The sequence below is a fragment of the Megalops cyprinoides genome, chromosome 17, assembly GCF_013368585.1.
Source record: "Megalops cyprinoides isolate fMegCyp1 chromosome 17, fMegCyp1.pri, whole genome shotgun sequence".
NCBI classification, from domain to species: domain Eukaryota; kingdom Metazoa; phylum Chordata; class Actinopteri; order Elopiformes; family Megalopidae; genus Megalops; species Megalops cyprinoides.
The window spans coordinates 19,964,244-20,108,422 of NC_050599.1; the positions used below are offsets into that span (position 1 = coordinate 19,964,244).

General features: G+C 41.6%; 2 protein-coding genes across 2 annotated transcripts; one reads left to right on the forward strand and one right to left on the reverse strand.

Annotated features, from left to right (window-relative positions):
* The first annotated feature begins 38,056 nt into the window (after window positions 1-38,056).
* Window positions 38,057-69,898, forward strand: LOC118792581 (N-lysine methyltransferase SMYD2-A-like). The gene is made up of 12 exons (XM_036550461.1): window positions 38,057-38,471; window positions 46,911-46,974; window positions 49,561-49,671; window positions 53,770-53,830; window positions 56,888-57,012; window positions 60,798-60,865; window positions 62,305-62,407; window positions 63,407-63,517; window positions 63,991-64,111; window positions 65,853-66,027; window positions 67,592-67,700; window positions 68,796-69,898. The coding sequence occupies exons 1-12, from the start codon at window positions 38,299-38,301 to the stop codon at window positions 68,877-68,879; spliced, it is 1,305 nt and encodes a 434-aa protein (XP_036406354.1). The 5' UTR covers window positions 38,057-38,298; the 3' UTR covers window positions 68,880-69,898.
* Window positions 69,899-73,337: 3,439 nt separating this feature from the next.
* LOC118792299 (tyrosine-protein phosphatase non-receptor type 14-like) lies at window positions 73,338-106,974 on the reverse strand. Its single transcript, XM_036550123.1, has 18 exons — window positions 106,804-106,974; window positions 97,459-97,628; window positions 88,429-88,526; window positions 87,704-87,771; window positions 86,725-86,795; window positions 86,293-86,380; window positions 86,111-86,199; window positions 85,743-85,830; window positions 85,313-85,395; window positions 84,621-84,678; window positions 82,994-83,072; window positions 81,061-82,571; window positions 79,505-79,642; window positions 77,583-77,801; window positions 75,852-75,980; window positions 75,166-75,400; window positions 74,515-74,678; window positions 73,338-74,349 (listed from the first exon to the last, which is right to left on the reverse strand). Exons 1-18 carry the CDS (start codon window positions 106,972-106,974, stop codon window positions 74,221-74,223), a joined length of 3,588 nt encoding a protein of 1,195 aa, XP_036406016.1. The 3' UTR covers window positions 73,338-74,220.
* Between the last annotated feature and the right edge of the window lie 37,205 nt (window positions 106,975-144,179).

The following is a 144,179-nucleotide window of genomic DNA, read 5'->3' on the forward strand; positions in this document are numbered from 1 at the left end:
TCATACGTTCTTGCATTCTACAGTAACGGTTCAAAACCTATCCTGCTGCATTTAATTTAGTCATAATCTGTACGGGAGCTGTACAACATTCAGAAATTAGGAAAGGGACGCGCCTCTGTGGGTTTGGAGGAGAAGGCGTGGAGCAGGGAGTACAAGGAGCGTGGTTCAAGGGACATGAATCATTTTTGTCTTGTGTTTCTGTGCTGAACTGGACATCGCCTCTCTTGGAGAAAATTGCCTTTGCGGCTCTGAGTGTTACACAAGATTAAATCTGCCATGTTGCTTGGCCTATAAACTTCCCTGATGAGCACAGTGTACAGTGTAGTGGCTAGTGGCAGGAGGCAAGAGGTGACATCCATCAAGGAGATGATGTATAATTTTCATACTGAGAGTCTATATTTGTGAAGTGAAATGAACTCTTCATTTAATCATTGTTTGGTAACAGCCTGTGCCTAGAGTAATGCACCAGCAGAAGGTTTTGTAAGCCTTCAGAAAAAGAAATGTGAGAGACAGCATTTTAGTCGAGAAATTCCCTCCCACCCCTCCAACCCAACTAGTGTAATTGTTCTTGTGCCTTCTATGGCTAATGACTTCCCTCTGTAATTCTAATATATCTAAACAATTATTACAACGACTGCAATAATCACTACATGGATGTTTTTGTTTTTGTGTTTTAACACGATGATTATAGCTATGCATAATATTGTCTTTTTATAGAACTGATAAACAATTCCAATTAAAACGCAGATATATGGTGAAAAACCTTTTTGAAGAGTATGATGTTTTTAGAAACCATTTGATAAAGCAAAATATTTTTCCTCAATCATTGCGGCAGCACTCGAGTTATGAATATTCCTGTAGTAGCCTTTTTTTGTAACTGTGGTGCAAACGTGTTTTACTAGCCTATTAATGAGTAGCATAGAAAGCATTGAAGCAATATTCAAATACACACAGATACGCACATGCGGGCACATGCACACATAGGCACACACAGACACACACACACACACACACACACTTATATACACACACTCGCACTCTCTTTCTCTCGCTCTCTCTCACACACACGGTGTGAAGTGTTTGACATTTTCCTCCACTTTAGACTTCTGTTTTAGGTTTTAGATTTAATTCTCATGGTTTATGTTACGTGAAGAAATTTGTTTTCATTTTATATTGTATTGAATGGATGTGACATAGAAAAAAACACAAAAAAAAATGTTTTACATTTTTGACTGAATATAAATGTGATGCTTGGATGTTTTTAAGAAGGGAACATTGTTTTCATGTTTTTATGTTACTGCTATGTGCTGTCGTTTGTGCCTCAGAGTATTACAATTGCTACGGTCAAAGCCAGAGTGTTGGAGAGGTGGATTCATTGACAGAGGGGTAGCTTCTCATACCAGTGCAAAACCACTTTGTGTGCTGCGTTCAGACTAGAATCACACAGACTCATGGTTAAATGGTCAAAGGGACTGAACCGTTCAGCTTTGCCCCAATGTTACTTTTAAATGGGTCAGTTATGTGTGGACACATCCTAAAAACTGCACAAGCAGACAGCTTGTTAGGTGAACTTCTATCGTTCCTGACATCATACCCCCATCAGTGGCACTTAATCCAAACCACTCCACATGCAGGGCAACGGTGTCTCTCTCTTGGTGTCTCAGGGGAAAGGCTTGTACATACAGGTGACTGGAATGACACTGGAACTACCCCACTGCCCCACCCGCTGCGACTGACCTCAGATCAGTGCGGCGCTCTTGATACTGGTGCAGTGGGGGACAGGCTGCTGTGTATTGCACTTATGTTGCGTTTTCAGTTGACGGAACTCCTTTGCATCACATAACAGGAATTCAACTCAATTTTGTCTGAAGCCTGCTGGTAATTAAGTGTAGTTATGATACTTTTCAAATGAAAGGGCTGGAACAACACGTTTAAACTGCATCTCTCTTCTGATTGGACCAGTGGTGACACAGTCTACAATAAGTAGCATTGTCCAACAACAAAACACATCAGTTGTGTTTTTTTTTTTTTTTTTTTGTGAGTGGAACATAAAAATAATGTATCAGATGGAAAGCAAATCTCCACCGTTTAAACCTGATACATTTTGTGGTATGTTTGAGAGGGGTGAAGTTCCTTTTGAAGTTTGGAAGATTTTTTTCCCCATTTTCCATTGGCCCAGATCTGTATGTAAATATTAACAGAAAGTGATCAAACACTGCCTTTATTTTATCAAGCAATATGTTGTAAATAGCATTGTTATGCTTTTTGTATTAAATAATTCTTTGATTCTAGTGCAGTAATTCCAACTGACAATGTTATGATTTCTTATACATATATAAGATATATAAATAGAATATACAATATATCATAACTTATTATATACCATTTATAATAAGTTATATATATTACCCATTACATGGCTAGTGATTTTGACTGTGGATTTTTGTTGTTGTCAATTTGTCATGCGGTTTTTGCATAATTTATTGGTTTAATTTATCCTAATTTATTTGATGGTGTACTTTTTTTTTACCAAGGATGTACTGTAATATTATTTGGTAGAATCAAACAATATTAATGAAGCCCTTATCAATTACTAAGAGACAAGAAAAAAAAGAAAACGTGCAAGTAGCCAATGGAATTTCAGAAATTATTTTCAAGGCGAGCTCGGCAGCTACTAAATTGAAGAAACAGAAAATGTACTACAAAGTTTTTGCTTGGATGATGAAATTATTTTATTTTGTGTGTGTTAAGCATTTTGTATACTATCCAGACTTTTACCTTTGCTTTGTACCACCTACAAGACAGTAGTTCAATTGCCTCTTGTGCCTTCCATCTTCTCTGAACTGAATGTATGTGCAGTATATATGCAAGCTTGTGCAGAATAAATACAAATTCCGAACTTGCTTTGTTGGTTTTGGTTTTAGTCAGCTCACCTATGTAACAATAGATTGGAAAAATAGTTGTAACAGTGCATGAAGATGCTTACAGGCCTACATTTACTGAAGTAAATGTAATGAATTTAGGGTGGAAACTATGACTGTAAGTCATCCATGAGAGCTGGTATCACTCAAAATGCACATTCATAATTATAGGACACTGGGGGTGGGAAAGGCACACAAGTGCTATGTATTTGTGGAACTGTACAATTACTCATGGTTTGTATTATGACTACCTACCACAAAACACAAAACAGAGTTAAAATCCAATTTATCTACTTTTATAACTGTTATCAACCAAAGTAATATTAAATAATAATCTGAATATCTGTAAAGCCAAAACTTTCTGTAGTTCCAGGACATCTTCTGCATAGGTTAGCTAAAATATTGTAGCAGCCGAACAATGGTTAACATGTCACAAAACTATTTTGGAGGTGCATATAAAAGTATATGATGATATACACAGCCATGCGCACACACGCACACACACACACACACACACACACACACACACACACACATATATGAGAATACAAGACAGAGCAGTGCATGGTATTGTTATTGCAGTTGCTGTAGGAAGAGGCACCCGGCAGTGTAATTTATAGGCAGACACAGAGAGTGACTTTAGCGAGTCGAAGCGCTCCTGCCGCGGTGCCGAACAGGAGGTGGGGGTCACTCCTTCCCCGTAACGAGGAGGTGGGCCATTCACGGCCCCCCCTTCTGTTTGATTTCGTCGTGCTCCCTTTGAAAAAGCACTTCTTAACAGGACAACAATAAAACATCTGTGTTTGTGTTGGCCCATTCACGACTGAAAAATTTACCCTCCCACGCATCACTAAAGACATAACGGTGACATAATATTGCTTCTGTGTTCCGCTGTTCGTCATTCTTTTCATTAGAATAATAACCTCAACAATAACACTAATAATATTTATATTGATTTAATATAGTATCACTATCTAAATATTTAGTTGGTTTAATCATTATTGCTTGTTTTGGGGGAGTCTCAATTACTTAAAAGGACATTTTTGGACCGAGAAGAGAAAAAGTAATTGTTTTACTTCGGTCGCCAGGCATACGCTTTCAGTCGGTGTGAAATGAAAGCCGCTGATGAAGTTGTCATGTCGTAACTGCAATGGTGATTGCACTTACATGATTCCCCGAGCCCCCCTTTACATGGCGGCACGCACGGCCGTTCGGGGGGTCGCGCCCAGCTCTGCTTCCGTCCGACGGAGACGCTCTCTCTAATTGTGATGAAAGCGGAGCGGATCTCCGTTGCGTTTGACCTTGTCCCCGGCGAAGGTGCGGGAGAACCTCATCATCCTAAAGGCATTAGAGGCGACTGCAGATGCCAGTTCATCTGTCTAAATACAGCGATCGCCGGCACGGAGCGGGGGGTTCGCGCTCCCATCTCCCGAGCGCGCCACGCAAAGCCAAACAGCACCAGTAAATCAATCCCCTGAGTGCCCTGGGAGGTTTATAGCTAGGAAAAATCGAGTCCATTTTCTCTCTCTCTCTCTTCCTCTCTCTCTCTCTCTCTCTCGCCCTTGCTCTGCTGGTGAGAACACGAAGGTCCCGAAGAAAAGGCCACCTCTGGAGGGGCGCGCTTCCTCCCCCCGGCATCCCGAGCGTTACCCTGACAGCTCCTTGCGTCGGGCTGAAGCAGCATCTTTGTGTTATAGGAACAGTCTGCTTCATAATCAAATACCATCTGTCGCTACATCTGAACCTGTTTTTAACATCTGTGCTTTCTGGTCTCAACAAAGCTTTAAAAACCAATTCACAACTTTCACAGCTCACTGACTAGATGTATATATTTACTACCTTTAATACATCTTCCTGCTACTTTTATGGACATCCACCCCCACCCCCACCCCCTCCTCTTTGGGTGGGGGTGGGGGAAGGGGGGGTGGCTGGTGTTGTGATGACACTGTGCTGCTAATTGTCCTGCCAGGAGCATCCGAGTGCAAAGGAACAGCATCCGCTCGGACACGGAGGACAGAGAGAGAGGAGGTAAAAAAAAACTGAGGGAGAAAGAGGCCGAGCAAACGGCACATCGCCCGCGCCAGAGCCAGGATCTCCCGCCTGCCAGCGAGGAACCTGAGCGTCGGTGGCGCACCGAAGCCCCATTACTCCAAATGACGCTACAGGCAGAATGGCAACCAGGGGGAGAATCACGGGGCTGGCCCGCTCCACCGCTGAAGTGCGCTTGAGCAAATGGCGCAGCGAAATGGGGAGTCCCCCCGCAGGACTGGGGTTGGGGGGGATGGGGGGGGGGGACTGCTGTTTCCACACATGCCTCCGAATTTTCAAGTGCGGCCTCACTGAACTTCTCTCCAATCCGGCACCAGATGTTAGCCAGTATGCTCGCACAGACACCAGCAGCACGCCATTAAAAACCAAGACTGGCAAAGACTCGCACCGGCCTGACGGCGGGGATGGGCCTCTTTATGCCCCTTTGTCCCATTTTTGATTCTGGAGAAGAGTGGCAGTATATTTTTGGGGTGAGATTTGGGGGGGGGGGGGAGTGCTCATTACACCATGTGAAGCAACATGGCCCTTATGGTGTTTCCACCATTATATTGCTGACAGAATGTGATAGGCTATGTGAAATACACTCATGTCAGTTATTTTATGGTTTTCCTTTCAATTGAGCTGTGAAGTGTAAGTGATATTATTCACATTATGTCTCTGTATTTCAATGTCAACCAACATGCGTCTTATGGTGCTTATGTCTCTGGACTGTTGAGAGCATGTGATAGGGTACGTGAAATAAACTGTTATCACTATTTTGGGAACTGTCTGTAGACCTAATCAAATGTAAAAGATCTTCTTAATGCAATTGCAGAAAAGTGCATGAGGCCAAATTATGGCTGAAAGTGCAAATGTTTACTGAGCTTTCTGGGTTTTTTTTTTTTTGTTAAACCATACTGTAGTTATGCAACAAAAATTATAGTGTATCTACAGCGCATTTTTTAAAATGTGACACTATTATTCAAAGTGTCTTTATTAGCTTATAGTATTCTCTCATACCCACACACCAGCTGAACAGAGCAGTTCCCACTTATACGGCACAGAGCAGTGTTGAAGGTTCCATAGAGTAAACATCTCCCTCGAAAAATGGTCTCAGATTGATATCTGGGACAGATTCTCTGAAGCCAGCTTAATTTCACAATGTGTACTTTAGCTGAAAGAGCCCTTTGACACAAGAACGAAGGTCCTCTGAGATGTTATTTGGCATTGCTCAGTTTCCTTGCATGTTCCACTCTCATTTTATTTCAAATTCACAATTAAACCACAATAAACTCTCTCCCACAAAGACTCAATCAAAGCAGCAATAGGATTTTTTTTCATGCCTGTACTGTAAAACTGCAAATATTGTGCAAATTTTGCTAGCTACACTTGGTTTTGGTTTTGTTTAGTAATCAAATACATCTCAGTGTCTTGACCAATAGTCACAACAGCCATTGCATACTTAAAATAAAATCAGCTCTTTTAAAAAAGAGATGACTTTCACACGAAAATGGATTACAGAGCTGCTGAAACGTCTAAGAGCGACAGGGGTGTCACAGAAACTAGTCGGCAGACACGGCAAAAGAGAGCAACTGGGTATTAGCGGCACCCAGTGGTGGGAACTTGAACCAGCCTCATTTCGCCATTTAATCCTCTTGTCAGCTACACTTGTGGTGGCCGTAGGGGAGGGGCTGACCACCAGCCTCCCTTTAATTAACAGCCCAGTAAGACCATTAAAAAGTCAATAGAGCCTTTTAAGTTGGTGAGGGCTTTAGGCTCGCCAACAATCTCACGGACCTTTTCAAAAAAAAAAAAAGCAGGGAAATTTAGCCACGAGCACTTCCATTGCGACGGGCTTCTATTGTACTTCCAAGGCCCTCCATATTTGCATTCCCAGGGCTTTCTAACGCGCCGCATCTACTCGTGTTTTGTATTTTTGCCTTCAAGGTCCTCTCCCATGGTATCTCACCGCGAGTGTGCGGACGGCATGCAAACGCGCTCTGGGAAAGGCGAGACAGCGCTCACACTCCAGCTTGTGTTTTTGAAGAAGGGCTGCGATAGTGTGGGGAATCAAAAAGAAGAAAAAAACAGACGTTTATCTGGGGTTTCATCCCTTTCAGCACCACACTGCGTTTACAAAGCTCTGTGTGTTCACTCACAAGTTCAGCACAAGAAGCACTTATTCCCTTTAGCCTCGGGAGTACTTCATTGGTTGTTTTTTATTGCTATTAAAGAGAAAAGCAGTTCAATCCCACACAATAAATACAACACTTAAACAAATAAGATCCTCCTTTTGAAATTGCATTATGGGACAGATGAGTTCTGTGGTTTCAAGAAACCAACAAGGATAAATTTGATTACAGGAAGGTCTGGCAGGGGTTGCATCTGCTTTATGGCTCCAAAACATATCACATATCTTTAGAAAATGAATTACAATAGGATAAATGAATAAAGTGATATATACAGGTGCATGTACATACAACTGGCTTTGGTTAATGTTATTACCAGTCTATAAGCGGTACCCTTGAGAACACACCTGTTTATCCTACAGTAAGCATTTGGGTTGATCCAAGTTGCACCTAGCTCAGTAAAGTCTTGATGGCACAGAGTGTCATGGGCATCAGCCCAGTTTTTCTTACATTAAGACATTAAGCAATAGCTGTCACACCAGTGTACATTGACACATTCACAAAGATCCACAGACACAATTTCAATATTGTTTCATGGCATTGGACTGGCACCATTTAGATGAATTACTAATTATGTGTATGTGGATATGGCCATCTGTAAAATGCCCTAAAATAATGCAATACTGAAATATTCAGTTTATGTTTGGAATCTGTTTGTATTTACACCCAAACTTTTTCTGTGATAGTTCCTGTCTCTTTGTGTCTCTCCATTCTCTGTCTTTCTCTCTCTCTCTCTCTCTCTCTCTGTCACTGTCCCCCTCCCCTCCTTTTTTAGAAACAAATTCCAGTTGGACAGATCATTGTGTTCTCTTTTATTCTTGCCGAAATCTGGAAACCCAACCCAACTGGCGACTTAGTAGCTCAAGAGAGCAGCCTGGGAACAGAGGAACAAAGAGGGATACATATTAATTGAACTGCAGTCCAAATTAAGACTATCAGATGTGGCTGTGAGCATACAAATTAAGACTTAAAAACAGAGGGCTACAAGCATACAAAATGCTTAAAATGCATCTCCTGCTTGGAGCACAGCGGTCTTCCAGTCCAGACTCTTGAAACTGAAAGCAAACTTCTACAAAAAAATGACAAATAAGATATTTGTTATTTTTCTCAGGACAGCTATCAAGTGAACAATTGTGAGACCTCAGATTAATGAATGTGTGTCAGGGTGTAATCATTGGACTGGTTGTGTGACATGAGGCCTGGAGATAAGGCAGTGGGGAAGCTGGGAGTTGGAGTGCAGTGTGTTAGCTGGCATTATGGTAAAGAGCATGAATAAGAAGGAGGGTAGCTTGTGGGTGCCTGGTGTCTGTGGGTTTTTGGGCAGCACAGGGGCGCAGAGGTTCAGACGGGCTCCAGAGAGGCTGCCCCGCAACAGGTTTTTGCCCTAAGGCGGAAGGGGACATGTTAAAGAGCACTCGAGCATCAGACCTCTCTTAATCGCATTACATCCGAGCAACTGCGCTACCGGTTAGAGAGTAGCCCATACAGACAGTACATGCAGAAAGCAGACAGAGCAGCATTGGGACCTTTGACTTCTTGACAAATTACACAAGATCAATTTCATAATTTAAGTGCCTCTCTGGTGGTCCTCTGTAATGACTCCATCCTGCTTCATACACTAATGAAGGGTGGCGCTCCGCCCAGCTAAGGCCATCTTATACACTGAGCTGTTCAGTAGAAACTCCTCCATCTTCACAAAGTAGAAAAAAGAGCTATAGTTTATTCTTTGCCCAAAAAAAAAAAAGAGAGAAAAATCATTTTGAAGTGAAACACAGAGATTAAATGGTTACCTTCCAGGTCAGAAGGAGAGCCTCTCTTTCTCAGAAATCAATTTTTCAGTCTCTTAAAATAATACATTCTTGAGACACGTGCCCAGATTTTTTTTCCATGTTTGATCTGCTATGAAAAGAATAAGAGGTAAAGAGGATCAGAGACAAGGCTGGAATATTATAATCCACCACGCTCACACATCAGCCCTCTACTGAGTAATTCCTGATAAATTGAGGATTTACATATTTAAGATTAAATGGGGGGGAAAGTGTATTCATATATGGGAGGATATGCTATTCAGCCAAAGCTTTCAGGGTTTGAAAGGGTCCATGTTTCTTGTATCAGTTTTGTTGAGATGACACTTACCGCAAAGGTAACCGCTGTGTAAAACAGAATGCATATTGACAGCATTTCCATGGTGTTCCCATATTTTCTTTTTCAATCAACCTGAAAGCCTTAATTTTCAATTACTGGGTTATTTTCAGTATTGAATTTCATTAGAGACAATTGGCTTAAATAACAAATGACACTGAGACAGAGATATTCTTTTTTATAAGATTAACTATTACTGTTGGAATAGTTAATTGTTTGAACAGTGGACTAAACATGAAATGCTCTAACATGACTACACAGCACTTCTGGTAAGAACTACAGATAAATGACAGATACAGATAAATCACAGAGCATTATATCAATAACATATTTCTGGGAAATAAATAATTTTACAGTTATGCAAAACATGCCAACACTAATGTTTTGTGCCAGGATTGTTCATGAGTATTTGTTTTTTATGGTTTCCCTTACTCATCTGACAGTTTTAACTTACATAGACATATGTTCAGGTGATCTTTTCTGATATTTTTTTTGTTTATTTACTGATTTATATTTCTTCTCATACTTGTAAACTTTAGTGGGATTCCTTAGCACCACGGCTAGCTTCAAGGTGATCACCTTTCTAACTAAATAGCCGGTGAGTTTTAAAAAGTTTTAAAAATGGTACCTTTCTGCCTTATGCATCTTTGACTGAGTCTTCACTCAGTCTACCATTGCAACTGTTGAAAGGGACATAGCCGTTTAGCAGACAGGAAACAGGTAGTGGCAAGGCCTTGTGTCAAACAGCGGCCCAAAATGGACAGGTTCAGAATGGATCCTCCTAGATGAAACTGGTTGGGCCCAGCATGACCCATAAAGATGAGGGGGATACGATCAAGGTTGGCGAAATGTGCAACCGTGTCAAACAGTCCGAATGAATAAAGCCGATTAGCGAGCCCCCTGCCGCATGCGTGCCTCAGGATCTGGAGGGGGGATGGGGGTCTGGGTTTGGTTGTCCTCTGCAAGCAACTTGCAGAAAAAGAAAGGGTCAAATTTAGACAATGATCAAATAAAAGTTATGCACTGACCAAAGGAAACGCACCATAAGATTTGAAGTGTTAGCCGAAGTCACTTTTAGTAATGCTGGACCTGCCCAGATAAACAGCCTGATGACATATCTGGTGTCCAGGTGAGTTCTGTTTCACAAGTAACATGTTTCTTCAAACCCAGGGTCATAGCCCAGTGGGTTGTTTGCTCCAGGGGCTGTGTGGTGCCACACCGTCTGTCCAGGCTTGGTAGGCGTTGACAAGACCAGACTGAGCGAGCTAGGCGGAGGTGGTGACCGGTTCCAGGAAATCGCCACTCCTCTGCTTATTACGTTTCCCTGGGGTTTGCCAGGTGAGAGTGTGGCACAGGAGCTCATTCTAGAGCCTGGCAGATGGAACTCACCGTGTTACAATGTGCTACTGTGCGGTGGCTTGCAGTCTGAAACCAATCTGCAGGGGAACCCAGAGGAGTCTAGTGTGGTGTCTGACATGTCACAGGCCAGGCGAAGCATTGTGAAGGGGGCTCCAAAAGTGAGTGTTTTTTTTTTATGTTACTGGTATTGGCGCTGACCCCATTGGTGACCCTGAGCTGAGAGGACAGTTAGTAGATGCCTCAGTCTAAATGGATTCAAGAAGGCTACTCCCCAGGACCGTAAGCCTGCAGACCAAATTGATGTAAGCAGGGTAAACTGGTCATAGGGCTTTAGGAAGACTGCCCACCTCTATAGGGCCTTTGAATCCTACACCGTGTGCTGCAGCAGACGGTGTGTCATGCCTGAAACAGGGAGTCCATTTGTGAGCAAAGCTGCTCCATGTCTCCCTAGTTGGTTTGGAGGGATATGCTGAAGTTGTTCTGTCACAAAAATGGTCAAAAACCTTCACCAAGGCAGCCAATGAGTCACCCTGGCTCCACTTGTGTGAAGTACTGACCATGTCCTGTTTACCAGGAAAGTCATTTTGTGTACTGAGGACTGTCACAAGTTTCTACCCATTCAGCCTTTACTTTTTGTTATATATCTTCACAGAATAGCTGGGCTTTCTTGTTGTCAGAATGGGGTGTCCTCCTGACAGCTCTATGCATGGTCTACTGCTTAGCATTTTCAGGTTTGTTTACAATAATGATGATCCATTTCCTTTCACTAGGTGAGTCCCCACGCCGGAGGTCAAATAATCAGTGACCTCAATTTCCTGCCCGTCCCCCGCTGGTCCAGGTCCCGTGCCCTAAGCCTCAAATAAAGGTCACGTCTGACTTTCAATCTCCTTCAGGATTTTGAATACCTCAATCAAATCTCCTGAAATCGTCTTAGTCTCTGGCTAAAAAGATTAATTTCTTTTAACCTGTCTGGATATTACATACAGTGCCTTACAGTATCAGGATTATTACTAACCTTCCTCTCTCCGGACTATTTCTGTTACTGATTTTCAGTACTGAGCCAAGTGCTAAAGCATACATGTCAAAGGTCAGAGCATTCCATGTCTTTTAGAGACTTTTGTCTTTCAAAGGAGATTTCTTCTTTCAAAGTTAACAGAAGCACAGCAGGTATTCAATTTTCTGAAGTGTGTTTCAACACGAATTAAATCAGAAGAGGTGGCTATTTTTCCATTTGTTGTAACAGAACAATCATTCTCATAGTGAAGTGATTCTAACTGCTCACCAATAAACACATCCACCCCAATACCAGTTTGCTCACTAATATTTGTTAAGAGGAAGAGAGGGGAGAGTCATGTTAGAGCTGTGGTGATGGCTGCCCCAACTCAATCAAGGCCAGTGCGCTTGAGTCAATTAGAAGAGACGCCCCCAATCATTCATCGACAATCAGCTCTCTGGACTTGTGGACAGGAAGTGTGTGTGTGTGTGTGATGGGGGGGGGGGGATGATAGAGCCTGTCACTGGGAGTTTAAAGACAGAGACCTGCATCTGATAACCCAGCATGCAGTGGCTCTGGCAAGCGTTGGCAGATGGCCACAGGATATGGCTGGTCTTGCACGTAACCCCCCCTGCCTGGAGCATGCAAGAACAGAGGTCCATTTAGAGGGGGACTAGAGCAGAGCCGCCCTTGTAGCACGTGAACATCACTCCGGTGGGCTCAGACCTGTCAGAGTGGGCAGGAAAGACATGCTGAATCCGTTCACCAAACTGCACTCGAATGCTCGCTGCCTGGCACTAGTGTGAAAGGCCATACCTGTCTCTGTGCAAGCACCCTGTGACCAGATCACCACTTTACACAACAATTGCCTATTAATGGTTCTCTCAGGTCAGACACAAGAGCCAAAAAAAGACACAGTAATGAACCCCCCAACCCCAGCTACCTGCCCTCACACACAGGTACATATAGTTGTGTGCACTGACTTTTATTACATCTAACCTAACCTAAAGTTTAGCCCTTATTTTAATATGAATCCTATTTGTTGATTGAAACATTTTTCTGGCCAAGACTATACTATGAAACTAAGACAGGTGAAATTTGCATTAGAAATATAGCCTTTAGAAATGTAAAGTATAACCTTGTTAATGTCCTCTTGTGCAGTATGACCCCTTAATTTTACCTCAGTTTTTTTTTTTTGAAGAACAACTTATTCTGCCCCAGAGTTTTTTATTAATTATTATTTTGGGTGTTTGTTTGCTTAAAGAACTCCTCTATTATCCAGCAAAACTCGCTCCATCATCCCCTTTAAAATTCATCTGTCAAAGGTGTGAGACTAAAAAGAGACATTATGCCAGTCTATCCAAAACAAAATGGGCTGTCTTACCTCATCAATCATTTTCTTTTTGTCAAGTCTCTTAATCAACACCATAACCACTGCACTGGTCTTCTTGAGTCAAAAATTCACCTACCTACAAAATACACAAAGCCCACACAAACCCCTCAATTAAATACAAATCTTACATTTTTCTTCACAAACACAATTCAGATTCATATTCATATTCACTAAATTCAGTAAAATTAATGAAAGGATGTGTGTTTATATTAAATGAATAATATAGCATAATATGGGCAAACCTTGATTGAAGTTACTGAAGTTACTGATTGGAGTTATTGCTTTGTTCAATGGGAATAAAAGTTTCAAAACGAACTGGGAGTGTGGTAAAAGCTCTCTCCTTGTAATTAGCGGACTGGCAAATATCTGACCACTGAGCATGCAAAACAGCATCCATCCACCCATTTTCGCTAACAAGATTATCCTTTAGGGGGTCACAGCGAGACCCAAGCCATCAGTGTGATTTTGGACTGTAGACCATGGAACAAAACAGAAGGACCATCGAATCTCCACACTGACTGAGTCAACTTCAATACCCTGAGATATACAGAACAGCTTTGCAGACCACACCTGGCCATGCAAAACAACATGTAGATCCTTATTATGTACATAATTAAGAGCAACAATTACTTAAATGTAAAAAAATAGTTTCGAAAAAGATTGTGATGTAGATGTAGCACTTTGCCAAAAAGCATAGCCTCTTCTCATTTATGTGCACGGCGCAAGCAATACAAAAGGCTGAAAAATAGCGACGACATGCTGTACGCAATTTTCTCCTTATTACTCAGCAACATATGTTATTATATAATTGGTATTTGTATTCCCGTAATGGTCTATTTAAATTCCACAGCCGGTTCCTAACTGAAACACCTTCATTTTCTTTCTAAATACAGTAGTCACATGAGAAATATTTGCATCTCAGGGCTGGCATACTGGGAGGATAGAACAGCTGATACCTCTGTCTTGTAGGAGACAAACAGAATGCAAGAACTCAACAGACGGGGACGTGTTCACTGTTTCTGTGTCGTTATTGACACTGTTTGAAAAGCACATATCCCCACATCAGAAATTATGAGCTATTATTGACCCATTTGGCAATAAGACCCCGCTACAGGCACAGGCTTAATACTAAAGCAGTCTATAATCTCTGGTAATTCTAATATAATTACTTAAATGAACAGGAGGTGTTTAACTAAATTTAATCTCATAGACATAAGGCCTGGCACACATAAATCCCTGCTTTGTCTTTTCCCTTTCTTTAATATTGAACACCTCATCATGCAGACTCCACACACACGCACACACATAACCCATTCTGGCACACACATATATTGAATACATGCAGTGTTTACAAGAGATGAACTGTGCATTGTATCACACCTTAAACATCAACATAATAACATTATATATAATTTAACACACGCACATGTGTTATATGTATCACATTACATGTAGATATATATTTAAAATTTAGAAGTGTTTTGTTAGGAATCTTTACATTAGTTCTTAAAAAATCTTTAAATCTTTATTTAAATTAATTGGATTGAGCACATTGCAGGGCAAATATACTTAGAATTGAAGAGGGAGCATGTAAGCACTGGTACACTAGCACACAGTGAGAACAGCCCCATGAGATATCTGAGCTCATGCATTCATCCCGCTGTAGGATTCACACACACTTTCACTGTCACGGTGGGGTGAGCAGTCCAGTGTCCTGCTACCTTATCCTATCCTATCCGGAATTCAACACTGGCAAATGGAGGAGTCGTAAATGTAATCTTGAAAGACACACAGCGGGGCCCGAAGCTTTGCTGTAGCCAGCGCTGGCACGTTGCTTCACCCATCAGGTGTCTGAGATTTCTCCTGACTCTGTGACTGTGGAAGAGCTTTTAGCATAAACATGCTAACACACGTAGTTAATTAAACGTAAACAACAGTTTATTATTCTGAAACACAATTTATCACACTTCTCATAGCATGCCTGTCAAAAAATACATTTCAAAGCTCTTATCTCACTCCCTGGTAACATTAAATATAAGAAAAGAGTGATATTGTCCTCTGAAAATATAAATTAGCTAGTCTGTCTCAGCAGCTGGAATATTTTTGATTGAAGATTGGAAAATGTGGACAGTGGGATATTCTCTGTTTGGTGAACCCAATACTAGGCTGAGCTGGTTTAAAAGAACTACAGACAATTTAACATGGAAGACACCAGTAGCGTCATTAGGTCCGATCATTCGGGGCTATAGCCCCGAATATTTTTGCCCTGAAAAAGGAGGTGTTTATAGCAAAACAATAGACAGACTGTGTAACAGAGTGGAACTTGACTTGCAGTGTCTGACGGTGTGATAATATTTATTTATTATAAAGGTACTGTAGATATAACCCCCCGAACCTACCAATGCCGATCTCCCCTCAAAAAAAAAAAAAAAAGATAAGCCCCAGGCAAAGTTGACTTAGCCCAGGATTTTTTCAATAGCTAGAAATGCCCCTGTAGGACACATTTGGTGGATATATACGCAACAAGTCTCGAACAGGTTGTGCATGTTGCGCAGATGAACTCCACAAAATATCTGCTGCCATGCAGAACCTAGTACATTGTTCAGGCCCAAAAATGATACACTTTCCCTATTTTTATATTAGGAAACGCAATCATTTTCACAAGGACCACCAAAAGCAAGACTGAAAGGAAGAACATATGCTATATGAATGAGTATTGTACATATGTGCCCCTAGGCCAGAGGCCATCTGCATTGCTGACAGCCAGAACCACAGTACTTGACTACTATGCCACTTCTCAAAAATGTTCATTTAAAATGTAATTGATAGCTTCACTGTGTGTGTTAGTACTGTGTATTTTACTAATATAAAACAGACTATTTCTCATTACAATGATGACTTTCATACAGCAAATTCAACAGAAAGAGCTCATTCTTTCTATTGCTTGAATGTCATTTTTCTGTAAACAAGAAACATATGCCTTGTTTCAATGCAATTTTTTTTGTTGGGTGCATTTCTTGAATTGTGGCTGCACTTGCATGTTGCATATGACTGAACTGAATTAGCCACAAAAAGTATGTGCCTTGATTACTTTGTAGTCTGCATCTTTAAAGAAACAATGATTTTTATGAGGTGAAAAGCATTCAAGTTGGTGAAAGTCTTGCTCTTAAGACTGAGTACAGCAATCGATTTTTTAATGACATCATGACTTTTTCAAAAATCTCTTTTTAAAGGTTTGCTAATAACAATAAAATTATTATGGTTAATAATTTTATTTAACTTTATATTTGCACTTTTGTTGTTAGATTGTAAGGATTCTATGCGTAATTGCTTCTTCTCAGAACAATTTCTCAGAACCCCAATAATTATTTTAACAGCTTCCAAGTTAAAGAATGGTATGTATGTACTGGCAATGGCAGGCACATACATTGAAACATTTAACAAACTCTGCATGAACTGATAATGAATCTGCAAATCACAGAGCCACAAGCAACAGGCACTTCCTATCTAAATCTGGAACAAACGACTGTATGCTTTGAAACGCGCCACCACTGTAACTGGAAGGAATCGCCTTTTGAGCGCTCGGCGATTGCGGTGGAGCGATCTGTGGCCCCTTTGTACTGTACGCTTTATCCGTGAAATTATGCTCTGAGCCCGGGGTGAGCCTCAAGACAAGAGATGACAACCCGGACAGCTGCAGCCAGCAGACTGTCCCCTCTAAGCTGCCCGGCACTGTTAGCCCATTGTTGCTGGCGGGGGCCAAGGAATTTCATTTGTCATGAAATGGATACCGGTCACAAAACTCGCCTCCTCGATCCTTCACTATAAATAACTTTGCATTTCCCAAGGTATATTGCAGGACGAGATCCGGGTGTCATTCCAGAGAGAGGGAGAGAAAGATAGAAGCGGAGGTTGCTGGAGGGGGTCGGTGGGGGGGGATTGGGGTGTCAGTTTGAGACCATCAGCGCTCGTTTACATTTTTGACACTTACTGTCTTTATTCATTTTATTTGTTTATGTCACATTTCATCTTTACCCCTCCGATTTTCTGTTGGTGGTTTGTTGTCCCGTTCTAAACGCTGAGCATCATTTGAAAAAGTTAACGGGGCCACGCCAGCGGCGCTGACCACATAGCCATCTGTCATTTCTGACTTAAACATGGAAAGGTGACATGGTGCGGTCATCCTGGAAACTGAATGACCGGTAGGCTGATGCTCTGGGAGGGGGGCAGTAATCCTTTTATCAACGTGTGCTCTCACGGGTGGATCACTGCGGCCGAGTCTCATGACCCTGGAAGAATCTTTAAGAATTGATTCATCGTGGAACTCTGCTCCCGTTGCCAAGATAGTCAGAATAGACACTGCGCATGGAGCCAGGTACTCAACAGCTGCTTACCAACAATAAATAAATAAAAAAAAAACAGCCACACGTGGAAGAAGCGAATTACCCTTCAGTCACCTTGCTGCCAGTTGTTGCCCATGGCGACACTGGCAAGTTCCAACCGGGATGGCTGTTGAGGGACACCAATAACTCACCGGAGATATTTTTCCTTCCTTCTGAGAACAGGGCATTTCCAGTGTGCGACCAAGATGCCGTTCGACACATGCGCACCGTAAATAAGACAATGGCATGCCGTTCTTTTCAAGGCACGATCATCCAAAAGCCCCCCTGTAGGTCAGCTGAAGGAGGCCCTCCAGCCCAGACACGGCATGCTGCATGGAGTGTATAGGGAGTAAAAATAAAAAGGAATATATGGATACTTTACAGGGATGATGAGATGACACTGAGGCACTGCTCACCCTGATGAAACCGCTCAGTCTGTGTCAGTCAGTGATATCACTCTTGAAGTCTATACCACTTATATCACTTGTGAAAGCATTCACTTTATACCAGTGAAATCACTCATGAAACCATTCAGTACATACAGTACCAGTGATATCACTAATGAAACCGTTCAGTCTGTACCAGTGAAATCGTTCATGAATCCATTCAGTACATACCAGAGATATCACTGATGAATCCATTCACTCTATACCAGTAAAATCACTCATGAAACCATGATACCAGTGATATCGCTAATGAGACCATTCAGTCTACATCAATGAAAACATTCGTGAATCCATTCAGTACATACCAGTGGTATCACTCATGAATCCAGTCAGTCTATACCAGTGATATCAATCATGAAACCATTCAGTATATAGTAGTGATATCACTCATGCATATCACGTTTTATTTCCACTTGGTCGTCAGGTACCTGCCAACATATCCCCCCCAAACACCCCCCCCAGTGGCAAGGAGGAAGCCAATGTTTTAAAGCCTTTACATTTTCTCTGTTAGCCGCTCATGGTCAGCACGCCCACCGTTTCCAGGATGTTAATTGGTTCTGTAATGAGAGAGGAAAGCGCAGGGAGGGAGAGCGTTTGGGGAGGGAATTAGAGCGAGCGAATTCCTTCTTGGGGACGTCGAGGCTTTCCGAGCGCGCTGAAAGGGGAATTACCAAATCTGCGCAGGAAAAGCCTCATTAGGATATTAAACAAGACTTAATAAGTGAGAGTGATTTGATGCGATGATTATCGTGCGCATTAATCAAGCGGGCTTCTGTCTCTCCACAATATGTTCCATGTTTTATCATTAAAGCCTCTTTAGTTCTCCAGCTTCTTAAAAGGTTGATGTGATATTGCAAAGTATGTCTCTCCTTTTTTTTTCTGACTGTTGACATTTTTGTACCTACTCGCCCAGTGCATATAATAAATTGCACTCTGAGCATCTATGTCAACAGCCCTGTTTTAATGCCCATTACCATAATTGACAAGAATGCATGTGCTATAATTGGAATTGATGTAAAGTCCATAAAGAGTGACTATAGACTCTTTTTTGATGGTCTGCTGCTTTTCCACCAATCAGAAGAGAGAATGGTGTGGCAATGTGCGAGGCTGAAATGGGGCTCCTCTAAGGAGCAGTAAAGTTCTGCCCGAGGCTTTTGAAAGAGAGCCGGTATGACAGCTTCGTAGGAGGCAGGCCGTTTTTTACTTTGACCTGGTGGCAGGAGCTTATCGGTGGACTGTTTCAGAGCCAGCGGTACTTAGCAGCAGCAGTGGAGGCGAGTTGTGTGGGTGTGTGTGCGTGGGTGTGTGTGTGTGCTGGAGAGGGGGGTATGTGACCGGACCTAACTGATGCTTAAATAAGAGTAGACTCTCAGCTATTTAGAAATAACTGTTTACCCCACATATAAGGTCTTGTAATAAACTAAGCCCCAGAGTCTCTTCTCTGCGATCAAATAAGACAACCCACCAATGTTTTAAAAGCTCAAGTGAAGGAGATTACCGTGGAGAGCAAAGCAGGAATTGAAGAGAGTCCTCTGCGAAACAGCAATAAGCGAAATACAATAAGCATGCAGAAATAATACAAGGATGTTTCATAAACTTAATCCTTAGCCATGAGCCAGCCTCGACCTGCACGTTTAATCCCAAGAAAGTCTCCTGTTTATCTTCAAGCACCTTACTGGACATGTACAATCTCATCCCTGTTATTAAATCAAAAGATAAGCAAGCAGGAAAATGTTGTCACTTAATCAAATCCACACCCATGAACCTCTGAGCACTATTAAACTGGCCAGACTTAGATTTACGCCAATAAACAAAAAATATCAGAAAACATCTTTGATCTTTACCTTTTCCCTTCAATTTGTCACACGCATAGAGCAACGTGAATGTTTTGAACTGATCTGAAACATTTTAGGCTCATTTGAAATGAGCAGTTTACTAAACCTTCCTTCCTAACCGTCCTTATACTGCTACAGGATATTCTTTTGTAACAAAAACTTCTTATTAATGATATAATTGCTATCCAGAGTGCAGCATTATTGATAAGGCAGTGTAGACAAAACAGAGTAAGAAGTATTGTTCATGCATTGCTCCTTTTGCTGGTTTTTTAAAAAATAATTTTACATGCCCTCATTCCTATGAATCAGAGAACAGCATCTCCTGTAAACGACAATAATGCAGCATCTGCTGGAATCCATAAAAGCTAGCTCTTAAATGTCCAGATGTCCTGCTCCATCCACATTAATACAATAATTACAAGAGTGAAATTAAATGAAAATCTTTTTTTTTTCGGCTTAAGACGATGTGATCGCTGCAGTCAGGGCACAGGGACAAGGAAAGGCAGAATTTTACACATCACTTACTTACCAGATCAAGCTGTTACATAGAGGAAAATATCTCTAATACTAATATGCCCCTGGCTTTCAGAGATTCGTTCATTCGGTTAATGAACAAGAATGAATTACTAATACGTCACTGCCATTACTTGGCAAGTAAACAAAGGCCTGTTTCATGGTGATTACATCAATGTGGTATTGCTTTGAAAAAAATTCCATGTACATGTGCAGCACATGTTGTGCTTCTGACTGTATGCAGAACTTTATGCCCAATATGCACTAAGCTTCTCAGCTGGTGACTGTGAATGCACTTGGAAAAAAATGTTTGTGTCTGATGCGATTTCAAGACATTTCAATCATCTTGATTGATTGTACTCAGTATATCTGAGGTGGCACAGTCTCTGATTCTACCTGATCAAGTTCCACATAATACTGCAGACTACAATGACAACAACAGGGTTCAGATCTGGGGAGATGTCACTAGTGTTTTAATACCCATAAAGATATTTTACATCTCACAGGCATCATACGAGGCATCATATCTGTCCTATGATGGCATAGCTAACCCATCTTTCTCAATTTTAGTATTCAAGTTTGCCGATTCTTGCCATCATTGTCTATGACCCAAGGAGAACAGGAACCCAGACATGACATGTCACTGAAGCACAGAAGAAGAAACTTTTTAAATACTATTTTGCAATGAAGTGTTTTTTATTTTTTTAAATGCTGTTTATCATGTTGAATCAGTAAGTGTAGAAGCCAGGATAAAGGTAAAAATACTGGGATTTACAAAACCAGGCAAATTCAAAACATATATTAAAATCCTACCCAACATAAATGTTAAATGTTAAATACTCCAGTTTAACATTCATTTATATTTGTACAATTTTTATGAATGTTTAAGATATTCACTGAAAATTTAAAAAGACAAGGCAATGTATATAATTATACCTCATCAAATTACTTTTCCTATTATGAAATATAGTACACTGTATACCACTGGGAATAGTGGCATTCTCATGTGATTGAACTACACCTTCTTATTTTCTTAGTTAATCATCTCACTGAAGGCAGATCGATAGGTTTGTTGAATAATGTGTCTGGCGAAACCCGAAAATTAGAGAAAACACAGCCAAAATCGTTCTGTGGAAATGCTCAGTTCCTGAGCAAGCACAACATTTTAGGTCACATGACAAGGCTATACAGCCTTGCAGCCAATGCTGGGAAATGTAGTTCAACAGGGAGCAAAGACAAATGTCACTATACCTCTTTAAAAATGGTGATGGAATAATGCAAAAATTGTAGGTAGTCCACTATTCACAACAATCAGGTTAGGGTCTGCATTTACAACATTCATAGAAATGCTGCTATGAATTGTTTTATGACCCAAAATCCTGATTTACGGCATACCTTTTCACTGGATGGCACACAAATTTGTTATTAAGGTTGGCCTGAACTTGACGTTAGTGTCTTGGCTAATTCTCAACCACAGTTTATTACTATTTTAATTTATAAGCAAATAACGTAAAATGTTTTTTTTTCCTGTCAGGGGTCTTTGTTTTAGTTTGCTTTTAATATCCTGGAATCTGATCTCTGAACCGTCAGATCCTTACACATTTATTTCAGCGATTCCTTCCCTCAACTTGTTTACATCTGACCTAACTGTTCCCTTTCTTTCTTGTTTGAGTGTTGCTTTCTGGGTGACTGGATTTCAAACATACACTTTATCCTGTTGAAAACGTTGCATCAATCTTGTGTGAAAACACAGTGTGAAAGTAAGATACTAACAGATGGATTGATGTGTATTTCTCTGAGTCATCTTGAGCCAGAACAAATGAGAAAACTGTTACTGACAAGTCCCGGGAAAAGTCATCCTTATAATCATCTGTATCTGGATTCTGTATCCGGGATTCAATATGGCAAACAATGGAACCAGCAAGAGCAATGAACCCAACTGCAATTGCAGCGTGCATCTGAAATGCCAGATGCCAGCTGACACAAGAAAGCAAGGCTGCAATGAGCTACATGAGCTGAGAGAACTTGTTAACCAGGATTTCACAGCATGAACGACGGATTGCAAAAATGTAAAAGTGGTTTGTCTGCAGACTAAACTACGAATACCACCACCTTTAATGATGTATTTGAATATAATGAGCTGGCACCAGTTCCTCAGTCCACTAGGTTATAGTTAGGTAATAGAATCCTGGAGCACACAAGATTCAATTGCATTTGCATTTGCAGTTGTTCAGGATCGACATTGATAATGAGATTTTTCTCAGTTAGGTCCAAAAGAGGAATATGGTTACTTCATCAACAACTCTTCAGGCAAAAGAAAAGGTCTTTTAGAAAATCATTGAGCCATTCACAGCCAGTAAGGTTGATAAAAGTTTATTTTTTATACAGCTGTTCCTATTGATATAGAACATATGTTTGGGAACATAAAATGGGGCCTGCAGATGACTTATTTCCCACTTCCACCAATGTCTATTATTAACAGATTTTCACATTGAACTGTGAGGTGCCATTGAACAGAATTTTCCACTGTTGACCATTTGCCATGACTTTTCCAGGGTGGTGGGATTTTTGGTGATTTGCCATGACATTTCTTTGACTTTTCCAATTCAGAAAATAAATATTTTCCAGAATTTTCATGGACAGTGAAACCCCATACAACAAATTTTGCATTCCAGACTGTGGTCCAGTGCTTTGTCTTAATGCGTTTATGTCTTCAGAGCTACGTGTGCAGACGTCCCATTCCCAAAACTGGGCCCTTTTTGTCCTAGTGTTGAGAGCAGAGCATAGTTTGTCAAAGCTATGAGTGAAGAGTATGCAGAACTACCTCACTAGTCATTCCCTATTAGCGTTACAAAGATATTCATATGATTTATTTCAGACATCAAGAGGATCACATTTAGATATCTCTGATGGCATCTTAATTTAATCACACAAAAAGGAAATTCTCAATGGAAACATGTTCTATTTTGTACCACAGTCATTTGAAACGTCTGGTCCTGGGCCAGAGTTAATGACAGCAGATTTATTTATTTATTAACTTTAAATGTTTTTTTTTTTTTTGCCAGGACCTGGGATAGACACAGCAAACTTGAACCAACCACCAAACGGGAGAAATGAGCCACAGGTCGTCAGAGGCCACATGAGCGTCCGGAGCGTTGACCCAGACGCACGACCTTCCACGTGTGACAGCCCCGCAACGCTATGTGCTTTTGGAAGCGCATGCCCTCCCCCTCCTCACTTTCACATGGCGTCTATACATAGGACAAAGGAAAGTATTCTTATTCTTGGCAGGACAAGTTCCTTTGATTGCTACACTGTTACAGTTGGAAAAAATGTAAAGGGGCTATTTTTATATGAAATGAAATCAACGGCGCATTGTGAGCAAGGGTTACACAATAGGGGCATGGAAATAACTCACTAACACACACACATACTTGTACACATACATACTAGACACATACATCCATGCTATACACATACAGTACATAAAACACAGACATATACATGTAATTATATGATGCGCATAAATGTCATAGCGATTATCGGAATTCACTAAATGCAATTTACTTGCAGCTTTACCACTGACGGCCAGTAATCATTAGCATAACTTGCAAAACCAAAAGAATAACACAAAAGACAATATCAATCTATTAGTGGGAATGGAAAGCACTGTTGTTGTTGCTGGATTTAGCAGTGGAATCATTCAGCAACTGTTGTCACGTCTAAGTTTAGCGGGCGGCTCCACAGCTGTCTGGTCGTAAACAGGGCCGAAGTTAGGTGCTAAGCCCCATAGTGAAAGCAAAGCTTACTGGAGTGACACAGGGCACCGCTTCAGCGTTCTCCCTTAGCCAAACCCGAGACAAATGGATAAACAAAGAGGGATGAGGCTTTTCATTGCAAGATCGGACGGCTAAGACAGCTTGAGACCTGAGAAATTCTCCTGGAAAGTATGCCAGTTGCCAAGCGAAGCCCCGGGCCAACATTGTCTTCCGAGGTCTCTCGAGCCCGCGAAACACCCCGCTGATATAAACTCCTGAAAATACATCGATCTTATCAAAGGAGCTGTGAAGAGACGCCCCGCTAAAAAGCAAGGCCCTTTTCCCAGCCCCGTGTCCGAGGAGGGACCGAAATGGGCCCTTACGCAATGCACACATGGCAGCCCTTTGAAGTGCGCACTGGGATGGCAGCACACAAATGTGCCCGGTGCACTTAAGATTACCCTACAAGAATACATACGTCCTGACATATCTTCCGGCTTGGCACCAGGGACACAACAATTGCTGTGAGCGGCGACTGCCAGTGTGATCTCATTACAACGCACCGCTTTGTCAGCTCACACACGACTGCTGTATAAAGCAAGCATGTTGAGCTTGATATTGCCTTGAACTATATCTTTAAAGCTGAATTTATGTAGCAAATGTTAAATGTAAATGGTAAAATGGTAAAAAATGGTTAAATGTAAATTGGTAAATGTTATACTCATTTTGTAGTTATTTTCCTCAGAATTGGTATCTTCCATGAACTTCCATGATGCTTGAACACATTATTTATAACTGTTTCACATAAATACAGAAATAGCTCTTAGTGACATATTTTTCTCGATGGGAGACCCGGGAACCACACAATAATATTTATTTAATCATATGATAAAAGTGGATATACATTTTTAAATGACTAAATAGTTCATACATTTGAGAGGTATCTAATGCAGACATATATGTGTGCTTTCTTTAATGTTTGAAAAAGTAAATGTCAAAAACACTTTACAAATGTATAATAACTGTCCCAAATGCTTTATTACTTAAGTATGTCATACATTTACTTAAACGTCTACAGGCTGTAAATGTTTCATGAATTCAGCGTGGCTGTACATTTGGCACTGCAGAATGTTGGTTGAATGGACCCCCTGTCAATGACATGAAGGTCATGGTGAACCAATGGTGCTTGAAACTGTGGTGGCTGCAGCTGACATGACCTCACATTCCATACAACTGACAGCCAATTGGGAAATGGCTCATGGTGTGCTGGAATGATACGGCAGCCTTGAAGTACGAGGCAGCTGTCACCTTTTCAAGGTGAGAAAGGTAGAGAATATGGACAGAGATCAGTCACCGTGGCTGCTCTTGAACTCGAGAGGAAACTTACGAACTCTCACAGTAATGCATGTACACTCACTACTATTGCCTGCTGTCAATACCAATGAAGAGCTGATACATACTTCATCACTAAAAAAGAAATAAAAGGTTATTATCACATTATAACTAGCGTGTTATTTTATCATGTCTTACTAAATTCTTACCTCTTGCAGAAGTAAATCTTGTAGATTCCACAGCCCTTGAAGACTGAAGTTGTCTGTCACTATGAGATGTCAGTAGGCCGGTGACAACGTGACTTTCATGCCATACCTCTGATCAGAGATTTTGGAATCAATCCACAGCACTTCACCTTACCATAGAAAACACTGAGACTGCAACCATGCTGAAATATTGACACCAAACAGGGCAATCATCACCATCCCAGAGTATGCAAGAGCCCATAGTCAAAGCCGGGCCCACATATGCAAATCTTTGCAGAGGCTCCATGTCACTTTACCTGAATTATACATTTTTCCACTTTCAATGTTTCTTTTTTATTATCTTTTGGGATTTTCAAATCTTGCTGATGTCATCCGCCATTTGACCTGTAACACTGAAAATATGAAAAAAAGAAAAAAAAAAAAAGAAGTAGATCAAGGGAGTAGACAACCCTGAGGTAAAGTCAATATTTTTTCAGATAAACAAGACAGAAAACCAACTCCACATCAAGGTCCAGATTTAACGAGCTTCAGGCAGAGTTAAGCCCTACATGTTTGTCCTACAGAGATTTAGAAGTACAGAAACACACTCCATGACCCAATCATCTGTGCAGATTGCAACATTTTATCATAACTGAGTCTCCTTGAGAACTAAATCTACTTACGATTTTTTTTGATTCCTTATCATTTTCTTTAATTCAAAATGACAATCTAGAACATCTAATCCCCCCTTTTTCCCCTAAAAATGTTTTGCTAAAATGCTCTGTCCTTTCGAATAATAAAAAAATAATTGATTGGGGGTTTGGGTAGGATCTCCGGAGGAATGCCAACCAGCTGGAGAGGGTTTTCAAAGAAATACTTTCACTAATTAATGACGACAAGAAATAATCGTAACAGCAGTAATCACGAATGGAAATTCCCCTCCTCCTGGCTTGATATTATTAAAAAATAAATCTTTCGATTGGAAAGATTGAAAAAATTGAATTAGAAAGTGCATCTGGGGCAAGAGCCTAGATAAACCCTTCAGTGGCAAATGCAAGTCAAATCTTCATATTTATACAGAGCGTATTATGAAATATAATATTGAGGAGGAGGGGGGGTGGAGATCAGAACCTTGGCTTTTTGCATATGGCACATCTTTTCTTAAATCTAAATCACATTGGAAATACAAAAATTCTGAGGCTGCCCACAGAGACGGGATAAGCGGGTCCGCTGTCTTCATCTGTTCAAAGCTCTTAGACTACAGAAATACCAGCACTAAAACCCAAGATTTCATTTTCATCCTAATGTTAATAGCTGCATGCTGCAAGACCTCTTTAAAGTCATGAATGTGTTCACAAGACATCACATGGACAACACAGGACACCAATGTGTCTTTGCTGCCAATTTGATTCTATGAATAATGCATCACAGCACACGCTTCAAGCACCTGCATGCATTTTTGTTTTCTACCTGTTGTTTCACAATGGAGTCCCTCCTGCTCATTCATTCTCATGGCAATTCTCTCATTCTCTCCCAAACCGGCTACTTTCCAATCAGTTTCCATTTCAGTTCAATTTCAGTTCAAAAAGCGAAGGCAGTGTATGCAATTGCATAGCAATTCCTTGCTAGCAGAAAGCAGGCCTCCTTGTGAAATTTGTGAATGAGACAAGTAGACTATGAAATGACCATAACAACCATAAATTTCTATGTACATTACTATTTCAGTGATGACATTCTTCACAGTTAATCAAAAAAAGCTTCTTTTATTTTCATGTGGAATATATTACTTGGTGTGTGTTTACAGTGTTTGTATCCACATTGTACATTTGCAAACAAAAAGCTGTCTGCTGTGTCTTCTTACATTACATTACATGGAGCATCACTCTTTTGAAATGAAATATAACGGCTCGACAGAACCCTAGCAAAGATGTGAATAGTTTCAGGGAAACGGCATTGGAGATGATTCGTGTTTGTTCTTCAACTGACCAGCAGATGGCAGCAGATGGCAGTGCAACAGCATCTACTGGATGAAATCATGGTACATCAAGATTAAGGGCATTTCAATGAACAAAGGCCACAACATACATGTCCTAAATGGTTCTTGACATTCCTAGAATGTATAGTTTCTTATCAGGGGTAGGTTTATTTATTTTAATTTTTAATCTGATGATGAATTCAGTCTTATTTATACTTTTGCTGACACATGGATGGATTTATCCATGTAGCTATAAAAATATCAAAGACAATACACATATACATTAAAATATGAAATCAGATCCAACCCTGACTTCAAATATACATTACCAGTTCAACAAAATAACATTGTTCAAAAAACTAAAGTACAAGACATAAGGAAACTTGCAAAAGTAACCGATACAGATTAATATCAATGAAAGTTTGAAATCAATAAATGTGGGTCACATGGAGTGTTTGCATCAACCACAATCCGCACCACAGGTAAATGTAAAATGTATACTGCATGCACATTTATAGATTCAAACATGTCCTACATCTAAATTTACTTCATCACTCCACACAGTATGATGCTTTTGAGAGAGATTTTAAATTAATTAAAAATGAGATATTCCTAAAATAAAACCTGGCCATCTGCTTCAATTAGTTGGTAAACCCATGGCCAGTAAGTAAATAGTTGGTGGTGGTAAACTAACATCGAGATAGCTGATAGTTGTCCTTGAAACCCGAGATGCTGTGCCATCTACAGACCCTGTGTCTCCCTGGCCCTCTTTTAGAGTGCTGATAAAGTTCTGCTCAAGTGCTGAAATGAGAAACTGCACTTGTGGCATCTCAAGCAGGCCCAGGGGGACACACAAATGAGAATTCCTCAGACATCCAACCTCCCATGGCAGGGAGATGGACATCCTGGAATGCCCAAGGTAGAGGCTTCTGTTTGCAGAGGCTTAGCTTGCTGATGGCAAGTTCTGTGGGTCAGGAGTTAAACATTTTTGGCATGACTAACTTAACATTAAACCTCTAAGACTGTCCCTCATTCAGTAAATCTTTTCAATTTATCCTTGTGCCATTTATTTAATAGTTTTTGTTAGGGGTGTGAAAGCAGAGAACCAACAACCCAACAAAATATCATTCTTTGTCAAGCAACTTTTTGTTCATTTTACTTGTAAATTACCACAAGGCTGATGGTGCTGAGTGCTAACAAGTGTAGTTGCATAATAGCATAATAATATTTGAAACTAAAATATATGAGATAAAACAAAATATATTAAATAAAATATATGCAATTCAGAAAAACTCTTTTTGCATGACCGTTGGGTGACTGACCAGCTATGAAATGCATGACCTCTCAACTTTTGGCCTGACCTCTCAACAAGCTGGTATTATTTCATTGGGACAGTGGGCCAGATAGGCAAACTCCATAGTGTCACACAATGAATTTCTCGCTATATGTTCATTATATATAAATAATTGCTCTTTGGAAAATAGACCAAACATTCATACTTCTGCATTAAACCCTAGCTGCTCTATGGCAATGTACAGAAACAGTGTTTTACTTTTTCTGACAAAGTGTGAATGCAGACAAATGTGTCCAAGCCATCCAGATTCTCCCTGGGTGTTTGGTGATTCATTGTCAGTGGTGTCGCCATTTCCCTAAGTAGTGACTCCTTCTGGATGCTAGATCCCAGGTTCCAGGTCATGGTGAGGAAACACAAGTACTGCTTCCTGGTGCTGCTCACCTTGGGGTTGCGCCACAGCTAATAAGAAACGTAGTGTACAAATTCCATTGGTATAAATATATGAATAATATATACTATACAATTCACTGTAGCAGGACATTCTAAATCTGATGTATCATTTTCTGTTTTGTAAACTTCCTGTCACTGAAAATGGACTTTTATATTAAATATATAATTGTAGATACTTCTTTATTAAATGCCAAAATGTGCGTTCACCTGATATTGTGTTCTCTTTGCTTAATATACCAGTATTTATTATTTTGGTAATAAATAATAAACTGGTATTCTTCAGTGGGGTTCTTTTCCAGTAGTTTTTACAAGGCTTTTCATCTCGTACTGCATCGTAAAGCATCAATGCTGAAGAAGACACTTTGTTAGTGAGCAAGGCAGTGAATAAGTGAGTGAGTGAGGGACAATTTCTTTAGAATTATTTCTCAAGTCCCTGCCAAAAACTGTTCTCAAAACAATAATTATTTCCACTTTCCATTTCACAGCACTGACCGGAGTTTCTCATCAATTCTCTGCATTATTATGCATGGCCACTAGGTGACGGTGCGGGAATATAAATACTGGGCAAGGGGACGCCAAATATAAAGGAAAAGTTTGTTGAAAGTGCCAAGTTTAAATTCCCCGTTTTCATTTAAAATACGTAATTTAGATCTGCTTTAACGTGCTAAATATACATCATACAATGGCTTTGGTGTAATGATTTTATTATTATTAGAGATAATATTTTATAATAATATGCCCCACCACTTGGCTGATCCGTTCATCGACAGGGGGAGCCGACTACCTCATTATCAGCCTGAGACCCTGTCAGACACCTCAAGAGATGCAGACATTCCTGGCAAGCATCAAGAACAGCCGTAAGAGTACCCGTCTAGCCTACATACACAGCATTCCTGTTTTTAGTGTGAGACAGGGAGGTGCGGGTGATTCACAGCTTGGATTACCAAGCAATTACAGCCCAACCACAGAGGTTCAACCGTGTGGGGAGAGGGCAGAAAACTCACAGGATCTCACTGATTACAGCATGTGTTCCCATTTTACAGTTCACCCTGTGCTGTAAATCTTCGACTTGGAACCGAACACCTCCCCAAGCTCCCAGCACTACAGAGTGAAATGGGAAACCATATACTATAATTTATTAATAGGGTAAATATGGAGTTGGGCGACTGATCAAATTTTATTACGGGAAAAGAAGGTGGTTTGTTCATAGGAGCAAGTCATAAATATTTCACAAACATTTGGCGGTCAATAATAGATGTGTGCCTTTGGCAGCATAGTCCTAACAAGTCATCGCAACAGCTTTTAATGCCATTTTCTGATGCTGGAAAGTTCGTATTACTTGGTTTGTCTTCATGTCATCCTTCTTATCTGCCCTTGCTCACTCTTCGGTAACAATCGTGACTATTGTTTATTTTCACGTGGCGTAAGAAAATAAAAGAAAGCTTCAACAAATGTTCATAATTTAGCATAACATTTCCAATATGCTGAAAGGTGTCATCACTCAAATGCATGGACATGAGATAATTTTTTTGAGATTTTTTGTGACTTTTGTGTTTCAGTGTAAGCTGTAAACAGTGAAGAGCTTATGTTCACTCATAAGGAGAAGTTTTTTTTTTTTCTTTTTTATGGGAATGACACTGTCACAGCCATGTCCACTAATGAAGTTTTTTATTGAGTTTTATGGTGACACACTTCTTGCTCCTCTCATTTTTCAAACGCTGACCTCATAGCAGGTCTGTCTTTCTGCACTGGGGCAGGTATTCAGGGCAGCCTGGAGGTCTGGCTAAAGATAGAGGCAGGACAGGACAGGGACCCTGAGAAAGGCCAGCAGTCAGGCAGGCACGGCATAGAGAGACCCACACACAGACTGCACCGACGGGTGTTTACGAAAGCCGGGGGCCCCGAGCGGCACGGCGGTCGGCCTGCCGCATGTCACAGCGAGGCAAGGCGGCCGTCTCGTTTTTCATCACCACGACCCCTGTGACACTTCCCCACCCCACCCATGCAGCCACAGCTGTCCCACGGATCCCCCCTCCCCCCCCCCCCATCTCCCGGGGGGGTGTAATCCACCCCCCGCGCCGTCTCCACAAGGGGAACGCTCAAGGTTCCCCCTCACGGTGTGCACTTTTTTAACAAAGTGCTAGGATGTTAGCGGAGAGAACCATTGTGCTGTGCCTTCACTGGGATTCACCAGTCTCCTGTTAAAGCCTCCCTCAGCTATTGCACTCAATTCGGCCTCTAACAGACAAGAATGCTGACAGTGGCTGACAGTAACTCGGAAACACACGATAAAAAGTAAAACAGATGCAAGGGTTTAGGAACAGGAATGAGAGAGCAGAACACTAAATTGAAGGTTTTCCTTAAAATGCCCCCGAGGGTTCTATGAGTAAATAAAGGCCAACGACAGCAACTAAGTTTCACATACAAGCACCTTGTAAGACCCATTTACTTGACATGTCTTTGATCCGTCCAAATAAACACTTTCCCTGGGGTCCATTTTTACATTTTTATTTACCTTTTCCCAGAGAATATAAAAATAGGTGCAAGTCCTGGGTAGATATACATGTTAGATGACAACTGAAAGGTAAACTGAAAGGTTTCTGCACCTTGAAAGGTGAAAGGTGTGGAAACATAGGCTCAGTCAGAGGACAACAGATACCCTGAGAATAAACCGATCCATTTTGATGACAAAGATCTATTTTTTATCTTCTCCAAGGAACCTTTTCCCACTCCCTGATTATTAATCAGTTATTTTAAACACCATGGCGATGTCAGGAGGCAGAGGCAAGCCCGATTCCTGTTTTGGGAAGGTCAGCGAAGCTCGCCAAGTCCCCCCCAGAGTGTTATTTCGGGTTTTATTTAGACTGGCATTTTATCCCCTCTCTACCCTGCATTTACTACTGACGAGGCCCTTCGATGCATCTTCTCAATGTCACTGTAGGGAAGGTTACCCCGCTGCAGGCGGCCAGCTCTCCGCACCGAGGTGTCCAGAAAGCAATTACGGCCTGACTGTGATGGAGCTCCGAGGTGGGGTGAGAGATGATCCCTGAGACGAGCGGGAACGAGCTCGCCCTCAGGACAGTCAGAGCGGCCTCTGAAAATAGAGCAACGTGCAGCTTCCCTGAGACTTTGTCAGCAAATTACCAGCAACTTGCTTTGTTTGTGGTGACTGTTAACTCTGTATTCAGGTGGATGTTGACCCAATCATGGTGGAGGTTAGAGCAATGCTGCAGTTCTGTTGCCACTAGAAAGCAAACTGTCCGCTGGACATTCCCTCTGGGTGGCATTTTAGTTACAACATCACAGCAATATACAGATAACTGCCAAAATGAGGGAAACACCAACATGAGATGTCGTAGTAAGGCCTTGGGCCACCACGAGCAGCCGGAACAGCTTCAATGCACCTTGTCATAGATTGTACAAGTGTCTGGAGCTCTGTTGGAGGTATGCAACATCATGATAAATTCCATCATATGGTGTTTTCTTGATGAGGCAGATAACGCTGCCAATTGGTGGGGTGTTGCTCCAGAATCTCTCAGTGTTCAGTCGGCCTGAGATCTGGTGACTGAGATGGCCAGTGGATGGGGCCATTGTTATTCCATCCATGGATGGGGTGTCATCAGGACAGAAATGTTTCACCATCAGATGAAGGTGATCACTCAGAACGGCATTGATTTTACAGTGCCCTCTGAAGGGTTGAATGGTCCTATACCGTGCTAGGAGAATGCACTCTACACCGTACCAGAGTCACCAGAATCTGTTACTGTGGGAAACAAGCACTCAGGCCAACATTACCTCACCCACTTTTCCTTGTGAAACATCAGCAGTTAAGTGGTCTTTATCAGTCAAGCCCCAGCAATCACCCTTTTCTCAAAGTCACTGAGGCCTCTTCTAGCCATGGTAGCCAAAACCATGGGAAAAAGGACCTGCCCAGGATTTTTATACGTGACCCTAAGCATTAAGCATTGCTTAAGTACCCCAAGAACCACACCTGTATGGAGGCACTTGCTGTCAATATAGTTCATATCACGCACTCGTTTATTTTGGAAGTCACCTGTATAATTATAAATGCAGTTAACCAACTAATGGAACTAATGTTTCATATGAGATACTTTACAACAAGATCAAGGTGGTGAGTAATGACACTAATTTCATAATTATTAAATTAAATAAGTACCAAGGCTACCCCAGTATCTCTATCTTGTTGTAAAATAGTTCATATGAAACAATGCAAACAATACCAATGTATTATTTCTAATAGCACAAATTAGCTGAATAACTGTACACCTAAATGCATCACCTCATTAGTCACACAGTTGGTCCTTGTAGTTACATACAGTAGTACTTAGGTAATATGTTAGTATTAGTACAGAATTACATTATATTACTGTTTGACTCAATTTAAATACCTTGATTTCAGAATGACATGTGGTCAAAATAAAAAAGGAGCATTAGTGTTGAACATTTTATATTCTTTTATACACATGGAAAGCACTTTACACCCACCTTTTTGTTACAGAGGAACGAGACCGTACTACACAGGAGCGGAAAGTTGGGCGACTCTTCTTGACCCTGCCTTGTGTTTGGCCTCATTCTGCCACTGCGTGGGGGCCTGTGGGACTCCGCGGGGCGTTGTGTAATATCTCACAGGCAGTGGGGCGCTCGTTAGAAACGCACTACGGCGCTCTGCACAGTGTGTGAGATGTCCTGTGAAATCAGTGCGCTGCGTGCAACAGCCCTGTGCAGATATGACGCCCTTTTTCAACCGGAACATCTCCTTTTTCCTTTTGATATTCTATCGCTCTGCATCATGAAGTAATGGTGGACTTAGAAGGGATTAAAAAATGAGTTCCAGAAAGTAGATTATTATTAATATTGTAATACTTGTTGTCATCACTACTATCATTATATGATGTTGCAAATTAACCTGCCCATGACAATAGAGACAAGACAATACCAAACAAAATGCAAGTAACTGAGGCCCCTATAGATATATCTATAAATGTTACACAGTCTAATTTAAATGCACCAGCTTAAGACTGCTGCAGTGCAGTGACAAGATGAAAAACAAAAGTGATCAAAAAACCCTAAAGCAATGACCAAGACTATTCTACAACCAAGATATTACAGAACACTCTGGGCATGTTTACACTAAGCGGCATGTGTCAGGTCTCAATAAAGCTGGTGCGTCACTCAAAGTGCGTTGCATTCTGTACATTCCTTTCTCAGAAGGGCTAAGAACGGAAGTGACTTTCCCAGTAACGAGCGTGGACAAGCTCCTGAAAGTAGCAGGTATTCAACCATCTGGTCCAGTAAGTTCACTGCTAATGAAACAGGCCGGGGCAGCGCAATGCCTTGGCTAATGCCGTGCCCTGGAACTATGGGTCATGTCTCAGAGTGACTGCCAGTCAGCATGGGAGTGGCCCACCCAACGCTTTTGCAATAGGATCTGGCATCCCACTCGGCAGAAAGCAGTCTGGAGGAAAAACAAGGCTCTTGCATGTATACAGCCAGCAGAACCAACAGGCATCAGATGGTTGCACAGGGAGCTCATGGGCTGCTGCCATGTTTTTCTGTATCAGTGTAGCAATTTCGCTGCAAATAAAAAATGTCTAGATTTGGTGTTTACTTGTTATTGCAATTTAGAATTTATATTGATATCTATTGTTTCTATTGTTTTTAATTATTGTCTAATAACTAAGTTTCTGTAATAAGGAGGTCTCAATCAATTCTAACCAAATTTTGGAAATATGCTCAGTTGCACATAAAAAAGTCCATCAAATGTCCTTTGGGTGCTGAAGCTAAGTGATAAATTGTATGACAGAAAATAAATCCAGAACATATTTATTTATTTACTTACTTGCTATCTAACTATTTATTTCTATAATATGTACAAAAGTGATTTTAATAAAAACAACAGGGTGTAGATTCTACGGCGCCTATACCTACATTCACAAAAGACCAGCACTCAAGTGTTTTTCAGTAAAGGTAAGGCTAATAATAAATGATTTGAGTGCAACATTTTGCTCACAAGATGTGCTTTGGATGCTAATGCTAGACAACACAACGCAGGACAAAAAATTAATAAAAGTCAGCACTCACAGCTATGACATGCTGATATACCATTACTGAATTCTGCAACACATGTAAATGTGCAATTAATAACAACATGGGTGCACAGATTAAATACCAAGGAGACCTGAGGAAGCCCAGTGGATATCTAGAACAGCTGGGTTCTCCCCTTGTTAGCTTCACAGATACACGTTAGCATATCACACCTGTTATATGTCAAACCAGACTACACCAACCTCGAATTTGTTTGAGTTAATGGTAGCTCGAGAGTTCAGGGCCAGTACCAGAGACATACCATTATGGGAGTCATATGAATTACAACAGATAGAAACAAGTGATAGGTTTCATTACAGGTAAGGAAAACAAAATTCATTCAGGTAGTCAAACATTTAGACCAGCGTTTCCCAAACCTCTCCTGGAGTACCCCTTGTCCTGCATGTTTTAGATCTCTCCCTGCTCCAACACAGCTGATTCAAATGGCCAACTCGTTATGAACTCCTGAAGCTGCTTAATAACAAACTGATCATTTAAAGCAGCTGTGCTGGAGCAGGGAGCGATCTAAAACATGCAGGACAAGGGGTTCTCCAGGAGAGGTTTGGGAAACGCTGATTTAGACAATACTTTTTCACCAACTTTTAGACTGGAAGGTGTTACTACAATTCATGAAATTATAAACTCATCTGACATTTTAAAGGAAAAGGGTGAATTTTGAATGCACCAACATAGCCTTACCGTAATTTTCAGTTCGCAGTACAGCTATCACAGCTAGGATAGGAAGCGGCGGCAAACAAACACACAAAGCTACCAAAACAAAGACATTTTAAAACAGATTTCTTCCACTCTGTCATGTATGGAGGGGCGAATCAACAATAACACATTGTAGCACAATAACACAAAGGCAGCACATTTATCTGGAAGAATGCCTATGATAGAGCATGGTCACCTGTAGTGTGCGTAACCAGAAAGTGTCACCGGCTCCAAGGCCCCAAAACCCGGAACTATGTGATTTACTACATCACAGATTCCCAGCCTAGATTTCCCACCATTCATATTTTTATTGCTTGATAATGTAACACAGTTCTGTATCTCTGATAATATGTGAAAATAAAACACACATTAACATGAATCTCTTCATGGTTTGTTCTCCTTTTTTCCATTTAAGATTTTTTTTATCCCTTCTGCACAATCACAATTTGAATACACAGTCTTGATGAGTGAAATGTACAAAAGGGCTTCCCTAGCAAGTGAACGTGTCTGTGTTTAGAAGACTGTCACGTCCATGTTGTTGCTATGCTTGTGAGGTGGAGTTAAGGGTTGTGACATCTGTATTTTCTCCCCAGTGGATTTTCAGGATGATTTGTTAGCTGAATGCTTTGACAAGATGATTTTTCTTCCACTGTATGTGCTATGTGAATGTATGTGTAGCAAGACGATAAAGTCAAGGTCTTTGCAAATGGAAGGGTGTCCTTGGCCCTTATAACACTATGCACCACAGGACTCAGTCCATGTTGATGTCAGACAGCATAGCCCTGACATACTCCTACTTTGACTTCAGTACTAAGTATCAACAGAGTACTATGTGATCAGTGCCAAAAAGAGTGCTAGCTGTTAGATATATATAGAAAGATTCTTTGGGAGGTGTCCTTAGCATGTCACACATGCCAGTCCTGTGAATGCTCTCAAAATTCATCTCCTACTCCATACATCCTAATCTCATTCCTCCCATTGTTCCAATATGTTCAAAAGATTTAAGATCATGTCTTTGAAAACACTTTTCTAATGCTCCCAATCCTGTGGTTATAAGTACTTGTATGCCCCTTTCTGAAAACACCATGAATTGCATTCAATATGCTGTCCCCACGATGCTACACAATTCCTTTTGCAGCTATCATTGGATGCTCAGTGCTTAGAAAGTATACTGCAACAATTATGTGATGCCACATAGGATAAGCAACAGCACTAAGATTATAGCACTGCTACCTGATAAATTCTGATTGGTTGAAACAAGATAATTTTTTGTCCTACCTTCTTCGCAAACAGAATGTGTGCCACTTGCTTAGCAAGCCAACCACTGAATCATTCCTAAAGCAATGCACATTTACAGCTATAAGAAGTTAAAGCATATTATCAAGGTAGAATAAGTGAAGGATCGATGCTGGTTATGCACATAATAATAGCTTTGGGATGAAATATTAAGGGTTATTGTGTGCTGCAGCATGTTTTATGATATCATGCTTAGCAATATGTGCTGTGATATACAACCTGTTCTGTTGATGTCCATTGTCACTCCACCCTATTCCATCTTTAGGCTGCGCTTCAAGAAGAGGCTTTCTGATCCCAATAGGCTGTCTGCTGGGCGATGAGATGTAAAACGGGAAAATAAATATTGAAGGAGACTCATGGAGCTGGTTGGAATCGTAATAATACAGTAGCCTATCAATAATTCTATGTCGATCCTTTATCATTCCGTTAATACGTTAGCTGCCAAAGACGTGTCAAGTGGCTTCGTCGAACTGAACAAAAAAAAGTTGCCACAGTCCAGTTTACCAGTAGGTTAATGCATGTGCAATTTGCAATTAAGTGTGCAGGAAAATTGCATTTAATAGTAATACACCTCCACTGCTCAAAGGATGCGCACTTCGGACGAGGATGTGACCGATTGGCTGACCCTCCCACGTAAGTTAGTGAGATCGGCCAATCAGTGTGTCATAAAACGGCTCCAGCGCTCCAAAGTCGTTTGGAATAAACAAGTACGTACGTGGGCGGGTCTTAAGACCCCACCGAATCCTGCAGGATTGCTGCTGTAGCATCCGTTGCGAAGCAAGCTGTCTGATGCTACTATGTAGCTGGCTATGCACAGTAATTATAGGAGAAGCTGACGCTATTTCGTCAACAGTGCAGGGTATTATAACCACAACACCACATGTGTTATATTCCCTTGTACCTATAGAGGAGTGATTAGCTGCAGTTTCTTGAAACGACAGAGTATATCCGAGGAAGGGAATAAAACTGAGAGACCGCATCAAGAAAATGAAAACAGAGGGCATAGACGGAATTGAAAGGTTTACGAGCCCTGGCAAAGGGAGAGGGCTAAGGGCTACAAAGCATTTTAAAGTTGGGGACCTTCTGTTCTCCTGCCCAGCATACGCATATGTCTTGACCGTCAGTGAGAGGGCGGCCCACTGTGAATTCTGCTTCACGAGGTATGTCACTGCAGTAACTTACAATGTACTCATTGCTGGTTCTGTAATAAACGCTGCATGCGACAAGGTGCCGGAGATACGCGCTTTGTCTGTGTGTCGCCGCATACTTTCTTTATGCGCTTGAGAGTAGAGTAATGAATGGGAACAGTCATCCCTCTCACAGTGGATGCATGCTGGGTCGTTGCGATTAGTACAATATGCCAGGTTTTAATGTTAAAGTTATTTTAAATAGAAAATTCTTTCAGGTAACGTTTACTAAAGCTGGCCACTGATCAGTGAATTAAGTGGATAAATAACCAAGTCCATATTTGTGAAAACACATACGTCGATTTGGCATATCGTATTTTTTCCCAGCAGAACACATGAAAATATGTTTTACAAAGGCGATTCCCCTTATTACGAACCCCTGCACAACAGGAACATTGTAACTGGCTAGCTGGTGATAATTTGTTATCGTTATTAATTATGTTCAGTGCTGCTAGCAGTCGGCCAAGCAAGCAAAATGTATAATTCACGACGTTTCTTTGTTACAGGAAACAACAGTTAAACCGATTCCAAGTTCTTGTCTGGCAGACTAATCCAGGTCAAAACCATTAGAATGTCGGCTGCACGCCAGCACTGACCCAGGCGTCAGTTTGGCACAATGAGGTTAGCTAGCCATACCTCTTCGAAGTCTATTTTTAAATGCACAGGAGTTTGCCATATGTTCAAATTTGTTACTCACGACAGTATTGTCAGTACAGTTTGTGATAACTAGATATTCAATATTAATAAAGACGATATATATGTGCAGCTGGCAAGTGAAGAATGCCGAACTACAAACTATTCTGAACTCAGAGAAATAAGGGATGCTAAGGGTAAATTCGTACCCGTCGTTCCACTTACTGTGCCAGTTGGGCAGTATTTGGTGTGCCAGTCCCGCTTGACACGTTTCTCTTGGGAACTGCACCTAAGGCGTTATTGCACTTTGATGTGAGGGATTTTGGTACTTGTCTGTAAATCATAAAACATTACAAGAGACACATTTGGGAAATGTCAGGCCAAAATCTAAGCTGTTCAACATTTCTTAGACATCGCCAAGACAAACAGGCTGTTGGATACGCTTTAGTATAAAACATTCCAGTGAAACCATACCAATGATGAAGGTGCTGTTTCAGATGGATTTTATAGTAATATGGCTTCTCTTATTCAGGAACAGCATCACTGCCTGTCTCTGAATGTCTTGTCCAACCCTGTGATACAGTTTGAAAGTTGAATTGATATTACACACATTTATATAGGAAGTAAATGCCTTTATTTACTAAATAAATGTAATTAAATATTAACAAATTTTAAAAGGCATTAAAACTGATACTGCTGTGTAAATGAATGAATCTTTCTTTTTGTGTTATTGGAAATCATGCTTTGAATTCTGAGACAAGGATTTAAAATATGTTGCAGGGGTGGAAATGATTTTAAATTCTAATACAAAATGACCTGGGGGACAGAGAAAAGACAAGTCTAATGCTGTGAAGACATACCAGGTCTAGCTAGCCCTCACTCGGCTGCACTTAAATAAGAATTAAAAATGAATATTTTGTGGAAATGTGTGGTCCGACTTCAAGGAATCGTTAAACAGAGGGTTGACGAGACAAGGCTAATACAGAGCCGAGTTTCACAAATTTAAGCATGAGAATATTCAATGAAAATTACATACCAGCCAAGGATAGAACATCCAGAATTCGCATCTAAACATTTGCAGACAGGAAGACCTTATTATATAATGCTTTGAAAGATGTGGGTTTAATCTTATGGTTGATGAGTGACCTATTCTCAATAAAGATCTTTCATTGTAAGTCTGCTTTTTCTTAATTTCTTAAATGTCCAGAATTGGCTCACGTACAATTCCAAACATTTCTTTGTAACGACTAATGTTATTATTATTACTATTATTATTATTATTATTATTATTATTATTTTGTTTTATTCTTTTATTCCATGTTGACAATGTAACTGCTTTTAAATAAACCTGACACCAGACTGATCCAAACATAAGCATCCATTCAGTCAACCACCTTTGCACTTTGGCTTTAACTATAAGCAACAGATTATGTAAGCCTTGAACTTGTGTTTCTTATAACACAGCATTGAGTTTGGAGTTGCTGAAATGAATTGCAAATGGTTTGTAAGAAACAAAATAACTAATTCTTGGTTAATTTCAGAGGTAATGACAGAGTGCTTTGCCTTGATTGAATCAAGGCCCTGTTCTGTGTTATTCTGTCTTCACTACATGTCTTCTATTGAAAGTTTCTCTCTTCCCCACTTGAGGTGGAAGGAGTTTTAAGGATTACTGCATTGCAGTGGTGCCCTCTTTTCTTGTCTCATTGCTCTTAAGAGTAGCTTGTGCTGCCCAAGGAAGGCATGCACTGTAGCTGTCATTGAGTGATACTGTGTTCTTACTTAGCATTCATTCATAAGTGATGCCTTTCATTGATAGCAATATTCATGAAGACAGGTGAAAGGTCCTTCGAGAAAGGTTTTGAAATGCTGTGATGAGTTTACTGTAATGGCACCAGTGTACAATATTTCAATGAATGGACAAATGTTATTGGTGTCTTTAGTGAAAGACCAAGACAATGCTGTCATTTTTAGCTACCTCTCGTTGTCTTTATGCTGTTGTTGTTGTTGGGCTGGGAGTTGGGTGAGGAATTAACAGCCAGCAGCAGTTTTAACTCACGTAGAGAATAAAACACAAATATACAAAACCTACATAAATGAAAATTACACAGTAAAAGTTCACAATCAAGTACTTTTTAAACACATTTTTTTTTATAAAGAATATCTTTTTCCAAATACTTGATAAGGAGCATTTCACTTTTCAGCAATAGGTCTGTGAACATGTAGCCTCGACTAATTGATTCATAGATAACCCGGTCTGAGAGGGTGATTTGGACAATGTGTTATACAATCTGTAAACACTGTTAGTTAGCTACAGTAGCTAACTGGTAGCTAGCCATAGTAAATAACTTGGCTAGTTGAAAACCTAATTTTGAATGGCAAAACATGGCAGGGACAACACTTGCAAAACGTCTAAGGTGTTTTTGCTTGTTGGTCTTTGTGCAATTTGGGGACCTGCTTAATGTCAATCTTGGGAACTTTTGAGGAATGTTTTGTGGCAAGCCTAGAATAAGCGTTTGCAGTATAGTAATGTCATCATGCCATTTTGTTCTTGTTTCCTGGTTGGTGATAAATGTGTGGCTAAAATTCTAGCAACCAGTTTCTTGCAGTGATACTTTATTTAGTTTTGCTGGTGGCTTGCTGACATCAGCACCAGCCATTATGAATAAATGACCAGCGAGACTCAATGGCACATTTTCCTTTGTGATGGTTTTTGCGGTTGATTGTTAGTTTGCATAGGCAGCGCTATACCAAAAAAAGCAGGGCATACTGCTTCAATAACACATTATGGGAAACAGAGGAAACAGTGTTTGATTGCACTGATTCGGTGAGTCAAAATGAGTCAGTGAAAAAACAGCACATCCCTATGGTGATGTTTAGATATTTTACTTGCTAAGATTTACATGAATCTTAGTCTCAGAAAAAAAATATAATATATAACCTTGGGTCAACAAATTTGTCTCCTAATTCATTATAATTAATCTCCCAAATTTCATCACAGAGTAGCTTATACTTGCTTTTTACTATGTACTTGAAGTAGAAGAAATGGGAGCAAATCATGTGCCTACTTATTGTCTGCATACAGTATAATCAAAATATATAATTGTAATATATAATGTATGTATAATGTATAATGAATGAATAGGTAAAAGTGAAATTGCCAGTGCTGCTCCACCCCTACTCCTCCTTGGTAACTTAAGAACTCTCATGCGTGTAGGCCTTTATCACCATAGATGGACACTGATGTTGACCCCCTGCCTCTGTAGCAAGGCTACAGCTGATTTTTTTGGAGACAGCTGATTGGTTCATAGCCAATGACATGAGTTGTGAAGTGAGGATCTTCCAAGCGGGGAAGCACATGATGGTCAAGCTGTTGTGGGGCACTGCTCACACATGCAGTAGCAGTATGGCTTCACTCTGTACACTGTACAAAAACAGCCTGTTAAAGTCAGTCACTTTGGATGCGTAACATTGATTGTGTGACTGCGAGTGTAAGTAGACAAATATTTAACACGTGTTTTTGGGTTTATATCTGTACAAAACACAATGATACAGGTATGATTGTGCACCTTCGTGGTTATGTGAGTTTTTAGAATTATCCTGCGTGTGTCAGTTTTGAGTCACATGATGCTGTAAGCGCATCTGTTCCCTCAGACCAAAGGGTACGTGCATGCATACTTTGACCTCAAAGTTGTTAGTGTTGGAATAAAAGCTGACATCAAGCCCCAAGTTTCAAGGTAGCCAAATCCTTGGGCTTTCATGGGTTGCTTTTTCAATTGGCATTGTAGAGGACAATCACTGCTGAAAATCAAATCTGTCATCAAATCTCAAAGGAATGATCTCACGCTCTGTCTTAGGACAGCTGTAATTAGTGCCATCACTACATATATTATAGATAATGTATGCCTTGACTTTGGATTAACCATAACATCTTCTAAAATTAACTTGTCTGCCAGCTAATACAGATGAAAAAAACTGAATCACCCAGAGTTATTGATACACTATTTCTGTAGCACTGCATTATATTTCACATTTTCTGCACTAAGACCACACTTGAGTCAAGTGCTGAAATTCCAGTTAATAACTATTTACTCCAGCTAAATTGTACACTACTATGGCACAAAAGCATTTTCTGCAACATTTATCTCAAAACCAGCTATTCTCTTGTCCTACTGCCCATTGTTAACGTACTGTTGCAGCTGCACAGCCTGTTAATGCTTTAATGCTCTTCTTAAAATTCGTCTTCACATCTCTCATTATACTCACTGTAAGGACAGCTTCTGTGGAAAAAAAATCCTATGATTTGTCATATATCTATTGGATACTCTATTATCTTCAGAACTACAGCAAATGTATGCGCAATATTATAAATATGTAGCCTTAAAATACAATACTCGTAAAATACTCATATAGGATATTCAGTTGTTGTATTTGTAGCATTCATACTGTTCAGAGCACATCATAAAATCTGCATATGTCTGTGTCGTATTCCATTTGAAATGTTCCTACTCTGTTGGAATGCTAAAGGAAAGCTATATGGCTACAAAGAGTTACATATGTACCTGCTACATATCAGAAGTAATTGAAACACTGTCTTCTCACTTTGTGATGTGAAAATTGAAAGGGCTCTTGGCAAATGTGATGACAATATTTGTGGGAAATTGTGTCAAAATCCATACATAATTGCCTAAGTTTGAGACCAGAAAATAACATGCGGGATCTGGTGACCTTGATTTCTGACTGTAATCTGAGAGTCTATATGGGTGTTCTGAGTATATGGGAAGAACTTAAACATAGAGGCCAATCAAAGTCCCTACATACTGAGTTGGACACTCAAAATTGGACAAATATCTGTGACCTTAAATACTGACCTGAAAAAGGTGGGGTTCTGGGGAACATGAGGACGTATTTTAAGTTTAAACAAAATCCAAGCATAAATGACTCAGATAGAGACAGGAAATGGAAAACCTGTCATGAGCCTCTCTGACCTTGCCCTTTGAGGGGTGTTAACCGTCATGGACTGAGGCCAGATTCCTAATCTGGCTTTCCAAATCAGGCCACCTAATCAGCCACCCTACAGATGACTGGCCATGTAATCCATTGTGTTGTCTACCTACCCCTAAGGAGCAGGTGTCTCTCAACAGTCTCCAGAATCCTCTGAAGTGTGATGATAATGTGTCTTGAGGCAAATCACTTACCAGGCTAGACCCTACTGAAAAAACAATGCTTTCTTAAAAACAATTTTGATGTTTTTTGTGAAATACATGTTCCAAAAGATTCCCTTTGTTAAAGCCTAGTTCACACAGTGAGATTGTTGCAGACAAGTGTACTTTAAGCTTACCTGGCTCACTGTGCAAGTTGGGGCTGACATGCTACATACTGTAAATCACCACTCCAGGATGGAGCTATGATCATTAACCTACTGAGTGCAAAATTTCTGTTTTCCTGCTTTAGAGGTTTTAAAGTGCAGACCATTGCTAACAGCAACACTTACAAAACCGTCAACCACTTTTATCCATTTCTTTCTGCTTATGTTTTTTTTGTTGGTCAGCGTTGCTTGGTTTCTGTAAGTGGATCAACTGAACAGCTTTGTCACCAAAGCTCAATAAGGTCCTCATCCTTCGGCCCTGATCAACACATTCTTTGGCCTTGCCATTTGCATCTTTTATAGCCATTATATCCGGCTATATATGTCATTATAGCCGTCTTCTTATATGACTCTCTCATTATTATTTTTTTTGGGAGAGACAGCTGTTGGCTCATCCCATTCATTGAGTTGGCTCTAATAACCAATCTGTGCTGTCCAATTATACCCAAGCCCACTATGTTGTCAGCTGGGCGCGTGAAACTGAATGTAACTCTCGTGAAAATTTCTGGCATCCTAGAGATTGACTTGCAGCTCGTAGGCTCATAAGCACCTGATACACTGCATGATTCATGGGTGCTGGTGCCAGATTTCTGGAATCATAAACTTGCAATGGCTATTAAAAGGGCTAAAGAGTGGGCTAAAAAGTGTGCTACGCTCACAAAGGATTGGACATGTTTGCAGCATCTTTATGTCCAATACTTTTTATAAAGATTTTCATATTTTCCTTTTTGTGATCAGATAAGTTTTAATACATAAATAAAGCATTTTTGAAGTTTTCATGTTCCCAGCTTGCCAGGTTAATTCACCTGTTCATGGCCTGCACTAGCAGTAGACTGTGTTGTATTTCAAATTTTTTCCACATAGTGTTCTGAATAACAGATGGTCAAGACAAAGGTCACAGCTATTAATACCTGGGAACATTCCGGAAGAACAGAATCACTTTTGGTTGGGGCAATAAAACAATGAACAACTGGGATTTGTGCTTTGGAGAGCGAAATAAAGCAATAAAGCCTACAAATAGCACTAAGCACCTAAACAGACAAGGACATAGAGTGCTTGATCTGTGCTGCTCTTGAAAAATAGCCTGTGTTTGGGATTGGGAGTTACCATCAAATGACATCAGCAATCGCTATCTGCACACATTCAGAGCACTTCCATAGTAAAGCCTGACACTGAATTGTGTTTGTATTTGAATCATACACGTAGAACACTGTACTGTGAGACTAATAATTTGGGTTTTTTCTGCAGTTGAAATTTTTGACCTAGATTGATGTGTGATTTTGTCTCATGCACTACATTTCCCATGATTACCAAATGCTGGTTTACCCTTTTTGGAAACTGTAATCCTTAATGCTAATGACTGATGATGTGCTAGCACAAACTCTGACTCCCGGTACTGTGGTTTTATCGTAAGGGTTCTGCTTGTTCTTTTTAATCTGTGTACAGATAATGCCTTATGTCTTCAATGTTAGTTCAGGTAAGGACATTTTTTAGGGATGAGGGCCATGGACTAAATATGCTTGTCAATGTATTTGAATATGTTCTCTGGTAAAAACAATCTGTGCCAGCTGTACAAATGTTTTCTTTTTAAAGAAAAAAAAAAACAAGCAAAACATTTCAAAAGATAGCTGTGACAGTGTGTGCCTATGTAATTAAAAAGTACAGACGAGCATAAGGTATAATTCAGCTGACATATAAGGGCGCTGTAATGCTGGATACTGTATTATCATCACATCATTGCAACAAAACAGAGACACAATAAAGGGGACAGAGAGCTGGATTATTACATACTCATGGGGGTTGGAGTGAGGTCAAGAGGTAGAACAGTACTGAATGTTGAGAACATTATTTATTTGAGTCCCAGTAGACAAAAAATGACTCTGGTTCTTAATCACCAAAGCAGTCCTCTACTCCAAACTAATTGATGTCCCTGCGTAGCTTACATGAAGCTGCATTAAATACCTTTAGGCAGATACTCCAGAGATACTTCCATGTTAGTGAGGAAGATTCAGGAAGATGAGACATTTCAGGTACTTCCCATGTCATAAATATCCCACAGTTGAAATATGACACTATGGACCCCATTTAACTCCAGATAAAAGGTACTCCAACACTGAAAACACTTTTGTGGAAATTTGGAAAGGCAGATTGGATTGACCACTTAATAATAAATCATTGTAATAGTCTAGATTGTACTGTCTGATTTGAGGTCATGCAGCATATCACCCCATTTTTTGATAATCACATTTTTAATATGATGGTGATAGATTTTGCTGCAGTGATGTTTGTGCTGCTGCTGGAGTTGGAAGTGGGTAGGAATGCTTGATATGTTTTAATACCACTGGCACCGTGTGTTATAATAGAAGGGTATGCTTGTCTCTTTCCCAGCATGCCTTTCTTCTTCTGCTCCACAGGAAGGAAGGCCTTTCCAAGTGTGGGAAATGTAAGAAAGCGTTCTACTGCAATGTGGACTGCCAGGTAAGAGGACTAAATGCTAACTCCTGTATGAGGAAATTGTACACAAACAGCAAATCATCTGCCTTCATTTACATATGTACTGACTGCCTGGATAGGCTCACATTTTTTTTACATTATATTATTGGCATTGACACTCTTATCTGGAGCCACTTACATAAGTTACAGAGTTTTTTTTACAATGTTATCCATTTATACAGCCGGATAATTGTGGGTTACATACCTTACCCAAGGGTACAGCAGCAGTGCCCTAGTGGGGAATCGAATCATCAGCCTTTGAGTTATAAGTCCTGCTCCTTAACCACCATGCTACACTGCCACCCTTTTTCCATTGCTTGAGACAAAAATAAATGAATGATATTCACACTGTACGTTGTGAATACTACAAAATATGACTTATTTTCAGAAAAGTGTAACCAACCCGTAAGCAAACATTGTTTGCAAATTATTGAAACATGTGTGCACCCATCCACACCTTTTACTTTTTGGACTCGTCACTGACATTCTGTCACTGATATCCTTGGTGGACGGCGTGCAGTCATAAATTAATGGGGGAAAAGTGAGAAGGGAAAGGTCCTAAATTATCTATAGCCTCTTGACCCAAGCATGCCACCATTTTCTTGCGTAACTAGCAGTTTTACCTTAATTTGATGATACTGCACATATACGCGCACACATTGAACGGTGTATTTAAGGCAAATATCTCTTTTTATTAGAAAACAGAGCCTAGAGATAATGTCAAACATTTAGATTTTTTAAAATCTGCCTTGTGAGGTCCATTCACTTTTCATGCTTTCCACACCGAACTGAACATATTCCCTCAGATCAGTCACTTCAAACTTGACCAAAAACAAGTACAATTACACAAAAAAAGTTAAATGACAAGTGTGATGTGAACTACTGTATATTGATTTATGAGTTTTTGTTCCTTCGTTTTTGCTCTTTGCTTACTGAAATGCACCGATCATTACTGTAAAGGCAGTCCATTCATTCATGTTTCTTATCCACCCACATGTGCCGGTAAAACTGAGATAAGTGGAATGTCAACCATGAAAGCAAAAAAAAATGTGCTTAAAGGTTTAGTGGATATAAATAACGCATTCAGAGTGCCAAGCAACACCAAGCAGCAAAACAGCTGTTTGTCTGTAAGACACACAAATAGCTTTCTAAGGAAGATACTGAACACAAAATAAATCACCTCATAATGGGATCTGCGGCCTTTCTGAGCGTGACTGATGTTTAAAGAAGTGTCAACATATTTTAACCAAAGCTGGAAATCAGCTGTACTATGAAGGAATATATTCATGCAGGAATCAATACTGTGATGTTACAGTCTGTCAAACTATTAATTATTACTATCAAATTATTTTTATGTAATTATAAGCAAGGTAGACTGCAAAGTAAATCAGGAAAGAAGATTTAGCCTGTGGGTTTGATGTTGAAGAAATATGCCTTACAATTTAACATGCCATTGGCACTAAACATCATTTTTTGTATTGGTAAATATAGTAAGAGCTTTTGTGTTAACTGTTAAATGCCTGTATTGATCCGTGTTTGTTCATTGTTTGGGTAATGAATGTGCCGAATTCAAACGCAGTTCACGTTCATTCCATGTACAACCGCTCATGAAAAAGGGCTTTGTGTGGTTTTGTTCTAAAAATTGAGCTGGAAGCAGTCTCATGTGCTTACAGTTGCTATGACAATCCATATCTTCATGCATAAGGGGCAAATTGCTGTTTTCTTGCCAATATTTTTGTACAATGCGCTGTTTTTCAAGGCAGCGCAAGCTTCGGTGCCTGCTTTAAAGCCTGTCATTTCATTGTTATATCACGGCAAACAAGTGACCAAACATTGATTTACCGCTTTTCGGATGTAAGACCGCTTAACAAAAATAGATTTTCCAGTCTAAGGCGGGTACTGATGTTACAAAAGCCCCCCTTGTTATAGTGCTCAAAAGCGAGCTATATTAAAGACGTCCCAAACAGCCTGCATGCAAAGAAAGTCAGCTCAGCGCCACATACATCTTGAAGAAACCCTTGACGAGGTAGCAAAGGGCTGGGGTGACCTGTTGACCCCTGATTGGCTGCTCAAGAGGTGTTCTGCAAAGGTGATCTTTGTGACAAATAAAATGACAACAGGATCTCTGGGCAGCGGTTGACCTGGTGAATTTGTGTAACAACAGCGGCATCACTGCTGATGATGACAATGTAGTGTGATATAGTTTGCTGCTCTCAAATGTATGTCACTACAATTGTTCCTTATACAAGAAAGATCAGAGAGAATTTATATATTTATATTTATATATATATATATATATATATATATAGAGAGAGAGAGAGAGAGAGAGAGCTGTATTTGAAAATTGCTCCTTATAGGAGTTCCTTATGATAACAGGCGTCTGAATAAACAGTGAATTTCCTTGTCATTTGTTTTGAATGACTGGTGCACCTTATTTTTGTTGGCTCACTGAAGATGGTCAGTCTCCGTAACATGACTGTCGTATGCATTGTCCTTCTGTTCTGCCGATATACGTGTGTTGCACTGGGACTGTAAGTACAATAATATCTGGTGCTGTGTGTCTCTCCTCAGAAAGGGGACTGGTGCATGCATAAGCTGGAGTGCTCCGCCATGTGTGCCTATGGTGAGAACTGGAGTCCATCGGAGACCGTCAGGCTGACTGCCAGAATCATTGCTAAACAGGTGAGGGGCTGTTGAGAGGGTCTGAGAGGAGGTGGGAACAGCAGGGATGATGAAAAGAGGGGGGGGGTTCCAGTTCCAGAAAGGAAGGAACCTAAATGTGACCGAGGAAAACCACATGGGACCTACTACAAAGCAAAAATGGGAAAGCTTGCCTTCTCTGCTGGGTTTGTTTTCTCTTACTTTTAGGGTGTGTAGGCTGACAAATTATCAAATATACCAGAAAGTCACCGGCCCTTCCTTGGCAAATTTATTTAAAGTTAAAGCAATAAACTGGTGAAAATAGGAGATTTGTGAATTGTACTGATGGTAAAAATAAGTAACAGTTATGTTTTGGCTGAAGCAGGGACTTGTGAAGCACAGACTCACTAAAAACAACCACAGAACTAGTATTCAAGTATTCAATTTTTCATCAGTATTGAAGGGCACAGTACCAGGAAATAAGGAGAAACATAGCAGCTTAGGAAAAGGGTTTAAATTTTACTACATTTTTTGAACACAGAATGTAAAAAAGCTTTCTTTTTATACTTAATGTTTCAGAGACAAATTAAAATGAACCAGTCCTCTGGCTTGCGCCTGCTCTGTTGCTCACACTGTTCCAGAAGACTGGATACGCTGATACGCATCCATATGAAATCATGAAGCATCATTGTCAGCCTTTACTCTGACATAGCAAACACGTGGTATTATGGAGTGCAATGTTTAATGTCCCATCTTCTGCACAGAACAAGCGTGTGATATTAAGCATGGTGTGATTGTTGTGGGGTGTTGTGGGGAGAACAAAGTGCTTGTTCATGTATTTTACAGTTTTAAAAAGAACATTAATTACAGTTGTCAATGTCTTTTTGCACTGCTGTTACACTGTGGCGTGACAGTTCATTGCTTTAGCGTTGTTGAGAATCACATAATGTGCCTTACATTAATTGATTTTTAACATGTAGCATTTTGCTTAAAGAGCATGTCAGCTACTACACTGGGTGTTTCGCATTTACATATTAACTCTTTTCAATACAGCATGCTAGAGCATGAACAAATTATACAAGAAAGCATATACAACATTACTGTATATTTATTGCAACAGTAGCTAATCGGAAAGAGATTATTTTTCTTAGAAACAATACAGGCACTAATCACGGTATGCTTTTTTAATGTTGTAAGGACAACTGAAACAAATCACTAGGATAGTAAATGTGTGTTCAACAGCAGTAACTCTCTCTTGAGTTCTTCTTGAGAATTTAGGAAGCTCTTGGAGTTAAAATGTGAATTACAGCTGTTTCTCTTGACCCTGTCATAATGTTTTACCACACTGACTCTTGAGACAGCTGAAATGCAGCCAGTGGTGCGGCAATCAGAGCAATGTTAGCCTAGCAAACTCGCAATGTTCAGCGACAGTATAGTGTTGCTGGTGGTAGTTTATATAACTGATCATACTATCCAGATGTCAGGATAAGCCTCACAAAATAGTGAACATTGGTTTTTAAGTTTGACTTTAAAAAGGAGTGCATAGTTAACCGTTTGGTAGACGTTTTTGCCACAGTTATGACAGGCTCACTAACCATTGTTTGTTAAACTGGTGATAATGCTTCACAGCACAGCCCCACTGATTTTGATTAGCTGTTTGTTTGTACAGAAATGTATAGAACTAGTGATAATATGAATTATTTTTAAAATATACACTTAAAGGCCAAAAATCGACAAGTTACAACCATCAAGGTGACAATGAAGACATTTCCTGGTGATATTGCACAGGCTACTGATTAATTGGATTGTGATATTTATCATGGTGTTATTAACAGGGTTCATCTGTATCTTGGTGTATCTTGGCAATGAGAAGCCAAAGCTGGTGAATTGTTTGCATATTTTCACTGGGTTTAAAGCAAACGCAGAGAAAACACACTGTTTCTGGAATAGTCAGCTAGCCAATCTTCTTCAGTTCTTCACAAGAGGGAGTGACTGAGCTATACATTTGCTTTGCATTGCCACCTGTTGGTTTTAGAGTAGCATGTGTACCACACTACTACAATTACATAAGGAGATAAGAACTCAATTAACATTATATTAGATTAATTTTCAGCCAGACTTTTTTCATGTGGCACGCATTCCCAGCCCGTCTCAAGGGTACTTTCTGTTCATAACCACTGATCCAGGATCAGTTTACGTGTACGTCTCCAACTATTTTGTTTAGAGGATGGGTGCTTATCCAGCATCAATGATTGGAGCTACTGTCTACACTGGTGTCATTTGAGATGGTTGTAGGAAGGCAATTAATGGAAGCAATGCTAGTTAGTAGGAAGATGTACCTTTTGACTGCCATATTTCATACTTCTGTGATTGCAGCCATTTCTACACAATTTCTATACAAGTATACAATTTTGCAAATAATATACATATCCACATCTAATAGCAATACAGAAGTTTTGTGTAAGTGCTATTATTGGAGTCTTCGTGTCTAAGGAGAACTTTGCGTGCCCTTTCTAAGTGGATCTTGCTGTGTCAATAAAGGATATATTTACCCGCAAAGTTGCACGCCTTCCAGAAGATGTGTCACATCCATTAAGGCCAGACATTAAAAAGGCCCACGTCGGCATTGAATATCTGTCGCCAGCATTACATCAAACTAGAGACGGAAGACGCAGTGTGGAGAACACAGACCAAAGACTGTTGTTTGCAGAATGCATTTCACTGCAGTGCTGTTTGTGTGAGCCGCTTCCATGGACACACTAATTTGCTCTTTAGCTAGTAAGTGTTGAGCATAAGGACTGGGATTCCTTACAGTTTCTTAGCCCTGTTCACCTGAAGGGTTGAAGCACAGGTATCAATGCCTTAACTCGGTGTATGTCTACATTGTTTCACAACTGAACGTGACAACTGGTAACTACACCCTGCTCTGGAAGTGGTTTTAATAATGGTAATACAATGCATGTAAGACAGCCTTTCAGAATAATTAAAATCCCCTACCATAACTAAATGCTCAGTAAGAAACCAAGCTGGGCTAAATCACTGAATTCAACATTAGTTTACACCAGGTTGTGTTAATGAGTAAGCTGTTATTCAAGGCTAGCTGGCAGTTCAGACTGGTAAATTAAACAGATGACTAGACATTATGTTTTCATCTCACTCATGTGTCTCTGCATTAATGAGTGTCTTTCACATTGGAAAGAAAGTAAAAATATTGCCAGCAAAAGATCTTAATTCAAGATCTGACCTTTAACTGGTTTTCTTCTGCCAGCACACTGGTAGGGTGGAAAAATATAGATGAGCAAAGTCCACTAGACTGGAAGAAATTCAGAGCCCAGAGACAGAAGAGCTCTCTCTGGGACAGAGCACTGGCTGTAACATGACCTGGTCTGGTACAGCCATGCATAAAGGCCTAAAGTTTAGTAGCCTTGTAGTGAATGATTATAGGCTGACTGTGCTGGCCCTGCCCGGTCACCTGCTACAGTGTTGAGTGGAAACTGTTGCATTGTGGGATGGTACAAGGTAGGTGTTTTTCAGTCTTGGTCTGGGTCAGGATGATTTCAGTTGTGATGCTGTGCTTCTTTGTGAGGCTTAGAGCAATGAACAGTGTAAATTCGGAGGAGCAGGAAGTCCAAAGGAGTCTGTTCACTCACTAATTCAGCCCAAAGGGTTTTAATAAAAAACAAGACATTTTGCCCTGCATGTTCTTTACAAAGTAAATGAGGGCCATGAAGGTCGAATCATTGTGTTTTTGCAGTAAATAATGGCGCACTCCTTTTTCCTAACAGAGTGCATTTTTTACTGGATGTATATCTTGGATTGGGTCCCATACGCACGTGATGAGATTGTAAAACACGCCGTGCTGTGAATATGTTTACTTCCATCAGAGTATTGGGGATGAGGTGGTGATTATGGCTCAGGGAAGGATACAACAGCACACTGTGCTCAAATAATGCACTGTATCGGGTGGACCTCCAGCATTACTAAATCAATGTGCAAATAAGTCACAATGGCCTTGTACTTACCTCAATCCCGAATAACAAAATATAAAAACTGAGAAAAGTACGTGGATGAGTGCAGTGTTATTTCTTTTGGTATATCTGGTATGCGCCTCTGAAGGACAAATTGTTTGTGGTTTTGCAGAAAATGCAGCCAGAGAGGAGTGCATCGGAGAAGCTGCTGCTCGTGAGGGAGTTTGAAGCACGTAAGTACAACAAACCAAGTCAGCTGTATGGTTACAAGAGACCTATTCGCTGTGTTGGGCATTGTGCCTTAGTCATCCATTTGAATGCTCTGTTTTCTACCGCTAAGCAGTGGTATATAAAACAGACTAGTTTCCATAGATTGTTAATAGAGAAAGGAAAAGCAAGCTTTTTTATTTTAAAGTAAGTACTGAATTTTTGATTATTATTCAGTGGAATTATTTATTCTTTTGCACCCAAAAGGGAGACAGTTGTTTTGACTGTAAGAGGTTTCATCAGTCTCTTTTCTTCTCTCTGTAGAGCTTGTTAAATTGACAACAGTTAATTAGTAGAGTTTGAATTTTAAGTAGATATTAGTTAAGTTGGAGCCAGTAAAGAACTCAAGTGGGCTGTTATTCACCAGCAGGCTAGAAGTTCCCAAGTCCTGTAGGATAGCTTGTTTTCATAACAGACAAAGAGATATGCCATTTAGAGTTATTTGCTAAAACAAATGTACAAATTGCATTTATAAATATTGGACATTATAATTTTTCCCATTGCTGACATGGCTTTGTTTGGATGCCCATCCAGTGACCTGCCCTACAGTGTTTCTAAAGACATGGTCACATGCATGATTGAGCTAATGGGACAGTATAACTCATCCCCCGTTTTTACTTGTGTGTAAATGAAGTGTCCTTAAATGGCACCTCGGGTTACTGTCAGAGAAGAAAAATTAGAACAGGAAAAAGTCTTTGTGTGGATGTGCCAAACATTTAGTTCCAACTACAGATTTTCTTGTAGAGTTTATTTTCAAACCCTTGCTCCTTCCTCTTAACCACAATCCATTTCCTCTGTAAAATGTGAAATTAATTTAAAGCCCTGATTGGATGACAGTCATACCAAATGAAAAGAAAATAATCACAACTACTAAGAATTATTCAGAGAACAGCCCAGTCTTAAGGTGGAGAAAACAAACACACACACACACACACACACACTTTATTATATACTACGTTCATATGTACTACCTATCACTGTCTTGTCAGCAGACAAGTTCTGGCAAAATGGCTTACACTGCCCAGCTGGAATCTATTTATACACTGGCAATCCATGTCATATGATGCTCTTGATTTCCCTTTATTGGGATTGCCAGGGAATCGCCCAAGCTCCAGGGGACAAGACAGAGTGAACCAGGCCACAGTTATGGGAGTTTTGGTGCCCTAAGAGGATAGGCATGCCCAGAAAAAAGCCTGATAGCCTGGATTAGCCAGGTCAGTGGTCTGTGCTGACAGTTAACGCAGACTGATTTATTTGTTAACATTGCAGTTATCGTCTGATATCTAGAGGCCTTTATCAAGGGTAATGTTCCAAATGTTCACTATTACACAGAAGGGCAGAATAAAGGCCAGAATCAAAATAATGTCATACAAGTGATGCATTGTACAGTGTCACATAGCATGTGTATTATCCAGTATGTAATGCCTCAGTATACATTGTACATATGGCAGTGTTTCAGCCCGATTGAAAAAAAAAAAAAAAACTTCCAACACTTTCCAGCTTTCCAAAAGTTTCCAGTACTGTGCATCCAGAATGATCCAAGGCAATCAGTAATCAGCTGATTCAGAGGCGTCGTCCCTGTGCCACGCGGCTCACAGGTGCTGTCCGATTTTTACAGTCACAGGACAGATTTAGCTCAGGGAACACAGGTAGAAACCCGGAGAGGCGAGTTCTTAAGAAGGTGAGAAGAGCTACAGTGTCAGCTACTCTGACAGCGGTACGTGGTCGCGCCGCTGATGAGACGCTGGTGATAAAAGTGAACTGGCATGAAAAAGTCTGGACAGGCAGACAGACAGACAGACAGATGGTGGGAGGAGCGGCAGAGTGGGTGGCAGAGACGCAAAGGGTTGGAGGTGTGTGATATCAGCGAAGCTACTCTTGTCTGCAGTAGCGATTTCCACACCGCCATTTACTCTCCAGCTCCAGCTGTGCTATTCCGGTAATGTAATGAAGTGTCATAGCAGTACTCTTATCACATGGCTTAATTCCCTAGCCTTGGATGCGGACCAAATGTTTAATGAAATGGATGAGGCAAAGAGATTAAGCACGTTAGGTAGAAAAAGTGTGTAATTATCAGTGGTTTCATACTCATATCTGAATGTCACACATATTACATATGGTTATTTTTGTGCTTTAGGAACATTCGTTTTTATTCTGCCTGTGGCTCATTTGCTGGGAATGTAATTTTGCAGTCAAATTTCACTGTATACAATGTACATTCATACACTAAAATGTTGGTGACACAGCCATAAAAATATGACACAGTAAACATTACAGCAACTCTTGGCTCTCTTCATGTTATGTTTATATGTATATTTTATGCATGTTTTATGATTTATGAAAACTATTTTAGAAAAACTTACTGCTCACTCTTTGAATTGCACACATTCTCTATATCTCATACGAGTCACTGTACTAATAGTGAATGCAGATATATTACAGCTGCTTTCATATAAAATCAGTGGAAGGCACCTCCTCCGTTAATTTCTTAGGAGCCCCAGAAGCTGTCAGCACGTCTGCCTGTTGGAAAGTGATGGCGGAAATTTACCAGCACATTCGCACTTCACACCCCGGGATGGCTTTGGTGGCTCAGCTGCTCTCTGAAAGCGAAAGCGCTCCCATGCAGGGCCTCGAAGGGCAGTCCCCCCACCGCACCTGTCAGATGCCTTTGACTGTGTCATCAGAGCTGTCTCCCTCCGACAGTCTCTGAGCACAGCACCCATATGGCACAGCTGTGGCTGAGATAATATTGAGGAAGGTTGATGTGGCGTAAAGGAATCAAAGAGGGACAGGGTTGCGATAAGCGGAGCGACCCGGGGGTGGGACAGTTCTGAGGGAAGGAACAGAGGGCCTGTTCCCTTGGTTGCAAAGACGTACTGTTAGCGAAGATAGGCTGTTGTAACAAGCATGGGCCTGGGGCTGTTTTTTATTCGTACTCTCTCAGGCTGCCAGTTAGATGTCAAGAACCAGGGCATGACCGAGAATGATTCCAGAATCGTGATGCTCTTCTCTGTTCCACGCAGATCTGAACGAGCTGGACAATGAGAAGAGCGAGATGAACCAGGCCGACATAGCGGCCCTACATCACTTCTACTCCAAGCACTTGGAGTTCCCCGACCACGCTGGCCTCACCGTGCTCTTCGCTCAGGTAAGGCGCGTACACTGGAGCGTTGTGTTCTGGTTGAACGTTGGTGCATTGCATTCTGGGTAGGCACTGCCAGACTATCAATATGAAACTAGTGAAGCACAGTGGCGTTGTTGAACACAGACTTGTGAAATGCGAAATGATGAGCTGAAAACCTCAGTAATGGCCAACTTTCTTTCACAAAATAAAAACGGTAAACAGTGCATGAATGTTCTTTTAGTGTGACCTGCAATGCATCACTGTCTGAAATGAGTGTTAGTGTTTAAATAGGTCTCATGTACTGTCTCGTCCCCTGCTGCTCTTAACTAGTTTTATGCTTCCGCTGCCAAGACACCTGCAGCCCCTTATTCCCTCCAACCCATTTAGTCAGATGAAATATACCCTTCAAGTGCACTGAAGACACATTTTCAGATCAGTAACCGACTTAAAAGAGTGTACTGGATAACAGTGCTGCTGTATTTGGAAATCATCAAATTTTATTGGGCTTTTCACAACATGCCTAACATGCTTCTCAGTTCTTCCCCCTCTGTCATGAAAATAGTAAAGGAGTGTTAGTTTGTCATGGTGGTAAGAGCAGGCCCTTCAGCCCCGCCAGGCCCATCATTCTGCCTGAATCTAATAAGGAGTGATATGGTGCTTTTCATGTATTAGAAACAATGAAAACAGTAGCAACAAATAAAGTGACGAGCAATCATCTGTGATCAATGATAAAGATGTAGCATTCCATACAGAGGAAAACACTAACATAACAAAAGAATCTCGAAGGGAAAAAACCATAAAGATACTTGTCTTAGGTCCTTGTAATAAGGACCATTATATAATCAGCTTGTTCAGGGCAGCGAGTTTATGAATGAGGATCATAATGTGAATAAACCATTATTCTGGGATGAAATTTTTTTAATTGAAATTGGCAGGTCATCGTTGACCGCTGAGCCGTGTTAGCAAATATGCAGCGTTCTTGTCAGCATTGTTCTCTCTCCCCACCTTAGGACATCTCTCATACAGCCTACCCCCCCCCCACTTAGTCAGACCTCACTCCCGTCCCAGATTGTTTTTGTTTTTTTTTTTTGGGGGACGAAATGTATTCGGCACTGTATTCCAACAGACCCACTTTTTGCGCTCCTTAGGTGTCTGCTCCCTTCCTGAAAAAATGAGCACATGTTTCAGCCTCGTCTTGCGTGAGCATGTGACTCACTAGTGTGTGGGAAAGCATGGCTCTGGCAGCGGCCTTCCAAAAATAAGGACAAGAGACAATGTGCTGGTGATAAGCCACGGTGCTTTCAGGAGCTCTGACATGCATGGAAAAATGAGTAGGATGGCACATGAATAGGATTTTGTATGTATATTTAAGCAAGATTTAATTGGTTTTACTACCCTGAGCAGTGGGTAGGGTTTAACAAAGGCTAACAAATATAGACCTTAGTCATATTGAGTCATTTGAGGTATCGGAGTACCAGTCAAGTAACTTGTTTTGCTGCTGGTGACAGCGATTAGGAATGAGTTCAAACTAGTTTGTGATGTGGATTATGTCAGGACATGCTGGTTAATATTGTTTTCACAAAAAGCTGCCATGACATTGAACATGAAGGAAACAAACAGTTGAGTAATGTTGGTCTGTGAATAAGACAACACAACCCTCTGGTGCCTGAGGGGGCTAGACTATGGACTGTAGAAATGCATTCTACAACGTTGAAATTCATGTTTTGGAAAATATACGTATGCTGCTTGTCTCTGCTGCTACTGGAGCAGTGAGAGCAGTGGGTTTATAAGCAGAGGGCTGCTGGCTTTAACCACTCAGTGCTTTGTCTGAACACCTGATTATGTGTTCAGCTGTGGATCATGTGTAAGGCAAAATGTATTTAAGTTGTGCTTTATAAGGGCCTTTTCTAAGCAGGCAAATCATATAACAGCACCGGTGGCAGCTGCTGGGCTGTAAACCAGAGGAAGCCTGGGGATGAGGCATGGCTGGAAGAACTTCTTTTTTTTTGCCAAATCACTCTAAAATGGGTAGTCTTGGTGGCTTCTGGGGGGAGGGATTCACTTTTCTACAAGTGATTCTATTATCAATTAGACAGAAAATACGATACAATAGAAGCCCTCTACATTTAAAGGGAAATTGAATTATTTGCGTATACACTATACATCATGAAATGCTTTAATGTCCAGGAAAGCAAGATGAAGTTGACAGTGGCAATGAAAAACAGGATGAAAGAAGACAATAAGACAGGATTCACTCAACATTTGAAGACAAAATACTTAGTAATTATTTCAATTTGAGAATTTGTTAGGCATTCAAAGTGTTCACCATTGGACAGTGCAACTTTCCTGACTTCCTTTTGTACTGCTCTGGATGTGCCTCTGGGCATTGTCTCTCCTAAATTAAATACTGTCATTTCACTGCAGTCTGCCTGCTGCCAATGAAAACTAATACTGCATATAAGGCATGCAGACAGCTAAGGAAAATTATGCATCCAGTAAACTTTGGCTAAACGCTGTGGCCATCTGTAATGTCAAAAACAAATGAAACTTTCTTGAATGATTCCCTTAACAACCGCATAACTTAGGATAATGGAGACACGGGTGTGACAGATGAAACTACTGACATTGCCTATCTCTCATGCAAAAAAAGAGCTGCAATAACTTTGGTGTCTCTGGCACCGTAGAAAATTTGAATCAGATTCTTCTGGGTTGTTATTCACATACCGGAAAACACACTCGAATATTCAAAACGTCCAGCCAGAACTTCATCAGACTGGCAGTTACTTTGATTAACTCCTTGTAGTTGCTCTTACTGTCAGAATCTTTGCTCCGATTATGCCCTCTGAAAGGAAGTTCCTGTCTCCCAGGAGTAAGGTGGATGCACTGATAATAAGGATTTTGAAATGCTTGATAGTTAGTGCTGTGTCAACAAATATTTCAAGTCAAAATGACAGCCATAAGCGTGTTTAACATACTTTTTTGATTTTTTTTTACACATTTTATGTAATTATGTAACAAGAACGTAGATATATATTGCTAGCTAGCTTCCCTTGCCTCCCCCATGCAGCCGCTACTGAACAGAATGTACCAGGGTAGGAGCAAATGGACAAGCGTGACAGTGAGCAGAGAGAGGAATACAGGGTTCAGTCCAGCCCTCACAGTGATGCCAGCAGCATTGACCAGCTGCCCAGTCAGAGTCCCCCTGGCTATACCCACGCATGGCCACGTGGTCTTGGCCCTTCCATCTCGGGGGGCGGCGGATTGTGTGTGTGTGTGTGTGTGTGAGGGGGAGGTGGTGGGGTGAGCTTCAGCTGCCCAGTTGGATAAGACCAAGTGCTGATCCTCAGAGGCCATCACTGCCCTTAAAAGGACCCAGTCTGGAGGGGCTGCTCTCTGATTTAAGACTCTCACCCGTACACCTCACACCCATATCCATCCCCCTATCTATCCATCTGTATATCCATCCATCGATCTGTCTGTCATTCTATCTGTCTGTCTATCTGACCTCTGCCAATTTTTTAAAGTGTTTCATTGTTTTTTTTTTTAGGTCAAGCATATCAGCAAAGAATACACACAATGAAAAGTTAATCAATATATATATATAATTACATAGCAGAGAACAAGAAAAAAATCCATCCACAGCACACACACACACACACACCGACACACAGAGAACTGAGAGTGGATTGGCATACCATGTGTGCTGGCACACAGTTACCTCTAGGCATTAGCGTGCCCTGACATCAGACACATTAGGTACGTCCTTGGTACTCCATGTCATAATTAATCCCTTGATTTATACTCCTCAGGTAAACTGTAATGGATTCACCATTGAGGACGAGGAACTGTCGCATTTGGGCTCTGCAGTGTTTCCAGAGTAAGTAAGGCTGACACTCTCACAGTCTAACACCTGTCACCCCTCGCTTCCAGGAGCTGGAAATGGATTCTGTGCTCTAATGAACACATAGCAGCACCTCTGTGAGCAGGGCTCCAGTTATCACAAAGGCTAAGGACCGGTCATATTAACTGGTCTCACTTGGAACACACTCTGATTGCCTCATCTTTGAGGTTGTTGAAAAGAAAAACAAATGTTAATCTGTCTGTCTCTCTGGCCCCCATTATAGTAGGGCTCTGTTCATGTGTTTGTCTGTTCTTTAAAAGATATTTGCACACTCTTACAGACTACATTAGCGTTTAGTTGGATAGCAGACACTTCAGAGCAACTTGCATAGGTTTCAGTTTTTACAAGCTGTCCATTTATACAGCTGGATGATTACTGAGGCATTTCTAGATTCAGTACCTTGCCCAAGGGTACAAAAGTGGTGCACTGGTGCCTCAGGTGGGAATTGAACTGGCAACCTTTCAGGTACCAGCCCTGCGCCTTTCCACTACACCACAGTGCTCCATTGTAGAACTGATATTTGGAGCATCGTATTAAATGAGAATGACAAACACAGACACCGAGTTATATCCAGCTGCATTGTCACCGCAGTAACAGAAGCAGCCTATAAATATCAGAGTATAGTAGCGTTCTGGAAAACAGGAGCTTTCCAAGTAGCCTCCATAATGTTTCTATAAATAAATGTATTTTTTGCTTGATTGCAACTTTCAAAACGTACCACTGTTGTTGTACTGCCCCCTACAGGAGCGAATCTGTACAGTGAGCACCAGGTTACATTACGATGATCAGCGCATGCATTGCTAATCAAGGATGCTTCTTTCCTTTAATGCAGTTACAGGCTCTTGTTGTCTCAATGTGTTATGGTGTCAGGGTGTTTTCTGCCTGGAAAGATTTGAGCCTACTTTTTTTTTTTAATCTAGTGCTGGTGATGTAATATGTATTGATTCTCCGGCAGTCAGTCTAGCAGCTTTCAGATCACGTACATTTGCAAGCCGCTTCCAGGGCGCGCAGTGCAGTAATCAATATGGTGGTCTGTTGTTGACAAGAGTGGTTTAACAGAGATCCTGTGACCTCTGCTTGTTTTGCGGTGTTTTCGCTGCTGGGGAACTGAGTTGCCCTTTTTTTACCGCCACAGTGCATTGACAGAAGTGTTAATGATGGCGGATTTTTGTCAAAGCTTAGAGCGGGAACACACAATTATGTGGCGGACGTGTTAACGACGGGATTGTCTTCGTGTGAATGAAAGCGCAGGCTCTATTATTAGAGCGAGGCGGCAGTAATGACGTTGAGGTGCGCGCAGCTAGGAAAAGCGTTTGTGACAGATTTAGACGTGAGCGGTGCGTCCGAGACTGACGGGGACTCTCACTTTCTCTCTCCCTCTCTCCTCTCTCTCCCCGACTCTCACTGTCATCCAGCGTCGCTCTGATGAACCACAGCTGCTGTCCCAACGTCATTGTCACCTACAAGGGGATTGTCGCCGAGGTGCGGGCCGTCCAAGAGATCAACCCGGGGGAGGAGGTGAGCCTCGCAGCTGTTACCGGGGGTCAGAGCGGGGCAGAGGGGAGGTCAGCCGCTGCGACACGGAGGCTCGTCAATCACCCGAGGGTCGAAGGATATACTGTTTTCTCTTAACAAGGGTGTGTCTTTAAAAGCTATGGAAATAGGCAGATACAGGAATGATGTCGCACAACTAAACACACAGGCAATGGAAGTGAGAATGGTGACAGTATACCCATTTCGCAGCTCATGTCAATGGCCATCTAAACTGAACTGTGAGAACCAATAAAAAGCAAACTGACAGCTGTCTGTCTTTAATACACTCTAATCTCCCACAGCGGGTTAAGGCTATAATGCCATAGTGTTATTCATTGCTTTTTGCAGTGCTGCATGGTTTGTTATTTTGCATGCCTGTACACTGCCAATTTGTTGGCAGAAAAAAAGTGCGCCACCTTATGTTTTGTCAAATAATTGACATTAATGTCAAAGAAATAACTGTTATTTACCAGCAGAATACATTTGCTGTGCTGACAGTAATTACCATGTAAAACAAAAACACCCCCGGTGTATAGAAAGACCAAGTTACTCATTTTTGCAAAAAACAGCTCTGCCACGCAGAAATTATTGATGAAAACCTGACCCAAACTTACAACTGCTGATTTTGCCCACACTACCTCAGACCTGCTGAAGAGGTATTATTCCAAATAAATGCAGCCCAGTGTTTCTTCTGTTCTTCCAAGACAATTGGCAGTGCAGATTCAACCCTTAGATTAGCTTTCAGTTCTTTTTCACAGAAAAGGAGGGGGAGGGATGCCACAGTTTTAAAATACCTTTTGCACTGAAGACAAGAGACCAGATGAAGCAGACTTGCATATGTTGATGATCTTAGCTTAGCACAAAAAAGAGTGGGTGAGGAGACACACCATTTCATGTATATACATGCATACATACACTTACACAGTATCAGTGATTTGTAAAATTGCCATAGGTCCTGCCTGATTGTGTCTATGTCTCCTCCAGGTGTTCACCAGCTACATTGACCTCCTCTATCCGACCGAGGACAGGAATGAAAGATTGAGAGACTCCTACTTCTTTACCTGTGATTGCAAGGAGTGCACCACCAAATCCAAGGTAGCATTGGCTGTGGACACAGCAAAGCATTGGGGGTCATTTACAAATAGACTGGTGCCACAAACTGCTTAAAAATGAAATAAACTGACTGAGATCTCATTTGGAACATACAAGGTTTCCTTCGTGTATGATGCTGAAATGAAGAGGTAACATATGTCTGTGTGTGTCTAACAGCTGAAGATGGTATGAATTTGAGTGGGGCAATGGAGGAGTAGTGTGTTCAGAGACTATTGGAGTAGTGAGAAGAACACAAATAATGAGTACAAAATAATTCAATTGGATAATCAGTCCATCAGCTGTCAGTTGTAATATGTCAATAATAATTAGGACATAGTCCATTCATAAAAAACATACACATGAGCACACACACATACACACACACACACACACACACACACACACACACACACACATACACACACAAACTTACATATTCCTCACATCAGTCCCTTATTTTTCTGCTGTCTCTTCAGGATAAGGCTAAGATGAAGCTCCGTGAGCTGAGTGAGCCCCCGAAGCCTGAGGAGGTTCGGGATATGCTGCGATACGCCAGGAACATCATCGAAGATTTCCGAAGGGCAAAGCACTGCAAGAATATCCTTGTCTGTCCTGGCTCTGTCCGAGGAGAACGGCGGAAGGTCACGGGGGGGTCACGCGGTCGCGCAGAGGGCAGCGTTTCAGTAAGGCCCGTTCTGTTACAGCGGATGCACTGCAGATTGTGTCACCCGAAAAGCTTTCTCAATATTTCATCAGGAGGTGCTGCATTTCATGACCGGTGTCTCATTTATGTATTCATGTGTGGAATTTCTTATTCATACAATACAAAGTTCTCTGTGTGTTGTGTGCGGCGGCTCGGGAGGGGGGGGAGAGAAGCGGCGGAGCAGAAGAGAAATGAAGCATGCTAAAGACCTCTCTCACTCAGGTCACTGTCTGAATGTCTGACTTCCCCCGGGGGGGGGGGGGGGGGGGGTGCTCTGTGCTCTTCTGGGGAGTGAGACTTTAAAATCAGAGGCTACGCGAACTCCTCTGTCACGACTCATTACACTGACTCAGCGGACGTCGGGTTGAGAATCTGAGCGACCTCCCCCCAGATCACTAGAAGCATCCGGGCTCTGTCTGCGTCACCTCTGATCTCTGAGCACACAGGAGGCTGTGTCATTTCGACCCAGCTCTGTCATATTTGAACAAAATACACATTCATAACCCAAAAGCAGTGGCATGAAATTAAGAGTCATGCTGATCCATTGTGAAAGCAAATCCTACAGTTGTGGATGTGAAGTTAAAAGGACATGAGTTATTTCCCTAAGCAGTGGAGTTCATTCTCAGTTTACCCGTATAAATTTCCCGTCACAGTGCCTGTGCATCCTCTGTGCCCGTTTCAGCATCAGCTCTGTCAAGCTGATCCTCCAATCTGCAGACAGTCCCGCTGTGATTGAACGTATAGACGTTAGCATGGTTCACACCGCAATGCTAATTAGCTGATTGGGTAAGAGCGCTCAGTGGGTGTTTTGTGTTCATGTGTCATAGCATCAACCCTGAACTTGGTCATGTGACAACGAGCCGACGAGGGTCTCAGCTGCATCAGCGAAAGTTTTGAATTGAATTTACTGAAGTGCCACCGTGATGTCATGTGACATGACTGCCCCCCCCATTAATGCAGCTGTCATTGCAACTCTGTCAGGTCATCTCAGTCTCACAATCAGATGTATTTTCCACTGTCTTTGCAAAGAAGAAAACCATTGGAATTTTGCCATGTGCTGGCTCTAGTATAGATCTTCTCTCTTGAGTTTTTGGAGTGGGAGTTCTTAAAATAATCCTACTTCAATGTCCGTATTTAACCAGTTTTCTTCCCCAGGTATTTTTGAGCTTTGGGGAATTCCTGCATGCTTTTAGTGGTATATCACGCTCACAGTTAGCAGTAAGAATGCATTACTCATCCACTGCCATTGTACAAAACAAGCATCTGAGTTATGTATGTACTGCACAATATCTTTAAAAAGTCCCAGCCCACGAGGAGAGAACTTCAATCAGACTCCGAAAATACTTCTCTATTCTTAGTAATTTATGAAAGAGGAGGTATGTGCGAAACATAAATGTACTGCAAAAGCTGATCTTTCAGTTCACAGACCTGTATCTGGGGAAATTACTCTCAAATCAGATGTTTGCACTCGGAAACGTTGAGATTAATTGGGATGGTAAATGTTCACGGCTAAATTCGCCTGAAAGTAACACTGCGCGTTAAGCACTGGGCTCGGACTGTGTAGCCAGTAAACTCAGCGGCAGCATGTGAGAAGATCCACTGGGTGCCAGAGATTGTTCCTTGACTCCACAGCACCCCCTAGTGAGCTTCTGGAGATGTGCGAGCTGAGCCTGGATAAGATGGGCGCGGTTTTTGCCGACACCAACGTGTACATGCTGCACATGATGTACCAGGCCATGGGGGTGTGTCTCTACATGGAGGATTGGGACGGGGCCATGAGCTACGGCGAGAAGATCATCAAGCCCTACAGGTAATGCGCCTGCAGTGCTGAGAGCACTTGACTGAAGGTTGCTGGTTCAAATCCTTATAGGGGTACAGTCCATGAGCAATATACATAAACTGAAATGGTTCATTAATTATTAATCTATATAAATAAAATACTACTTAAAATGTAGGCAGTGCATTATGCTCTGGATTGGAGTGTCCGCTCATAAATGGATGAACAATAATAGTAAGCGCAGTAATGATAACTTGACCCCATCTCCACATGTTCTGCAAATATTTATAGCTACGCAGTTGAGGGCAATAACATTACAGCATCCATTAAGTGCTACTATGTATATAACATGGTGCAGAATTCAGGACCTAACATAAGCATAATATTGCATAAGAACGTTTTAGCCGTCAGTTACGATCCAGCATACATTAACTCTAATGCAAATAACTTCTATGTAATTATTGACCCCAAGATTCAACCAACATTTGTCCTTCACTTTGACTCACGGTTAAACACAATGGTTACTTTTTTCTTCACAAACACAGTTTTGGCGAGTCCGGCGATCACCAAAACGAATGAAATTGTACTTTGGGCTGTCATAGCATACACATGTGTGTCCTGAAATGTTTTGGATAATGGATTGCAGTGCTACATAATGGAGCACCAGGAACCGATGTGGTGAGTAAGTGGTGCACCCTGTGTTAATTTACCAGACCCTTAAAGATGTATGGTGCTTATCCTGAAATACTGCGTAAAACGTTGTTAAAGATTGTACAAGTATCCATTGTCGTTAAAGTTATCTTTAAAGCATCCATTAAGTATCCAGTGACTGTTCAAGTATCAAGTTCAAGTATATTGCACAGATTGTGAAATCATTGTTTAAAGAAATGTTTGGTGACTTTTTTATGGTTATAATGGCTCGTCATTACCTTGTCAAAACATTATTTTAAAAACACAGGGGGAGGGGGTTAGTACTTTTACATTCAAGGGGAAGAGCTTTAGACAGAAGCTGTAACTTTCCAGTTATGGTGGCAAAGATGCCCAGCTGTGGTTGAATGTGTCAGTGTGTGTGGGGTAACTGGATATATCTCTTGGTGGGCGAAGTCTGAAACTCTGTAAGCCTAGTTTATTTAGCCACACTGTTATTACAGAGTTCAGTGTGGTTTGCCATAACAAGGGTCAACTAGGAAAATGTTAAGCTGACCAGATGTAGAGGCTTTAGTGAAGATGCTCAGGATAATAGGTTTTTAACAATTATTGACCGTCTTTCTTGTAATGCATCGGGCATTGCTCAATGAGAGCATAAACCCAAAGCATTTGGGAAAGTCCCCATAAATCATGCTTGTATGGTCCAGTTGACTCTGTCTTTGGTAAGTCCTGATGATCACTGTGGAATTTAATGTCAGATTAAATTCATTTCAAGCTGTGATTAAAAGCACAGGTCAAGTCGTACTTTGTCAGCTGCTAATTTTTTTATTTCAGTGTTATACACAAGGCGGACATGTGTGTTAAGGGTCCTACCTCACACTTATTGATGCAGGTGTCAGCAGGAGATATGGCTTTATATTGATCACTTGACTTTTTGCCATTCCTTCAGCATGCATTACCCTCCCTACTCTCTGAATGTGGCCTCCATGTACCTGAAACTGGGAAGACTCTATCTGGGACTGGAGAAGAAGTCAATGGGAATCAAGGCCCTAAAGAAGGTAAAACACAGGTTTTCTGTCCATGATGATTTTACAGACATTCTTCTTTTTTAAATGTTCATGCATAATCAAAGTACTGAAAAGCAACATAGTTCAAAAAGCAGTAAATTTCAGACATATGCATTAACAATATGCCCACTGTCTAGAGGCTACTATTCATTGGGGACTGGTACTCACTACAATGACAGACTATATCTGGACAAGAAAAAGTTCTAAAGTCCGAAAATAATACAACATTGTCATGTTTTCCCTGTCACAAATCCAAAATGATTTCAGGCAGTCACTTTATTTAAAAAAGTGTGAGGAGAGAAAACACTGCATTTTGAATATTTGTAAATTTATTATATTAATAACGTGTCTAACTTATGACCTTAGTTTAGTATTTATAAGGTACCTTTGTACTAGCAACCAAAGTAAAACCACACCACAATGTGATAGAATGGGTTTGATTTCTAAACACATAATGAAGTATTCGACAGGCATCACCACACTGACAACAGACACCAAACAACAATCTTATCTGGCAAAACAAGTTATGTGTATTTCACATTTCTCATTATAAAAATTTTACTTGCTCAGTCTTGATTGGATTTAATCAGTTTGAAGCTTCCACACTGCCATCTAGTGGCAATGTACATGTGCTACAACCTATCCTTCCAGTAATGATGCTTTTAACGTTTCTGTAATATATTAGAGTTTAACATGCTGAAAATTTAGCACTGCAGTTTTGACAGATGATAGGACATGAGTCCAGAGTCAGACAGATGTCATCCCATTAAGGAGTTTATGCAACTTCTGTAAATGGGCCTTTTTGTTCTCTACTAGTGCTTGTTTGAATACTTAAGCTCTGTGTGCTTTTTGTTCATCATGGATGTTCACAAGCCATTTGATTCTAAAATTCTAGTTCTTTCACGTATGATATTATACTGATACACTCATCGATTGTGTTGAAATTAGCACTTGCGTCTATAGTACTGATTTCTCCGAAATCCGCCCTAGACAGTGGTGCCTGCCCATGTAAACAGATCTGTCCAGATGCATGCATGTCGCATGTGACAGAGGTGAGCGACGTGAGTTTCTGCCTGTGTTCCCCAGGCCATAGCGATCATGGAGGTGGCCCACGGGAAGGACCACCATTACATCGCCGAGGTCAAGAGGGAGATCCAGCAGCAGAAGTGACACCTCTTGACAAGCACCATTTTTTTTCCCGGATCCCCAAAAAAAAAAGAAAAAAAAAAAATGAAGTTGTGCAGAATGCCTTGTTAACCTGTCATTTCCTCTCATACATTTCCACAGCAATGGCAAAAAAAAAAACATCAATCCGTTCTTTTTACACATCATGCAACGCATCTCGAGCGGTCCGGTCGCACCGATGTCACTTCCTGAGTAACGATGTAGCATGGGCAGGCATGTGCCCCACTTCCTGTTTCTGCATAATGGCTGTTACAGACTTCATGGAATGCTTTTACATAATTCAGTATTTTAAGTACAGTACTCAAAGTTGCAGATGGGGGCTCAAGGGGTTTAAAAAACATAAATTATGACTGGATGCTGTCTGATTCAGAAAGGTGGAGCTTTGTAGAGAAAACTACAGTGAAATGAACGGTACTTGCCAGGAGCTGCTCTTTCATGGTTGACGAAACTGCAGTTAGTTTACAGTATTTGAGGCTTGGAAAAGGTTTATAACCGAAGCACAACTTTTGTTGTATAATGGATACTTTTCTACTGAGCAGACATGCTGTACCTTTTAACTGAAAATAAGTGAATAGTTCCTTTGGGGTGATTTATGTAGATTTTTTTTTAATGTCTACTGTGGTGTTGTCTGAAGGGTTTCAAAGCCAGCAGGGGAGAGGGCTGCTTCCCCTATATGTTGCTGCTGTTCCATTACCAGCAAAGCTTACCGTGGTTCTACCCAGTAACACTGTAACATCACTGTAACACATCTGCATGTGGCCGATCTCAGCACAGCCCATCTGCCCTCATCCGGGCCAGCCTGAGGCTAACCCACCGGTCTGCTGGAGGAATACGGTTAACGGTTGTCTGTAAGCATTGGTGCACTGCTGTTCTTTCTCGTATGGTACCCGATGCATGGCAAGGAAGGGTACAGGAATGCGATCTCTCTTACCAGCTCTGCTCTGATTGATTTTTGAACCTGTCCTGCATCAGCACTACAGTAAATAAAGGCCCTGAAAGACCGTGGCACGATTTTTTTTTTGTGAGTGGATTTCTTGAGTGGTCAGTTTTGAGTGATAAGTTGCATTGCACTTCCCAAGGCATGACGTAGGTCGACCAGAAGTAGTAAGTGGCACATAGTGACAGCCAATTTGTTCCTGTAGCGCCCTCCACGAGGTAAATAAACGACCCTTCTATAATAGGGTCAGACCTAAGCCGTGATGCGACATCGGGGGTTAATCCCGACTTCTGTCCATTTCAGGGTCACTACCCCAATTAATCTCAGTGGCAAAATTCTTTTTGTTTGGTTAAGGGGGGCATGAACTAACAACTCCCCTTTGTATCGGCAGGTGCTCTGACAACGGGGACATTACACTCACAAATCCCCCTGTGTTCTACCATACAGAAGGTGCTAAAGCAGTGCACTATCTGCAAATGAAGCAACTTATTTAATCATATGACAGTATACAGTACCAGTCAAAAAAGTCTGGAAACACCTGCTCATAGAAGGGTTTTTCTTTAATTTTACAATTTTCCACATATTAGAGACATCAAAACTATGAAATACCACAAATGGAATTATGCAGTGACCAAAAACAAATCAAACTATCTTGTATTTTAGATTCTTCAAAATGTTAAAAAATATTTAAAAATTTTTTTTTTTTTGGAAATAAATTCATACATAGGCATCAACTTTGTTAGTTTTACTTGTCTATGAAACATATACGAAGCATTTAAGCACAAGTATTTAGATCAAAATATCTTTGAATGCATGTTTCCCATTATCTTCATCAGGTGTGTTCAAACTTTTGACTGACACTGTATACGCACTCATCTATATAGGTGCATATCAAAATAAGGTCGCCACCCCTTCACTCCCCCCCCCCCCCCCCCCCCTCCAATTAGAGACAGAAAGGATTCAGTTATGGGAGATGGGTACAAAAGAACCGAAACCTATGTAAAATAATGCTTTATTGCATAATTAGCGAGAATGACAGCTTCATACATTTCTGAAAGGAGACAACGCCTTTGCAAAGCATATACAAAATCTATGTACAAAATGAAGAGGTGTTCAGAGAAATGTGAGTATTACTCAAGAGAGGAGTGACACAACCGTGGAATGCAGTGTAGAACAATACTGTCACACAGAGAGAGGAGTGCAAAAAGAAAAAACAACACATCTAGGAAGCATAAGCTTATATACCGATTTGAGTATATATACATTACAATATAAAAAAGGCATGCATAGTTTTAATTCTTTTATGGTATTAAAAAGTACCAAGTCGAAAGCGTTCATATAAATTCCGCACATCCAAAATATATAATACAAGGACGATGCTCACTCAACTTTGCACAAACTTATAATTTTTTTTTTTTTTTTTTTTTTAAAATCACAAACTTTAAAGGAAAAATACAGAAATCTGACAGACTATTTTATTACATCTGCAACAGGAATTAGGCACTTAACTGCTCAAGTAACAGCCTTGATTGGAAAATGTTTTTTAATTGGCTGTCAGTTGAGCTCCTACGGGATGGTCCAGTCTTGACCATTACTCCACTCCACTCCCGCACTCAGCAGAAAGCACTACAGACATCCAGGACTTACTGCCCTGAGAGATGCAGACACTCCCTGTTCAACCACACATTTAACCACAATGAGAAGATAAGAAGTTCTTTGTCAGCTGTGCTTCGACAAGACAAAAGTCCAAGAGACAGTGTATGAAAGCTCATATCAAAAAGTGTATTCTTAAAACACTTTGCTCCTTTATTTGCAGGCTGAATATTAGGTAAAACTGTGAGTCCACACTCAGTGTACTGTGCTCACAACCCAGCTGCTCTGGCATAGGGAAATCATGAGCAAGTGTGAATTGACATGTAGATGTTATGAGGCCCACAATATTAAAGTGGCTCCCAGGTAAAAATGTAAAATCTGACATCCTGTACAATATGTATGAAACCTTCCCTTAATGACTGAGAGTGCTTTAAATACAGCTAGCCCTATGAACCCCACTCCCAACTGTCGGTGATGATGTCAGTGGAACTTGTGGGGAGGGAGCGGGAAATTTTTAGCAGAGAGAGGTATTTAAGTGTAAGAGAATATTCACAGTGTACAAACTACAGACCTATACACTCAGACAAAGTAGATCTATAACCTGTTTTGGTCTATTTTATCTATAAGAGACCTATGCAGACAGGAAACAAAGTACCGCCAATAACTTCCTGCTTCCTCCCCCTCTGATTTACAACCACAGCTCAGGGCTGGCTTCACTTTGGAGGCATCGTTTTCAGCCATTCACGTCACGCCTCACACAATCAAAAGCACAGACTTTTACCAGAGTGCCCATTTAAGCAGTGTCCAGAATGCCACTCCCTAACACCTTGGAATCTGCAGTGAAGCCCACAGAGAGTGTGACAAACCTGCTGTACCAGAAATCAGGCCATAGTGTGTAGACCGAAGAGATGGACCTTTGCCCAGCCAGGGGGCAGTGTTCTTGGAAGTGGTTCAGGACTTCTCCACTCACCCTGGTAGTTGCATTATTCTTCTCAGGGAAAAAAAAAAAAGATGGAAGACCAAATTTCAGACCAAGAATGAAAAAAACCCCATGTCCCATGGGGCTAATATTAGAGGGTTTCACAGAGTTCAGCTGAAAGGCTTTTAGTTTTAAAGGAATGATGAATGAGAAACAAGGAGACAAGCATTGTAATACAGATGGTAACATTGAAAATCAAATGAAAATAATCGAAATGTATTTGACATTTGACAAAAAGTGAGTGAGGCATCTAATTACCAAAACAACTGAAATGCTGAGGGAAAACTGTATTTTGGGTACAAATGGCAAAATGTAGGTGAAAATAACAAAAACAAATAAAAGGTAACACACCAATGCCCAAAGTGGAATCTTAAGTATACGACTACAATAATTGAACTTACAATGACCTTAATGATGGGAAACACATGGGTTTATTTACACTTACTTTCTAAGGCTAAACACCTTATACTCCAGGCAGTTTCAGCCTTGAAGAGGTAACTCAAAAATGGAAATGGAAAAGAAAGGTTTTCTTCGGTAAGAAAATTATAGCAATCTTGAATTGCAACCTTGCATCTAATCTTCAAAAAAGTTTCACCATTTCACAACAGAAAATCTGATAATACATGTGGAATTTAAAGTAGCTTAGGAGAATTTAGGAAATGAAATACTGATGCCAAAATACTAAAGAAAAGAAACAAAATAAACAACTGTAAACCATTTTGTAACCGTGTAAGAAAACTAGCAAATGTTCCGAAAACGAGCACACAACCCAGAGCCGGGCCTAGGCACGAAGCTCAGTTGCGCTTGAAAAATTAAACATTCACTTTAAAGAAATGTATACAGAGAACAAAGAGTAAGATTTAAATGTCATTAAGAAAATAAATTAACGTAAAAAATAAAATATTTAAAAAATATTAAATATTGAAATGTCTTGACAAGATTTCAATGTATTTTACAACTATCTGTCGTAACACATTTCCAGAGCTGAAAACATTGAAAAGCTGCAGCCTATAGTTAAATTTTTCTGTAACTGTCCCTTCAAAGGGCCTTTAAATACAAGTGTGCACTGCCCTCTGCTGTTGTGGCATGCAACTACATCGTCACATATTTTTCTCTTGCGTAATGGGACTTTCAAAACAAGAAAACAAACAGGATGACTTCTTTGAGTTCCATTTTAAAACACTATTGTAGACAATTCTTCGCATTTAAATCAATAAGGCATTTTCTTTTATATTCTGCTGTCTTTTGCTCAAAGTTATAGTCAATATAAAACAATATTAAAGTATTATAAAACAAAATTAAAAGTATTGATTTTTTTTCCTTTTTTGCCTCCCTGTTGAGGCCTATTTGGAATATCAAAAAATATATAGCAAATTCTCATTCATTGTGCAATCTGACCTATACCACAACCATTATAATCAGTAAAAAAAACAAGAATTTGCCAGCTCAAATAGGAGATTGATATGTCTGTATGTAATCCTCTCTTTGTGTTACATACCTCTGTTTCTCTCTAATTTACCCGTGAAGATGCAGGCGAGATGCAAATTGGCAATACGACACATCCTTTCAAAAGGATGCGGTGTTTCTAGTGTTCTCCAACACTTCATGGCCAACAAAGACATTACACCAACAAATGAATGGGAAAAGCGTGAGAAAAAAAACACTTTTAAATAAGAAAGATGAAGACAGATGATTTAAAAAGACACGCTGGATTAGAGTTGTTTTTTTTTTTTCAGGTGCACTGTACCGGCACCGTGTTTTCTCACAGCGGAAAGCGGCCGTGTATCTCGTCCCTCCCGTCTCCGCACCAGATCGGATCAGATCAGACGAGAGTTCTTGAGGAACTGGATCAGAACCTGGTAGACAAACTTGTACTGGGAGATGGTCTGGACCATGAGCATGCGCTGCTGCCGGAGTCTCCCGAGCATCACCGGAACGTCCACCTTCTGTTGGAGACAGGACACGACGACTGCGTCACTCGCGCATTTTACGGACAGATTTGGGCTTTCTGCTGAGTATGAGTGGAATGAGTGACGAATGAGGCTGCATTGCGGTGTTAAAGGCGGATGGGACCGGGAACAGCGGAAGGCGGTTCCGGGCCGTTTCCCTACCTCGTTGTGCTCCAGGCAGCTGATCATGAGCTCGGTCAGGATGACCACGCCGGTCCGGCCCACGCCGGCGCTGCAGTGAACCACGATGGGCGGGTTCAAGCTCTTGGAGGTGTCCAGCATACTGTTGGTGTGGCGCCGCACCGACTGGATCTCCTCCAGGTACGCTGATGGCACATGGGTGAACAAACCAGGTCAGACATGCAGATACAAATGCACTAGACTGGATGCAGTCTTCCAAAATATATACACTGCAATATGCTACCCATTGAGCCTGAATGGATGTACACACAAAAGGCAGCTACCTGACCTCCCCAAATCACATCAGCTTTTGTCATTAATACAAATACAATGTGATTCTGACTTGATCTTACCCAATAAGACCAACTGGAATGTGTATACATTTGACCGCTGTTTTTAACAGACATGACCACTCTTGTTATTGTATATCTATGCTGAAGAATATTCTAAAGGCATAATTAAACCAAAAAGAGTGTTAATGGCCTGAGAGGAGAGATTAATTTAATGTGTGATCACATGCCCTCGGGTTTGAGCAAGAGAAAGAAGTATGCTAGGGAGATAAATAAACTGCTGAAATATCTGTACAAATGGGTTAACAATAATTACAGTGATGATAATTCCTTTAACACTCACAGAGGAACCCCTGGACATATTCTGGGCAGCCGTGGTCTGGCCAGTCTGTGTACTGCAGGTGCCACACTGTCCTCTCTTGCCCAGACAACAGGTGCTTGACCTTTAACCCCGTGGTGGCGTAGCAGCCCGAGTCCGTGCGGAACTTGGTGGTCACTTTGAACTTCCCATGAGTGGCGGAGTTGTGCTTGGAGCCCAGCTTTGGCCAGTACCTGTGGCTCTTCGACCTACCACCCTCCTGTGACCCCAGAGTGCAAAAACAATCTCTTACAGACAGACACATTGCAGTACAAACTGCAGAGCCACAAAGGTGGTGAAATCTCCGGATACTTCACACGTACAGCTCAGGGGACAGGTGTCATTGTGGCTGGTTAGGACAAGACACAAACTATACAATAAGTAAAAATTTATTTTCCCCAATCAATATCCACATCCTGTACAATTTATCTGACTGAATACATTATCACTCAGCCAGTATGTTCAGTATATGTCAAATTTAACATATGAATCAAGGAAAATCCTGTAACTGAGAATATTAAATCCTCCTTCTCTAATCTATCTGGGTTTATACAAAAGGCCAATAAATAATATGCCGGGACATGCCACTGAATAATTCATAAGTCAACGGAGCATTTCTGTTTCCACCTCCTTGAGGACCTCGGGGTCACTTCAGAAAGGGCTTGTCCTACCTCCTCGGCGGTAACCATGGCGATGACGTTGACTCCTTGCTCCCAGACCATCTGCCAGAAGTCCTGGCATGTGTTTGGCAGCGGACCCTGCGTGGCGATGTAGTGCCACTCCTCCCCGCTGATCATCACCTGGGCACACACCGACAGAAACACAGCAAGGCAGGCACACAGACAGAGTCACACACACACACACACACACACACACACACACACACACACACACACAAAAGAAGAAAACAAACATTAACGTGAGGACTCACAGTCTGTCAATGAACGTTATGGTCTCATCCATATAATTAAGGTTTACAACTGACGCAATTTTATTTTTACCCTAAAAACCATGATGCATCAAAACAGTCTGCTCCAAACATACCCATTACGGTCACCACTAAAAATGACCAGAAAACAAGAAAACATAACTGCATAATCAACAGGCAGATATTTTAAAGAATTTGACAGCCCTTGCAGCAATGGCTGGTAAACACACCCAATGGAGTCGATGAGACTAGTCTACCTTCCTCTCTCTCTCCCCTATCTAGCGCTATTTTCTATTAAAAAACCAATCTACACTAGTTTAGCACTTAACTCATTATCTTACTGACCTTTTGCAGTACTTTTCAATAACTCGAAAAGCATTGTGATGCACTTATTTCGGTGAGAGCGTCTGCTAAATGGTGCAATGTAATGTAATGACTGCCTTTAAAATTTAGTATATGCAATTAGCCAATTAAAGTCTTATTAATGCAATACCAGGTTTGCACCTCATGCTGTCCCGTGACCACAAACAACAGGCAGCTGCTGGACCTGACTGAGGATATTTTTGTTCAAATGTGGAAGTAAGAGGTTTACTGGAGATCTCCATTAATAACCCATGATTCGGCTCTTTCTGTGTAAGCAAGGGAACAGCCGGGCAGCAAAAGTATAAACTAGCTTAAGAGATCTTTGGACTGCATTCCATAGGAGTTTGATTAGCCCAACTGCTGCTGGCTAAACTGCATAGATTTGTCTATCTTATTTAAAAATAACACATTACAAGTGAATACTTTGGAGGTTCTAGCATGTAACTAGATAACCATTTAAGTGGGAAAATCCATACCCATCTGAATCATTACTGACATGAGAGGAGGTTGAGAGGAGGCATCCCACAATGCATTACAATGCATTACAATAGTGGATATTTCATTACATCACGATGGGTAATACCATTACATGAGTGGCAAAACTCATCTTTCCAATTCAAGTGAAATTACACTAGCAGAATAATTAATGGCAATGTGGAGATAACTTCACTAAAAATAAAAATAAAGACTATGAAACAACTCTTCAGATAGTTACTGGATTTACAGAGGTACAGCATGTAGTGCTGTATTTTGATAGCCTGAAAATTCCTGCATTTCAAGATTTCAAAATTCTGTCTGTCCTACTGCTGACTGCTCAAAGTCAAATGGAAATGATGCCTTCTGGCTTTTTCTCTCCTGACACAGACAGAAAAGTTACACTAACAGGGCAGACAGAAGTATCAACTTCACTAACAGTTTTAGCTGTGATATTGTAATGCTAAAATAATGAGGTCTACTGCCCCTATAGTCCTAACCTTGACTACACAGCTGCAAGTGAATACTTCTTATTGTGCAGGAGGTATAGCGCATTGCATTATGGGAAGTAGTTGCGAAATGCAACCCCCTGTGAATGATAACACTCCTGCCTCCACGGGCCGGCAGGGACGCCCACCTTTATGTGCGAGGCGTTGATGTAGCCAGTGTTGTTCTCTTTGGTGGGAACCAGCTCTAGCCGGTTCTCCTCGTACGGCACCACGTCGCGGAAGCGGTTGCGCTCGGCGTTCTCCGGCAGCACGGCCGTGGTGGCCACGCAGTCCGCCCGCTTCTTAGGGATCTGCTCGTATTCGGTGAAGACCCGCTCCTCCTCCAGCTTCCGCTCCAGGAGTTTACACTGCGGGGTCAGAGGGGGGAAATCCTCAGACGCTGGCATCTGAAGCTACAGCACATCTGAGCATAAAAACTTGAACCTACAGCACATCCCAAAATGAACCATGAACCCACGGAACACCCAAACATGAACTCCGAACCCACGGAAGATCCCAAAATGTATCCTGAACCCATGGAACATCCCAACATGAACCCTGAACCCACAGAACATCCCAACATGAACCCTGAACCCACGGAACATCCCAACATGAACCCTGAACCCACGGAACATCCCAACATGAACCCTGAACCCACGGAACATCCCAACATGAACCCTGAACCCATGGAAAATCCCAGCATGAACCCTGAACCCATGACACATCTGAATATGAAGCCTGAACCCAAGGCACATCTGAATATGAGCCCTGAACCTATGGCACAACCCAACATGAGCCAATGCTACACAGAAAGGACTAGACAGCTGACCTGCAGGACTGGAATTAAGGGCTTTTTTCAGCTCAGTTAAAACCATCACCGCTCACAGCAATGAAGGACAGCTAAATTGTTTCTCAATAAAGATAATCACGGTACACAGATGGTTAAGTGCCTGGCTTGAATGAAACCCTGCACTTCGGCCCTCCAGGACCTGGGCTGCCCTGCCCTCGTGCGACCAAAATTAAAATCATTGAGAGACCTCAACTATTTCAATGACGTATTTTTTGTCACGTTTCTCAACCGTTGGCAATTCTCATGTTGTGTTAAGCCATTTGAGTATTAGGCACAGCTCATTAAATTGAACTTGCATAAAATTGCAATTGTCTTAAGTGTGCTTATGATAGCAGGGGGTTTTTGCTGTATGAACCTCAATGAGTGTTTTATACTTAGCATGAAAGTGTTGCATAACTACTTAATAAGAACCCTCCAGGGAAAATGGTTAAATTGACAGGACATGAATTTAGTCATAATTGTCTATAATTTAATCCTACTGCCAGACAGAAGAGGAATGTTCAGTATTAACACATAATTCAAGTGATTTTTTCCTTGTCTCTCCTAAGGGCAGCACATATCTTATACTGTCTAAAAATAACTTTTTGTCCATTACACCCAGACCTATAACACATCATAATTATTCAACAGCTGTATTGACAGTGCCATGTAAGCCATATGCTTTGCATTCTGAATAAGATCTTGTCTGGTTTTGTTCACAGTATCTTGCCAATGTAAAAGTGATTTAGAGCCATTCTCTAAGTTTATTCCACGGAGACCAGAGATAAGTAATCTAATGGCATTCTTCAGACAGATAAACATCCGATTTTCAAAGAAGGCGCTGTAAAATATGGCTTTGTTAGGATGACATTATAGAACTATAGCGCTTTGCCATGCAAATACAATAATTTACCGAGCTGTTGAGTCCTGTGTGCTTGATATAGATTCAAATAAATCCTTCTGAATGCATGGAACAAAACGGTCTTTATCAAAGTACAGGAAAAATTCACAGTAAGCCTTAATAATTAGCTGATACAACTTACTATATGCACTTCTTATTCCAATGTACCATTCATGTCTTATATTTTATTTCAACTAAGACTTTTAAGATGAAATGGTCCAATTTTATTTCTTTGACTGAGCTTTGACTCAAATTTTTCGAAGCCTCCAAAGCCTTTGGGTTTTCATATCAGCACTTAACACTGAGCACTCAGCATTAGGGGCACAGAGTGATGGTCTTACCCGCTCATCAGTGGAGGACTTGGTCATGTCCTCCTGCTGGCTCTCTGGAACCGGCATCCTGGCCACGTAAAGACCGTTCAGGGCCGCCATCATCAGAGGCCTCTTCAGGGAATCCGACATCTTCTGCTTCTCCAGCGTCTTGAGGAAAGAAGACAAGCCTGCCGTCATTACCGCGGTGAGGTGCGCCAGACGCCCGTGCCGAACAACTGGACCGCTTTAGTGTTTTTCCGACTCTGGGACACCGGACCGGCTTTCCCTCCCCCGTCTCTCTATGCGCGACCACTTCTGTCGCCCCAGACGTCCCTTCTCAGCTCGTTAGGGCTCCTCTGAGCTTGTTAGAACCTGACCCTCAGGTTTTCTCTCTGCATCGACCAACCCTGACCTACTTACTGAGGGTCACATGGGATTAGCAAAAGTAATCTCTAGTCATTTTCTTGCAGCACTCCTCAATATGCAAAAACAACAGTGCCGAACGGGGCGGTACACGCAGCGGTTCTGTGGGGGCAACAGACAAACACACAAAACTATTGTTTGTCGACGGGAAAAGGGTCAGTTAGGTCCAAGTATGGACTCAGAGGGAATTTGATGGAGGTTGAGGGCGAAATGGAACTCCCTAAAGGAATGTGGACCTCAATCCATTATGTGCTTGGTTTTGCATCTAAATTCCTGCAAGGACACATTTTCATTCTTAAGGTTTTCTGACCCAAAAAGAATATTGAGCAGGCAGAATGGTATATGCTATGCTATGCCCTGCTATGCCATGAGAAGAAATTCTTATTCAGGTCTGTCAGAATGCTTCAAGATTTAACTTCTAGCTACGGTTAAAAGATGGAGTCTCTTCTTTAGAAAGGAAGTGCAAACACAAAGAAATTAGATATAAAAATATGCCAATTAAAAACCTCTCTGACATGGAAATTCATGTAAACCTATCTCTACCACACCAGAGGACTCCTTCAGAAAACTGAAATTAGCATATTCATCTTTAAGAGAAAAACAGGTATCCAGGTTCAGGATGACAGCTTTGTTCCCATAGACCCCCTCAGACGGGACAGATACTCCTCACCATTGTATACGCTACTGACCTAAACAATCTACTGTGTCAAATGTCACCCTCTTCAACTCCCAGAAACATGAAGCTCTCAAAGAGCCCATGTAATCTCTGGGTTTAATAAGGATTAGCACTAATCGTGCAGAACCTAATGTTACCCCAGGTGTTGAAGTCCCAGATTAATGCAATCAGGGGCTGTTAAAGTGTGGGGGACAGCAAAAGGAAGGACCAGAAAGTGGGCTGTTATGTACATAAGTCTAGGTTGTTTTAATAAATAGCATTATGCCTGTGTCGACAACTGTAATATGATATGCTGTAAATGACTACGGTTTACTACATTCAGAAGTGGTTGAGGGTGACTTATGGATATGCAGTTGATAGCACAGGCTAAGGAAGGGAAACAGCAAAAAGCCAAAGACTTTGACTTTGCTGACAATGCCCCTCTATTGGCTCAATGGACTATGGTATGTTTGCAAGCAATACACAAGCAAAAGAAAGGGGTTCGCACCCTCTGCCTGATCTCCCGCTCCACGATGCTGTCCTCGATGGAAAACATCTCCGACACGGGCCTCTCCTTCACCGGCTCCTTCCTGACCCGCTCCTTCACGCTGGTCAGGTCGGGCTCCGAGATGGAGGGCCCGAGCCCGGCGCCGTTCAAGTTGGTCTGCTGCTCGGTTCGTGTGAGGGTGCCGCCCTGGTTCTGGCCCGCCTTGCTCATCCTGGCGCGGGCCGCCTCCTCAGCCGCCTGGCTCCGCTCACGGCCCCGCTCCTGCCTCAGGGTGCTGTTGCTCATGGCCCTCCGGGGCCCGGGGTACTCCGGCGGCGGCTTGTTGGGGATCTTGGCCAGGGCGGCCTGCAACTGGGCGCTGATGTCCTCGTTGAGCCCCGGGATCTGCACGTCCAGATCGGGCGTCTCCTCTTCCTCCTCCTCCTCCTCCTCGCTCTCGCTGCTGTGGATGAGCATGGTGGCGTTGGAGAGGGTCTTCTTGTGCTGGTAAGGGGCCGGGGCCTCGGGGGGCTTGGGCGGGGCGATCTCCGGCGGCGGGGGCTGTGGCGGGGCCACCTGGTCCCGCAGGGTGTTCCTGCGCGGCAGCGGGGCGTTGAGCGTCTTCAGCGCCATGGCCTCCATGCCCCGCACCATGCTGCTGATCACCTCCAGGCTGTGCCGCTTGCTGAGCGCCGAGTGGTGCTTGGCGGCCGTCAGCGGCTCGCTCACCTCCTGCATGGACTGGTGCACCACCGCCGAGCTGTCTGGCTGGAAGGTCTTGACGGACAGCTGCACCTTGCGCGTCACCAGCTCCGGGCTGCTGCCCCCGATGCACTTGTGGCGGTGGCTGGCCAGGTCCGGGGTGCTGGTGGCCGGGCGGAAGGAGGGGTACGGGGGCGGCGGGCGTGACAGGTGGTTGCGCAGCATGTGGCTGTAGCCCTGGGCGCACTGCTGCTTGGTGTTGGCCAGCTCCGGCGTGCTCACGGTGTGGGAGATGGCGCTGCCGCCCCCTGCCGCCTGGCCGGCCGACGTCCCGCAGCCGGGGTTCACCTGGGCCGAGGGAGCCACGGGCTTGCTGTAGCTCACCTGCGGGTTGTAGTGGCTGGGGTAGGGGCCCCGGTCCCTCATCTCGGGCTGGCTGTACACCAGGGCCTCCGGCTGCCTGTAAGCAAAGGCGTTGCTGATGTTGAGGTTGCGCAGCGACTGGCTGTGGCAGTCGGGGGGGACCATGCACCTCTTCTGCCGCATGACGGCCTCGTACTCGGGCGTGGGCCGGTAGGAGGGCGCGATGATGGCGCTGTGCCGGTGGCTGGGGATGTAGTCCGGCCGCATGATGTCGCTGCCCGGGATGCTGAGGTTGGAGGACATGGGCGAGGCCGGGATGAACGTCTGCGAGTGGTTGAGGGAGTTCAGGCTGGGGGTGCTGTAGACGCTGCCGTTGGGCACGGTCCCGTTCCGAAAGCTGAAGTCCACCGGACACCGGTCCAGGCTGGTCTCGGACTTGTAATAAGACTCGTCATGGAAAATACTGTCTGTGAGACAAGAAGGGAGCAGACAAATTAGATTTTCTGACCTTTACACCATTCTCAAAATAAATCCGAGACAGCAAACCCAATTTGCATTTAATGCTGCTCTTAGCAAAGATTCAATCACACGGGGCTCTTTTCATCAGCGCTTGTGTTAGTTATTATGATTAAAGTTCCTCTGAATTACAGGGTGAAATGATGAAAGATTGAACTCCATATTTAAAAGTCATAAGACAAACCCTCAGCTTTTAAAGGGATATGTCCCCTGGGGGCAAAAAAATAACGTGATTCCTTCTGAGTTATACAACTTATGAAAACAGATTTTTGATGCTGACAGCTCTCACCACAAAAAAGACAGGCGCCTGAGACACGCTGTATAAACGGAAGCCCTTTTATGAATGTGGGTAACATTAAAGGCATGAACGTACCTTGTGAGCTCTGGGTGTCCTGGTAATGCTCTCCGTACTGGGAATGCATGGGCTGGATGATGCAGGACTGAGGCCTCGGCTGAGAACACAGAGAGAAATGTCAAAAGCCAGAAATGAGATTCGAAGAGCGGGAGATGTACAGCACAGAGTTCACTACCGCAATGGGTTACATTAACATACAGAAGCAGAATTCAGTTTCACTTCCTAGGGCCGATCATAAAAAAAAAAAAAAAAAAAAATTAATGGTGAGGGATGGTAAATGGAGACATGTAACTGTGTACCGCTACAAGAAGCTAAAATCTCGGAGAAAGAATGTCCTGTTTCCTGAGAAATTTGTTCTGGTCATATAACAATAAATGCCGTGACACTACAGCATGGTCAAAGGCAGGTTCCCCTCCTTCATATGCCAGTGCTGACTGACCACCTGTGCTGGTATGCATTCATTTTGGGTGTATACCGTGATATAGAGCTATAAAAATTTGTCTATTGCAAATTTGTTGTGATAATTTCGACAGAGTGTGCTGCGCAGGGAGAGAGACGCCATTAACCCAACACTGATTATCATTTATTAAATATTTGTAAAATATTTGTCTTTAATTTGCACCAGTAATCCATTCACTTGGGAGTTGCAGTCAAAGGTTCTGCATTAATTAACAAGATAGAGGATTTTCCACTGAAATGTCTGTCCCTGCACCATAGAACCACTAGTTCCAATCTCTGGAACTCCTTGGACTCACAGGAAGGAATTCAGAGTGCAAAGAGCTCCCAAGTAGTAAACACTCTTTGTTACAGTGCTCACAGGGCTGAAGGGTTAAAATACTGCAGATCTAAATAAGTCTGATTATCAGAAAAACACAAGGGTTCACAGTGCTCACTCAAGGCTTTACTGAGAAACCATTGTGCTCCATTTAGAATCATTGTTCGACCAGCGGAGGGAAAAAAAAATGAAAAATGGAATCACTGCCTCCATTGTAGTTGCGGAAATCAAGCTCCCCAATGCAAGGTCACTTGGGGTGGAATACAGCAAATAGAAAGGCTATAATTCATGCTTCAGGCTCAACCTTTGAAAGGTTAACCCTGACCAGCCACTACCGCCCGCTTTTCAAAAGCCTTTGTACCATCACAAAAATAATTGGCCTTTGTGCTCCAATTCCCAAACAGCACTTCAGTACAAAATTCAGTACACTGGTGGGTGACATTTTTGGCCTGAGGCCAACATTTTGAAATTGATGAACACAAACATTTTGTGGGGGCACATGTATCTTAAATAGTTTAAGAGGCAAAGTCTATTCGTTTTACCAGGACATGGCATTTAAGGTTGTACAGCACTTAATCCCACTGGGGCAATGCTTCCCCCAATGGCATTACATGTCAACAATGGCGGTAACTTTTAGTATCTACACAGCTAATTGCCTAACCCTATTGAATGCACTTTCGTAAGACCCTCTCAATAAGAGTGGCTGCCTAATGACTAAATGTAAAATGGCACAGAATGCTCAGTTGGTGTGTTTGTCACTGTACACATAGTTCATAAATGGTGCTGTGGTGGAGCTGTGGGTCTGCTGAGTACAATATGGGATGGGGGTGAGTCTGGGGTTAGTGGTGGAGGGGGATGCGGGGGGCGTACCAGTGAGGCACGGCTCCATGTGGGCCGTCTCCGGATGGGTGCCGGGGAGTGGGCTGGTCTGGGAAGACAATGACACACAACTCTTAGTAATGTAGTGTCCATGAAATGAATTATGTTTGGCAGCATCTTATGCTCAAAGCTTGTCTCCGTTTAAGAACCAGTTGCTACAAAGAGAGAAATATCTGGGAATTTTTTTTTGCAGGTGAAAGGTCTATTCTTGTGTTTTCACCTCGTTTACCTCTGTTTTCTACTTTCCTTGACTTATTTAGCTGAGTTTAGCTGTTTAGGTTGCACTTAAAGCTTACTCCAAGGTCTCCTACACCACCGTAGCTTGCTTGCTGATGCTCACTTGTAAGTCGCTTTGGATAAAAGCATCTGCCAAATGACCTAAATGTAATGTAATGTAATGTAATGACTGTTTTTCAGAGGAAATCTTTTGTTAAAATGACATTCAAATCAAACCAATTAAGGACTGTAAACTGGGCACCTTCCTAAACACTCCCTGGATAATATTTCTGAACCGCAGGCAACAAAAAGAAGAAAGCCAAGATGTCACAGATGTCATGTACATAGTGAAGGGAAGCAACAGATCTGAGACCCTCGAGTGTTTGAGCAGCTGCGCAAGAGAGCAGTAGGACACTGCCATGATGATGGAAACAAATGTAAAAAAAAAAAAAAGCCTATTGACTCACTCTGCACATATTTTGTTCTGTTTGTAGAATTTATGTCTGGCAGTGAAGAGTGTCGAGATGTACTTGGCCGTTTCCATGTCATCCTGAGAAACAACAACAGAGAATTTTTTTTTAAAAAATCTTGAGAAAAACATCCTCTTTTGCTAGACTATTACTTGGCACTTACGTCTCCTGCTGTTAAGCTAACCCAGACTGAAAGCAATGTTTATTAATATTCTGCAAGGAAGAACCCACACATAAAGTTTCTCAAGGCACTGTTGAGATTCAAATAACCCCCCCCCCCCCCCCCCCCGTGAGGTCTTAAATTACTGCTGAGGTGGAAAAGATAAAGCCCAATGGCAGCGAGTTTTGTGTGGAAGAGCTAACAATACTCCCTCCCATGGTTCTTTGAGATAACCTTGTCATTGGTGCTGGCAGACACAACACTCACTGTGTGAAACATGATGGTGTCGTCTCTGCTGGTTATCTCCACGGTGATGGCCGACTTGTTGTGGGCGATATTGCCAATGTCTTTCCACCTGCAGTTGAGAGGTCGCGTATTGCTTGAGTTACAATACAGCGCCACACTCACGCGACACTGTGTACCCTCTGTAAGGCAATATGCCACTTTCTCTCCTGCTGGTACACTGAAGTTTATTACTCTGTGCATTTCGGGCAACTGTGACCAGTCTTTTAAACAGGACACACGCAATTTAAAGGTCCTTGCTACTTTTAATACATGTGAATAACTCCATTACCAGTACCAATGCCCTGTAAAAAGGAAGACAATTTCTTGAAAAAAAGAGGCCCAGTTTTCACCTGTGTAGCATGATTGATCTCCCATTTCTGTGCTTGACGAACACGCCAATGAAGGAGACGCCGATGTAAATGTCATTGGTGTAGTTGTCCTGAGGAGAAAGAGCCAATGGAAGGAAATGGAGGAAGCGGGAAGGCTGACTTATGAGGCATTACATCCTGACAGTGTGAACGTGTAAACATACCTTAGCAGCAAAGCTTTCCTGCCCAAAGCCATCCAGTTTCTCCACTTCCTTTATGTACAGCAGCTCAGCTTCTGCTGGCTGCATTCCACTAGGAGACAGACCGGGAAAAGAAAAAATATGTTCAGAAGTTTAGACAAGTATGCATTGGTTGATGATCTGTAATAAACTGGTGATGTCTGAGTAGGTCAAGTAACTGCTCTGCCCCAACAGCTGGTAATAGAATGATGGACTTAAAAAGTATGATGAGGTTCAATAAATTGACTTGTTTAATGTTGAATGACTAAATAACTAAATTTGAGCAGTTTTACTCAGCCTGCGACAGACAGGTGTGTGCTGTTGAGGACCGCAGGAATTCCACCACAAAGACAGACCCAAGGCTTTGGACTCTTTTGGACACCAAAACGGAGAGAAATGCCATCACTGAGAACCAACCAGTGACTCTTGTGCTCCTCTGCCACCTTCTGCGTCCACTCATCCAGCACCTCATCCACGTGTTGCCAGGTCTACACAACACAAAGCAGACTCATTAACGTACAAGGAACATCGTAATAAAACCCCATACGTCTGAAATACAGAACATGCTTTTTGTACAAAGAATGCTGATTATTGTGAACAGGACAGCACAAGCAGAGTTTCACCCCCAAAAGGGGGAAGGAGGAGGAAATTCTGGGAGAAAGGCCACCCTCAGGCGCTACTTGTCTCTCTCTCTCTACCCCCTTTCTCTCAGTGCCGGGCCTCTTGGCTCCATTTGTTTGTGTCAGTCAAGAATGCAGGAGCACCGCAGGAATATGAGGGGTGGAATGCCTGCCCCCAGGGCTGCCACACACCTGAGAGAGGCCCGCCCCCGTTCTGTGGCTGTCACTGTCTCATCTTACCAATCATACGCTGTTCATAATGCTGGCCCCTCCCCCACTTCACTGGGGTGAATTCTCTGGGGCTGAGCACTAAGGAATTTGACCAAACTTCCCTTCTTCCCTTTTTTGCCTTTTAGTGAGTCAGTTGCTTCCTAAGAACAGTCTCAACCAATGCTTGGGAGGTCACGCACTGTGGTACATGGCAAATAGCGAGTAGTAGTCAAATTTCCTGTTGACCATTAATGTCACACAAAGTGCTTCTGAGTGTACTGTTGACTTGTGCTCATGAAAGTTAACAGCTTCCTGTTAATTCTCATTAAGATGTGAATGTGACAGTTTCAAGCATGGGGGTGAATATGAGCTGAGTCTAGTTAATGGCTTTTCTGCCTGAACACATCCATTCACACACTGTAAGCATGCATTCATAGGAAAAAGGTACAACTTCCACTTTCTGGATTGGTGTTACAGCTGAAAACAAGCACAACCAATGTAAACAGATATGAAATGAATGTGAAATGTGTGTGATCATCTACAGTTGCCACAACAGATTGCCTTACCACTGGAAACAGCACATATTCCCTGAGGAAATCCTGGGATTGAAACTGATTGAAGTCTCCAAAGTCAGCTGTGTGAACAAATAAATCGAGTGAAGCACACCAAAAAGGCCTCGTGTTCCTGCAGCTGGGCAGCGAAATCCAAGGCCTGCTCTCACAGACTGCACCATGGTACAGTAAAAGTTCTGTGAATGAGCACACATTTACAAGCAGACCACAAAATGTGTGCAGCATATTAAACAGGAAAGGTCTCTCCAGTTTCACCTTGTCAAGAAAACATATCCACTTCCCCCAAAACCAAATATAAAGCCACTATCTACACTTAAGAAGAAACAAAACAACAAAACCAAACTACATGTATGTCAACAAAATAATTTTAAACATTTATACAAGTTTAATGTGTTAACAGCTGCAAATATCAGTAGCAACAAAAACTCCTTGCACATAAAACCATATAGGGGATAGTAACCTTGTACCCTTGATAAGCTAAACTCTGTTTACATTCCTTGAGCTGTTCAAACAAAAAAGGCTAACAGTGAATAACATTTTCATAATGGCCCAATGTCACCACTGCCATGAAGGATTATGTGTGTATTTTTACTCTATGGGGGCACTATATATGGTCATTTGATTGCTTATGTACCGACTGCCATCCATATGAGGTTTTTTCAATTGGTTAAATAAAACAAACTGGAAAATTTGGACCAATTGCTGCTCCAGGTGCTCACCTTGCACAGCCAATCCAGCTAGCCGGATACCCTGCTCCACAGTGCACTGCAGACGTCCATCAAGAACTTCCTTTTTCACTTGAAGGTAATATTGATACCTTGGTGCAAAAAACAATGGATATCAATTAAAAAAAATGACCAGAATCAATGTACCAACTGCAAACAAGCTATGGCCTTCAGCATGTAGAAACCTGGTCTCCCCCCATATTTTGATCAGAGCTCTATGCTTTCTGTGTGAGTGTTTTGACTTCAAGATAGCTTGACCTTCACATTGCTGCTTTATTTTGACATAATTTTTTTACACCTTTTTTTTTTAACAAAACAATCGTCTGTGAGCACAGTCCCTGAGCCAAAACACGGCTGGCCTAAAAACGCCCATTTCTGCAGCATCTGAGGCCTTCTCGGCTATTATTAGCCGCCGCACAGCCTACACGCATCTGACTTTGGGACAAGGTTTGGCTGTGGGCGGCTCCAGCACAAAGGCTCAGATTTTCTGTTTTCCTGTGATGAAATAACACCAGAGCTCTGCCGCGGAGCGGCTCCAGCTGCGCTGAGATTGCCCTTTTCTTCTTGTTCCTCTAGAGATGCCGGGAGTATAGGGTTCCAGAGGTCCCGGGACACATTTCGTTTATTCTTTTCCTGGAACTTTGTCATGGCAGAGAGAAAGCAATAGTGGGAGCCCAGCAGATGTCTGCTGGCCAGTATATACAAACTGTAGATTAGACACAGCCTCTCTTTGCTTACTCACTTTTTCTGCAAGCTGCACTAAAGGCTTTTTTTTTCCAACACAGCAAGCTAATGGATTCAGATTATGTCGATGGAAAACTGTCAAATTTTAGCTGGAAAGTAACCCTGCATCTTCAAGACATACCGGGCCTGAAATGATTTTGATACCTTTTGTCCAACACATACATGCAATTACTGAACCTAAAATTACCATACAAAGACATGAAAATGAAACAGATTGACAGATTTGTGCTGCAGGAGATCTCAATCCCTTCCAGCGTGTAGCGAGAAATGTCAACAAAATCAGTGTGATGCTTTGTTCTATAAAACCCTTTTCTCCTCAGAATACACTGCTGCATTGTGGAACAAATAATTCCTTTCTCACTAAAATGACAAACAGAAAAACGAATTATATGAAATAAAATGAAATCAAAATGAAACAGATTTGCTCTATTTGGGATTTCATAACTATTGGCATATCATAATTGTCACAGTGGTGGTAAATAGTTTAAATGACACAGGACCAGAAAGTCATGGATTATAATCTCAACTAACAGATAAAACTGATGTAACAAATGTTGTGAAACACTGGAAGACAACAGTGACAAGGATATCCATGAAATAAATATATGATTAAATAATTTAATATTCCGTACACCAAAATAACACAGCAGTTACAGCCTAAATCTGTGTACTTGAATGATACTAGTAATGAAAGCTTGCCAGTTCTAAATTGATTAGCAATCAACAATAGTATTCTTTGATAAAATGTGACACAACATCAAGCTGTTTTTTCTTCTCAAGAGAGTCCTTTTCGTGCCCCTACAGTGTCCTGACTGCTGAGGCTGAAGCTATAATCTTACCCTGCCCTCCTCTACAAGCCTGTAATTACCCTCACAGGCTTTGAGGAGCAAGCTCTCTGCATTGGTAACCCTTTAATTACTGAACCTGAATGAGTGGTGGTAAACTGGGGGAGGAGCCAACTGTGGATAGGAGGCGTGGCCTCATGCAGGAATCAAAGTGGTGCGCCAAGCTCAGCAAAGCAAGGCAGTCCCGTTCCCTCACTTTCTCTCCGGACGCAGCCGATACATCTGTCAAAGAATATTTCACGAACACGGACGTCTTTAATTTGGGACACACCCATAAGATCAAAATAATATTTATGTGCCATTTATGTTAAAAAGAATGGGTTTGGTAGGGACTGAATATAGCATTGACACGACTATTTCAAATGGCTGATGTTTCGTTCTAAGGAACATAAGAGCCTTTACAAAGGGAGTGTCTGTTGATATACCAAATAACTGAGCAAAACAACATAATCTGGTTTTCACTCAATCAACTGACTTTATACTTGCACAACCAGGTTTCTTTATTTTCAGATACATTTCACTTGATGTGTGTGTTTAGGGATGTAAACCTTCATCAAGTCATTCCTCTTCACACTGAGACACACTGAAGTCGTTGGTGGCTGCTCTTTCAAAATAAGTTGCTCGTTTTGCCTATTTCTTGTTTGACGATAAAGGACGCAATTCAACGTTTATCTCACTGCTTCAATAACAGCAGACACTGCTGTCAGTCTGCGAGAGCCTCGGAGGGGTCCGCCCCGAGCCCAGAGTGTGGGAAGTTTGGGGTGTCAGCACACTGTGATTATTCAATCAGTGAAGCATGAAACAGGCCCATCTGTGGGAGAGGAGCTCCGATAACTCCCCCAGCGAAGCTGCGATTTCAAGGCTGCTCGGGCCTGCAGTCCGCCGCGTCAGCTCACAAAAAAAAAAAATAAATAATTTCATAAATAAAACATGGCTGTAAAAATCCAGAGGGCCCAATTTCACAAGAGACTTTTAGACGGGGCTGAAACTGATATGCTTTTGAAAAATCTGGCAAAAAAAAAAAAAAAAAAATGAGGAGCAGGAAGGAGAACAAAGGAGACAAGCTATGAAGTGGGGGAAAAAAACAGGACGGACACAGTCACACCGAGGTGAATTTTACAGTGTATAAAAATGCAGCAAGGGTCACTCCATCTGGAATAAACGTCTCGAGCCATTACAGTTACTACCCTTCACAGGTGGAGGGCAAAATCTGCATGAAGTGTGAAAGAGGGAGGAGAAAGCAGCTTCTATTGACTCATAAAGAGTAACCCTAAACCTGCATAAGGCAAGCTAAATCCTTGATCCTTACAAAAATGTGATAAATACCACAGCACCTCTCCACTGGTTACTGGTTGAATATAGAACCGACTGTAAAGGCCATACTTAACATGAAACGAGTTGGTCTCAGCATACCTGGAGGACCTTTTAATCCCCTCCAAACACCCCTAGATCATCCACTCAACGGACTTCCAAAAAGTTAAAAAGGCAAAACGGGCACAAGGACTTTTAGCTAAAGGAGCCCCAACACTACGGAATGACACAAAGCGGTTTTACATTCTGATTTACCATCTTCAGATCTACACTAAAAACCCCCTTCTTCAGCCTCAAACAATACTAGTTATATTAGACGCATAATACTACTGGCTACTGTGCTGTATATGTCACTACAATGTTCTTTTCCTATTTTTTAACCTCTATGCTAATTTGATTACCTATCCTTACCGAATTTACTTAATTTGAAATGCCCTGTATAGCACCTTGTTTAAAATAACTGCTTGCTGTTCTCTGTCCATGAGTTTTGCTGTATGGCCCTACGGTCGAGCAGTGGTGCCGACAGTCAGTATCTCGGGTTCTGCACAAGAGCACAGCTTTGGTCTGTGGTTGGCTCGGCAGCTTAGCGCTGTGATTCTGCACAGGGCTCCGGTCAAACAAACTGCCCAAGTATGCGGCTGCATTCAGGAGAACGGCCTGCAGTGCTGGCCAAGTCAGGGGAGGAAAAACAAAGCGAAACAAAAATGGAATGGAATGGCCTAAACGTGCCATGAGACAGCTACTGTCTGATACCACGGAGAGAACAAACGCTGGCTTTCTCCAAGAGCCCAAAACAAAAAGGTAGTAAAGGTGAAAAGACAGACAGGTAATTTTCTACAAAATCAGAACACTCATGGTCGGCATCATTGTTCCTGCCAGGGGTGAAGAATATGCACTTACGTAAGCCAAGACAACATCTAAATACAATTATTGGCAAATTCAGTCTGTATAACTTAATTTTGTGCAAATCATTCCACTGTGACTTTAAATTAATCCTAAGGGATAAATTAAATAATTATCCACAAAGTTGAGACGCCGGACTTCATTAAGACAGGTCAACTCGGGAATATTTACTTTGCTGGAATTGTTCCATGTGTCTCCACAGGGTTTAAATTAGAGCATTAACCAAGTTTAATTGGCTGTAAGGGGATGTGAGGAGGTTAACTTTGATTGAATTTCATCATGTAATTACACACCCCAGGCTTTTTCGCCCTGAGGTACAGAAGGTTTTCTCTTAAAGTGGGAAAGGTTTCTTAACCCCCACACTGGATTTTTAACAGACTGAGATTAAACTGGTGTTTTTCTGAATTTAATTACTGACACACAAAATTGTTCTGAAACTATATCATGGACCATCACCAGAGATGGCCGAAAAACCTGCATACAACAAGATAAAGGTATATGTCTTCTGTGTTGCAGGTCATGAAACCTTTGATGCTCTCTTAAATTAGTTCTGAAAAAAGTCTACTACAGAATAAAATGAAGAAAACAGAAAATAAAATCTTTGCCTATAACAATACTTTAAATATATAAACCAAGACAATGAAGCGAAGTACAAGATTCAGTTCAGATATATGTTGGCTGACCCTACACTCACTTAAGTCGTGTTAAGCCGACAAGACACTGAGAGACCAGGCAGCGAGGTGATTGTATGATCCATGTAAGCTGAGAAGAGTCCTGACACCATGTCCAGGAAACCCCCTGCCCAGGGGACGGCCTTGCAGCTGCAGTGAAGGTGAGGCCATGTATGATCCTGGGATACAGTTTCACATCAATCAGACACAAGCTACTACACTTCAAAGGAGAAACTCTGACCACGCTCCCTCCCCAGTACTGAAACTAATCAATCTCCCTCTTCAAAACATACGCTTATTGCCTTTTTTTCTCCACATCACCCTATGCCAGGTACGAAAAACAGCGATGGTGTTGCAAATCACCATAGTGAAACCATAGTGATATCAATCATTTATGACACATGCAAATGTTCAAGTACATATTGATATTATTCATAATTATCAGGGCTTTTCCATGGTGGGTATGTTTGAGACAAATATGTGTTAAAACCAATTATTTTAAATCTTAGAGATTAAAAGCTTTTTGACAGACCTTCACCCTAATTTTGTATCAACATGAAAGTGCTCTACTGTTAAAACTGCAAAGCAAGATGAAACATAAACATAGAAACATGGCATAGACATTAAACATAGTCATGTTTAATCTGATGCCAAACTAAATGACCAAGCAAACTGAAATATGAAAATCACGTCGACAAAATTGACAGGGAAAGAAATACCACTGGCAAATATGTTGAAATAATAGCTTAAGGATTAACCTGAGGACAAAAATGCATACGTAAAGCAAGATGAGTTTGGACATGGCACCTCACAGCACTATGAATCAACAAGATGTGGCAAATAAATCTGTTGAGTTCCTCTTCACCTTATACATGCCAAAGGCTCTCTGAAGGAGTTTAAATGGATTCACATATCTTACTGAAAAATTCACCTCTTAATTAGGTGGTAAGATATCTATCTCAATAAAGTTAGCTAACTCGTGTTAAGATTTAATACGAATTTATTTAGTATGAACTGACAGGCTTTTCAATTTCATGAAGTCCTTCAGATATCAGTCCCCAAGGATCCCGTCATGAGAGGAACTCATTGTATGTTTTATCCCCCCCCCCCCCCCCCATTCATTTTTACTGTACATAATATATTTGTCCAGACACTGGCTAGAACTCAATCTAATCATCTTGGAATACTGAATTTAAGTAAACTTTTCAAAGAGTTTCAGAAGCTGAAATGAAAAAAAATGTGTTGTGTCAGTAATGAAAAAGTAGAATTAAAGGCACTGCCCACAAAAATGGTGTTGTGCCTTAAATGGTTTGGTAAATTTGGTATTCTTAGTTTTTAATGTTTAAAATATGTTACTGGAACAACTCACCGATCTGGTCAGGACAGATAAACACACATCCAGTAATCCATGAGTCATTAGAGAAACGTGTGTCAGAGCAAAGCAGAAATCCTTGTGACAACTGCAGTCAACCAAAGGGCTGACATGTTCTTGCCTCAACTGAAATCCTTTGGCTATTTTTACTTTCAGATGCAATTCCAACATTTTTCAAACATGTTTTTTCACATAAAATTACTGTACATATCAAATATCCACACCATATCCATTATGTAACCAGGTTCTGCAGCATGAGGAGACTTGAGATGAGGCACTCCTTATTTTTTAGGTGCATGAGGAGTAAGTAAGGAAGAGTGGAGCTGCTGTATGAAAACAAATCATCATGGGGTTATTATTCTCAACAACGACCGAAATAAACCCAGCTGCTTCATTGGGTTATACTCAGCAAAATCCGTAAACATGTAAGTCGGGTATATTTTATTGCAAAATCAAATTAGGACAAATAATGGCATCATGATATATTCATGATGTTCATTTTTGCCTAGTGTATGGATTCTAGGAATACAGTGTTTATGTTTTTACATGTTTATGCGCTGCCTTATAATGGTTCTGAAAAAATGACTAGCAGTGTGTTCATTACGTGAGGCATGGTAGCACAGTTAGCCAGCTACCTTATGCTAAAAGAAAAATGTGATTTCACTAACTAGGTCGAGTAGTTATGGTCTGTTTGTAACAGGAATGAGAATACTACACACTCGAGAAAAATAAGAGAATGGTTATAGCTGCTGGTTATAAAAAATATACATAATATATACACATATACTGATGTTGCCAGGAAAAAAGCAAATGACCTCACAAGACCATACATACTAAAATAAAAAACAAGAACTATGATATCTATGAATGCGCTTCCATTGAAAAGTATTTACCTGGGGTGCTTTAAATTTATGCCAAGCTTCAAAGAAGATATTTCTACACAAAAAATACTCTTATTACATACATTACATTATACTCAATACATATTCTCTTTTCTTCCCCCAACAAGTCAACAAGTGAACAGATTCTAGGGAGTACACCACATATTCATCTGTATTGGAGCAGAACAGTATTTGTTGCTGTTGTAATTATTAAAATTGCTACTGTTAATACCTTTGCACCTACACATTACCACCATCATAATCACTATTATTTCTATTGACTATTTTTATTACTATAACTATTCTATAGCTGTGTATATACTCAGATTTTTACGATTGTTAGCAATATTAAAAGTTGTTTTGGAGCTATATATAGTAAATAAGAGTACTGCTTCTACTTCTATTACTGCTCAGTTATGCTCCGATTGCTATTACTGCAACTTCAAGGGCAAGCCCCAATTCCCCACTCGAGAGGATACTCAGCCAGCTGTAGACCAGGACACTGCAAAGCTCAGACCCTCAAAAGAGTCTTTCTACTGCCTCTCTCCCTCTTTCTCTCCCTCCCTCCAAATTCCTCATTTTCCCAGATCGAATCCTTTGGTTGCGCTGAGGACTGTGTGTGTGTGCATGTGCGTGTGTATCTGTGTGAAAGTGTTCAGAGTGAGCAGCTGTCTCCCGGGGACGGACGTGGGGGGCGTCAGAGTCCGACCCCAGGCCCTTGCCACTCCGGTACACAGGAATGTGGCATCCTCCTACGCCAGGGAGCCCTGCCAACATTCCTGCCTGACTCCTGACCGCACTCGGGCCTCCACACAAGAGCCTCGTGTGCTCTCTCACACAAACCCACCATTGTCCCCCGCGCCCCTATCTCCCCCCCCCCCCCCCCCCCCCCCCACGCCTGCTTCGGAGCCGCCCTCGACCCTGCACCCTGCACCCCGACCCAGGAGGGAATTCCTGGAATACCTGGCCATCTCATGGCCGTGGGCCCTGCCGGATCCAGCCTGGTGTCTCCCTCGAGCCCTCGTGGGCCGTGTCTTACTTCACGGCCTTTGCACACACGCATGCCGCTAATGTGGTCTAATGCAAACGCGACCCAGGGCGATGGCTGCCACAACAGCAATGGCATGTTCCGGCTTGTCCGAGGATTGATTTTAGCTACTGCCATCACAATTACACGACTGAAGGGTGATAAATACTGCCTGTGAAGTGAGCTTCACACGTTAAGAGCGATGACCATTGCGAATCCTATGGCAGCTTGTGATCTGGCATACTGATGGAATCGTCTTCGGTTCAGAGGTGACAGATGGACAATTAAGATAGAGGGATGTTTTGTACTTTAAAATATTTACTAAAAATCACCGTTTTAAAATAGCCAAAATTTATCCAATTTAACCATCTACTCTTGCTGTGCAGATGTTAATATTAAAGGTGATTAGGCATCTCATGTTTTTTTGTGGTTACGGTTACTTACTTGTTCAACACCTCACACATTCCTTGCAAACTCCCAGTCCTAGACCCTCAATGAATGAGTTGAATCGCCCCCGTGTCAATGACAGAGTACTTGTGTCTAGCCTACAGAAATTCAATATGTGTATTTGGATGGCACCAGACTATTCAAACCATTGAACTACACTTGAGCCCTCCAGCAAGTGAGAGTGAGAAAACAAGTGAAAAAAACAAGCCTTAAATATCTGCAGAGCCACTTTGATCCAATGATACTAGAACTGCCATCCAACAACTACAGACATAACATGTCAGATCTAATAATTTTAAGGCTGTTATGTCGGTGTTTTCTACCTTGCAGAGGCACAACTTACGTAAAGAAGGAAAAAGTGTAACTAAAACTTCTAGACACTGACAAAAGTATTCTAGTTCATACTGAAAGTGAATTCAAAATAGTAGAAAAAGTAAAATCAAACTAGAAAAGAGCACACGCCAAAGAAAACTATGTCTGTGGTTCCTCTGTACAGTGAATTTCATGGTGACAAAATCATATTCCACTGTTTTGGACGACTGAACTGTCTAGTCACATTAATGAGTAATTCCACACACCAATATAATTAGGCTCAAGTAAATATTTCTGCAGTTTTTGTCACAGTACAACACCAAACCCAGGCTGGTTTGGCCATCTTTGCAGTACTTGCTGGAAAGGCCTCATCTGAGTGTGAATATAACTCCTTTTTATCAGAATGTGAAACATTCCTGCTGGCTACATGAACAGGGACAGCTCCCCTCCCCATCCCCTCAGCACTGAAATGACCCCCTGCGGGGGGCAGCATGATGGTGGGTTGTTGTACCTTGTGACCTCCTGCTCCAGACGGGAGACGTTCGGCACGTAGAACATCACCCCGAAGAAGAGCAGCGGCTCGTTGCCAAACTTATCCAGCTGCTTCTTTAGGGCTTTCTCCAGCTCCACCCACCGCTGGAGCTGGGCCTTGCTGTGGAACCACAGGCCGAAGTAGTGGGTCTAGGAGGAGGAGAGAACAGACACATACACTCACATCAGCAGTGGGAAAGACTCACAGCGGGTAGCATTTCCTTTAAAGTGAACCAGTGCTGTTTTCAGACTGGCTAACCCCCCATCTTCAAAGTAAAGATTAAATCGACATCAGTGTTCAAATCAACAAGAATGTGGATACAATCCAAAGAAGAGTAAACATTCTCTCTGAAGAGGCTGTGCACGAATAACAGCCAAGTGCAAGCAAAGCGTATAATTATTTGAGCTTACTAATGTTTGACCGTTTTGAGATTTTCAAGGTTGTACTACTATTCCCACACACGTGCTCCTCCAATTCAGGTAAACATCCACTGTGAAGGTAGCACACATAAAAGTGTGCATGATCTCTGCTTACCCTCTTTCTGACCCCAGCCCTGTGAATACTTTGAAAATCAAACTGAGGCCAGTCTTACACACAGATCTGAACTTCCAAAATGGCTGCCAAATCAACATCTGTCATGTGACTCAGTCAGTGTGCATGAGAAAAGGCCAGGTATCATCAGCGCACGAAATATCACTGAAAGAGGCGAAGACGTAACGAAAAATCCAGACTGTGCACGGACACTGAACTGGCAAGTACATATTAAAAAAAAAAGTTTAAACAAATGGCACAGCTACCGCTTTAGTTTACTGACTTCTATAACACAATACGTCTTCTGGCCTCAGCTAAAATGTATTGCAATAGAAAGACACAGAACTAGAGGATTTATTTCTTGCATACAACTTACTGCTCTCAACTTGGCACTTGTTAGAGTTCTCTCTGAAATGTGATCACTGTCCTGTGGATTTGTTTGTTTCATTTGTTTCATCACTTTGTAGGCAACATCTGTATATTTTGTTTGACTATGCATCCATGCTTTTCGTAATCGCATCGATATCTGTGGCCAAGTATGTCAACAGGTCATAATTTGTATGATGTTCTTAAAAAGCACTTAACATGACCACTTTGTAACTTTATATGAACAGTGCAGCTAGGAAAACTATCATTACAAGGAGGAACCTAAAATAATGAAGAGTGAAAATATGGCTGTGTTTTGCGTCAATTAACACATCATGAAAATGGGTATGTTTTAGCTTTGAGCCACACCCTTTGGCTCCTAATTGGATATTCTCAGCATGTGACCAAACTGCAATAAGGGCATATAGGACCTAACACTGATTCAGTTCAATTTCTATTTTCAACCACAGTTTGGTCTTTTGGAGCAACAAACACACTTTTGATTATAAAAGCATGTCAGTATTAAATTTACTTTCTGACAGCTGTAAGGAGACTGCAGGAAGCAAGATCAGCCTCTGCAGTTCTCCTGTCAGTGAGCACTTTGCTGGAGGCTCCGAGCCCGGTGTTACTGCAGTGTGGGTGAGCAGCGCAGTCAGCACACAGGCATTCATGAACGTGACGCACACAAGAGGCTTAAACCTTTGATTAACAGGAAAATTTATTTCCGGAAAGCACTGAGGCTATTAGGCATCACTGTCATTTCATTTAGTCCATTATAATGATTTTCAAAGTCGACTTTACATTTCACACACAAAAATTATCCCACCTTTTTTTTTCCATGCGTCTGCAATAAAACACTGTGGAAACCCACAAAGTACAATCATAAAAATGTCTAAACTTTGCCAAAATGTTGGCAGTAAATCATGTCAAAGCTGTGGGGCTCTCTGCTTCGATGAGTGATAAATGACTATATTCATATAATTCCTTCACACAGTCACGGAACTGCATGGAGTGTGTCTCGTGAAGCACACAGCAGAGTCAAGATAAAGTAAAACAACCTAAAAACAGGCCAGAAGTAACAATAATGTAACAACTAGAGTAAAATTTAAAATCTGAAACCAAAATGGATTAAAACATGTACGTAATCAAAGATGAGACAGGCACAAACATAAAACAAAAGACATGAACAGACAAGTATACAATCAAACAAGTAAAAAAAAAAAAAAAACTCAGGAAACGGATGAGTGTAAAATATAATGACTCAAGCAGTTGATCAGCTTGAATACAGACAGTGTATGTGGTTTAGTTTTTTTTCACCTTGCATCTTTAATTCATGAATACATTCCACTATTGAGGTTTGTCGTCAACATAAATGAAAAAAAAACTGTTTTCTTATATTCATAAACTGACTGCAGCATGAAAACCACTGATAAATCTTGAAGTGCAGGTTGAAAATGGTAAAGCATCAAAAAGAAAAACTTTTACTTTTTAAATGGTATTATTATAATAAATGTTTGTCTGCACACCAACTAGTCAAGAGACTAAAAGAAATCTCTTTAAGCAAAAATCTCTTTAAGCAAAAATGAAGACAAAAAGCAAATTAATAGAGACCAAGGGGAGGCATAAACCTTGTTAGACAGATGGAGGAAAGGCACTGCATCAGAGCAGGGCTCAACTGGCCATTCGATGAGAGGCAGCAAAAATGTCTGCTTTTCAGGTTGCTGTTAAACTTCACGACAGTCCCACTGCCGCGCCGGTGTGCTGAATGCACCTTGTATCTTGCCTGGCCAACCACTGAAACCTGGTCATGCAGTGCTTCTAATATTGTTGATGCTGTATGTTTTTTCACTTGTGCTGTACTGTACCTCACTTGTAAGTCGCTTTGGATAAAAGCATCTGCCAAAAGAATAAATGTAAATGAATGTGCCACAATGGCACACCACTGGAACAGAGCAATGAGACTGAAACAAGCATCCAGTGATGCCACAGACTGGATATAATGTAAAAGTCCTAAAAGTAATTACACTGATTATACCTGGGTTCTACAACAGGGTGCATTTTAGGGTTTCAGATACCACAAAGAGGGTTGTACTTTACAGGGGGTTGCTGGCATTGTCAGTGGATCTCATCAGCATGGTCATTCTGGCCTCCTCTTGTAGTCAGGCTGGGAAATGGATTGCTATGTAACTTTGTGTCTTCAAAGATCAAACAAAATATACGACACTTTTACAACTCTAGAATACTCTTTGTTTTCAGAGAATTTCCAGATTGTGACAATGATATAGCTTTTTTCTCCATTTTCTTGATATCTTTTTTTTCCCCAGTGATATATTTTGTGATCATATATAGTGGATCTATGTGAGGTGCACAAACGAACAGGCACACACTGATAATCTACTCATCTCTACCAACAATATCTGTTGAGACTCAATCAGCACTGACATGTTAATTGGAGGACCTTTCCTCATGACAGACACTGAAGCATGGAATTATGGGTAAAATAAATAAATAAAGGTTTGCAAGTCACAATCCAGGTTTTTGACTTCCTCCCCTCACAGTCTGCTGCTCAGCTAAACAGCTATAAAGGGCTGCACAGAAGCCACCGGAGCGTGTGCTTTGTCATGCAGGACTGGACACATTCCTCGAACGGCTGATGCAGACCGCATTTTAAAGTGCCCCGCAACCTCCTCCCCAATCTAATTACTGGGATCCGTAATCACAGAGGGGCCAGGGATTATGTCACATTCTCTCAGGGATTTGACGTGCTCCGCTACCCACTCACAGCACCGCAATAGCTCTCTCTCCGGCCGTACCCATCACAAGCGCTTATATCTCCATTTTCCGTCTCAGAAGAACAGGGCCGTAGCGACACACTCTACCTGCCGCACATCCATTACAGTACAGTACTTACACACCGTGATGCTGATAACCCAGCACCACACGTGCTATGAATGGCGTCCCAGACATCTGACATCCGCTTTTCAATGCCGCCATTTACATTCGCAGGGATCTCCCAATTTCGTGAAAGCCGGCATTAAGCATTAAAAAGTGTACTACCCTGTGATGCTATGCATGCTGAGGCTACTGCCATTGCTTCAGCTTTGTATGATGGTGGCTTCCAGCAAGTGCCAGACTTTCATATTCTTAAATGGACATCTCGCATCATGTCACGTTTTATTTACCTACACAATAATGGTTATATCACAATACGAAAATAAATCATGGATCTAAGTGAGATGCGCAAATCAAAAGGCTTCTGTGAACACACGGAGTGCCAGACGTTCACATTCTCACATGGACGTTTCTCATTTTTCAAACGTCAAATGACATTTTGGGCATATTTAGACAACGGGATGGTTTTTCTTTGGGGAGGATCAGCATTTGAATATGATTCAATCAGCTTGTTGATAACAACTGCTTGGTGCAACCCAGGAGCAAGGACACACAGTCTGTGCCCTTCCAGCCATCATGAGAGTAGTCTTGTGCTCTTACATTATATGCTTGCGACATGAATATACAGTCTGTGAAAGACTGAAAGAACAGAGAATAAGACATACCAAACCCCTCACAGACAGAGATGACCAAACTGATATTTTGATTTGATATTTGCTAGATGTTTAGATAATAAATATTGTATTTTACTGGATATTTAGATGCTTTTTTGAACAGATTTTTTTTTGCATTCTTTCATTCATTTTCAATTTTTTATATTCTTTTGTATTATTTCGTCAGTGTTTTTTCCCCTTTCAGCTCCGGACAGTATCGCCCAGTTTTCCTTTGGGGACAGCCCATAAATGGCAATTCAATACTTTCTGTAGCCTTAGTTCCAAGAACAGCTCATTCTTTAACCCATTCATCTCACATCTGACACATTCAGCAGGCATGACTGTACATATGTACAACATGCTTGCCATGCTCTTGGTCCCTGGCCAAGCCCTGCCACACCTCATCTGGTCACAAAACATGATCTTTGCATAATTTTTCACAGCATTGATTCATCTGCCTTAGGTAGTTTATTATTTACAATACTAATATGCAAAACCGCTGATCGTGGCTGTTGGTCCCTGGCCACGCCCAGTCACACCAAATATGGTAAATGCTACCATTGTCTCTCAATGTGCATAATTTAATGTTCTAAACAAGATTAAGTAAAGTAAATTTCGTCAGCATTCACTCAAACTATGTCCTAGATTTTTTCAAACACTGTCTCTTAGTATATTCTTTAGACACTGCCAAGTCACTGGACATCTCTCTCAAAAGCTATATATAGCTATATATATATATATATATATATATATATATATAATATCATTAATTCAATTTTGCATCTCATTAGATGGTAAATCACAGGTCTTCCATTTCCGCCGATGCTTTTCGGGAAGTCATCGTTGTTAAACCATAAGCTGAATGTAGTTGACTAGTACGTTACTGTGAGGAAAATGCGAGTGTCACTTCTCCCTCCTGTAAACCTGACTGTGCTATGCTGGGCAGGTTCTGGCGTGCCTGATTGTAAACGCATTGTGAGCTTGACAATGATGAAAGCTATCACTTGTAATGGAGGAAGCTAAACAGGGCACTCTGCATTCTGTCTTGCTCAGCTTGAGCAATCCAATGGGGCGTTTTTGCAGACCTGCGGAGCTGCTGTCATTACACAAAGCAGTCACGCCACCAAACACAAAGCACGCTCATTTGCGAAACCACAGCTTGGTAACGGTAACAGCGCAAAACACATTTTTGGCATAGCTAGCCAGCAAGACACTCAGGAGATGCTGCATTCAGCTACTGGAGCCACTGGTGTTTATGGAAACATTTAGTCCAACAGCATCTGGCTTGCATCATTCCTGGGTACATTTTTCAAAGCGGTGAGAGTCTTCTAAGACAGTTAGGATTCTGATTTGGCCCAGGAGCCCCTCTCGGCCTGCTCGGCCATGCCACTGCCTCGTGCTCGGATGTGCGAGTCCTGGCCGCTGAGACACCTGGGAAATGCCGCTATGGAGAACTGAGTGGAGGCTGTGCTAATGGCAGCAGACATGCAGACGCCCGAGTACATCAGGCTACATCACTACACAAACAGATATGGAGAGATAGACAGATAGATATGGTGTATATAAACACACAGATGTGTATATACATGCTCACACAGACATACATATTCATCAAGAACACCAAACATGGATTTTCACACCAGACTTTCTAAACCCAACCTGAAATAGCCCTTAGTTTCCAGCAGCCTGTAGTTCAGCCAAAATCAGACTGAATGGGAATATATGGCACTGGCATTTCTGCAAATTACTAACCTGTAAATTTTGTCAAATGGCCATTTCATTTTCAACAGCAATGGGCTGCCGTTATGTGTTAAACTAAAGTCAAATAAGCCTTTGTAGGAATTTGTCATTAATATATCACAAGATACAGAACAAGTTCTCTGAAGAAGGCAATACCTTAAAATGCTTGAATCTTTTAATTGGAAGTGTAGATATCTGTCACGAATTAGCCCTAAGTAATACAAAGCCATAAAATGTATAACTCCACATGGTGTCATCAAAACTCTCCCGTGACAGGTTACAGAGTATACACCGTGTATAATGAGGCCTAAGCCCCAGAGATCCCCATGCTAGACCCAACCACGACGAGCTGGAGCCCAAGCTCGAGGCTACCTGCATATCCCACAATGCCACGCAGTGTGAGCGATGCCAAGAGGGCCTGTGGAATAGGGGCGATGGCGGGGGCGCTCCTGCATGGGCGCCCGGCTCTTAATTTATCACGTCGCTGACGCGTGGCAAATTTCACAACACAGTACCAGCAAACAGACCTCCGCCGGGCACGGTGGCACCGGGGCCGCCCGTCGCGGAGTTCCCAGCAGCCCTTCTTCGACCTCCCTCGGCCCACTCGCGGGACGGCAACCCGAAGCGTCGTATGGCGAGCACTCGGCACCCAATTAAAAACCTGCTTTTTCAGCCGCGCAGGGCTCGCTTTGATCTGCCTAGTTGGGGCAGAGGAGTGACTGTAAACACAACATGTGGAACCGAGGGGGCTTTTAAATGATCTTTTACAGCCACTGTAAAATAAAAGCTACCAAATGAAAAAAGGCCGTAATGAGAATACCTCACATGCAGGCCCATTACGGCGGCCTGCTTCTCGAGTGCTGGATTTGTGTGCGTGTGCACTTAGTTTGAACCTTAAGCTCCCACTCAATATTTATGTCAACACCTTTGTCAGACTATTAAAAGGTATTTGGAGATTCCGAAAATAAAAACTCCAAGGAATGTGTCTGGCTGGACATACCAACCATCTAAAAATCTGCCATCTGACGTCTAGTGTCCACTAACTTTTTGGCTGTCACAGTATGTCCCACATAAGCAGGTTTCAGAGGATTCATTTTCAAGTAGGTACTGACCCTTTCAAAGATGAACTACTGAGAATTTCTCACACAAATGTGTTACGTAGCTTTTATTGGCAGAAAATTCTAAACGTTCAGACACCAGGGTGCATAATAGAGTGGGCTGTAATATAAACAAGTCGTAAAACATACTATAAATTACAGCATGGATTCAGTCATTTTAACCGATTAATTCATTCTAATTGGATGGTAACACTTTATAAACTTTCTCAGACACAGGAAACAACAGATCATAAACAGAGACAATACACCAGCACAAAGGCACTGTCTTGTTTATCTAGCCGTGTGACAATGATAACGAGAATGATGTGGCTCCCACACTTCAGAGTCGATACAGTTTCCCACTGTTTGAACGCAGGGTAACCAGAGACCGCGGCTTCAAAGCCAGGCCCTGACAGGATGTGAAACTGCAATTACTGCTGGAGCAGCTTGTACTTTCTGAAAAGTGCCCATGGTGTGAAGTGAGTCAGGTGAGATTTCAACGCTACGGCTGTGGGGATTTTGTGAAACATGAAAGATCTCTCTCAATGTTGCCAATACCACTGATCTTAAGTTCTGTCTGACTGTGGTTTGATTATGTTTTAAAGAGTTTTGAGTAATATTTCTTTCTTCTGTAGTGACTGAAACAAGCGGGAGAGGAATACTGGGACAGCACTGACTGGCTAACAGAGTAACAGCAATGACTGGCTAACAGAGTAACAGCAATGACTGGCAAACAACAACAGAATGACAAGGAAACAGAATAACAGGATGACTGGCAAGCAGAATGACAGCAATGACTGGCAAATAGAGAATTGGGACTGAGTGGGGAACAAACACCACAGAGAGTGATTTTCACTCTGAATCATATTCTGATGAAGGCATATGAAGCCACCTCAGGCCACATGGCACAGAACCAGCTGGGGGACAGAACCGAAAGTAATTCTTGAGAGAAAACCGAAACAGTACCCTTTGAGAGCACTCCATTTTAAAAACCCTTATTATTAATAATAATAATAATAATAATATGACTTTATTGTCCACAAATGTGAAAATTTGTCTTTGGCTCCACAGGTAGTTGTTAAAAATGGTGACAATTATGGTGAGTTTTTATTTGAATATCCATGAGTCAATGTAACTGTCTAAAATAATATATGATGTTGGTTATGGATGGTGTAGTGCTTCCTGCAAACCAAAAAGCCCAGCTACTCACTGGTTTTTAAACCAATGACTGTCAGGTATACAATGCAGTACCTTTCCTGCTGTTCCACACTCTTGCCTCTGAATACAGGTCACCGCAAGTATCACATGCGGGCAATCGACTCAGATTGCAAGTAACAGTACCAACAGTGTAAGCTGATGACAGGATTTAAACAAGAAATCCTGACTCTCACAAAACACATACCACTCTGAGGTAGCATCTTGAATGGTGAGCCTACTGCACTAGCTACAAGCACCGCAGCAACATCACAAGCTAGAACCTAAAGTAAAGGCGTGAACATGATTGGTTCATGGAGCAGGAGACAACTGTGGGTGAACTGTGACCCGCTTTGTAAAAGCCGCCAGGGAGCCTCCACGCTTCGTTAGAGGAAAACTATGGCTGGACACGAGTCGTGATTGTCAAGGAATTGGCCTGGAAGAGGTTATCACTAAAAAGCATGGCTTGTGCAGTCCATTTGACTTCTTTTTGAGAACTCACAGCAGGAATGACAGTTGCATGCAAAAAATAATTTTACTATTAATATCCACTTTATTTTCTTATTATAAGAAATATTTATTGTGTGGCTTTTTCCGTTCATGAGAGCTATTTTCTCATTTCACAAAACATCTTTCTTTAAAAAACTTGAAATAAGAGGAGAAAATCTGTATTTCTGAAAAAGGAGAATGCTTTCCTGCAGTGGCAAAAAACTGAAATTTAGGGACATTTACTTGAAATATGAAAAGCGTGAGTGAGTGTACATCGCGTGTGTGTGCATGTGGGTGCATGCGTGTGTGTGTGTGTGTGTGTGTGTGTGTGTATGCGCGTGTGAGTTCCACTGCACCCTCACCTCTCTCAGCTCCAGCCTCTGGGCCACGGCCTCCAGGCACTCCTGCCCTGTGCTCTCCACGGACAGCGTGCACTCGATGACATTGTTGTCCAGCAGACGGATGCGCGTCACGAAGCAGTTCTTGCTCAGGACGTAGCGCCGGGTGCGCCAGGGCTTGAGCCGGAACGGCATGACTCAGGAAGGGGGGGGGGGGGGCGTGGTGGTGGGCGACACACACGCACGCACGCACACACACACCGACCCGTCCTGTCCTCTCTGCTTTAAGACGCCGCTCTCCTCGCCCTTGCGGTGCTGCACCCCCAGGTGAAGAACTGTACAGAAGGAGAGCGCTGTCCCATTCCCAGTGGCTGCTTCAGATCATCCACTCCTGCAGGGGGAAACAGAGGGGTTCCATGAATTGGTGATACAGACAACTGCTTAAAACCAGCCCCTGGCGTTCTGCTGAAAATAACTACAACTGTGCCATTCTATGGTCATTTCAGCTGCCTCAAATTAATTATACAGGCCTGTTCTCTGGAAAAAAAGAATCTCCAAGCATTTCAAATATTCAGTCTACAATTGGTCTTGGTTGGAAATATGAAAACAGCTTCAGAGAGGTCTAAAATGCACGGCATAAAAGGAAGCACATAGCAAATTGCAGGTATGTAGAACCTTTCACCTCTTTCATGGAAATTATAGGGCTTTACAGGGAAAGGCGGGTGACCCCACCCCAGCTGACGTCAATGTGCAGCACCCACCCACCTTAATGGGTAATGAATGTCAGCCATTTTGTTGGCAGAATTTTCACCACACATCAGCTGAGGTGCAGAGAGAGGTATTTATTTAGCCAGTTATACTGGGGTGTGATTAATGACCCTTTTGGAAGAACCAGACTGGACATTTTTCAGAAGACCAGGGAACCCCCCTGGTCTGTGATAAGCACCATGGAATTAAGACAACAGAGGCAGGACCTTGATTTCATATCTCATCCAAAATATAGCATCTCCTATACCACAGTGTCCCCATCATTGTACTGGGACATTTTTTTCTACTTGTTCCAGAGGGAAGCCTGCCACCTACTGGCTGCCAAACAGCATTTCCAACAGGTTGTCCTAGCTCTTCAGCCCAAGCACTCATCAAGACAGCTACATGGTGGTATTTTGAGACCAATCTTTCAAGATTGCTTTTTCATTACTTCATTAAGAAATTTTTAAATAAAATGAACAGTTTTGGTTCATTTTTCAAGCTGTGAAGCTCCAATTTCATTTCTTGTGATCTGCAAGACATGTAGCAATGTTACAGGCCATTCAATCGACCATAGTCCTTTGGAATACAATTACTATCAATTATGAGTAAATGAGTACCATTTCATTTAGGAACAAGTCCTCCCCTGTCTTTTTGCACCTGTCTTTTGGCAGAACATGTTAAATACTGAATACAACAGAGGTCAGTTTTTTACAATGGTCCTTTTTAATAAGAATTTATTTCAAAAGTCTTCTAAGTTCCAGCCAACAAATGACACTAAAAATAGTTAAACTATGAGTTAGCAATCTGATCTGAATCTGTGCATGCTTCCTCATTAATGACTTGAGAGTAGTGTATGACCATGCACAAAATAAGGCTATGAGAGTGACCCGCCTGGCCTTACACCCTCTTCCATCATGCTGTAGACACATGGATATATATATACGTACATGAATTGCTCATGACAAGGGATTACCTCTGCAGTTCTCTCTTAAATTAGCTGACTATGAGCCAATGGAATGAGCTCTGCAAATACTCACTGAAAAAGACCATTGGCCTTTCATATGGTAAGACTCATTCATGTGAAATGACCACCTTGCACAGGGGCTGCTTCAGCCTCACTAAGAGTTAAAATGGATTTGCTAAATCTGTTTCTCACATGACAAAGCTTGCCCTTCCCAAATCATGCATGCAAGCAAGCAGTGCAGAGGAGTCCACCAGCTTCCACTCAAACTGCGGTCGGGCTTCATGGCCGCCACCCTATAATAATGCTGAATTTGGAACATGAACCTGCTGTGCAGCAACAGTCGCACTGCAGCGTGATCAATGCCTTGTCGGGAGACAATTCCTGTCTGCTTCTGTTTAGGCCGTCGATATATCTATGTCACCTGAACCCCAGTGCAATTATAAGCCACCTTTAAACAGCATTGCTGTTTGTCTTGATCCTTGCAGATACTGTTGTGCTAATAAGGCAAAAAAAAAAATAATAAATCTGCAGCAGTTGTGGTCTCTTTCTTGTGATAGCTGTACCACAGATATTCTATATTATGACCAGACATTCAGCTCTGCTCCTTCATTCCGCCTTGCTTCTAGGAGGTCCCAGTGTGGGCTATATTGCTATGCTAGCTCAAACTGTTTTGTTTTAGGCCATTCCCCCTAAAATGTGCTCATAATGAGACATCAAAAGACAGCAACTGCAGCTTTAACAATGGCTGAGGCGGAACTTTCAACGTCAAGAAAAGGCAGGTGACTATGTGGCCGAATTTAATAGAATACATATGGTTGTATCCTCACCAACTGTGGAGGCAGCATCATTCATTGATGAAAAGTATAAAAAGGGCTTTATGAAGCATGGGAGAAGGCATTATGGGAAAGCTGGACGCCAAAGCACAGTTAATGTTTTTTGCTTTGGATTACAATGTTTCTGATGAACCCGAGTGACTGAGTGAGTTTCTGAGTGTATCAATATAAGCAGTAATGTACCTAACTGGCCTGAAGTCCAAAACTCAGCTAAGCTACACACGATGCTTTTGATAACTTTGTACAATATAAGAACAGGGGCCTGCAGTTCCAAACGTTTGATCCTATGTAACACCACAGAACTTCTTTTGAACCAACCCTGTCAGGCGCTGAAGCAAAGCACAGAGGACACTGTATGTACAGAAGACCACCAGACACAAAGACACTACATGCGAGTGCTCTGTGTGGTTGTAAAGTTGAGACACAACTTCAAAAAAACCGACTCTGAATGCAAAGCCTGGCTTAGTCATCAGACCAAAGCTTTCATGTCCACAAGGGGAACGACAGTAGACAACGACTCAGGCACCTATGGACTACTTTGATGTAAAAAGAGCATATCCAGTTTCCCAAGGGAAGGGCTGCAGTGAGCTGAACTGTGTATTACTATAGCGTGTGTACTGAAAACAATGATCATTCCAATAAGATGTACATTTAGTTATTTATTTGGCAGAAGCTTTTGTCCAAAGCGAATTACAAGTGAGGCAGAGTACAACACAAGCAAAAAGCCATATAAGGAGGCAAGAATATCAGAAGCGCTGCATGACCAAGATAGCAATGAGGTACCAATTTAAGTACAGCTAGTTAAAGTAAGAGACACACTGCACTGTACTCACTCCCTACCAATAATCAATTTTCTCCCTAAAGACAGAAAACTATCTGTGCAAGACCTCACTTTCATTGCAATATGCAAGATAATTACATTACGGTTTAAAATTACTTACCTGTCATTGCAATGTCCAATCAGTCTATGCATTTACAACCAATTCTAGATTTTTGCAGATTTAAAAAAACAGGAAGTAACTGCAAAAGAAAGTCAGCCGTAATCTGTGTCAGCGTTAATTAGCAAGCCCAATCTGGGCCTCATGAGTTCAAATGTGCCAAAAGTCTCCGTCTCCCCGCCATCCAGCAAAACCTTTCATTTACACCAAAACAAAATCATCCAGGGACTGGCATTCCAATCCAATGGGAAGGAGAGTGTAAACAGGGCCTGATGGAGGAAGTGAGGGACGGGGGAATGTGTTGCTTCTTGTTGGGAGTATGGCAGCGGGGTGCTGAGTGTCGGGCTGGATCCCTGCCCAGATTCTTCTCCAGGACTGGAAAAACAGTGCACACCTGACAGAAGTATGCAGGGGAGAGCAGGGTGTGCAAAGTGGAAAACAAGAGAGACGCACAAGAGAGGGAGAGGGACTGAGAGACGTACGAGACAGAGAAGCACCGAGAGACAAAGAGGGAGACAGACACAGAGTGAGAAAGATCCTGACACACCGCGAGAGTAAAAGACACAGAGAGAATGAGTGAGTGAGTGAGAGAGAGAGAGAGAGAAAGAAAGCTGGGGCACTTCTCACCTCCTTACTGTCACAGATGAGGGCAATAGCCATTCCGCACATTCTGAGTTTTACGCCCAAGTAAACAAACAGGCCTCATGACTTCCAAGGAAAAAGTACTACATGCAAAAATAATGGGCAAATATGTTTGTAGCAGGAACATTAACAAATGGCAGGGAGTAATTTAAAAAAAAATGAATTTCAGTTACTCCTCAACAATCTCCATTTAGAGTGAATTTCACAAAACACAAAATAATATGGAAAAATCTGGTTTACCTCGTGAGTTACTGCTTTAGGATGCGATAAGCATTACAAAACCCTAAGGAACACACACCAATCAGTCATGAACAAAGCATTCTTTGCTACAAACTCAAGTCACTTTTCAAGAGTCACACATCTGTGAATTTATTGATTCACTGGTCCATCACTAAGGTATGAGTTCTAAAAATTAAAAAGTGATGGTTCTTACCTTCCTTAAATAATGCAATTTCAAGATAGTGACAACTAGGCTCTGATACGTGGTGCAAGTGCCTTTAAACTGCATTTGTGATCATATGACTGTTACTTGTGACAGTTTTCCAGTCCATTTCTATCTATTTTTATGAACATGTGGTAGACGAAAAGATGACACAGTTCAGTTTACTTTACACACTACTGGAGGAGTTCTGCCACTTTGGGCAAATGCTGCAAAATGTCTGTCTTCAAACTGACTGCGACTCCCATTACAATGTGTGCTTAAGGAAGTGACATCACAGACTGGCTGAGACCCCTCTTCCCAAACAACGAGAACAACAAAAAAAAAATGCTCTCATGGCGGCAGGACATGTTAAATCACTGTGAAATGCACACAAAACGACAAACAAACAAGCGTGCAATACGGCATACAGCGGCTAACTACAGAACAGACAGTCGTGATCGTTTCACAGGGCTAGCGATTAAGTGCATCGTTTGCTTTTCCTGAGAAGTCACATGTAAACAAAGGCACCCAGACAAAACCCCCCCCTCACACATGCCGGGCACTGACGCAACGGCAACGTTACATAAAAAGCTGCTATAACGTTCCTTGTCAGATTTATTTCAAGCTCGCATAAACACAGCGTATAAATTTGCACTTTGTAATTTTGTGGTGCGTAAAATACAAGGGGTAGCTGAGAAAGAAGAAAAAAGAAGTTGTTTTTCATCTTTATTTTCCAATATGGCTAGGTTTACGATAAAAAAAAAAAATCCTGCATTTTTTTTCTCTTCCTTTTTTTGGAGAAGATCCAAGGGGATTTGGTGGGCAGCTGTTTTTCTCTGAAACTGGGGTTTCATACTATTGGTATGGGCATGATGTGTACAAAAAAGAAACAAAGGAAAGAAAACTCCCATGTATCCTGTTTTTATATTCTGACTGTATCATTCACTACTTTCTTTTATGCTACAGCTTTCTAGCAGCGCAGGTCACACACCCATTTTTATTTTGGAAATTCTATTCACGCTTTTTATATTCTAGATTTATTTTTGGAAGACCACAGCTGAAAAAAATATACTCTTCTCAATTTCAGGAAAGAAAGTAAAAACTGTATAGCTAATCAACCAGTAAGCTGGTATCAAGTGAGGGCAAGATCTGCATGTTTATCTTTCAAATGAGACACTTCTGTCTGTTTATTATAATCTGTGCATAAGGGAAACCCTGTATATGACCGCATGAATAAGTACATCAGATAAGTGTTTTCTGTCTCCAGCATTACTGATAATCCAGTTAAGTGTTCCATGTGATTTTCCTACAAACTGTTTATTCCTGAGAAGGTATTAAAAAAAAAAAAAATTTCTCTCACGCACCACAGCCCATTCTTCATGCAGTCTTTGACTCTTCCCTCTTGTTTATGCACTTAAGCAGAACTTTAGCAGAATACTGCTCTAAATATTAATTATTTGAATTATTAGTACATTATAAAAGTCACTGCTTTTTATTTTGTCATCCAGTGTAAGCCCCAAACAGCTCTGTACAATAACATCAGAGCTGAACTTGTTAGTAAGCCACCTTTTAAATAATCTGTTGACAGTTCACACAGTACAGCCACTGGTATTGGAATTTTTAATGGCTGATTTCACACACATTTCATAAGATTTCCAGTGCTGGTTTAACATGCCCTGTAATAACACTGGGGGGAATTCAGACATGTGGAGTTGCTTGCCCAGTTGTCATGTCTTCATGTCTCAGCATTAACCGATTAGGTCTGAGATTTAAACAAAGGGATGCTTTGTATTACCCCTATAGAAAAAAAACCAAAACAACATCAGACAGACACACAAGGCCTCCAACAGCTGCATACAAATGTGTAAATTAACAATGCAGCATTTTAAAGGGGTGAGGGGCATTAGTTAGAGACTGACGTTACACACAGTTCAAATGTGAACTGAACAAAGCCTTCATCACTGGGGGTGTTGGATGTAAAGGTACAGTAATGTAGTGGGCTCTCTGAGTCACTATGGTGTCACACTATGTTTCAATTAGGCTACTTTACACAAAAATGGAGGGAAAACAAGCCGACTCTGTAAACCCACGCACAATGATCCTAGGGGAAGGGACCATGAGCAGCCTTTAAGTTTGAACAGGGTTTTCCATCAGCCATGTAGACAAAGAGAGTAACAGTGTTAAATTTTGGGGAACAACTTACAAGGCTGTTCTTTCCTCAAGAAAGCAATTTGCTTCCCGCATGACATGATGCATCCTGAAATACAGAATTATTTTTCCCCAAGTCACCCACTGTGTACTTCCACATCCGGCTGTGATGCAGAACACCACAACCCCCCCCCCCCCCCGCCCAATGACCAACCTGAGACACCCCCCCCACCCCCAACACACACACATATTCAGCTGCAGCCTGTCCCACAAACACACCAGCAGTCTTCAGTTTGCAAGTCTTTGAAGCCAGCATGTGAAGACTGTAAAGAACAGAAATCACAAACAGCTCAACAGCACAGCACCACACTGAACTTCAGTTCAGTATGCAGCCTGCATTCCACGGTGGGACTCACGTTATTCTGATAAAGAAGGGACGCTGTGCTGTGCTCCAGTAACACATGGAGGAGCGCCTCATTTAAAACAGTAAGAGCTCTTGTAAATGGATGAATTTAGTGTTCAATGTGCTGCACATCACTTCTGCCCAACCGTTTTTCACCTCTTTTAAAGAGCTGTAATCTGAGTACTGTGGCCCCAAGGACCTGCAGCTAGAAACGGCTAATAACCAGTAATCATCAGTCAGGTCGCCCTTTAAAGGAAACTGACACTACCTTCAGAACGGTGTAATTGAAGCTCTTAAGCGCTTGCATATATCACGTTTGGGTATATCAACAATGTTTTTATTACAGGTGATGTATGGCACTTTTGGATTACTGTATCAAATGAACACCTTCCATGCACTAAGTGGGAGCATTTTCCTCAGAAGTGCTGGGTTGCTTGTTCTTGAGTTTCTCAATGCTTTTCTTACAATAAGACAACTGCAACTTCACGATACTCACTGACATCATCAACCAGGCCTAAACGTATCAGGGCCGCTTCACGCCTCAGTGGAAATGTTTAGAAGAAAAGAATTTCACAAGAACACAATTTCAATTGATTATTAGAAAATCCGTAACATTCTCTTGAACATTATATTGCTGAAATAACCTCCCTTTTTCATCTCATTTCAGTCAACATTGGAGTAGTTAGTTATTTGTCATCAATTTCCAGATGTAGTTTCTCTGCACCTCAACCCTGATATCCCCAATAATGACATATTGTGAAATTAACTGCATATTATGACATGTGTGGTAGGACCTAATTAACATGAACAGTTTTAAGTCATAGTTTAAATTGATCTAATCTAATCAGAAGGGGTTACACTGTGATACGCATCTTATACGTTTGTGTGTTTGTGCATTTTGATTCACTATACATCTGGAACTCGGATTAATTCTAAAATGTGACTACATATAAAAAATATACACGTGCATACACAACATAAACATGCATGTTATGTGTGTATATACACAGACACAGAAAATATGTAAAATATAAAAAGTACAAAAATCCACCATTACACAATATGTATCTCATGTACACCCTTAAAGGTATGAGCACATTGGTTTGGGAACTTGACAGGGCATGACTTGTCAGTCTGGTTCAATGAATGTCAGCCCATTGCAGCAAATCTATCAGCAAAGGAACACCTGCCTCTCCTCAGAAAATCGCTTTAAATGGTCAGTTAATTTATTGCAACGAATAGGCAAAGAAGAAGAAGAAAAGAGGACAAAAGAGCAGTATTCTCTTCTGCCACTTGGTGAACAGCGGGGTGATTCACAAAATGCATCTAAAAAAGACAAAATACTACTGGCACAAAATTTACAACCACGGCAGAGCAGCACTTGGCTTCCCTTTCATTCAGGGCTTGGCACCGGGACACAGTTCTTCAAAAGCCCCCCTGTCTATCTCCAGCTCTTTATTTGTCCCGTCCAGACCTCTCGCTCACTGGGAGGGTCACGAGAGGGCACCTGAACAGGAAAGAACACTAGGAGCCTCTGTGTGCGGAAGCGCTGAAACTGTATCCGTCTGTCTGTCTCTCAGTCCATCTGTCTGCCCGCCTTTATATCTCCGTCCACTCATCCTTCCGTCTCCCTCTGGCTGTGCGGCTGCCTCCGCGCATCTATGCATGTGCGTATACAGGTTTTTTTTTTTAACCCCTTCGGGCCTGGTGTGTTGCCATGGCAAGAGAAACCTCTGCCAGGCCTCTACTTCCAGCTATTTTAAGTAATTTCATTTGTACTTTTACATTTCACTGCTGGTCTCATGATCTTTTCTTCTTTCAAGTTCTGTGAGCTTGGAGGTGAAACAAGGCACGGGAAAAATGCGTTCACAGACAGCTACAGTCTTCACATCGTCTTAAGCTCATGCTTTTGTCTCATTGTGTTCCATGAAATATGTTCATTTCGGCCTGTACAATTGTTGCTAATTAAACAAATGTCTTAGCATAATTCCAGTAAGCCATCTAAGCCCGAACTGTTCTCAGCTTGAGGATAAAAGTGTACAAACTGTACCCATACTGGCTAAAGTACAATGAACTGTAGAAGCGGCAATTTTCAGTAGTATAAATATCTCAATTACCATAACAAGGGATGTATTTTAGGCTGTCCTTTGTTCTGCTGTCCTTTACTGCAGTTGCTCACCATATGGAAATATGGATATATTATAATCAAACAGAAAACCTGCATCTTTTGTCCTACTAATTAGACACAGAAAGTAAATCAAATTCTTGTAGAACAGCGAGTTCCAAGCATCTGAATCCCTCATGCTACACTACCTGGAATAGTAGGTCTCAAGTGTACTATTATGATTACTACTGCTGATTTACTTAAGTTCTGTTTTGCAGTTCTCTGTGATATATAAGAAGGGTTTTAGGGATTCGGTAACTGAGTGGTAGCTGAAGTGGTCATTTTTTGTGTCATGTGTTGGTGCTAAATCAGGAGTCCAAAGTGTCAACATTCTCAGCCCACTGCTCAGGTAAGGTGTGTGTGTGTGTGTGTGTGTGTGTGTGTGTAACAATTTAAAAAGTCTGATGTAATTTCAATGACACTGGTATATTATGGTCAGTTTAAAGTCTCCACTGTTGGGTAGAGATAAGAACACTGGTGTTGTCATACTTCCCTGGGTGGACAGTTATTACATTACAATATTTCATGGCCTCATTGTCTCAACAATGGCAACTTATACAGCTCACATCTGCACACATTATCCATTAATACAGATGTATGCATTTACTCAAAGAACCTTCCTCGAGGGTACATCAGGAATGCTCTGCTAAGGGGCTGGACCAGTAACATTATGGTTTGGTGTCCAGTTCCTTCACTACAATGCCATGCTGTCAAAACAGGAGCTACCCATTTCACAGGGTTACTTCACCAGCACAACTCCAACCGAGGCTAATACATGTGTTTAGGTAACATTATGCCAGTTTAAAAGCATTCTAATTCATGTAACCTTGACCTGGTTTTGTATAACACGATGAACCAATGATATTAAAACCAAAACTGATAAATAGGTCCATTAGTTTCATACAACTATACACAACAAGTCCCGGCCCTTCTCATCTGAGAGAGTACACAGGAGTTTCCCGGTATGTCAGGAATGGCGCAGTATCTGTGGGACTGATAAAGGTGCCATAGCATGTGGACACTGACTGCCTCACCTCTGACACTATCTGCATGCCAAAACCAAGGTCTCACATAATAAAACTTGAGAAGTCTCCGATGACTGCATGGGCAATACTGCAATCATGGATGACCTTTCTCTCTCCTGATTGGGCAGTTGAGGATTGCCTAGGCTGACATCCAGTCCAGGTTTTTATTACTCCCCAGACCAATTCCACCAATCATTTGCATTGAATTAATACTTATTCATGCAATGCAAATGATTGGTCAAATATTTCAGATCACCATGGCCACCCAGCCACCGCCGTCTGGTGGCTACAGAGTCCTGTCACCAGTGGTGCACTCACGATTGGCTAGCCTTGTTCAGCCAAACTGAGACAAAGTGAAAACAAAGGAGTTACCAGACTGATTATGGTGGCAGACAGTGCCCTTGTGCAGAGCCTGTTTGTGACACACTGTTCCTGTGCATTTAAAATACTCCAAGAACTCCACACGAACAACACTTATCTGCTAGCACATTTTCCACTTCTTCAAGGGCAGCTTGGCTGGATTAGCAACAGTGACATGAAAATTCCACGTATGTTAACACTGGGTGAATAAAAAGTGTATTAATCAAGATGTACAACGTTTATCAAAAAACTAGTACAAGGTATTTCACCCTGGATGTCGTGCTATAACTTTGTGAATTATGCTGTATATAGCTTAAAATCGTTAGGAGATTTATTGTAGGTATTCTAAGACGCATTAAATGCCATAATCTAATACAATCGTGTACAGAACGCATACTTCCTACTAGCACCACTCAGCAAGGGTGAGTGACACAGGGCAATGTTCATTGGGTTGGAGACGACACATTCCACCACGGTCAAGCATGTTTTCCACACTGTCATCACAGGACTTTCTCCGTCCAGGGCAATCGCCTGGCTTGGTTCAATTTCCATAGCACGCCTTGCCGATTTCCACCCCGCTACAGTAGAAATCCATCCAGACTTGTCACGGAACAACAGACCCATGCAAAACGGTATTGTGTCACGCGATTCTTGCATGCCCTGTCCCTGGCGAATTCTGGTTCGAGAGCCATGCTACTTCATGTGTGACATTCTGCTGAAGAATAACTGCAATCAAACACAACTTAACATGCGAATATCCTCATGTGCTTACAACCAGTTGCATACATTTTATAAGAGTAAAACCATATTCCTTACCTTGTAAATCCAGCCAAGAATACACATCTTAATTTTATCTTAACATGCAATAACTGTATCATCTCCAATCTTTTTGTACAACTAGTAACATTTATAAACAGCTAATACATCTTAACAAATAATGAAACTATTAATTCAAATTCTGCTTTAGCACTATGGTTCTCCATTCTTTTATGGTAACTTTTGGAAGCCTGCAACCTGAAAAGGTAGAAACTAACATTGCTATTGCAAAATGCTATTGCTCTTCCCAAAATGGCCTTGCTACCAACATTCGGGTCACACCACTGGCCAAAAGCATGGTTTTACATTACACATTCTATCAAAACTGGCATCACTTCCTAGCTACAGATCTCAGCATTAGCAGATTCTGGATTGAGCAAGAGCATGCACGGAAGATTGTTTCACGTGTTACTGCAATCTAGAATGAGACAAAAAAAAAACACCTACAGAACCACTGAATGGAATGGTGATTCTACTGAATGCGTAGATAAATTCTGGCACCAACAGCCAGCAACAATATCCTGAACCAGCACTGGGAAGCCCATACACCGATTCAGTCACCACGCACTCTGCCCTCAGTTTTTAATAGAATGAATTTGAATTGGGTAAAATTTTCGGTTCTTCATGCCCTTTTTTAAGCACTCGTTTAAATGTTAACAACCTTAAAGACAATGTGCATGGCGGTTAAACAGAATCAGCGCCTTACATGGCAAGAATTTAAATATAAGTGCCAGGTAGCGCTCCAGATATTCTGATGGCATCAAGGACTACCATCAGTTTCCAGGAAAGTGCCAGAGTAAAAACACCTCTCTGACGTGCCTTCAGATCAGGTAGTCTCCTCATCAGCATGACATTGGTCTGCTCTGTGTAACTGAGAAGGTTCTTTTATTTAAACAAGTGAATGCTTTACATTTTTTATCACAGAGCAGTCACTGACAGAGGGGCAGATTGCAGTATACCAACGTCAGTTTGTCCAATAGTCCAGGTATGGGGAAATCTGGCAGGGACAATGACTAGCACAAATGACTGTTGATGTTACAAATTCTTGGCATTGTGAAGTAAGCAAAATGAAACAGAATAAAAGAGCAGAAGATCAAAGCAAACAGCTCTGACAAAGAGCAGGCCAGAGTGTTTTTTTTTTTTTTTTTTTTCCCGAAAACGGAACATGGGTTGGATCCATCGCCCACCACAGGAAACATCCTGATCCCATAAATCAGTCCTTGGGACCCTAGAGCGTCGTCTGTTGGGCCGTTATCAAGTTGTTGCAGTTGCTCTGGGGCTGGGAGCATCAGAGGGGAGGGGCCGGGGCTTGCACTGGTGCTGGACTCAAACGAAAGGAAACAGAACTGCCACCACAAACGTAGAGACGCACGATATCCCATCCTGGCTTTTTATAACTCCATGTCCGCCCGTTTACTGTAAGTTTTTCCATGCCCGACACCACCCCCAAGCCATAAACTATGCTTTCTCATGCCAAGCCCTCGGGCTAGATCCAATTACTGTGGTGTGACTCCTTTCAACGTAACCCAATAGCAATCTTTTTTATTTTTTTCCTCCCTCAAATTCATATAGAATATTTATATGGGTGGAGGAAATAAGCTTACTCAGCTCACTCCGATATGGCATGTCATACAGCAAAAAGAAAACTTGTTACATTAGCAGGTTCTTTGTGCATCAAGTTAAGACTGGTTGCTGATGAATATGCAGCCAGTGAGAAACTTGTTCATGGGAAGAATATGGACATGGACAAATTCACCATAGAAACAGCCCTGTTTTTAACATATCCCTGTTATGCATTCCTCAATGGGTAATGGAAGCCTTCCACATGATCCCTTCCATGACAACACCAAATTGGTCCAAATCGTGGGTTAGGCACAACAGATTCCTGCCCTACTGACGGCATGTCTGAAGACACATCAGCCAGGGGAAGGGTCATGCTGTTAACATTTGGCCTCTGCACTCTGCTCCTATATTACATGCGAGGTGTCTGATTGGTTATTGTCCTGTCAGTCACACATATAAAAGGTCAGCCTGGGCCCCCGGAGTGGCTCAGTCAGTGAGGTGGCTCTAAGGGCCCAGCATCACAACCCTGGCTGCTGGCTGTGTCATCAGCGAAATATAACTGGCCTCGTCAATCAGCGGTCCTCATCTCGGTGCCAAATCTGTGCCTGCTAGAAATGCGGAGCACTTGCAGATTGAGATTTTGACCACAAAAAGAGATGTAGTGCACTGTGAGAGCTGCAGTGTGTTTAATGGCCGTCTCCTGTGAGCGCATGTATCAGAGGATTGCACTCACAGCCTGAGTAAGTGCAGGAGGTGCCACAGCGAGGCGAGCTTACTGCTGAACTGGCCATCCCAAGACAGCTGAGGTGAAAAAAAATGTTTTCATGGGTACAGAATGCTACATGGCTGTCCCATGCATATCTAATTTATGGCATAGTAGGCCAAACCGAAAAAGGAGCAACTCTTTTGAGACAATGACTTTGCTAAACCACAACTGTGTCTGCTGGGTAGGCTACTGCAGCTGTACTTCATCTGGATTGTTTCAATAAATATACAACTCATTAAACGGACAATATGCAAAAAACAGTGCATTATTATAAAAATAAACCATTCAAGGAGGCAGCCTATAATTCAGTCAATCACAAATTTGGAAAATGGAGGATGGAGCAGAATTCTACAACAATCAAATCTTTTCTTTCAAATCAAATCAAATCCACTTTCCTGTATTACCTGAACATTGTGTCTTGAATTTAATACAACAATAACATATTTGCATCCACCCAGCTGAACTGAATTATCAAAAAACTTGAATGGAAGCTCATATTCTATCCTCGCATGTACACTGCACAGACCCTATGCACATAGACTGGTTTCGACTTTTTTCCTTGACCAGTAATTTATTTGTCAGTAGTTTATAATTTGCCTACCATACAAGCAAGGCACCAACAGACAAGATGCAACAGGCAAGATGTCTACCAATTGCTCTAACACCCCTCAGTAAGAACACAGGGGTTTAAATGTGCTATACACTTGGTTGTTAAGAGTTGCCTTTTCAGCACTAGAAAATTAGAGAAACCGAAAGTTAAAAACATACAATTGACCATATTTTCAGCAATACAGCTGTTCCTCTATTGTTTGTTTATTTTGAACAGTCCACAGCCACTCCCTTGATCTGCAAGGTGACATTTGATAAGCATCTTATAAGCATTAAGCTCTGTCCTTCAGATCCTTCAGGTGTAATGTTACTTAAAGAGTCCAGGCTTCTTTTTATTGCTTTTAAATGGTAACATCACCAGAAATGTAAATTTGAATATTTGGTTCCTGCCTTACATCTCAGTAGTTATGCAAGTTGCAAAGCAAGGAAATGGCTTTAGAGTGGATGAATCTCCATTATCTTCCACATTTTTTGTTCTCTCACATCAGCACACGACATTACCCCTCTCAAAAACAGGGAAGAATTGGCACTTGGCACTTGATCTGTAACTCCAACAAGTCATCTCCACATGCAACTGCAAAGCACCCACTTCTGACTGTCCTGAAAAGATTAAGCTGCTTTTTTCATTGAACTTTAATATTTGGTAAGTTTTGGAGTTTTTAGTTTTGGAAACTCTTATTACTTTCCAGTCTGTCTTCTTTCAGCCACAGTCCACTGGTGGCATCCCTACTGCCTGTTAGCATGTCAATCGTGCATTGCTATAAATGGATATCAACTCAATTCCACACAAACCAGCTTACTGTCAAAAGCAGAGATTATATCTATGGCTCAGCTAAGCGTTCAAAGTCTGCATTTATGCACTTAAGTGAGCAAGAATGGTCTTTGGAAAGAGAGTAACAACACAATTTGCTACAATCTGCCAAGAAGGAGCTGAAGAGGGGCCATGCACTCTGGGCTTTGTGTGAAGGTTGAGCAGACTGAAGCATGCTGGGAAACCACGAAAGGATTTTAAATTAACTTGTGTTCTCAGCTATAAAAACAAGCTGAGAGCTTTTCAACATGGACACCTACTACAACCCCGGTAGGGAATATATTCAATTTTAAATTTATGGTGAAGTTACCCTTCAAATTACCAAACGCAGCAGGCTTGTAAAATCAGTGTAAAGTCATTTTGCCTCTGTTGGGAGCATGTGCTTGCATCGTGTTGAGCTAGGAAATAACAGATGTGCAGCCAGGAGGAGAGAAGCCGATCGGGATTATGCGCATCGACAGAGCGGCAATCAATCACCCACATTTCAGTGCAGCCAGGCTGACAGGCCATACCACATCCAGGCCCTGCACTAGGATCACGCCTGCGTTCACTTTAACCAACCTCAGCTGACTCTCTGAGAGTAGCCAAGGGAAGGGCTTTTAAGGCTCACCAACTTAGCTACATAATTTGCTGAAGTGCTGGAACTCACATCTGCAATGAAGTTATTTTCCCATGTTATATATAGGAAATGAGGTGTTTTGATTTGCTTGGAGGACTACAGGGCTACAGCCATGCTGGAGTTCTATCGGTTCTGGGTTCGACCGGCAGACTCAAAGTTTGAAGTTTCTGCTTTTACACACAGTAAATGCTTTAAACACCACTTTCTGTCACTTCTCTTATTTCTCCTGAAGTTTGATGTTTCTGTTACACTCAAGAGCGCAGACACAAGTCAGGAAGCTTTGCAATAAGCCGTCTATATCACTTCACTTCATTGCTTCTTCCAACCTTTCAGAAGAAGCCTTTCAAACTTTCAGGTTGAGAAAGGACACGGTTATTACAGGCTTCTCAAACAGCCGATCCTATATCTCTAATGTGCCCTTCTCTGAAGAAGTGTAGCCCTGCACACACATAGACAGTGGTACAGTTTACATATTCATCCCGGTCTGGATGATACTATTTGTAATACTGTAACACACATTTGTATATTTGTAACACACAGCTGTGAACCACTGTCGTGTCTTATAATAGTAAGAAGTTATAATTCTAAATTAATCTGGCAACTCTGCAGTTACTTCCAATATTTTTTTCTTTTTCCTCAATGAAAAGTAGGCCAAATTTCTATATAAATTATAATATATGGGGAATAGGCAGCAGCTGCAGGCTGTACAAAGATTTCTTATGTGGCTTGTAACGCCTTTTATGCAAATTTCACCCAGCAGTAGCTAAAATACAATAATTTCCATTGACAGCCAATAAAAGATGTTGACCGCTGACATATGTAATTTATCAGTTATTTGATAGCTTTTAATACCTGTTTGCCTCTAATAATAAAGGTTTAGATTAAATTCATTTGAGCGGAATTATCAAGTTTTCTGGATTCTCAGAACTAAATTGACCAGTCTGTTACTGAAAGGTTTTAATGTCTAAATCCATTCTAATCTACTGATGACTCCCGATGACTCCTTTGGCCTAGCTGGAGAGAGAGAGAGGAAAAAAAAGCCTGTGCTACTGACGTTAAAAAGCCAGGGCCTATTTGCCAGCACATTGCTATTGCACCATATAATTTGAGTAACATGCCATTGGGGTTACAAAGTCTAGCAGATGTGAGGATGTAGACACACACCTCCAGGAGCTATGCAGTGTTTGCCTTTACCATATTTTTCTCCTTTACAATCATGGAAATGAGAGGTGCGTGTCCAAACAAATCCCTTTTAAGCAACAGTCTGAACAAACCCACCGCAAGGGCCTGGTGTTTACCAGCAGTCTGTTAATGTCATCACCACTGTAAAGAGTGTGACCCGCCAAGATGACAAACACACACACACACACACTTTGTTTTCAAAGTCCTAGACCTATGGAGTTCTGCTCTGAGGGGGGTGTCCTGGGAAAATAAAAGTGACTCAACAAATCCAAGCGCAGTGATATCAGCACTCATCCAGGACATCCCTCTATTGTATCCTTTATCTGTGTTCCAGATAGGAAAGAGTCCTCAGAAACGGCCAGAGAGGAAATGTGAACCACAGCCCAATGCACGCTGGGAGGTGGAAAGAGTTAACATTGTCTTAAATTTAAAAGCATTTTCAATAATGTTCTGTGTGACCTTCCACAGCAATTATGAGACCCTACCTCATATCAAGGTATTAAAAAGCCCTTTAAAAGGCAGCCATGTCGGAGGAGGTGAGACCACATGCACTGCAGTGTTAAGGATACACACAGTCTGATTTGCGCGGGTAGCCATCACACAGAATGAATGTAAGTGACAACATCTAAACCCAACACATTAGGGAAGACAGGGCCACATGTGAGGACAAAGGTCTTCAGTTCCACGCTTAAATACAGGGTAGGAGTTTCCGAAGTACTATATGGGACAATGTCTCTTAGAAAGGTCACACTATAAACTAAAACAAATGAATAAAATAAAGCTAATAAAGAGGTTGAAAAGGATGGCAGCCAGGACCTATGGTTACCTTGCTAAAACACAGGAAACTGAGCATATTAGATCCACAGATGAGTCATCTACTACTCCATGTTGGTGTTCCTTTACAAACTTGTACAAAATCAATCAACTTCAAAGCCATTTACAAGGAGACTGTGGCCATTTGGTTTCATACTGCAACAGCATGTAAAAGTGGCATGTTGTCACTATGGGGCTAATTTAACAAATTATCCACAGACTCAGGGAGCAGTTCTAATTCAACTATTTCACTAGCAAAAAATTGTTCTCTCAGCTGTCATGTCATTCTTTTTGTTTCAAAGTTTTTTGTATGCATTTACAAAAACTAGATAAATAAATACAAAAATAAACAGCTGATTTCACACCAGCAGTGGGGTATGTAGTCTCCCTCCCCCAAAGTTTTTCATCAACGTTGCTTTGGCCTCTTAAGAGACTCAAGTGCCCAAACATTACACATAGTAGACATATAAAAGCCGTAATTTATATTATATAGAGAGAACTGGAAGAAAAACAGACTTGCTATTTGGGTCACACTTTCACACAGGCATTATTTCAGTGAATATCCGAGCTGATGTTGTGTTCCAGAACGGTAGAGACTAGCCACAAAGGTAGCCAAGTCATTATTTAGCTAAGCACCAAAAATATTTTAAGGGATCTAATCCAAGTCCAAACTCCACTCTCTGAAAGCTGTTGTACATACACATTTTAGCACATGCATGCAGTTTGCTGCACATTATTTGGTAAAACTGTTCCTGATAAACTCGGTATCATAAAAAGTATAGTCTAAAAGGGGTATACACACCTGAGAGAACCCTATATACTAAAATGTATGGACATTTTAAGTGAGTTAAAGATTTAAACATTCGGGTTTCAAGCACCGTTCAAAAGCATGCAATACATCGTCGAAAACGAAAAAACATGCCCTCCAACAGGTCGCATCTTGCCCTTATCCCTGCTGAGAGACCCCCAGGAATGTTCGCATTTGTGCTTGAAAAAACAGGTACGCTGTACGTGAACAGCTAGGCTAAGGCATACATACGCGCTTTGTTTAAGCTGCTAGCTGTGAAGAAAACTCAGCTACGTTCACAGCTCTTATGAAAAAGTATCGGAATCCCTAACATGACGGTAAACACATTAAATCTGCTTGTCTTTCCTTTATAATGGGGAAAGGAACCCAGTTCAGTTCACGGAATGCAGCCAGGAAGAGACGAAAACCACCAAAAGCATTAGACTAAATAAACACCCACCGGAGTTGATTACATGCCGAATAAAAGTCTGTCTCCACAGAAGAAATCCAACATATTCGAATCCTCCACGTCAGAATCGTTTCCAAAAATTTCAAGACTTTCTGTTTTAATCCTCAGAGAAATCCTTGTCTCAGAAATCACGTAGAGGAACACTTTCTGAGATTTTAAAGATGGATACGTTTTCTCCACCAGAAAGTTAAAGTAGATGAACACAGTACACGACAGCAAAGTAGACACAGGCTACTTTCGCTGAAGATGTGAAAAATTTCCAAATTAGCGAAGGGCCCAAAAATAAAACAAGAGAACACCTATGCCATCCAGCTCGTAAATCCAAAATATTCTCAACTCTGCTTTCCCTGAGATTCTGCAAATACTGTTGATTTCAACACGAAATCGGCCAAGGGAGCAGCAGGGAGTGCATAGGTTTAGAGACGTATGGTCCGTCCCTCCTGACATCAGAATTGCGGAATTCAAGGAATGCAAGGCAAACGGAGGAGAAGTCGGGCTTTCTTTTAATGGTTTTCAAGGGAAGTAAAGTGATTAACACCGAACAAAGCGTCCCAGCTCCATATGGCAGAATTTCTGTTTCGATCCACCGTCAGTGTACATAAGCGAGAATGCAATGCGCTCTTTCACAGTTTGAAGTTGAACTTAGTATGCTTTATGCTGCACAGTGAGGTTTTTGCCAAGGGACCCTTTGTTCCCTAAAATACTTGTAACAGCCGCGCCGTCGCCAGTTCTGTTGCTCAAAGGTAACGGTTCAGAGAAGTACACAACGGGATAATTTAGCTTTATCAGTATTACTATTTCAGTGTTGTACTAGTCTTTTTTTCGTGTCCCGTACACGCGAGGCCTTTCGGTAGGGAAAATAATTCAGTCCAACTACCGATTTATGAGGTGTGGGGAAAAAAGAGAATGGAATTGGAGAAAAATGTTCTCATATGATAAAGCATCATTTCTAGTACTGTAATTTGATGTTATATATGTAATTGGTATATATCCATAATACAGCAATGATACCCCAATAGGAAAAAAAAACTGTTCAATGCTTGCAGATGGCAAGCTTGCAATTAAGGAATATATCATAATACACCATGTTCTGACTTTACAACTCAGCCATCTATTTATTTGTAACCCATTCATTTACCACCATACTTTTCCTGGTTTATTGGACACACTTTGAAGAAATATTTTTGCGTAAAAATAAAAACCCCAGTTGTGAATGTTACACAGTGCGGTTTGTTGGACACTTTTGGATACTTTTCTCATTGGAACTCAGTAAAACTGACTACTGACAATAAAACGTTATTTTAGGTTGCTTTCTTTTTTCATAATGATAGCACTTTGGAGCCCAGTAGTACATTTCCCATGTTTACTTTGAACATGCCCTCAGTCACTCAACACAGTTCTGTCTATAAAGTAATTGTAAATAATAGTTTATACTATATATACTTAATTGGTCTTGAATTGATGGAACACATTTATTTAGCGACAGCATAAGTTTCAGCTACCAGTATGAAGACCATGCACTGATGAAAGGAAAGTATCATTTCTACTTGTTGCTATACTATAACTAACTCAGTGTATGCACACTTGTAAATTATTACTTTAGCACACACCAAGTCTGCTGTGTAAATGTTTAGATATATTTAAACTAGGACTGTAATGATTAGTTGATTAGTCCAAAATGCTGTGCTCATGGGAATACTTTTTTAGGACCTTGTTTCAGAAGACAAAGACAGACATAATTAATCTACCAATCAGTCAATTAAAATAATGATTGACTATCATGATAAAGACAATGATAAACTAATTTTTGATGAACTGAAAGTTCCGATTTAAGCATTTAAACAGCTGTACCAAGTACCCCTGTCTTCAGAACAAATACACTTTACTTGCAAGCACCTTAACAGTCAAGAGGAGAAAACATGTGCATTCACAGGGTCAAAGGCAGCTTGAATTTCACTTGAGGAACCTCTGAATGGGATAAAAGGCTCACAATTCTCACTTGGAGCAGATGAATTAGCTCCACCCGTTTCTCTGAACATTAGCATGATTACAAGTGCCATACTGTAGGCATGACTGTGCAGGCCGGGCACAATTCCTTTGCTTGTTCTTTAAAGTTACTATCATAACAGCGATTGCCACTTCAAACGTACTAGTCATGGTAGTCATGGGTCATAGTGTTCACAGGACTGAGCTGAGGTTAAACAATGTGTTAATTATATTTACACTTGTGCTTCAATGACTCATTTATTTAAAAAAAATCTTGGATCAGACTTCTTAACAGCTCTCTGAAACCCAAAGAGAAGACAGCTGGGAGGTTTTACCTAAGAGAAAGTTCAGCACCATGAACCAGACTGTGAGTCACCTATAGTATCTGAAACAGTTGAAAAGCAGCTTTTAATTAAACACTTCAAACATGTTGCAACCTCCTTTTGGAAGGACACTGGTTGTACAAGTGTTTTCAAAGAGCTTCAATGGAATTCATAACAGATGTGCAAATGTTGCATGATCAAATTCCTTTCTGCCACTCTGTATTTTCTTTCCTGTTGGTGCCTGTCACGTTTGTTGTAGAGTAAAAGTCACTGTTTTTCACTTATTGGCTACCAAGGAACGCTTCAAACTGCATCTGGAAGAGAATACTTATATTCATGTTCAATCTCTGCCCTCTAGTGCCGATGTGGCAACATGAACACAACCAACACCAATTAGAAGCAACAGGAGTGGTGTTTCTTTATATCATGAAACCATTTCTGTTTAAATTAGTATTTGATCATAATTAGAATCTGTTAGATTCAGTTGTTCACTGTAATTGATGCCAAGAGGTGAGGAAAATGTTTCTCTTGACACTTTATTGTACTTATCTGGCAGCTTATTGATTGTTTCTAAAAGGGCATTTAATGGTTCACATAACATGTTGGGTTAAATGCTTTAGATGGCCGTAATCCTCTGGGGGATAGTCTGAATTTAAGAAGGTTCCTGTGTGGTTCGTATAAAACAGTACACTATGAGTAAAAGTTAGCCCAGCTTAGCTCCACTGCTGTTGAGGAGTTTACTGTCAATTACTCCAACTAGGTTTGTTGCATCTGCTTGACCCTTCAAATTAGTGCCTTTTGGTGCCAACATCCCAAACTCCCTGGTTAAATCTGTATCGTCCAGTGTACTCCGTGATTCATCTAATCTCCTGTGTAAAATATGCTGTCTGATGTTAACGTAGGGTCAAAAATCACACTTGATTATAACTTCATGGTCTAACTAAATGCAGCATTTAAAGGTGTGATCATGTATTCTAAACATGCTGAAACTGGGTGTTCCTCCCTTTAAAATGAAAGGTTGCCATACCATAATTTAGAGCACATATATGGCAACACTCAATGTCAAATATTACCATTCCTGTGGTCTGAGAAGCAGTGTAAAAGATTCTGTGAAATAGGTGGATGGCATCTTACTGAAAGAGCTCATCTTAGAAGACAATTTGGTTCCCTATAGAATGCAAGAGATTTATAAAAAGGGTGTGAGGGTCATTAACTGGCTGTAAACGTTAAGAAAAGAAATAGACTTCGATCCTTGCAAACATCATGAAGGCATAGCATTGCTTCAGATAACGAATGAATAAGTGGAAATGGTCACAGTATGGTGTCATGCACCCTGGAATACAGATTGACATTAACATCAATAGGAATTGTGAAGAAAGCTGGCCAGTGCTTCTCACAAAATACACAGAAGGAGTAATTTTTTCAAAAAGAACCAAATTATTTATTTGAAGAATTCAAACCAGGAAACTGGCCAGAGCACACAACCACTGCCAAACCTGCTGCTGAAAAAAGTGAGCTCCTGCTCCCCAGCCACACCTGTGTTTAACATGCCTTTATTTAGGCAGGTGCGTCTTATTAACCAATGGCTGGTCAACTCAAACGATTACACCAACAATGATAGTTAAACAATTACACAATTAACCAGTTTTGCAATGCAATTGTTCAAAATGAGCTCAGTTACTGACAATGTGGCACACTGTAAGACAAAGATCTTAGGCACATATTTAACAATTAAATACAATTAAAAACAAACATTTTTTGTGTAACAGGTGAATGGTCTCTTTCACAGCAACATTTATGGTCAGTAAAATCTATTCTAATGAATACCAGCACCTTCACATACTTTAAAAGCTCAGATCTTTTAAAGCTGAATGAAATATAAGGATATCCTTTTCTCATCCTGTGTCATCCTGTCTCTCATCACATTCTGTTTCATGTATAATTTAAAGGGTTATATGAGGACAACTCAAAGCACCAATGAATTACCAAACATGAGAGAAAAAGAACTGCCAATAATGTGGAGGTTCTGTCTATCATTTGTAAAATTATAAGAGAAGGATGCTTTATAAACCAAGGAACATTTTCTCAGACAAGGCCCATTCTTTAAAACCATCAGTGCATTTTAACAGGTCAGGGAGAATGATGCCAGTAGGGAAACCCATTAACCAGCAGTAAGTTTTCATATTTGCCAAGCACAATAGACCATTTCAATAAAAGAGAAAGCAGATGGTGGTATTTTTTTATTATACTGCACTTGCTGCAGGCCAGTCTAGAATCTTGAAGTTTTACATTATTCTGTCAGGCTATATGAATTTATTTTTAATGCATACTTTAGAAAGTGTTGAATTATTTAAAAGCTTGAGGCTATAGTGCGTGTCAGTGACTATTGTGTGTGTCAGTGCTTTTTTTCTGTAGATGTTTTATTGTTGTGTAATTATAAATGAATTTGTGTTTTTGTTCTGCAGCAATAAGGTAAATTGTTTGTTTCCTGGCATGACAAGTAAAAGAAGATCAATCAGTTCTTCTACTGACTCACCAGTGGACTGTGGATCTGAAGGTGGAGCCTGAACATGAATGTGCATTGATCATCCTCCATAAGTTTACACTGACAGCAGGGCTGAATAGGCTGCATTGAACGTTTTGTGGCCTCCTGCAGACAGCCGCCTTTCTGGGCTATTTTGAAATTATTTCCACCAACTATCATACTGTATTATACTACACCCTTTACCAATGTTCAGGATAACTTCTGACAAAGTTTTTGGGCCCAACCCAGAAAAAATATCTGCATAACAACTGCTCCCCTGGCCCTTTGTACTCCACATGTAGCACCACCTGACTTCAGTTTGTGGCAGTGATGAGGAAATGATTTGTACAGTGTTGGTCAGCTGAGGGGACTGAGGTGATACATTGTGGGTATACTGAACCTGGAACATATCTGGGATGAATTTACTGAAGCAAGGGGAGATGATGTTGAAAAACAGTCATGTTCTTGGAGGGCCATCTGGGTGAGGTCACAAGCCTTCTGATCCACCTGCTTTTTCAAGATAATAGAATTTTCCTCTTCTCTCCCTTGATAGTTATTAATCCAGTCATCCACCAGAGAGCTTCAAGGGTATTACGAAATATTAGACTTGGGATTCCCTATTTCCATGGAAACAGGAGCCAACATAAAGTTGTCAGTCTCATAACATTGTGCAGACAGGCCTTAACGGGAAGATAGGAGCCCCCAGCTTCCTGAGGGAACTCCATAAAACTCCCCTGAAACTGCTTCCCAGAAGTGTTACCAACTTTTCTGACTCATCAGCATTTCTTTTTCTAAGAATGCATGGCATGAAGTCTAGCACTGTTCCAGATCCATTTGGGGACCTTGTAAAGCAAATCAATTAGAACAGCACAAATGCTTTGTCCCCACTCTGCATCTCTGTTATACACTGTGGTGTGTCTTGCTTGCATAATGTCATTTCACAACTTGCACGAGGCTATGATTTGGGTCCCTGCCCACTTCTCAATCTTCTATTAGACAGAAGATTGAGAAGTGCAACGGTGAGCCATGCTATTCATGTAATTATATCACATGTAATGCGACTATGTACATGCAATGATGTCACTCCATATGTGTCAGGACATATGAAGTTTCTAGAGTTAAATCAAGGCCCCTTTAGTGAGACCTAGTAAGAAAAAGTTGGCAACACTGATGCCTAGAATCACAACGTTACATAGTGTCAGGTTACGCTCATACAGACATAGCTGCCTCTGACAATGAAACTTTATTTGTCCTGTACAGAAGGACAAACGATGTTGGAGATGTTGGTGTCCATATTTGAACAGATACCTGGAATCAGCTGTGTTTTGATGCACCTAGAATGCTTTTCTGAAAAAAAAAAAAAGCCCCACGGAAGGTGTTTTTTCCAGCGATTTATTCATTCTCCACTGTGAGGAATTTTAAGTCATCTCTTTTTTGAGGTTAGTGGCCCGTTTTTCTCAGTGAAATATTAAAAAACTGAAATGACCACCATGCAAAACACATTGGTGCACATTGATAGGCCCACAAAATATATTCCTGCATGATAATTAATGATTATTTATTCCTACATGATTATTATTCTTGTCTTCAAGTGAACAGAGAGCCACGTAGAAAATCAACTTTTATGATAGGTTTTTGTGGTCACTTTAACATAACTCTCCGGCTGGTTGTAAGCCTGGCTTGCAGCCACTGACTGTGGGAGGGGAGTCAGGTTCCAGCCTCGCAGAACATGGCTCAGTATCATCAGTCATGCATACAAGCATGATACAATTCATAGAACACACCAATTTTCCATTTCTGACCAGTTGTCCTTTAAGTAGTTTTTTTTTCATAGGAGGTGCCTTTGAAATTGAAAGTTGTCTTAAGTGCACTCCTCTGCACGTACCGTGGAGGGACAGACAGAAAAAGAAAACACCTCAGAGTCAAGCCTCAGTGTAGAACTAGAGTCGTCCCCTCCACTGCACTCTGATTGAACATCAGAGTTCTTCAAGGGGACTCTTAACTGTACCCACAAGCTCCACTGAATGACAAATGGGCTCTGTCCTGCTGCTGGCAATAATAAATGTATTGCCTCTTTTTATGTGTGTACATGCTATGCAATGAGTTGGGCTGAGAAAAAGATACACTATTTACATGGAGCCTTGGTGTTTTAATGGTAGAAATAGAAATGTCTCATAGTTGTATTTATACGACTGTTCATGTCTACACTGGCATTTCTTTTTCTCCTCAACTATTCTCTTCAATTTGCACTGTAGAATTCTATGGGTAGATGCATCATCTATGAATATGGTTTGAGTGTGTTTGAGTTGTAATTCTCACTCACAGGTGACCACTATTCAGAACATCCTTTGAATGCCAGTGTTTTATCATGAACTAATTTCATGTAATGTATATGAAAAGTCAGATGTCTCTCTCTTTGAAAAATGAGCGCACAGCTTCAAGTCAGGTTCATGTCGAACTTGAGAGCTTGTTAGGGGATCTTCAGCGCGAAGAGCTTGGGGGAGTAATCTGCACTATATTTCTGATAAGACAGACTTTCAAGAAAAGCCACTGAAACAATGTGCAAGAAAATATAGAGACTGTGCTGGAGAACTCAAAGCCCATGAGAACTAAGACCAAAAGTCTTGAAAGAAGAATCAGAAGCTATAGGGGGCTCTACTGTAGGAGAACTGACACATCAGTTAGCTACGTTAAGAAAGAAGACCAAGTCCCAGTGTGGCTGAGAGTTCTCAAATCAGGAAAGCAATTTCCAAGACTATATGTGTCCTTGAGGTGCAGTCACAATGTGTTGTGTTTCCTGGAGATGATGGTGTTGCATTTTTTTTTTTTTTTTTTACATTATTGTCATTTACCGCAGTGTTTCTCAGTCCTACTCCTGGAGGCCCCCTGTCCTGCATACCTTCTATCTATCCTTGCTGCTTGATTAAATCAGGTGTGCTCAGCTAATCAAAGGTGCCACTGATGAGTTCAGTCAGGTAGGTAGAGCCGGGAAAGATGGAATAAGTGAGGAGCAGGGGGCCTCCAGGAGCAGGATTGAGAAACACTGATTTAGCAGACGCTCTTATCCAGAGGGAATCACAGTTTTTATGTGTTATTGATGTATACAGCTGGATATTTACTGTTGCAATTCTGAGTTATGCACCTTTCCCAAGAGTACAGCAGCAGTGCCCCAGCAGGGATTCGAATTAGCAGCCTTTCAGTTACAAGCACTGCTCCTTCCCACTATGCTACACTGCCCATGTTAAGTCGGTACTTACGTCTGACATCATGACATTGCAAAATACCTACTGTAAACCAGCATTTTGCCAATCCACAGATGACAGATCTGTTTGTCAACACCAGATCCGGTCTTTGAGGAACTGCACAGCATGTGTCCAATCAGATGGAGTTTAACGCGCAGCGGTGCTGTGATCAAACAGCCAGATGCTGCGGCAGGTGCGTGCCTGAGTCAGCGTTATGCCCTGGACCCCCCACTCAGCGAGCTTAATGCCCTGCAGACGATCCAGGAGAACACACACTCACGAGCACCTGGCCAGTGTTTGCATGGACACCACAGTCTGTCCCATCCCATCGCTTCCCCAGATGTGGAGGAGGAGCTGCAGAGAACGTTAGTAGGGATGAGTGCATTCTGTATCTCTTTCTCTCACATCCTTTTTAAGTGGACCTCAGGGCCAGTCAATAAGAGAAAGATACTCAGTAGCAGGATTTTAGAACAGATCAAAGAACTGCTAGGCATCCTGTAGGTCAGGGAGGTTCTCTGGATCATTACAAAACACCACTGTGAAGCAGACTCAGGAGGGACTGACATAGCTCTCATTTTACCCATTAATGCAGATGCATATTTTATTGAAGCAATTCAGTTTAAGTGCCTTGTTCAAGGGCACAACAGGAGTCAACCCTGCACCCTTCTAGTTATGTGTCCAGTTCCCCAAACGCTGCTTGACGCTGCTGCCTCAGATATTGGAGCTGTTCCAATTACAACATCAATCCAAGGCTAACATTTTAATGATGAACAACCCTGAGAAGATGCCACTATGCCTCCTAAAGCTGTGACTTTGGGCTGATGTAATGTCAGGCTATAGTTGTGTTGCATATTTGAATTTGACAATTATAATTAGTGGACAACCTTTTCCAGACCAAATTACACAACTTATATTTTACTTTTTTGTTTATATTTTATATTTATTTTATTATATATTATTACTATCATTATTCCATACTGCTGCCCTGGACATTGTACCTATTTCAATTACAGCATCAACCACCAGATGGCTGGAGGTCACCTGCTAACCAACATACCCCCACACAACTTGACATAGCTCTAAATTACCAGCAGAGGGTAGCAAATAGCAGTACTCAAGTCCACAGCCACCCATCATGTATGTGTTCACATTCCTTAAAATTACATGCCATATTTATAATTAAAGCTGACAACATTACACTAAAAAGCAAAGCTTGTCTCAGCTGAGTACAAGATTTATATGGGAGTGATGGAACACATGCATCATCAGGCTTTATGATTTTCCTGGTCCAAACAGTAAAACTGAGATCTGATATGCACATGTCCACCCAAGTGTGAAAAAGCACGTCTCATGAGTACATTGAACTGACGGACAGGAAAGTTAATTTTATAAATACAGCACACAAGATATCAGTATGTGCTACTACAGTCTGTAATTATCAGTAATAGCACTGACCAGCAGGGGGCTACAGTTAGCCATAGCTTACGTTCTCATTCTCTGCACTAGCTGGTGACAGTTAAAGGAGAGCTCCACCAAAAAAGTGTTAATTGTTGTGTTGTTTATATCTTTAAAATGCACTTCCTTTCTCCCACGCTACAGTTCGTTCACGGTACACTGAGCAAAAAGAACAGCATAAATGTGTGAACATAGGTGGGAGACTACTCTGCTTTTCATCTCTCAAGTACATTATGTAAGACTTTTCTTTGTCTTAGTTAGTCCCTGAAAATATAAGACTCTGCTGTAATGTCACAATGACCTCTCTGGCTTTGTAGGACAACTGAACAGCCCCAAAGAGGGCATGTGACCTCACACAAACAACTAATTCTCACATTAATAGAAACGGTTAACATCTTTTGTTTTTTTGTTTTTTTGTTTTGGTCATGATGGATAGTCATGTTCAGCAAGCTCCCAATGGCCAGCCACCTCTTGTCAATCACACAGCTAATCCTGTTTAATTGGTTAACAACTAAAGAAGCCATCTGTTGTCTATGAAATAAACATCCATCTTCAATACATGTGTTTCATAAGCCAGACGCACTATTATAAAACTCTTCTCCTCTCTGAGTCGCTTGAGGGTGTTAAATTAAAGGAAGGGCAAATCTTTTCCACCTATTTCGGGTTACTTGAGAGACAGGACACCTGCTATTTTATGGGCGAGCGACGACATAACAAATTATAGCTTTTTTGCTGGAGTGCTCCTTTACGGTGTCTGTCATTCCCAAGTGCAAGGGAGCCTTTTTATAGAAGCCCGCGTCATGTTGTGAGTGCTCTTCTCCGTACACTCAAATCCCCCTGATTTCCTACCAAGAAAGGTAGCGCTTTCTGTCAGATCAGTGCTTCGCTATCTCTCTCACCCGCAGCCCTTCTCCGCTGTAACCCCTGCCCATCATGTTGATGGCTCCACTCCGTTTTTGTCACGAGGTGCCCACTAAGTCTCACTGAAGAGCTCGTTCCTTGCTCTATGGCCTGTGCCGAAGCAGGTCTTCACCCACCCTTCTGATCCAAAACCCATTTCAGGCAGACTGACACACCACCATTTCCATGTCCTTGACTGTGAAAAGCACCCGTGAAGTACCACATGCGTGATCCATCGGGCATTGCTGTTATGTTCAATGCCGTTACGTGAGCATAAACACTGTTATTTTGCCATGTTTGTGTTCCTTAAAATGCATGTGCAAAAGAAATTCATGACTGCTTGTTGTTCTCGTCTGAAGGACCAATATGCCCTCGGGATGGCTGTGAAATGAAACTTTCATGATCGTCGCAAAATTACAGTTTCTTTCATGCCCAGTAAACACTTATCTCTGTCCTCTTTACTTTCATCTTTTAACAGTTCGTAGCTATGTAATAATTTTCATCTGCTTGTTTTCTGTTGCATTCTTTACTAAAGGAATAATTAACATGCCACCACAATGTGGTGGAAATCAGAAAGTAAACCACTCCTGAGTTTCACTCTTTTCACACGCTTGTTGACACAGACAATAAGTTAATCTCTTTGGATTCACAGGTTTTGTGGGAAAGTGCAGCCTAATCGTGCTGCTTAGACAAGCCGTTTATTTTTCGGTCGACTGGAGTCTGCCTGAAAGTATTGTCAGACGGAGAAGGCAGGCCGGCCCGCGACAGGCTCCTGCGCCCAACCGCGAAAATTGAGGCTGGGCGCAATGAGACGGATTGGGCTCCTATTGCTTCAGGTTACCGCTGATTATAACCGTCAAGAGTGGGTTTCTGTGGGAGTCCTGAATTTTCAAAACCTGTCAGAATCAAAGCTGAGGTTTTCAAATTGAGTCTCTTCCCAGATCCAGCAGGAATGCAGCATTACAGATAGTATCAGGGATGAAAAGCTCAGTCAGTGATAAAATGAAACCTTTTCTTCCTCTCTGTGTTGTCACTACCCAGTCAAAATTTGACTCCCATGTCTGACACTCCTGGGGACCAGTTTTTGCCTTTGAGAATCATGGGGCCAACTTCAAGGGCAGGATGACCCTTAGCTTGCTCTTGCCAGAGGGGAGAGGTACACAGACAGATCGAGGCCTCAGCAAAGCGGGCTCAGAACAGTCAGGTCCATTAATGCAGGTCTTTAAGCACTAGTCCAACAACAATTTTAATGGTATTCTTGTTAGTTTCACACAATTCCACCAGATTCATTGTATTACAAAGTTTATTTTTATTTTCATCTTTATATGTAATCACTAAAAATATAGAATTAAAATATTTGACTAATACAGTATTTATGTTTGGTGTTTAGTTTTTGGGTAATGTCATTGTAAGTCTTAAACAGCACTTAGCATGGAACAGACTTTAATGCTGCTGAAACACAGCATTGCGTCAGTTTGCTCTGACATAATACATCCTGCTCTTAACACTCCAGCTTGTAAATGATTTATTTTTAATCTGAAAGGATGCTACACTTGCATTTGCTTTTTCCCCCCTACAAAGGGGGACTGCAGTCGTTGATTTACTGTTGATATGCATGTGAGCAGACAGACTATTGGGAGTTCTAGCACTTGATTAATGAAGTCACATGACATACAGCAGGTCATGTGACTGGGAAACAGAGTAGTTTGTGATTGACAAGGACACGGTTGATACTCCATTAGCCATCATAGTGTGAAGCCAAATGACAGGAGAGCCTTGCCTCATGCCTGGTGAACGCAGCCGTTAGACAGGGAATCAGGGCATTGCGAAAGATCAGCTGTCGCTAGTTGAACCAAGCACTGAGGAGGTGAACTTACCTTGGTTCATTCAGTCTGTTTTTCAGCTGCAGTCTTTTCTGATTACGATTCTGCACACGTCTACTAAGAATCAATATCCAGTCTACAAGGCTGTCAGAGTGAAGTATATTTTCTTTTGAAGTAAAAAAGATACTTGTAAGAAGAAAAAAACCTGACAGGAAAAGAGATCTTTGATCTCCAAGGTTTGCATCATGAATCTGTACTTGTATGGATAAGCTATACAATATTCATTACAATGGTTCCTCCTTATGTTCAATGCAAAGTCAAGTTTCATGCATTGCAGGCATGTTTTTACAAAGGTCATGTTACTTCTTTCTTTCGACTTCTACTGCAGGTAGGTAATCGCACCTCACACTGCATCTTACTATGATGGAATCAGCACAGACACACATGCTCAGTTGACATATTCTCTACTAAGCCCACCCAACTCATTTTTCATTACCTTTACAGAAACGGCAGTGAAAGCAAGGGCTGTCTGTCATAATCGAGCCAGACAGACACAATGTCATTTCAACCTTGTGGGAGCACATCACCAAAAGTGAGGTATTATTGTCTGTGATAGCAAAGTTTATGCCTGGTACTGCATATCTGGAATTTCTGGGGAAAAATGCCAGCACATTACATGGTATATATATTCATACCAGGTGCTGTTTTTCTGGGTGACTTGTGTACCTAATTACAGTTTACACCTTACACATTCAGTTCACTTACACCTTACACTTTTAGTTAATGTGAACATTCACTCAAGCTGATCAGTGCAACACATGTTTAAAGAGAACAACATTAATCCTTTTAATAAGGTGTTTAACATAGTACACTTCTCCCGTATGCAGCAGGCATTGACAATATTTATCATGATTAAGTTAGCTGTAGCAATCAAAACAGAGCTGGGTTCAACCTAACAGAAATATGCATTGCCCTTAACATTAGTGTTCAGTACAACTGTAAGCCAGTGTTAAGTGCTTTCTTTGAAACACAACATTTTTCATCAATACCATGAAGCCACCACCAAGCCAGCAATGCTGTATAAGAAAATAAACATCAAAACACTTGGATAGATTCCTGATTCAAATGCACACTGCATTTTGACAGGACAGAGGCCTTTGTTTAACTCTCTGCACAACAGCATGAAAGCAATTTGCTCTTGCGCATGAGAACAAAGTTATTGTTATTTTGGTTCTGTTTGGATCAATCGTCAGTCTAGTCAGACGGCCTGCTGGTCCGCAGCAGGAGCTGCTAGCGGGGTGGGGAAGGCTGGCGGGGGACTCTCAGACTGACCCAGAGTCTCCTGCGCTGTGGGCTATGGGCTCCGGATGGGCTCGGGCACTGATCCCAGAACCCCGCGGAGGAGCCTGTGTGTGGACGGCCGATCCCTGTTGTTCAGGTAATCCCTCAAGTCCCGGATGAGGTTTTTCATTTCAGTCTGTAGGGGGAAGGAAAAATGAATCAGCAGCTGCAACAGCGTGCAGAACATACCGCTGGTTGGAGGACTAGAAGTGATTTATGGGTTGCTCCTGCAACTGTCATGCCGGCGGTGCAGAATTTTTCGACTCACGCGCTTCAAACGACACTAAGCAGAACAGGAGCACTCCATGACGGTAACAGGGATTTCGCAAACGAGCGCTCTCACTTTGAAAGCCGGGAGATGAAACCGCTCTCTCTCTTGCCCCCCGACACATCCTCAGCGTACGCGGTGTGATTTAGTGGGTAGGTTTCAAACCTGGTGCCCGCTCAAACCCCTGATTGAAATCGATTTCCATAACCACAAAATTGGCAGGGAAAAAAAGAGAGAGAACCTCAGAAAAAATGCGTAACAGAACGCTATGGCACATTAGAGCGCTCTGAAGCTTTGAAGTGAAATGTGCTGTCATTGTCCTGGGTAGTGAATGCACATCTGTAGCTTCTGCAGGCCTGATGGGCATTCACCACACTGCATGAGCTTGCCTATTGTAGCTGATCTCAGACAGAGCTGCTGTGAATTCATTGTTCTTTCGTTGAGATATAAATCACAATGAAAGTAAAAGAAAAAATGAAGAAAACTTTGCCTTCCGTGTAAGCATAACTTCAGTGCTTGTAGCTCCGTCTCTGTGGTGTCGAACTAACAAGCAGATTATCAACGGTGTCATTGCACAGCATTATTATTAACGAATCAGGTACTTCCAGGTCTTTACCAGACATCATGGTGTCCTCTGACCCAGTTAGATTCACTACTTCAGGTTCACCCAACCCCCCCCACCCCCCCCCCAAAAAAAAAATATATATGGTGGTCATGCAGTAAGTTTAAATACTTCTGTAATCTCTCCCCTAACTCGCCTAATGCCAAATTGCCCTCCTTGTTCTATCTCTGCTCTGCTTAACCATTCAGTGTTGGCCAGTAAGTCTTTGTTATGCATTAATTCATTTGCCTTATCCAGAGCCACTCACAACACTTTTCCCATTACCACCTTGCAGCACCTTGAGATTTACATTACATTTACATTTACATTTATTCATTTGGCAGATGCTTTTATCCAAAGCGATTTACAAGTGAGGCAGACTACAACACAAGCAAAAAGCCATATAAGGAGTCAACAATATTAGAAGTGCTGCATGACCAAGTTTCGATAGTTGGCCAGACAAGGTACAAGGTAGCTGGTAGAGATACGAGTGCTTGGGGCCATATTTTTAAAATTTTGTATAATATAAGGGAAAAAAAAGTTAAGATATATGAAATTGCTTTAGGTGGTAGTGTTTCAGGTGTTCAGGTGGGCACGGAGGAGCTGTGTCTTCAGATCGAACATGTATGTGTACAATGTATTGTTGAAAATAGTCCAACATGAAGATTTAATTTATACTAAAGCATACCAACATGGAGTTCTCTCATTTCTCGCGATGTGAATTTTGTGATTTTGTGAGGCCTGCACAGCGTTTCTCTCAGAAGCACACATACACGTATGCATGCACTGCACAGTCAAACACTGCTGATTTGTCTGTTTGTGAAAGTATAAGTGGGCTCCTGCTGCCAATATTGTTATTGAATTTGCTTCTTTCTACTTCACTAGCTCATTGAATGCCTGTGCTGCCACTGTAGAACGATGCCGTTGCCTGTCACAAAGAAAATCACTGATTGCCATTTAGTCGTTTGTTCAGTACAAACACTCTTTGCTCAGAACACGGTAGACGTCATGCTCAATATTACCTTTCAGGCTGTCTCTCACACAAACACGTATGCACACAAGCAGGCGCACACACACAAACACACACACACGCACACACACACACACACAGAGCTATTTCCTCCATCTTAAATGTATGTACAAAGTTTACTTTCAAATGAGCATATGTATTGTTCTACAAAGCTAGTCTGCAAGGGATGAGCTATTATGGGCAAGGCCCCACTGAGCTCTAACTGTTTCTCAGAAAGACAGAGTAAATCAAGCAATCTTTGATGAGGAAGCACATGGGGGTTATCTGTGTTGACACTTTCCTCACCAAACCATTCACAAACCACTAGCAATTCCAGCCCTTTAAACTAAGAAAACTATGAACTAAAAAAATCTCTGGAACTAGACTTGAATTTAAAATACCCCAGGCAAATTCCCTTTAGTGTCAGAACACACTAAGACTGTTCAGCTGTAAAATCCAAAAGAGCAAACATTCTCAAGGAACTCGGGTTCAAGTCAAGGCCAGTTACACTTCTCTACCTTTCCAAATGATTTAAAATCCCAAGGCAACACTTGTTACCTGTAACTGGACCTGGATTTAAGTTCCATTCATAAAATTTAAGGGCTCTGTGTATTTGTGTCCCAGAAGGCCCAGTCATTGTATTGCATTACTATATTATACTGTATATTGTATATACTGACCAATGCAGTGTCTATATTATACTGCATATTGTGTAATTTACAGTACACTTATTTCTAGTCTTACCTGTTTGTTTTCGGTCTGTTCTTTCTGTGTACTATTTTACTACTTCCCTGTCCTCCTCTACAGGCACACCTCTGTAGTATGTAACTTACATAACTAATGCATGTTTTCAATACTAATTGTTTGGATACTAGTACTTAAACAGCCTCAGAAATAGAATACAGCTGCCATATCTAGCAGCAAGAATAGCCTGTATGCAGATTGACTTAATAAAACTGGCACAGGTTACAAGCTGAGAAAAATGGAGTGCTTTATTTTTCATTCCCTCCCAGCTTCACGGGCTCACACTGCTGATGTAATAAGGAGTGAGCAGTCACAATCAGTTTTGTCTGGCTTTCTCTGTCTGCGGCACCAGGCTCCAGGCTTGCCTGCGGCTGGAATCTAAAATTGCAGATACATTGTCGCAAAGTGAATTTGTGCTCCCATAGATAAAACACTTATGATTAAATGCAATGGGCACAAATCAAGCTCCATCGCCTCGCTCTGCCTCTTGCTGTACGGTTGCCGGACTGTTACTTGGAGCCTTGGGCAGGTTTAGGCCGAAAACCAGGTTATGGATAGCGTTGAGCTGAATGTCAACCATAGGTTATTGTATTGAAGTCCTGTTGGATTTACCATAAATGGTTGCTTTGTACTTCTCTTTTAGAGACTTATAACTGATTTGTGATTAATATGGTTATTGATGCAGAGAACATTCAGAGTGGCCTGCTCATGAGCTCAGCCCAGTATATCATTACTAACTCTGAATATTCCCCTGCGTTAATGAGAGATATTGCATTTTCCCTGCTGATTTCACGAATATGTCAGGTCTGTCCATCATGTGACCTGGTGCTAAATGGCCGTTATCAGATCCCCCCCTGCCTCCATGCTCTGCTGGTGGCAGACGGTTGCAGAGACATTCGGTGTAATCGCTAACTCAGGCAGGCGAGTCATTCTGCTTCAGGCCACTGGACCCCTGCAACCGTGGAGTTCAAACTGGAAGAGTGTCACTGAAACTGTGGCCGTCAGGAATACCCTAGCCCAGCACCTCTGTACCCTCAGCAAGCACACTAGTGGCAGACACATGCCGTGCTTGACTCGATGTTCTTCAGTTCCTCAGCTGGTCTGATCACTGCATTTACAGTCCTGTCCCATTTACTTCGAGAACACTGCAGCAGAAATGTCTCTTGATCTGAATTAAAAAAGATTGCTGAAAGAATGCTGAAAAATCTGCCATTAATCCAAAAAGGCTAAAATTGCTCATTTGCACAAATAAGACAAAGTCACTTAATTCATTGTTCAGATATTCATACTGACTGCCTTTAGACAGACCCTGACATTAGAAATTTCAACCTCACCACCAAGTTTCTGGTGACTTTCAAAAAAGACATTTGCAATGCCTTCAATCTTCAACCCGACTCTGAGTCCAACACCTCCTACATTCGCTTATCTTAAATGTTAGATTTGTGTCCCCGCTGAGTGAAATAAAATCCACTATAAATATAGCAGAACACAGCAGCAATTGAAAATAAAAATATAGGCATTTCCACAGTCCATTTTCCTCTGTGGTTTGAAAGCATTTGGTGAGGTATATAGGCATGCTTTTATGCCACTGTGTGGGAGGCTCATAAGATGAAAACTTCATGTCTTGGATGACCTTAGAGGAATATCTACCAGCAACTGCCATACACCAGCTGTTACTGGTGTGCTTCCATTGAGCATACAGCATATGGCCCAGTACTTACAGAGCCAAGGCTGGCTGCTGACACCACTCTATGCAAGCTGTCCACACCTGATAGGATAACCACAACTGAGAATATTAATAGCAGTATTTTGTATATTTATCTGATGTATTTGTGTTATGGAAAAGTAATTAAGTGATATGACATAATGGTTAAGACAACTAGCAACTACAGAGTCCTCCTCATCAGCTATGTAAAACATTTGACATTTGTAAAATATCACTTTACTCCTTTGGTCTTGACTTCTGCATGTTTTCAGTGGACTGCCTCCTTATTCAGATATCCAGGATAATGTTGAAGAAATCAACTTGTCACTTCCCTTGATTCAGTGTTCTCTTACTCTGTTTTATAGTAGATGATTTCACTGCTCCCTTCCATAGCAG

What these genes read in the sequence shown, in the direction of transcription:
- LOC118792581 (XM_036550461.1), top strand. Translation starts at nt 38,299, where the DNA reads ATGAAAACAGAGGGCATAGACGGAATTGAAAGGTTTACGAGCCCTGGC. An exon ending in TGTGAATTCTGCTTCACGAG is followed by an intron (nt 38,472 to 46,910) that starts GTATGTCACTGC and finishes TCTGCTCCACAG; the next exon opens with GAAGGAAGGCCTTTCCAAGT. An exon ending in GAATCAAGGCCCTAAAGAAG is followed by an intron (nt 67,701 to 68,795) that starts GTAAAACACAGG and finishes TGTGTTCCCCAG; the next exon opens with GCCATAGCGATCATGGAGGT.
- LOC118792299 (XM_036550123.1), bottom strand. Translation starts at nt 106,974, where the DNA reads ATGCCGTTCCGGCTCAAGCCCTGGCGCACCCGGCGCTACGTCCTGAGC. An exon ending in ACACCATCATGTTTCACACA is followed by an intron (nt 85,396 to 85,742) that starts GTGAGTGTTGTG and finishes GTTGTTTCTCAG; the next exon opens with GATGACATGGAAACGGCCAA. An exon ending in GCTGCCTGGAGCACAACGAG is followed by an intron (nt 74,350 to 74,514) that starts GTAGGGAAACGG and finishes TGTCTCCAACAG; the next exon opens with AAGGTGGACGTTCCGGTGAT.